Source organism: Trichosurus vulpecula, chromosome 2 (assembly GCF_011100635.1).
Source record: "Trichosurus vulpecula isolate mTriVul1 chromosome 2, mTriVul1.pri, whole genome shotgun sequence".
Taxonomy (NCBI): Eukaryota; Metazoa; Chordata; class Mammalia; order Diprotodontia; family Phalangeridae; genus Trichosurus; species Trichosurus vulpecula.
The window spans coordinates 87,021,629-87,165,807 of NC_050574.1; the positions used below are offsets into that span (position 1 = coordinate 87,021,629).

General features: G+C 39.4%; 1 protein-coding gene across 1 annotated transcript; it reads left to right on the plus strand.

Annotated features, from left to right (window-relative positions):
• Window positions 1-8,427: 8,427 nt before the first annotated feature.
• LOC118836631 (NACHT, LRR and PYD domains-containing protein 12-like) lies at window positions 8,428-117,145 on the plus strand. Its single transcript, XM_036743870.1, has 10 exons — window positions 8,428-8,457; window positions 13,985-14,237; window positions 16,433-16,480; window positions 24,719-26,354; window positions 31,233-31,403; window positions 46,282-46,440; window positions 66,502-66,672; window positions 93,922-94,092; window positions 114,267-114,437; window positions 116,964-117,145. The coding sequence occupies exons 1-10, from the start codon at window positions 8,428-8,430 to the stop codon at window positions 117,082-117,084; spliced, it is 2,931 nt and encodes a 976-aa protein (XP_036599765.1). The 3' UTR covers window positions 117,085-117,145.
• Window positions 117,146-144,179: the final 27,034 nt, after the last annotated feature.

Genomic DNA, 144,179 nt, shown 5'->3' on the forward strand with positions numbered 1-144,179 from the left:
ATTCAATTTTCTTTTATTTTAAATTCCAGATTCTCTTCCTCTACCAACACTGTCCCTAACCCATTAAGAAAGCAAGAAATTAAAAAAAAACCTCATTGGGAATATGAAATCATGCAAAGCAAATTTCTATATTAGCCATGTTCTGTGGGGGGGGAAGAAAAATGTATATGTTTATATATATATATGCATGTATATATATACATATATATGTGTATATATTATATATATAATTCAATCTGCATTCTGAATCCATCACTTCTCCATTTAGAGGTAGATAATCTTTTTCATCATGATTCATCTGGAAATATGATGGGTCATTGTGTTGATCAGCATTACTAAGTATTACACAGTTGATTATCTTCACATATTGCTGTTACTATATAAATTTTTCCCCTGGTTCTGCTTTTTTCACTTAATATCAGTTCATATAAGCCTACCCAGGTTTTTCTAAAACCATACCTTTAACCATTTCATACAGCACAATAATATTCCATTATATTCATTTACCATTAACTTGTTCAGCCATTCTCCAATTGATGAGCATTCCTTCAGTTTCCAGTTCTTTGACATCACAAAAAAGAGCTGCTATAAGTATCTTTGTGCAAATGGGTCCTTTTTTCTTTTTGATTGATCTCTTTGGGGTATAGACCTAGTAGCTGCATTTCTGGGTCAAAGGATATGCACAGTTTAGTAGGTTTTTTTGGACATAATTCTAATTCATTTTCCAGAATGTTTGAACTAGTCCATAGCTCCACCAATATTTCGTTAGAGTGCCTATTTTCGCACATCCCACCCAGTATTTATTTTCCTTTTCCATCATCTTAGACAACATGGTGAGCATAAGGTAGTACTTCATAAATGCTTTAATTATCAGAGATTTAGAAGTCCTTATATGTTTATTTATAGCTTTGAATTATTCATTGAAAAATGCTTGAACAGGCAGTTTTCAGATGAAGAAATTAAAGATATCTATAGGCATATGAAAAAAATGCTCTAAATCACTATTGATTAGACAAATGCAAATCAAAACACCTTTTAGGTACCACATCTCTCCTGTCAAATTGGCAAACATGACTAAACAGGAAAATGATAAATGCTGGAGAGGATGTGGGAAAATTGGAACACTGTTACATTGTTGGTGGAGTTTTGAACAGTTCCAGTCATTATGGAGAGCAATTTGGAACTAGGCCCAAAGGTGAATAAAAATGTGCATACCCTTTGACCCAGCAATACCATTTCTAGGGCTGTGTCCCAAAGAGATCACACAAGTGGGAAAGGGCTCCTATGTACAAAAATAATTGTAGCAGCTCTTTTTGTGGTAGCAAAGAATTGGAAATTGAAGGGATGCCCATCAATTGCCGAATGGCTAAACAAGTTGTGGTATATGAATGTAATGGAATACTATTGTACTATAAGAAATGGGGAAGATATGGACTTCATAATAACCTGGAAAACCTTACATGATATGATGCTTAGTGAGGGGAGCAGAACCAGGAGAACATTGTACACAACCACAGACATACCGATTCTGTGATGACTAGCTTTGATAGACTTGGCTGTCCTCAGCAATACAAGGCTCAAAGACAGCTCCAAAGGACTCATGATGGAAAGAGCTATCTACATCCAGAGAAAGAAATACAGAGTCTGAATGCAAATTGAGGCAAATTATTTGCTCACTTTTTTATCTCTCCTTTTTTGGTTTTGTTTTTTCTTTCTCATGATTCATTCCATTGGTCATAATTCTTCTTTACAACTTGACTATTGTGTAAATAAGTTTAATGTGAATGTATATGTAGAACATATATCAGATTCCATACCATCTTTGGGGGAAGTAGGGAGGGGAAGGAGGGGGAGAAAATTTGGAGCTCAAAAACTTGTGGAACTGAGTAGTGCAAACTAAAAATAAAAGAATCCCTAATGTTTCTAAGACTTTATTCATCTCCTTAATTTCTTTCTTATTTTACAGTTAGATTTATGTAGTTCTGAGAGGTGAAAGTCGAGGGCCCTCATCAGTATAGTTTTACTCTTTATTTCTTTCCTTAGTTAATTTAACTTTTCCACTAAAAATTTGGATGCTATGCCATTTGGTGCATAATTGTTTATTATTAATATTATTTTGTTGTCTATAGTGCATTTTAGTAAGATATGATTTCCCTGAATATCTCTTTGAATTCGGTCAATTTTTGCTTTTGCTTCATATGAGATCATGATTACTACCCCTGCCTTTTTAAAAAAATTTCAGCTGAAGCATAATAGCTTTTGCTCCAGTCTCTTATTTTATCTCTCTCTCTCTCTCTCTCTCTCTCTCTCTCTCTCTCTCTCTCTCTTTCTGTGTGTGTGTGTGTGTGTGTGTGTGTGTGTGTGTGTGTGTGTCTATTTCAAGTGTATTTCTTACAAATAGTATATTGTTGGATTCTGGTTTCTAATCCAATCTGTTATCTGCTTCCATTTTCTGGGTGAGATCATCCCATTCACATTCACAGTTATTATTACTTAGTGTGCATTTTCCTCCATTCTATTTTTTTGGTTATCTTTCTTTCTCTGTATTTATGATGGTCTCCTCTAAATTTCGTTTTGCTTCTGACCTTTGCCCTCCTTCCCCCCTGCTCTGCCCTTCCCTTATTCCTTTCTTCTCTTACTTCCCTGTAGGGTAAGATAAGACTTCTAGATTAAATTGAGTGTGTATGTGTGTGTGCGCACGCACACGCACACGTGTGTGTGTATTTACCTCTTTGAACCAATTCTGATGAGAGTGAGATTCAAGCATTGCCTGTCCTCCTCCCCACCATTTTCCACTTCAATGTAAAAACTCTTCCTTTCATGCCTCTTTAATGTGAGATATTTTTTCCCCATTCTCCCTTTTCCTTTCTCCTTCTCCCAGGATATCTTTCTTTCTCAGCCATCTATTTTTTTTTATATCATCCCAACATAATCAACTTACTCCTGTGCCCTCTACCTAGAATCCTTCTAACTGTCCTAATAATTATATGTTCTTAGAAGTTAGATGTACTGTCTTCCCATATAGGAATGTAAACAGTTTAATCTTACTGAGTCTCTTATGATTTCTCTTTTAGGTTTACCTTTTTATACTTCTCTTGAGTCTTGTATTTGAAAATTAGATGTTCTGTTCATCTCTCTTCTGTTCATCAGGAATGCTTGAAAGTCCTCCATTTCATTAAATATCCTGTTTTCCCCTTGAAGGAATTTTATTAATCCTAGCTTCCAGAATATTATGTTCCAAGTCCTCTACTCTTTCAACATGGACACTGCTAAATCCTGCATGACTCTGACTGTGGATCCATAGTATCTGAAAGATTTCTTTCTGGTTACTTCAAGTATTTTCTTTTTGACCTAAGAACCCTGCAATTTGGCTATAATATTCCTGAGAGTTTTCATTTGGGCATCTATTTTCGGTGGTGATCAGAGAATTCTTTCAAATTCCATTTTTACGTCTGCTTCTAGGATATCAGGGCAGTGCTCCTTTATAATTTTTTTGAAATGTCATGTCTAAGCTCTTTCTTTGATCATGGCTTCCAGGTAGTCCAACAACTCTTAAATTATCTCTCCTCAGTCTATTTTCCAGGTCAACTGACCAAAGAGATTTAAAAAAAATTCTTTTTTGGAGGGGGCGGCAATTGGGGTTAAGTGACCTGCCCAAGGTCACACAGCTAGTACGCGCCAAGTGTCTGAAGCCAGATTTGAACTCAGGTCCTCCTAACTTCAGGGCCAATGTGCCACCTAACTGCCCACCAAAAAGATTTTTTAAAGAGATAGCTCACATGTTTTTCCTTCAATTCTTTTTTTTTAAATTTATTTATTTAACATATTTAGTTTTCAGCATTGATTTTCACAAGAGTTTGAATTACAAATTTTCTCCCCATTTCTACCTTCTCCCCCCACTCCAAGATGATGTCTATTCTGGTTGCCCTGTTCCTCATTCAGCCCTCCCTTCTGTCACCCCACTACCCTCCCATCCCCTTTTCCCTTCCTTTTTTGTAGGGCAAGATAAATTTCTATGCCCCATTGCCCGTGTATCTTATTTTCTAGTTGCATGCAAAAACTTTTTTTTGGTTTTTGAACATCTGTTATTAAAATTTGAGTTCCAAATTCTCTCCCCTCTTCCCTTCCCACCCACCCTCCCTAAGAAGTCAAGCAATTCAACATAGGCCACATGTGTATCATTATGTAAAACCCTTCCACAATACTCATGTTGTGAAAGACTAACTATATTTTGCTCCTTCCCAACCCCTCCCCCTTTACTGAATTTTCTCCCTTGACCCTGTCCCCTTTCCAAAGTGTTTGTTTTTGATTACATCCACCCCCATCTGCCCTCCCCTCCATCATCCCCCCCTTTTTTATCTTCTTCCCTCTTCTTTCCTGTGTGGTAAGATACCCAATTGAGTATGTATGGTATTCCCTCCTCAGGCCAAATTTGATGAGAGCAAGATTCACTCATTCCCCCCTCACCTGCCCTCTCCCCTCTTCCCACAGAACTGCTTCCTCTTGCCACATTTATTCGAAATAATCCACCCCATTCTATCTCCCCCTATCTCCCTCTCTCAATATATTCTTCTCTCATCCCTTAATTTGATTTTATTTCTTTTAGATATCTTCCCTTCATCTTCAACTCACCCTGTGTCTGCTCTCTCTCTCTCTCTATGTATATATATATATATATATATATATATATATATACATATATATACACACACATACAAGCACATTCACTTATGTATATATATATATATATATATATACATAAACATATATATATATATGCATATTCCTTTCAGCTACTATGATATTGAGGTCTCATGAATCCTACACATCATCTTTCTATGTAGGAATGTAAACAAAACAGTTCAACTTTAGTAAGTGCCTTATGATGATTTCTCTTTCTTGTTTACCTTTTCATGCTTCTCTTGATTCTTGTGTTTGAAAGTCAAATTTTCTATTCAGCTCTGGTCTTTTCACTGAGAAAGCTTGAAAGTCCTCTATTTTATTGAAAATCAATATTTTGACTTGGAGCATGATACTCAGTTTTGCTGGGTAGGTGATTCTTGGTTTTAATCCTAGCTCCATTGACCTCCGGAATATCGCATTCCAAGCCCTTCGATCTCTTAATGTAGAAGCTGCCAGATCTTGGGTTATTCTGACTGGGTTTCCACAATACTCAAATTGTTTCTTTCTGGCTGCTTGCAGTATTTTCTCCTTGGTCTGGGAGCTCTGGAATTTGGTGACAATATTCCTAGGAGATTTCTTTTTGGAATCTATTTGAGGAGGCGATTGGTGGAGTCTTTTGATTTCTATTTTGCCCTGTGGCTCTAGAATATCAGGGCAGTTCTCCTTGATAATTTCTTGAAAGATGATATCTACGCTCTTTCTTTGATCATGGCTTTAAGGTAGTCCAATAATTTTTAAATTCTCTCTCCTGGATCCATTTTCCAGGTCAGTGGTTTTTCCAATGCGATATTTCACATTGTCTTCCATTTTTTCATTCCTTTGGTTCTGTTTTATAATATCTTGATTTCTCATAAAGTCACTACTTTCCACTTGCTCCAATCTCATTTTTAAGGTAGTATTTTCTTCAGTGGTCCATTGGACCTCCTTTTCCATTTGGCTAATTCAGCCTTTCAAGGCATTCTTCTCCTCGTTGGCTTTTTGGAGCTCTTTTGTCATTTGTTAGTCTATTTTTTAATGTGTTGTTTTCTTCAGTGTATTTTTCAGTATTTTTCTGGGTCTCCTTTAGCAAGTCATTGACTTGTTTTTCACAGTTTTCTCACATCCTTATCATTTCTTTTCCCAATTTTTCCTCTACTTCTCTAACTTGATTTTCCAAATCCTTTTTGAGCTCTTCCATGGCCTGGGACCAGTTCATGTTTTTCTTGGAGGCTTTTGGTGTAGGCTCTTGCACTTTGGTGACTTCTTTAGGCTGTATATTTTGGTCTTCTTTGTCACCAAAGAAAGAATCCAAAGTCTGAGACTGAATCTGGGTGTGCTTTCGCTGCCTGGCCATTTTCCCAACCAACTAACTTGACCCTTGAGTTTTTCAGTGGGGTATGACTGCTTGTAGACTAAAGAGTTCTATGTTCCACATTTGGGGGGGATGCACCAGCTCTGCCACAGCAGCACTCCTCCTTGCCCAAGAACCCCCAATCCAGACTGGGCTTAGATCTTCAGCAGCCTGTGCACTCCTGCTCTGAAGCAACAGCAGCTGTAGCTTCCCCACCTCCGCTGCCCCGGGGGCGGTGACCGAACCGCGAACTCCTTCCACTCCTGCAGCTTTTCCCACTAACCTTCTCCACTGTCTTTGGTGTTTGTGGGTTGAGAAGTCTGGTAATTGCCACAGCTCACTGATTCAGGGCGCTAGGGCCCGCTCCGCCCGGCTCCTGGTCTGATTGGTCCGAGCAGCTCATGCTGGGCTCTGCTCTGCTCCCAGCTCCCAGCTCCGTGTGGGATAGACCTCACCCAGAGACCATCCAGGCTGTCCTGGGCTGGAGCCCTCCTTCCCTCTGCTGTTTTGTGGGTTCTGCAGTTCTAGAATTGGTTCAGAGCCATTTTTATAGGTGTTTGGAGGGACTCGGTAGGGAGCTCACTCTAGTCCCTCCCTTCCAGCCACCATCTTGGCTCTGCCCCCCAGACATACACTTTTACATATAGAACACCCATCTACCACCCTTTATTTCTCTCCCAGGATCAGATACTGACTCTTTCGATTTCACCAAGATGGGCCTAATAAGGTAACTCCTCCCCCATTACTCCCTCCTATTTTTATCTACCTTCTATGTATTGTTTTCTCCCATTAGAAAGTAAGTGCCTTTTTTACACTTTTATTTGTATCTTCCATTCTTAGCACAGTTCCTGACATATCGTAATTGTTCGACAAATGCTAGTTATATTTTTTTCTTGACTATGTATATTTATTACAAGGGTGTTTTTTACTTTGTTGGTGGAGAAAGTTGGGAAGGAGATTTATATGTGTGTGTATACTGATGGGCAAGCAATATAGGTTGTCTCTACACACATGAGATTGTCTCTACACATATATGTGTGTTTTGTGTGTACGTACACATATCTGGAACAGTACAATTTGAGTTATTGGGCCTAGAATCAAACAGCAAGAAGAGCATAAGTTGAATTGTCTTCAGGAATTTGAAAAGCTCTTTAATGACCCCAAACTTCACTCATAAACAAAGACTCATATTTTTAATATTAATATTATACCAGGATTGTTATATGCTGTAAAATGCAACAATTTCTGAAAAACTGAAGATGATTATCACACAGAAGGCTCATTATGAATGTGAATGGGCTACAACATATAAGCAGTGAGGATCTTCAAGGAAATGAATACAATGCATCATCAGGGAAATGGATGATCTAAAAAGAAGATGGATTGGTCACAAGAAATGACAAGAGATAATACATGAAAGGCTGAGCACTCCCCTGGAACAAAACAGTTCAACTTTAGTAAGTCCCTTGGGATTTCTCTTTCTTGTTTATCTTTTCATGCTTCTCTTGATTCTTGTGTTGGAAAGTCAGATTTTCTATTCAGCTCTGGTCTTTTCACAGAGAAAGCTTGAAAGTCCTCTATTTTACTGAAAGTCCATATTTTGCCTTGGAGCATGATGCTCAGTTTTGCTGGGTAGGTGATTCTTGGTTTTAATCCTAGCTCCATTGACCTCCGGAATATTGTATTCCAAGCCCTTCGATCCCTTAATGTGGAAGCTGCTAGATCCTGTATTATCCTGATTGTTTTTCCACAATACTCAAATTTTTTTTTCTTTCTGGCTGCTTGCAGTATTTTCTCCTTGACCTGGGAGCTCTGGAATTTGGCAACAATATAGCTTTGAGGAGGCCAAAACACAGGAGGAGAAAAGCACATATGGCTTCACATTTATCCATTCACTTGCTCATTAGAGGGGAGGGAAGTCCTTGGAAACAGCAGTTTAAGATCCTCTAGAGGCTCACAGGAATACTCCGGAAGTCCTGGAGGGGAAGCAAACGGTGACACTGGTTTTATTCCAGAGTTATGAGTCCAACTAGGGAAACCTTCAAGTTTTACCACAGTTGGGGTGGTGAGAGTGACCCAATAGGGTCCTTTCCAAGTGACATCTAGCTGCTTTCCTCTCTGGGTTTTCCAGGATTTCAAATACACCCAATCTCCAGGTTTTACAGGAGCAGGAACCCCAGTTTGCATCAGAAAGAATGGACGCAGACCTTTTGGCATTTAGCAAATGTCCCTGGGGCTCCATGACTCCTCCAAGGAATGTAAATAGATAAGATTATCCCACCAAACAATAACCTGTTGATTCACCTTCTCTCACCTCAGAGGGCCGGCTCCTGGGATTTCCTTTCCCAGGACTCTGATGTTGGAGTGAAGGTCTTGGAGGGTGGACTCCCTGCTGAATCGTCACTTTTTGGCCTATGGAGAATCCTGGTTCCAGACCTCTAGAGGTAAGATTTCTGTTCTGGGCTAGCCATCTGGTCTCTGTTAACACGCTACCTGGACGCAGGGACACGCGTGTTCAGAGGGCTGAGGATAAGACACTGTCTTCTCACCGTGGGTCATGTGGGAAATATTGAAGGCCTCTGTTTATCCCTAAAGAAAAAATTTGTGTTTTCTTTTCTCTGAGGGGACATGGTTTAGCTTTCAATTTGACTTACACATCAGGTTCTGTTCTGTGTTCTGTATGTTCTGAATTTGTCTGTGTCCATGTGTCTGTGTCTGAAAAAGGTGAAATGTCTATATTTTGGTAAAATCTGAAACCCAGGCAGCCAGAGATTTCGGGGGGCTGCTACTAGGGAAACAAAGACTCTTTTCCTTGTGGTTCCTGGTCTGGTCAACTTGGAATTACAACGGAAAATTGTTAATAATGATTGCATTACTTTGTATGGTTCATGTTTAAGTTTTCTTGGTTATCTAATATGTAAATGTAAATGTAAAACATGTGACATGTAAATTTCCCCCTCTCAATACCTCTATTGTGAACCATCTAAGTGGTTTGGTCTGTACCTGACTCAATGTAATTGTGCAGTTTTGTGAATTATGGGAAAAATTTTATTGTAATTGTTTAAACTCAGCCCTGTGTGGCTGGGATACTGAACCATTTATTGTATTTGTTTGAACTTAGCCCCGAGTGACTGGGACCTATGTCGTGCTGTTGTTCTCTCGATTATCAAATCATGTGTACTCTGGGAGCTCCTGTTAGGTCTAACTACTTCTACAGCTGCCAACATGTGGATATGGACTCCTTGATCCTTCTGTCACATCTGAGGACTGCCTCTGCTCCCAAGTGGACATCTGAGCCCATAAGAGACTTTGCCCTCCGGTGTCAAAGAGCCTGAAGGGGACAGCATCAGACACAGACAGCTTTCTCCTGAGATTCCAGACCAGAACCTGAGCAAAGACCTGCTCCTTCCGTTTCCGAGTCCTTGCGTTCCCAAGACTGTTTGCCCTACCTTGATCCCCCTTGCAACTTGCTCCCTCTGCTTGTTTAAGATAGAGGTTTTTCCATACCTTAATTGGTCTTCAGGCAAAACTTTCAGTTTGCCTTTGACCAAAAGGGGGAAATGTGGAATGCCTTATACCATTTTGTATCATTTTTAATTTCAACCCGACCCAGAGCCTGAATTAATGAGTAACTGGAAGAAGATCCAGGACCTGGGCTTCTTTGCTCAAACTGTGTAGCCCCTGAACTGAACCCATCAAGGCAGGGACAGCTCTACGCCCCTTGCCAGCAGGAAGCAGTTTCAGAAGTTGAGACCTTCGTCCCTGACCCCAAAAGAATTTGGGTCTTATTTGTTTGAGGGGGAATGATGAGGGCACAGTCTCTGGGAACCCCCTGGAATCTGGAATACAGTCCCTGGGAGGCTCCTTGAATTCTCCTTGAATCTTCCAACTGGATCTGGCCTTCCCCTAGGGCCATAAGTCTTGCATTATCATTGGGCTAAAATCTCTACCTGAGCCTTGCCCTCTATTGTTACTATCAAAATACATGCCTTGCCCTGGCTCACCACCCTGCTTAGCGTTTTGGCTGGCCCTCTCATTCTATTGCTACACCTCCGATCAGGTCGTTCCTCTTTCAAGGGTTTGAATAGCTCCATAAAAGAAGTGGGGAATGTGGTGCTGGAGAAATCAGTTATTGCTAAGGAGAGCCCTGCCCCACAGACCCTGGGGAAACCCCAGTTTGCATAAGAAAGAATGGACTCAGACCTTTTGGCATTTAGCAAATGTCCCTAGGGCTCTGTGACTCCTCCAAGGAATGTAAGTAGATAAAATTATCCCACCAAATGATAACCTGTCAGAATCTTTGATCTGTCAGGGCCTTTGTTCCTGTTCCCCTGGACCACCTTGTGACTTGGCCCCTAAATTTAAAGAGATAATTAACCATTGCACCCTGTTTTTTCTGTATAAATATAACTTTTTAAGCTTTACTCATGGCCATTCTGATTTGGGCTGTTTATGCCCCAGAATGGATGCCAGCTAATAAATTCTCCATTTAAAACTTATACTCTGTGACATGTCTTGCTGGCTCTTGGTATAACAATACTGGAGTGGTTTGTGATTTTCTTCTCCAGCTCATTTGACAGATGAGGAACTGAGGCAAACAGGGTTAAGGGACTTGGCCAAGATCACACAGCTAGTACGTGTTTGAGGGCATATTTGAACTCTGGAAGATGATTCTTCCCAATTCCAGGCCTGGAACCCATCCACTGTCCCACCTACCTACCCCATATAACCAGTACTTGAGCTCTTTGAGTGAACTCAGAGACTTAGAAAGGCAGGAACTGCTCTCCCTTTTGTTGTACCTAATGACAACAAAGTTACTGGTTTTTTTCTTTTGGTTTCAGTTTGGTTTGGTTTGGTTTGGTTTAGGCTCTACTGGAAGAAAATGAGATCAAAGGAAGGTTAGGGACTTCGTTTGAGGAAGATGTGAAGATGATAACTGGCAACAGAGAGAATGCAGAATTAGGAGATTCTTATTATCTCTTTCCCTCAGTTCCCATATGCAATCAGTTGCCAAACCTTGATAGTTCTGCCTCCATGGCAGTTCTCACATCTACCTCCTCTCTACTGCTACAACCCCTACCCTAATTCATTCTCTCATATCCTCCTCCTCACCTGGATGGGCAATAGCTTCCTGATTCTTTTCTACCCTTCAGGGCCCTTATCTCTCCTATCCATCCTCCCCGTTGCTACTGCCAGTGATATTCCTAAAACAGCTCTGACTATGTCACCAATCCAACATTCTAGTGGCTCCCAGTTGCCTCTGGGATGCAATATAACTACCTGTGTTTGACACTTAAAACCCCTTTACAATCTGGTCCTACTGAGGAAAAAGAAACCAGTAATATTTATGTTTAGACCAAGTCTGCCAGAAACCGTTTTATTTAAATTATCATCATTTAATATTGTAGAGGGAGAAATGAACCTAGGGATGTAGAAATCCCATACCAAAATTCCCAAGGCAAGGCCGCCTGGAATGAATTCAGGGACCCAAGCATTCTTTAAGTCAAGGAGGCAAAAATTTATTATGCTTTAAGTAAATAAAGTGGACAAGAGTTCTTAGGGAACTTTCGACCCTAAAGGGGGCAAGAGTTCCCCTTTGAACTCCAATATGGGAGGCCCTTTTTAACATCTGTCATTCTAGTGAACCCTGAACAACATTTGATTACTCAATTTGCAACCCAATTAGGTGCAGTCAGAAATGCATTGTCTGAATATGCTAACAAATACCTCCCTAAACCTCCAGAGGATGATGTTAATTATTGAAATTTATGGGCCAGGTCACAAGGTAATCCTGGGGAACAGGACCAAAGGTCCTAACAGATCAAAGACTCTGACAGGATGTTGTTTGGTGGGATAATCTTATCTATTTACATTCCTTGGAGGAGTCATGGAGCCCCAGGGACATTTGCTAAATGCCCAAAGGTCTGAGTCCCATTCTTTCTTATGCAAACTGGGGTTTTCTCAGGGGCCATGGGGCAGGGGTCTCCTTAGCAATAACTGATTTCTCCAGCACCACAGTATCTTTGCCAAGAAAATCCTGAATGGGGTCATGAAGAATTGGAAGAGACTGAACACACACACACACACACACACACACACACACACGCACACACACATGCATACACACATACACACACATACACGTTGGTTCATAAGTCCTGTAATGCTAAATATTAGGATACAAATTTTCCTTCAAAACTCAGCTCAAAGGCTTCCTTCATTCCTAGTTCTAGAAATGTTACTTATAGTAATAATGGAAGACTACAAAATTAGCAGGATTCCCATTAACATAGAGCAGATAAGATGAGCTGTATTTCAAATATGAAGTAAGTGATCATTGGATCTTAGATGAGCTGAACAGTCAAGGAGGAAACACCCATTTATTAAGCACCTTGAAATTCAATTCAATTAACTTTTATAAAGCCCCTAGTGTATCATAGGCACTGTGCTGATGCTTTACAAATTTCTCTGAAAAAACAGCATCTCAGAGGCCATTTAGTCTTACCTCTGTCCTTCATTTTACAGAAGAGGAAACTGAAGCCAATGGAGTTGTGACTTACCTAAGGTGATACTGGTGTAAGAAATGGGAGGAGGAGTTTTGTTTCCACAGAACTAAGGTGTGCTTCCCTGCCCTCCCTCACCCCAGCTTTAGCAGAGACCAGGCCTCAAGGTCGGTCAGGTGAGAGGTCAGAGGCTTGTACTGCATGTGCACACTTTTTGAGAAGGCAGTCTAGGGAATTAGAGAGGCCAAACCCACTTGAACCTGTTCAAGCTTATCTAGGGTCTGGTCTTGGTCAAGAATCCAGGCCTACTGATTTGCATAATTAAGAGGGAAAATAGGGGAAGTAAAAGAATATAGTTTAATCCTAAACTAAGACAAGGAAAATCTAATTAACTTCACTTTTGCTTCTGTATCCTTATTATCCTATTTATATAAACTGTATAACCTAGGAAAACTATGTAAAAAAACAAAGATTGTAAACTAACCATGACTCTAGCAGGAGTGGAGGGAATGGTTACCCCTGCTCTTGCAGGTGTATGGGTGTGTGAGTGTTCCCATGAGCACTACACCCGCTCTCTTGGGGAGTGTAATAAAATGTCTTCCTCTGCCCACTCTGGTTTTGAGTTCTTTGGGTGTGAATGGGCAAATCACATGGATTTTCCTAAGGTCAAGTGAAGGGAAGCAACAGGCAGCGGAAGCTTGCCAGGCTTACTCCTGGATCTTATCTTGGGGTGTCCTGTGATCCCCACTGTGGTGTTAAGAGGGCTACCACTCCAGATTCCCTTGGGGAACCCTGTGGTCTGCATGGCCTTCTTAAGGGGACATCACTTGGGACTTCCGGCCCTGTCTCGGGAGCCTTGTGATCTTACTGCCATCCTAAGGGGTCATCACTTGGGTCCTCCTTAGGGTCTGACCCCTGGGAGGCCCTGTGATCCCCACAGATTAAGGGATGGCTACCACTTGGTCTTCCTCTGGGAGTCCTGTGGTCTGTACAGCCTTCCCTAGGGATTATCACAGGGTTCTTCCTCAGGACTTTGGCCCTGCCTAGGAAGTCCAGTGATCCCAAAACCACGTTTCTCACACTGGCAATAACTGTCATACGTGGGACTTGAATACAGGACCCCAAATTCCAAATCGTTTGGACGATGTAGCCTGGAGGCTCTGCTGGAAGAAGAAAAATGCAAATATCTAAGCTGTGCAGGGTTTGTACAGGTTCCATTCCCCAGTCCCTTCCCCAGAGACAGCAGCTAATATTTAAGGGGAACAGTCCAGGCCATTAAGAGTTAAAAAAGAAATAAGGAAAAAAAAAACTCAATCAGGCTCCTCCTCCTTCCTCTTTGGCCAGTGGCATAGGGGAAGAGCCACACCCTTTCCTTGCTCATTGGCTCCAGGCTCCTGGGAGTGGCTCAGTCCCACTGAGGCTGTGTGTCCCCCACCACTTCATTTTTTCTCTCTTTCCTTTAGTCTAGGTGGCAATTTTGATTGCCAGGATGCTCCGTTGTGCCCTGCTTCAGCACTTGGAGCAGCTGACCCCAGAGGAACTGAGGACGTTCAAGCTGTATCTGGTGGGTCACATCCCCCGGGGTTATCTTGAAGGAGCTGATCGCACAGCAGTGGCTGATCTCCTGGTTACTCACCATGGGCAGGAAAAGGCGTGGGAGCTGTCTCTGAGCATCTGGGAGAAGATGGGCCTGGGGGAGCTGTGGGAGCGAGCCAGAAAGGGTAGGTGTCAGCCTGAGTCCTGGGTCTTTGCCCTCCAACTTGCACATTCCCCCAAGTTTCCTTTCTACCTTCCTTCCTCCCTGTCTCCTCCTTCCCTCCCTTCTCCCTCCCTTTCTTCCTTCTTTGTATGCTTCCTCCCTCTTCCCTTCCTTGGAATCCTTTTCTAGGGCTTCTCCCAGACCAAAATTATTATTTACGAGCCATTGCCAAAGAATGTAAACTTCTTCATTGTGGGCACTATTTCATTTTAAAGTTTGTATCCCCAGCACCTAGTCTAGTGTTTGACATGTCTTAGAGACTTTATCAATGCTTATCTAATAATTTCTGACTTTTGACTTTAGATTAAGAGGATGCCACCAGGAGACATGACATAGGGCTGAGAATGGGAGGAGTGGAGTTCAGTCACTGTTCCCAGATACTGGAGAGGAAGAACATCTGGGCCATGAGGAGAGTTTGCTGGTGGCCAAGAGACTCTTCAGGAGGCAGCAGTAGGTGGGGGAAAGAATTGAAGATAAAGGGAGATGGTAGATCTGGGAGAACGGAGCTAATGGAGGAGATTTCAGCTGTGGTCTCAGCTAAGTTAAGGAGATGGGGAGGGGGGTGCGGACCGGTGGGACAAGGACCATATGAAATGTATTGGGTCAGGCTTTGATCAAGTATGGTCTCTGAGCACAAGGAAAATGTCCCAGGAAGAGAATGATCAGACTGCTGAATTTAAGACAATTTCCCTGTGTTGAGTCAGGAACAACTGTAGAAGTTCTTTTCTTTTTTAAAAGTAAGTGCCAAATAAAAAAAAAGTCAGTCAAACAGCATACACAGTAGCAAGGATGAGAAAGAATCTGGTTCTATTAAATATCTTTTTATTGTTTTCTTGACTCTTCATGACACTATATATACATATATATGCTGTATGTATACATATATATGTATGTATATATTAGATACATATTTATTCAAAGATACTGGAATGGTTTTCTGTGTTGTTCTCCACCTCATTTTACAGGTGAGAAACTGAGGCACAGAGCATTAAGTGACTTGCCTAGAGACACACAGCTAATAATTGTCTGGAGCCAGACTGAAACTCAAGAAGATAAGTCTCCCTGACTTCAGGTCCATTGTGTCACCTAGATGCCCAGAACCTTAATGGGTCATTATCCAAAGTCTGGGCTGGCCCATTTCCTCTTCATGCCAATGTCCACTCCCATCTGAGACTTGATACTCAGGTACCCTGGATCCATTAGGAGAGGGTCTTTGAAACAGTGGTGTGATATTTATGACCCTGTCTCTCACTGGGTATCTCAGACTAGTTCATCCTCCTTCAGGAAACACTGAGTTCTAAACCACAAACTCTCTGGCACTTAAACTTCCTATAAGAGCCCTGGTGTTTGTTGAAAGTTTTTGCCCACATAATGTCAGTCTCCAGTTGGAACATCTGAAGTCAGTCATTGAAAAAGTTAAAACTCCTCATTTATTCACTTCGAATTCAAAGGCCAGAAGCAACTGTATTTTACTGTATAACAATATTAAGCCAAGCTCTAATCAGCTGGAGAAAAGTGGGTTCTTGATCCTCACCTTTCCTCCACCTGGACAATGCAGAAGATCCTTCCAATCCTTTGAGCCCTAGAGTGAGTACTACTTCTTTCAAGAAGTCTTCTGTAATCCATCAAGCCGTAGATTTCTTTCTCTCTCTCTCTCTCTCTCTCTCTCTCTCTCTCTCTCTCTCTCTCTCTCTCTCTTTCTCTGTCTCTCTCTGTCTCTCTCTCTCTCTGTCTCTCTCTCTCTGTCTCTCTGTCTCTCTCTGTCTCTCTCTCTCTCTCTCTCTCTCTCTCTCTCTCTCTCTCACTGTCTCTCTCTCTTCGTCTCTCCCTTCCTGAAATTCCAGGTTACCTACAACCCTTTGGTATAAGAGTACCTGGCACTTAGTGCTTAACAAATTCTTAGTGATTAATTGATTCACTCATAATTAAACTTTCAAAGTTTACAAATCATATTGTTGTGTTTGTGTCAGTCCACAAGCCTTTATTTGTGGTGTTTGTGGTGCTGGGACTCAGCTCATTTCAGTCCAACTTCTCAGGGCCGAAACTGAAATCTATTCTTTAATGCTGTCCTCCGGCTCCGTTCCTACTTTCAGCTCCCAATTATCTACTTGTGCACCAGATGGGTCTCTCATTATCTTCTGCTTGTCTTTCCTACAGAGGATCTTGGATTAGTTCCTGCTCTTCCAGTCCTTCCAGCCTCCTCAGGTCAGTAACCACTGTCAATGTAGAAGTCTAATCTCAGGTTTTGTTTTTTAATCTGTCATCCTGTACATTATATTGTATATTAATAGGGTCCCATCAGTGAAATTTAAGGTGATATGCTGCAGGAACTTGGACCACTTCCCCAAACATTGAGTGAATTAAAGTCTTGTGGTTATAGCAGATAACATACCTACTAAGAGGCCAAGGTGGAGAAATGCTGGCAGTGCCCTTGTTTCATAACAGGGTAAAATGGTCAGACCTACAATGTATTGAGTGTAGAGATGATAGAGAACTGCTGGAGTTTATGGATGAGGGAAATGACATGATCAGACCTGTGCTTTAGTAATGTCACTAGTGTAGATAAGAGAGCAGTGAGATTTGAAATGAGAAGGTAATTAATTAGGATGCTAATGTAACAGTACAGGAGAGAGGTAGTGTGCTCTTAGATCCACTGACACTGAACTACCTTTTCCTATGAATAAGGCACTCATCTCTAGGCTCTCTGCATTTTCCCTGGCTGTCCCCCATGCCTGTAATACTCTTTCCTCATCATCACCTCCTGCTGGTTTTACTGGCTTGCTTTAAATCCCAACTAAAATACTATATTTTACACTTAGGTTGTCCTGACACCCCTTAACGGTAGTGCCTTCCCTCTCTTAATTATTTTCTATTTAGCTTGTATGTAGCTCATTTGTACATCTTGGTTTTCTAATTTCCCGAATTACTTTGTGAGTTCTGTGAGGGGAAGGGACTGTTTATGGCTGCTTTTTGTGTCCTCAGTGATTAACATAGTGTCTGATATATACTAGACACCTAATGTTTATTGACCATTTGATATTCTTACACATATATGTCTATTTAAGTATGGACATACAGTATACACACACACACACACACACACACACACACACACATACATGGGCCCTGATATACATGAAAATATACCTTTACACCTACATATAGAAGTTTACTCATGGGTTCCCAGAAAGCCATCCCAGGTTTAGGTACTTTCTGGTACATACTATTTTGCAAACTATACCTCTTGACTCCTCCATCATTGGTGTGTTTACATGTACTAATCATCAAAATCATACCCCTACTTTAAGTCAAAGTCACTCAAAGAAGTAATGTAGAGTAGATGTATCAAAAAATGTGGCCCTTAGGCTGCTTGCAGCCCACAACATTCCTGAGTACAGATTGAAACAGATTAAAATGGTACTGGAAAATATTTAAATAAATCAATTAAAATATAAGAAAATATAGACACAGAGATCCTTATGTACAGATTAGTAGCCCCCATTTCTATTTGAGTTTAGCACCACTAATGTAGAGGGAATTCATTCACCTACAAATCCACATCCTTAGAAGACTAGAAATGCCTAAGAGTTGTACATGAGGTATACACACATGGGGACACATTTGATGAGAGCACAGGCATTGAGGGGTAATTAACATTTCCAATGCTGAGACCTGCTGATGTCTTCTGGAGGTGTCATTGATAGATCTAATACTGCTCTCTGCTAAATCTCCTCGCTGTTGGGGGCCATGTCACCATAACACCTTAGTGAGTGGCATGGTTCCACTCTAGCTAGTCTTCAACCCTCCAGCTATCTTTCTGGTTACTTAATACAGTTTGGACACCTAACACAGTGTCTAGTGGGTGCAGTAGATATGGCGCTTGATGAGAAGAGTCACTGGATGGAAGAGGTGCTCTGACTGCTAGCAATCTTTTCTCTGTAAAACCCCTGATGGTGTTGATTGAACCAGGATTGAACCAAGATCTCTCCTGACTCCATGTCCAGTGGTGCTTTTCTCTTCTATTACCGCTTTACCTTTTCATTTTTCATTGTCTCTCTTTGCCTTCCCACCTTCCCCCTCAAAGCAAAAACAACAAATCAGAAATATTAAGAACATGAAGCAATACACAGAATCTACTCTTTGTCTGTCTTGCAAAAATATTGTCAATATGGTTAGAATCAGTTTATGTCACCATTCCCTCTGACCTAGCAGATATTATAAAGAAGTCAGGTTCTGAAACTTCCTGGGTAATTGGGTGGCAGGGAACAGGAGAAGAGGAGGAGTAACTAGACAGTCGTTAGGCTTTAAGATCTGCTATGCCTTACTTCTCATTTAAAGCTCTGTAGATAATACAGACTTCGACTAATAGACCAGTATCCTCACTCCATGGAGGAAAGAGGCCACCAAGAATCTTCCAGGAGAATGCAGAGTGCTTCCCACTTCATCACCTGAAAAAAAATTGTTCTTTGCAAATACCTGGGATGCACTGGAGACAGGTTCAATCAGTCCCATATAGGACACATGCACTAATTTCCATCTTTCCACAAGCCCTGACAACTTATACGCTCTCCCCTTCCCCCCAATCTGGATATTAATATGGTTATAGCTATATAGACACATTCAAGTGATAGATAAATATATACATGAGAGAAATCAGCGTAAAGATTGTTAAATGCATAGGAAGTATTTGAGAGAGTAAGGGTATAGAGAAAAGGCAAGTGACACACTGGCATTTGATAGAAGGCAGAAGGATAGTTACCCGTTAAAGACTGAGGAACAGGAGAAAAAAATCAAGAGAAAGCAGAGTTTCAGAAGCAAGGGGAAGAGATTACCTAGAAGGGAAATGAAAGTGTCAGAAGCTTCAGGGAGGTCAAGGACAATCAATCAGGACTGAGAACAAAGTGTTACTACAGAAACAGGCATAGCTTGTACATACCCAAGCCTAGGTTTATACTATCCAAAGAACAAGGGCATATATACATAATACATTCATACATACACACACAAACACACCAGGAGAGTTCATGTAGGAAAATCTGTCCTATGTCTGATTGCCCCCTAGAGATGGCTCCTGGGAGCTGTGGTTGTGCCACTGGTAAAGAGAATGCAAGCTGCCATTTGTCCCTCAGGGATTCTGTCATGTCAGTCATGAGATCTGTGCCCAAGGGATAGGCCCCTCCCATGACTTTTGTTACTCTTAGAAGCCCACCAGTGATCCTGATTGGCAGTGGAATTTCCTCCTTCAGACAAAGTTGTCATTCTATCTTAGACACTCTCACAAAAATAGCTCCCTTTGGTTTCTGTCCTGCCCCCACCTCCCCCATTGCACCTGCTACACCAAGCCTCTCCTCCCCTAGGTAATGATGTTTCACATGAAACATTCTCTTTGTTGTTTGTTTGTCCTCAGAGTTTTTTTTATCACTCTGTTCACTGATCTCCTTGTTAAGATTTATTATGCTCTTCTCTATCATTGACGAGCCAGGGCCAATTCAGAAAGCAAAAATTAGATATTTGAGTAATGCTTACCAGGATAATGGGTTCTGCTCTCCTAAGTACCATAGAGTTCTTTGTAAAAGTCATTGATTCCTCCCCATTAAACACTTCTATTCAAACTATTGTTTTGCCTTTAACATTTATTCTGCACTCACCCCCTAAAATACCATTTCAGTCGTAGATATATAGTATTAACAGTAAGAGACACTAGGCAAACAATCTTCTACGTAGTAGATAAATAAATGGAGTCCCATAAGGCCCTGGTGAACAGGGACCCAGGGGTTGCTGAGCACCTGGAGTCTCCATGTAGAGAGGCCCTTGTAGAAACCAGTGGTCTAAGCCATGGGCCCTTCTTTTTCTACATATGATAATGGCAATAACCTAATGAGAGCAACTTCCAGCCTAGATAGTCATTCGCTCCACACAAGAAATCAGGTCTGTAGATGGTAGATCTCCATGTGTTTCCCATGGAAGACATTCTGAGCTGTAGAAGACATTAAAGTGACCTCCAGGACTAGTGCATGTTGTAAACTTTCAAATACTATATACACATCAATTGTGATTATTGTAGTGGTAGTAGAGGAAATGTTATGATCGAGTACGTAGAATTTGAAAATTAGGCACATATGTGGATACATGCAGACATATGTATGTGTGTGTATATATATATACACACACATATATATATATAAAGTGTTCATGTATATATGTTCATATGAATATATTTGCATATTCAGTCACACATCCATATACATGCCTTCATACTTTGACACGGTTATACTTTTCTTCATATGACCTTCGTGCCTTTGAATCAGGCAGGGGAGGTTTTTTTATTAACATCACTTCCCTTAGCTAGAGAGTGGCATAGTATGGTGAAGAGAACATTAGATTTATAATCATAAGACTTCACTAATTGCGCCTAATTTTCTTATTTATTTTCTCTGGGCCTCAGTTTTCTTCTACATAAAATGATGGAGTTAGATTAGCTGAATTCCTGGCTGACTTTGCTGGAATAGGTGCATAATTGCTGCTCCAATTAGTAAAAAACTAAGTAACTAATATAATGGTATAGAGGAAGTTGGGAAAATAATAAGCCTCAAACATAAAGGCAGCAGGGTTCAGGCTAAAAATGTAGGAAATTTAAATTAAGGCAGAAAGTCAAATCTTTGTTGGAATGATAAGAATTTTCCTGACTGAGGGCTGCAAAATACTGTGATTTTACAAATAACTTTCATTTGATCTAAACTCACTAAAACAGCTGAAGTGTATCCATGAGGGCTTGTGGAAGATGTATCCATGAGGGCTTGTGGAAGAGAGGGATGAGCATCATTTCACCTCTAGGCTTAAATCAAACTAACTGTAATGACAAGGTGTGAATGGTTACATCTCCCTACAGAAGAGGGATAGGAAGAAGAGGGCAGTGATCAAACAGAAGACCACATCCTAAAGCATTCCAAAGGGAGGAGATAGGAAAGGCTGGGAAAGATTCAGTGCTATCCTGTCCAGGATCTAAGAGGAAGGAATAGAAAGCATAGAGTACTGGCTGGCCAGCTCCACATTCCACACTTGTACCCAAACATTACACAGAAGTGAGCTCCCTTGTGGGTCTCTTGATTATCAGGCCTTGAGGCTTCCTCTGTCTAAGTAGGCTGACCCCCCTCCCCAAGCTCTTATTTCTGGATATCTGGAGAGTAAAAGAGCCTTGAGTCTTCTATTGAGGAAGGGTAAGTGTGTGGATACAACTCAATCTCATTGGAGTTCATCTTTGCCTGTTATTTCCTTAGAAGACACTATTCTCCCCAAGAAACCTCTGTGTTTGGCATGTGATAGATGCTTGATAAATGCTTGTTGATTGATTTCTGCCTTTTGATTTTAGGATAAGAAAATCTCATTGGGTCACAGTCATGTAATAAGGCTGAGATAGGGAGGAAGGAAAGCCTCTATGCCTTTTCCTACCAATCAACATGGGAGCACTGAGGTTCAGTCACTCTTCCCTGATATTGAAGAAGAAGAACATCTGGCCCATGAGGAAAGTTTGCGGGAGGCAAGAGAATATTACAAAACTGCCAGTAGATGGGGGAAGGAATTGAAGAGAAGGGAAAATGGAGGATCTGGGAGAATGGAGCTAATGGAGGAGAGTTCATCTGTGGTTGAGGAAAGGAGAAAAGAAGGGACCAGTGGAGAAAGGAGGAGCTGAAAGGAATTGAGTCAGGCTTTGAACAGGTCTTTTATCTCAGCACAATGAAAATGTCCCAGGAAGAGAATGATTAGAATGCTGAATTTAAGAGAATTTCTGCCTAGATGCTGTGTTGAGTCAAGAACAAGGATAGAAGTCCTTTTCTTTTTTAAAAAATGAGTGCAAATTGTACAGCATATCTGAGGAAGATGATTGAAAGCATTCACTTTTTTGTTCATTTGTTTTTCACTTGTGTCTGACTTTTTGTGAGCCTGTTTGGGGTTTTCTTGATAAAGATACTGGAGTAGTTTTCCATGTCCTTCTCAAACTCATCTTAAATTAAAGATCATGAACTGAGGCAGACAGGGTCAAGTGACTTGCCCAGGGCCCCACAGTTAATTAGTGTCTGAGGCCTGTTTTGAACTCAGGAACATGAATCTGTCTGATTCCCAGCTTAGTGCTTTATACACTTTGTCACTGCTGCTTTAGCACCAACTTGCTCTTACGTGATCAATACAGAGCATCTGTATTTTTCAAATCAATTTTAATAATATTTTTTACATCTCTTAAACTTATCCTAATACATACATATATATGTATATATATACACACATATAGATATATACATACATATATGCATACACACACACATATGTAACAACAGTGCTACTTGCTGCTACTGTGGCTGTTTAAGACCAATAACACCAGCACACAGGAGGGCTGCTAGCACAGGTTCTTTCATCTCTTTTTCTAAGGAAAGCACCTTTAAGGGGTTTACAATCTCACTTTAATTAAACTCATATATATCATTCACTTGGTTCAGGGGAAAAAGTCAGCACCCTGAACTTCAGGGAAAACATAAACGGGAATTACAAACAGAGAAAATATAAACAGATCAACCTATAGGCTTCTGTCTTACCATTACAATACATACATAGTTACCAGAGAGACAAGCACCAACATCTGGGTTTTTCAAAGCTACCCAGAGGCTCCATACCAACTCTCTTCCAATGAGTGAGCTCCAAATAAAATGCTAACTTCAGAGTATATATGTACACTTTTTCAGGGTCAGAGTGCTTTACACCTCTCCTGGGCTTCACAATGAGCAAAAGGGTATGGGACTTCTTACAAACAAAGGCAAGACTCAATCAAAGGTACTTGATTACCTTGGTGCTGAGAAGCACACCAAAAGAAAAAGCACTAAAAATTCCCACTTTGCTTGCCCTTACAATACACACACACACACACACACACACACACACACACACACACACATGCATATCTATATGTATCTATCTATATCTATGTATCTGTCTGTCTAGGTGTCATTCAGATAGGTAGAATATTTGAAGCCTTAGGAAAGGGCATATAGTTATTATGTGTCAGTCAGCTTATAGGCATTTATTAATTACTTACTGTGTACTACTGTGCTTAAGACTAGGGATACCAATAAAAGTAGAAAGAAAGACAGTTTCTGCCTTCTAAGAGCTTATACTCTAATAGGGGAATAAGGCCCATAAAAAGAAACTGGAAAGTTGTGTTTTGAGGAAGATACTTGCCTTGAGGTATGTTAGAGAAGGCTGTGAATGCAGCCTATAGGAGAATGAAGAAGTGTGTAGCCAGAGTTCCTTCCTTAACTGGAAGTTCTTGGAGGAGCCATCCAATCTGAGGAAAAGGCCTTGGAGGTGGAGGGTGCTTCCATTGTGTTAATTCCTTGGCTGGAGAGAACTCCCAGGATGCAGTGGTTCTTGAGACATGGTAGAGGAAAATCAGAGTGTAGACTGGAGAGAAATGAAGAGAGGATTGGGCCCAGGAGAAAGAAGGTGCAGGAAGGAACGTTTTAGCTGATTCAAAGAAGGAATCCCATCTGTTCAGAGCAATCCAAAAAGTGAGAAGCAGCCTCATGATGTGGTGAGTTCCTATCACTGGTGGTTGTTATGAAGAGCTTGGAGAAGCTCTTGTTGGGGATGTTATACAAACTTCCTACAGTGCTTTGTAGACCATAGGCATTTAAACAGTTAAGTAGCTGCTCCAAGTAAAGACTTGATTTGATAACCTCTCATGGCACTTTGCAAATGCAGTAATTCTATGATTACAGGACAGGGTCCTTGTCACCAAAAAATAAGGAAGAATATAAAGTAGACAGTGAGGAGGTCAAAATGGGTATGACAGAAAGTAGGAACTGAAAAATCACACGCAGTTGGGGTGATCAGAAGAAAGTCTTCCAAGATGGTGGGATTTGTCTTGGACCTTTGAGGAACTGACAAGATTTAGATAAAGGGGAGGAGATAGTTTGTGGTGAGCACAGGATGTTCCAGTTGCTGACTGCATTGTCACTGACTGTTTCTTATGCCTGGAATTCTCTCCCTCCTCATCACCATCTCCAGGCTTCCCTGATTTCCTTAAAGTCCCACCTTCTTCAGGAAGCCTTTCCTATTGTCCCCTCTCTCTGTCAGTGCTTTCCCGCTGAGATGATGTCCAATTTATATATTGTTTGTACATCATTGTTTGCATGTTATTCCCCTAATTAGATTGTGAGCTTCTTGAGGACAGGGACTCTTTTGTCTTTCTTCCTATCTGCAGATCTCAGCATATAATAAGCACTTAATAGATATTTGTGGAGTTGAATTTTGACTTGAGTCCTTAACATGCACTAAAGTGTAGAAGGTAGGAAGCATATTGTATATTTTGGGAACTTACCTCAGGGACTTTTCCCAAGATACCCAGCAGATTTAATCCTGAGCATCTCTGTATTGTCTTTGTTATGGCTTTAGATGCAAGAATTAAGTACCAAGAACGAATGAGAAAGAAATTCCAGCTCATCAGGGACAGGAATTCTCGTCCTGGGGAGCATGAGCTCTTTCAGCACCGATTCACACAGCTGCTGCTTCTTCAGAAGTACCGCTGCAAGGAGCAGAAACAGCATGAGCTATTATTCCAAGGATGGAGACATGCTAAGGTCATGGAGACGCTAGGACAGCTTACAGAGGTGTCAGCTTTATTTGATCCTGATCAAAACACAGGAATCCAACCATACACTGTTGTGCTACAGGGGGCTGCTGGTATTGGGAAGACCACCCTGGCCACCAAAGTGATGTTGGACTGGGCAGAGGGAAAACTCTACCAGGAAAGGTTTGACTATGTTTTCTATCTCACTTGCAGAGAACTGAACCCATTAGCAGAGAGAAAAATGAGTTTTGCTGATATAATTTTTAGTGACTGGCCTGGCCCCCAGGCTTCCATGAGAGACATCATGTCCCAGCCAGAGAGACTTCTGTTCATCATCGATGGTTTAGATGAACTGAAATTCCCTTGTAACGAGCACAGATATGATCTGTGCAAAGACTGGAAGCAGCCGAGGCCAGTGCCCATCCTGCTGAGCAGCTTACTAAGGAAAATCATGCTCCCTGAAGCTTCCTTGCTGCTCACTACAAGACTCACTGCTCTGGGGAAATTTAGTTTTTTGTTAGAGAATCCACGTCATGTGGATATCAAGGGCTTCTCTGTGAGGCAGAGGATGGAGTTTTTCTGCAAATTTTTCAGAGATGAAGATGTAGGTCAAAAAGCCTTTAGTTTAGTAGAAGGCAATGACACACTGCTCACCATGTGCTCTGTTCCCCTGATGTGCTGGATTGTCTGCACTTGCCTGAAACAACAAAAGGAGAGAGGACAAGATCTCATCCAGGCTTTGAAAACTACCACTGCTGTATATATGTGTTATCTTTCTGATTTAATCACACCTGATGACAAAGACTTTATACTTCAACATTTTAGGGGCCTTTGTGGATTGGCTGCTGAGGGGATCTGGGGAAGGAAACTGCTGTTTGAGGAGGAGGACCTGAGGAGACACAACTTAGAGGGAGTTGATGTCTCTGCCTTCTTAGACATGAACATTTTTCAGAAAGACAGTGGCTGTGAAAACTGTTATAGCTTCATTCACTTGAGTTTTCAAGAGTTTTTTGCTGCCGTGTTTTATTTGATGAGCAGAGAAAAAGAAGGGGCAAAGAACCCTGACTCCTCCATTCCAGATGTCAAAAAACTTCTGGAAGAGTGTAGCTCACATGATGCCAGTTTTGTGGTCTTGGTGGTGCGCTTCCTATTTGGATTCCTAAATGCAGAAACATCAAGGGAGCTGGAGAGGAAGTTCAGATGTAGAATGTCCCCAGAAATCAAATCAAAATTACTGCAGTGGGTTGAGGGAGAAACCAAAAGAGATTATAAAGAATCCTTCTTTTCTGAATCTAATTCTCCAAATTGGTGTTCTCTTTTATATGAGACTCAAGAAGCTGAGTTTGTAACACAGGCACTAGTTAACGTCCAAGAAATGAACTTACATTCTGACTCTGACTGCGAAATCCTGAGTACAGCTTTCTGTGTTAAACACTGCCCTGGGATACAGAGAATTTCCTTGTGAGTATCTTCTTTTTTATGTCTTGAAACCTTTACTAGGCTTTTTGCAGACAGATGGAACTATGAATCTTTGGGTTAATGCAGTGTTCAGTTTTCAGCTTTGTACATGTGTCTAGCCTAGATTGTCACCCAACTTTACCTTAGGAACCCAGAATTGTGGGACAAACGGTCTAACACCAAGCCCTGCCAGACTTTACCTTTCCCCATGCCTGTGTGGAAAACCGAGGTGATGTTCTTTTCCACCATTTGTGTGTTAACTTCACTAAAGGCATGACAGATTGAACTAGTGCTATTAAAGTTGTGTTTGGTAGGAAAGAGGTCCCTGGATGGATGCAACTACATCTTCAACTATGCCAGGAACAGAAAAGGACCAAACGTGTAAACAGACTTCTATATCCTACTGAGATTAATTAAAGGATATTCAATTCAGTTAACTGAGGTCCTGCAGAGGGGGGAGGAGAAGGAGCTGGAAGGGAGGCAGTGGGTGGAGTCATACAAATTTCCAGGTCTATGTCCACCAACTTTCCTTTTTTGTACAGGAAAGATCCCATCTCTAGTGTGTGCTACAAATGCTCCTTTTCTAGGAGCTCTCAGGCAGTGTTTGGAAAGGAAGTGAATGGCATTGTGACACCCCTTCTCTGCTTTGCAATCTTTGAGAATGTCCCAAACTGAGGGTCAAAAGCAGGAAGAAGGGAAGGGGGGAGAGCAGGCCTCATCCCATGGCTCACTTTGCGCCTGTTAGTCATAGGAACCTGCTCATCATGACCTTGGCTGACCCCTAAGATACTCTGCCTTGCAGTGGTGACAATTGGTTCATAAAGATCAAAGATGATTTTGCTTGTTCATGGCAGAATTTTAGATTCACCTTCAGCTTCCTCAGCCAAGCTCTAGACTCTGAAGCCCACCCTAGAGGTGGAGGGAACAGGCTAATATTCAGTAGGGACCTTTTGTTCTGTACTTCACACACTGGAGTCTCTTGCACATATGAAATGGATCAGCAGTAGGTCATTTTCCTGCTAGAATAAGCCTTTACAGTATTTCATCTTACAGATGCACTAGTAGCCATCTTTTCTTGGGGAAAATAAATTGTCCTTGGTAGCCCCTGCCTGGCAGCTTTGTTAGAGGCAGGTAGCTGGCACAGTGCATGTTGTTGTTGTTTGTCCTTTGTTCTCTAAGAGAACTGTGACTTCAGGAAGGTGATGCCATGACCTGCAAATGAGGATTTGAGTGAGGAAGGGCTGAGCAAAATCATCAGTCTCACTTTCTCTTCCAGAGTCGTCTTGAACAAGTGGCCAGTTATGGTTCAAGGAATGTGGAGACAGCACCCTGAGGAAAGGAAAGAGTCCTACAAGAACAGAACAACTAGGTACTTGGAAAAGGAGCTATTGGGGATAGGAACAATTGCAAAATAAGTAGCCCAACAACTGATCACCCTCAAGAGGGGCTAACAAGCTTCCCTGAGGAGAGGAACAAGACCTACAAAAGCAGCAGAAAAACTGACCACCCAGAAAAGGAGCTACCCAGGCTCATTTTGGGGGAGACAGTGTTTCTGGGCAATAATTCATTGATTCATTGTTATGGCTAGGAAACAATTAAGAAATTGAGGTCAATGACCATTGTGGAAGCTAAAAGCCCCCACCCTCACTCCCACCATCCTGTGTTTAAATAACCTTTAGTAGACTGGGTGTTCCTGACAGATGATAATCAACTCTGATTGGTTAACAATTAATGAGAGAATGAGAATGATGATGAGCATAGGTGGGCTTATTCTAATGCGGGTCTGGGGAACATGGCTCTGATCATTTCACTGTTGAACAAAGAAACTGATCTATACCCACAGCACACCTGCCTTAGGAATCTAGACAAAAGGTTCTGCATCCACCCAGAATAGTTATGGAGTTGAACAGTGGGCCTGGAATTTTCTTTCCCCTTTAATCAGTAGAAACCTTGCCTAGTTGGATAGGGTTCTGCACAAGACTGAGAAGGATATTGATCCAATCTCATCACCTTTCACAAGGTCTGGGATTTGAATAAGGAAATAGAAGGGGAAAATAATCCTGCAAAACCCCACCTCCATATTAATTGGTCATTAATAATCATTTCTCTCTGAGTGCTGGACCAGGAGGCAGGAGGACATGAGTTGAAATGTGTCCCCAGACACTCAATAGCTTTCTGACCCTGTCACCCTGGACAAATCACTTAGTGCCCATCTTAGTTTCCTCATTTATATAATGGGGACAATAACACCTACCTTCCAGGGTTGTTAGGATAAAGGAGATAATATTTATAAAGTACTTTGTGAACCCTAAAACACTCTAAATACTATCTCTCTATTATATTAAGAGCAAGGGAAAGGAATAGCTCCCATTGTTTGAAAGGCATATGGTGCAATGAAGCAGGTGTGAGGGGTTTGGGGGGCAGCTTTCTAGGAGCTCCAGAGCTGGGAACAGAAGAGGAGCTTCTGTATAAAAGTAGACAGAGCTCCATGTTCCTCCTGAGCTTTGGATTACATAGAAAAGTTGGCGGTGCTAAGTGAGTCAGAGCTGAATGGCCTCCCCATTCCTGGCTTTGAGTTTAAATTACTTAATGCCAGATACAGGACTTTGTCCCACAAGTTCTGGAGGTATGAGAAGTCTGGAAGGGTACTGTGGTTCAAATCATAGTCATTTACAATTCTCAATTGATCAGAGAGGAATGAGGTCAGTTTCCACAGAACAAAGACCAAGTTACAGAAAGTCACTTGAGAGGCAAGACTGGGGTAAGAGTATCTCTGGCTATATTGGTGTTGGAGGGAGAAGAGTGTATGTGCAGATGAGAAGAATACAGTAAGGACCAGGCTAAGTAACACATTCACCAAACAAGATTGGATCCTAGGATGGATGCTCTGTTTTCCTTTCACTAATTTCTGTGACCTTGGGTGAGTTAATCTCTTCTCCTCTTATTTTTCTTTTTGGATGAATGCTTCCCTTGTTTCTCTTATTGAAGAGTTGTTGTTTTATTTTATTGGTAATTAGGATATGTCACCTTCAGTTTAATCTTGAACTTTCTCCTCTCTGTGTCACATGATTCCTTTCCTTTCAGCATTTTTTTGTGAGTCCTTATTAGTGTTGTGATATTCCTATGTCATTTTCCTTGTATTTCAAGGTCTTAGTCTTGTTCATTTGCAGAATTTATTGTGGTTTTTTATTTTTATTTTTTGGCATTGCACTTGTTAGACCTTGGAGGTTTTTACACCTTGGGTTTTTTCTGGAAGTGATCTACAGAGTTTTTGATTGGTACTTTGCTTTCTCTCTTCTTAACTGAGTAGTTTTCTTGTGTTTTTCCTTACATTTTGGTAATTAGATATTTTGACTTGTGTTCTTCTAGGAGCATATAAACCTTAAATTGTCTCCACTTACACTGTCTTTGAGATCAACATGTGTTGCTTCTGCATAAATCATGGCTTCTTTTCATGTTACTGCTTTTTTATGCTCTTCTTCCAGATTGTTCTTCATTTCTTTATATCTGCATTACCAATCAGTTGTTCTCTTGAGATTTTATTTCTTTGAAGAGACTTATGACTGTATTCACCTTTTTCCTTTCTGCCAATTATCTCTGCTGTGTAAACCATAAATTCTTTTTTTTTCATCATTCTTTTGTCTCTCTTGAACCATTAACATCCTGCTGTTTTTCCATGCTGTCTGAGGAATCCACAGGATCCTCTGCCCCATTAGGTGTTGGCTCCATTTCCTTTCTTGCCATTTAAATTCAGGCATGTTTGGACTCATTTGGATGTTCTGGTGCTCATCTCTATTTATGTTTTAATATCCTCTATCTTGTTTTACCTGCTTGTGCTTAAGGATTCTGAGTTTTCTTCCTCTTCAGCTCTTTGGTTTCAGTCTTCTCATCTTATATTCACCTATCACTTTCTGACTCCTTATCTTTGATGGCAGATTTCATTTATTAGTTATCTATTATGTGCACAGCATTAGGTTAGACTCTGGAGATAGAAAGTAAAAAAAAGCTCAGAAGGTAGTTAAATTCTATACTTTTGATGTCCTTATACTCCTGGTACTTTACTCTCCTCCAAAATTCTTTTAAAATCCTGATAACCTTCTTGAGGAACAGATCTAGGAAAGTGGGAGGCCCAGTGTGACATTCATCTCCCAATGGAATCAGAATAAAATAAAAACTAAGGTTGTTTTAGAAGGGGAAAATAACAAAAATGAGCCCTTAGCAGTGGTTGGGGAAATTTAGAAAAATAGTTTTACCCTTTATCTTGTTGAAGGTTAAGAAGGTTATGGGCTGAATACATTAATAGAAGCCTTAGGAATTTAATTAATCACTCTTAGCACCAGCTGGGGCTGCCATCTCTTTTCTACTGGTATTCCCTGGGAGTTGCTGTCCATCTTCTTATCCCAATAGCCATTCCTTATTACAGACTCCCCAATTACTGTACCCTAGGGAGAGTTCTTGGTATAATTATGTCTCCTCTTATCCTGAAAGACGGAGTCTATCAATATGAATTTTGAGCTTCTTTGCATGTTAGATATTTAGAGATATTTTTCTTCCTTCTCCTCCACTCAACCTAGACATTGATGTCAGCATTCCCACTGAGCATGAAGTAATAAGGACAAGGGAAAAAGGTGGTAAGGAGGAGGAGGAGTGAGGTGAAGGCTGATGGAACTAGCAGTAGCTAGTACTTGGATTTGTCTCAGATGCACTGGCTTTCTGAGTCCCAAGCATCTAATCCCACTTGTTCTCTCCCTGAGAGTTGCTAGAATTTGATATATGATCTTTCCATTTTTCCATGCAAATAGGCACACCCATTAATACCAGGAGGCAACTCGAGTGCCACTAATAACCACAGTAAAGTTCTCCTCTCATTTCTCTTTGTAGTTCTTGTACTTCTGATGTACCTGATGGTGTTTGGCAAGATTTCTTCTTCGTGGTCAAGAAGAGTCAGAACCTCAAAGAGCTCCAGCTGTTTTACAGTTCAATTGTTCGTGTATGCATGGACAAACTTTGTGTGGGACTAAGAAATTCAAACTCTAAACTGGAAAAACTTATGTAAGTCTAAGCTTGTCCCATATCTGGGGTGGCTGCCTATGTGGGAGTGGGGTGAGGTAAAGAGCTGAGGAAGATGTGAAAAATATGGTCCTAGGAAGAAAAGAAAGGCTAGACCAGAATCCAAATGAGTAGAAAAGTAAGAAAATGAAAAGAAGAGTAGGGAAGAAGAAAGAGGGCAAAGGGACATATGGTCCTTCCCACCACTATTATATGATCTTGTTGTAGAAATATTAGTTATATCTATAAGAAAAGAAAATGAAATTATGGATACACATATTAACAAAGAGAAGACAAAATTATCTCTACTTACAGATGACATGATGGTATACTAATAAGACCCCAGAGAATCAGTGAAGAGACTAATTAATAATAGGCTCATAGATTTAGAGTTGGAAATGACTTTGAAGATCACCCAGTCCAACCCTCTGATTTTATAGATGAAAAAGTGAGGGTCACTGATATTAAGGGACTTGCCTAAGGTCACACAGGTAGAGCTTAAACCAAGGTCATCTGACTCTGAATCCAATGCACTTTCTGCTGCACCATCAATAAGGTAGAAGGTTTAAAAATTTATATAGCTGCACGTATTGAACAAAGCATGTATTTCTATAAAGTGTAAAAAGAACCAGGAAGGAATGATGGTAAAATATCTTTGTATCCAACATTGGTCTCTTGAACTCTTGCCTTACATCACTAATTAATTGTTGGACATTTCAAACTGGACCTCGCTCGGGCATCTCTGATTCAACTTGTATACATAGGCCACTGGACTTGAAGTAAGGAAGATCTGCGTTAATTTTTTGCCTCAAACAGAACCCCGGACAAGTCATTTAACCTACCTTGCCTCAGTTTCCTCCTCTGTAAAGTGAAAGAGATAGACTCCAAGGTCTTTCCTGGTCTAAATTTTCAGAATTCATTAATCCTCTCCTCCAATACTCATTCCTCTTCCCACAGTCTCTTTTTCTGTTAAGGAAACCATCATTCTTTTATGCAGGTTTTCAATCTTAGGGCTATTCTTAGTTCTTCATTCTTCCTCATCCCTTTTATTCAATCAATTACTAGGTCTTATTGCTTCTGCTTTCACATTATCTCTCACATCCCTCCCCTATGCTCCACCCACATGTCTTCTATCCTAATTGAAGCCCTTATCACTTCTTACTTCAGTTACTGAAATTGCCTCCAAGTTGGTCTCCCTGCCTTGTATATATGTGTTTTTTCATATGTGCGCATGCATATTTTTATATACTTGCATATGCGTACATGATAGGATCATTGAATATTATATTTACAATATATATATGTATATATATATGCTCATATATGCCCACATATATACATAAGTGAGTATATATTTGTGTGCAGATACATCTATATAAATATAAATGTATTGGTATCTATATATCTATGTATGTACCTTTATATAAGCATAAGCACACATGCACACTTTAGATGTTTTCTGCTTTTCACTGTTTGAATGAAATTTTGATCAATCCACATTTATTGAACACCCGCTTTGTACTAGGTACTGTGCAAGGTACTGGAGATAAAATGATAACAATGGAAGAGTCCATGCCTTTAAAGATCTTATTTTCTGTCTGTCTAATGTTTACATTTATAGATAGACTATCTATAGAGACTGTTTCATTTACTTTTGTATCCCTTGTATTTAGCAAGGTGCTTGGTACTTAATGAATGCTTATTGAGTCATCAAATTCCATTCAAAATGATGAAAAGCAGATAGTATCTGGGAGTTAACCAACAAGAAACCAAAGATTTAGATAACATTTTTTTTATAGAAGTAAAGGTAGACATAAATAATTGTAGAGAGAATCAAATGGTATTGTTCTTTTAAGTTATGGGTTTAGTGTTATGCCAATCAAGCTACCAAGGAAGTATTTTATAGAGTCAGATAAAATAATGATGATACTCTTTGGGATAATCAAGAGGTCCAGTGTCAAGGGAAATAATTAGAAAACCTATAAATAAAGGTCATTATCAGATCTCAAATTCTATTATAAAGCAATAGACATCAAATGTATTTAGTAGTGGTTAAAATAGAAGAGTAGATAAGGAAAAAGTCCAAGATAAAGAATAAACCTTTGAAAACAGTATGCTACTGTTGAATAAACCTAAGAATCTAATTTATGAGGGGAGGGATTCCCTTTTCAACAAACTAGAAAGCAGTCTGGTAGAAATTCTGTTTCGATTCTCACACTGTGTACCATAGTAAGGTCAAAATGGATTAGGTAAGCTAAATATAAAAATTGACACCATTAAAATAATAAGATGAGAACAAGATCAGGTACCTTTCATGACTATGAGTAGGGGAAAACTCTTGAGTAAGAGAGAGAAAAGATTGTGAAATATGAAACATACAGTTCATTTCTTCTCCTTCCTTTCCCAAGCCTGTGGAAAATTGGATTCTACTCATAGAACTCTCCTGGATATTGATAGGCCGGCTCTGGCCTTATTTTGCTTTGTCCCAGGCCTACACAACACTTCTCACATATCTCCACCCAGGCCACCCACTCCAGACAATTATATTCCAACCCTTATTCCCCTTTCCATCTCTCCTTTATGTGTTGTTTTCCCTATTGAAATGTAAGATTTTTGAAGAGAGTGACTGGTTTGTTTTTATTTGTATTGCTAGCCCTTAGCACAGTTCTGGCTGTCTATTAAGCCCTTAAATATTTTTTTTTAATTTAAATTTATTTATTTAACATATGTGGTTTTCAGCATTGATTTTCACAACAGTTTGAATTACAAATTTTCTCCCCATTTCTACCCTCCCCCCCACTCCAAGATGGCATATATTCTGGTTGCCCTGTTCCCCAGTCAGCCCTCCCCTCTATCGCCTCCCTCCCCTCTCATCCCCTTTTCCCTTCCTTTCTTGTAGGGCAAGATAAATTTCTACGCCCCATTGCCTGTGTATCTTATTTTCTTGTTGCAAGCAAAAAAAATTTTTTTTTTGAACATCTGATTTTAAAACTTTGAGTTCCAAATTCTCTCCCCTCTTCCCTTCCCACCCACCCTCCCTAAGTAGTCGAGCAATTCAACCTAGGCCACACATGTATCAGTATGTATAACCCTTCCACAATACTCATGTTGTGAAAGGCTAACTACATTTTGCTCCTTCCCAACCCATCCCGCTTTATTGAATTTTCTCCCTTGACCCTGTCCCCCTTCCAAAGTGTTTGTTTTGATTACCTCCACCGCCATCTGCCCTCCCCTCCATCATCCCCCACCCCTTTTATTTTTTTTTTATCTTCCTCCCTCTTCTTTCCTGTGGGGTAAGATACCCAACTGAGTATGTATGGTAATCCCCCTCAGGCCAAATCTGATGAGAGCAAGGTTCACTCATTCCCCCCTCACCTGCCCTCTCCCCTCCTCCCACAGAACTGCTTCCTCTTGCCACCTTTATGCGAGATAATCCACCCCATTCTATCTCTCCCTATCTCCCTCTCTCAGTATGTTGCTCTCTCATCCCTTAATTTGATTTTATTTCTTTTAGATATCTTCCCTTCATCTTCAACTCACCCTGTGTCTGCTCTCTCTCTTTTACATATATATATATATATATATATATATACACACACACATATATATATAAACACATATATATATACACATACATACACATACATACATATACACATAGATATATACATACATACACATTCACTTATATATATACATAAACATATATATGCACATGCATATTCCCTTCAACTACCCTAATACTGAGGTCTCATGAATCATACACATCATCTTTCCATGTAGGAATGTAAACAAAACAGTTCAACTTTAGTAAGTCCCTTGCAATTTCCGTTTCTTGATTACCTTTTCATGCTTCTCTTGATTCTTGTGTTTGAAAGTCAAATTTTCTATTCAGTTCTGGTCTTTTCACTAAGAAAGCTTGAAAGTCCTCTATTTTATTGAAAATCCATATTTTGCCTTGGAACATGATACTCAGTTTTGCTGGGTAGGTGATTCTAGGTTTTAATCCTAGCTCCATTGACCTCCAGAATATCATATTCCAAGCCCTTCGATCTCTTAATGTAGAAGCTGCCAGATCTTGGGTTATTCTGATTGGGTTTCCACAATACTCAAATTGTTTCTTTCTGGCTGCTTGCAGTATTTTCTCCTTGATCTGGGAGCTCTGGAATTTGGCGACAATATTCCTAGGAGATTTCTTTTTGGGATCTATTTGAGGAGGCGATCGATGGATTCTTTCAATTTCTATTTTGCCCTGTGGCTCTAGAATATCAGGGCAGTTCTCCTTGATAATTTCTTGAAAGATGGTATCTAGGCTCTTTTTTTGATCATGGCTTTCAGGTAGTCCAATAATTTTTAAATTATCTCACCTGGATCTATTTTCCAGGTCAGTGGTTTTTCCAAGGAGATATTTCACATTGTCTTCCATTTTTTCATTCCTTTGGTTCTGTTTTATAATATCCTGATTTCTCATAAAGTCACTAGCTTCCACTTGCTCCAATCTAATTTTTAAAGTAGTATTTTCTTCAGTGGTCTTTTGGACCTCCTTTTCCATTTGGCTAATTCTGCCTTTCAAGGCATTCTTCTCCTCATTGGCTTTTTGGAACTCTTTTGCCATTTGAGTTAGTCTGTTTTTTAAGGTGTTGTTTTCTTCAGTGTATTTTTCAGTATTTTTTTGGGTCTCCTTTAGCAAGTCATTGACTTGTTTTTCATGGTTTTCTCGGATCCTTCTCATTTCTCTTCCCAATTTTTCCTCTACTTCTCTAACTTGCTTTTCCAAATCCTTTTTGAGCTCTTCTATGGCCTGGAGCTAGTTCATGTTTTTCTTGGAGGCTTTTGTTGTAGGCTCTATGACTTTGTTGTCTTCTTTAGGCTGTATGTTTTGGTCTTCTTTGTCACCAAAGAAAGAATCCAAAGTCTGAGACTGAATCTGGGCGCGTTTTTGCTGCCTGGCCATACTCCCAACCAACTAATTTGACCCTTGAGTTTTTCAGTGGGGTATGACTGCTTGTAGACTAACGAGTTCTATGTTCCACGTTTGGGGGGGGGAGGTGCCAGCTCTGTCAGACCCACACTACTCCTTCCCCAAGAACCCCCAGCCCGGGCTGGGCTTAGATCTTCAGCAGGCTGTTGCACTCCTGCTCTGATCCACGACTTAATTCCTCCCACCAGGTGGGCCTGGGGCCAGAAGCAGCAGCAACTGTAGCTGCCCCACCTCCGCTGCCCCCGGGGCTGGAAGCTGGACCACGAACTCCTTCCACTCCCGCAGCTTTTCCCACTAACCTTCTCCACAGTCTTTGGTGTTTGTGGGTTGAGGGGGTCTGGCAACTGCCGCAGCTCACATATTCAGGGCGCTAGGGGCCCCATCCACCCGACTCCAAGTTTGGCTGTTCCACGCCGCTCAGGCTGGGCTCTGCTCCACTCCGTTCCCAGCTCCCAGCTCCCAGCTCCGTGTGGAATAGACCTCACCCAGAGACCATCCAGGCTGTCCTGGGCTGGAGCCCTGCTTCCCTCTGCTGTTCTGTGGGTTCTGCCATTCTAGAATTGGTTCAGAGCCATTTTTTATAGGTTTTTGGAGGGACTCCGTACGGAGCCCACTCTAGTCCCTGCTTGCCAGCTGCCATCTTGGCTCCCGCCCTTAAATATTTTATCTATCAGTCTCCCTATGTATCAAAATAAAAGGAAGAAAAAAGGTATAGAAAATATTTCATCAAATACCAATGATAAATGTCTGATATCCCAAATTTATATATAATTGCCACAAGAAATAAATGGGTCGATAGATAGGAACAAAAGAATGGCAAAGAATAAGTGGCTGGCCACACAAAAACTTGATCCAGATCACTAATAGTAAGAGAAATATAAATTAAAACTACTCAGGCTTAATTTTTTTTACTAGGCAAATTTGCAAAGATGACAAAAAATGACAACTGTCAATCTTGGAGATACTTTGTGAATGTAGGAACACTAGTGCTCTGTTGGCAGGATGGTGAATTGATACAACTGTCCTTGGTGTCCATATAGAATTATACCAAAAAAAATCAGAAATTGTCCATGTCTAACAGGCACTGTTTTGGCCAATTATAAATTAATCAGCTGATAATTTAGAGGTAAGACAGGAATATTTGCAAACATACAAAATGGCCATATTTACAAAAAATAAACAATTTTTTTTGACTCATGATTTGTTTTTTTTTCAAAGATTTATTTATTTGTTTGTTTTTAGATTTCAACATTCACTTCTACTAGATTTTGCTTTCTAAATTTTCTCCCTTTCCCTGAACTCTCCCTCCTGAAAATGTCACACAATCTGATATAGGCTGTACATGTACAGTCATATTAAACTCATTTCCACATTAGTCATATTGTAAAGAAGGATTAGAACCAAAGAGAAAAGCCATGAGAAAGAAGAGAGAGAAAATAGTATGCTTTGATCTACATTCAGACTCTATAGTTCTTTCTCTGAATATTGATAGCATTTTCCATCATGAGTCTTTTTAGAGTTGTCTTAGATCCTTGTATTGCTGAGAAGAGGTAAGTCCATCAAAGCTGCTTATTGCACAGTGTTGCTGTTACTATGTAGAATGTTCTTCTGGTTCTGTTCACTTCACTTAGCATCAGTTCATGTAAATCTTTCCAAGTTTTTCTGAAGTCCACCTGCTCATCATTTTTTAAGGAACAATAGTATTCCATTACATTCATATACCACAACTTGTTCAGCCATTCCCCAATTGATAGACATCCCCCCAATCTTTAATTCTTGGCTTCCAGATAAAGAATTCATATAAATGTTTTTGTACATGTGCATCCTTGTTCTTATTTTTATGATCTCTTTGGGATAGAGGCCTGGAAGTGGTATTGCTGGACCAAAGTGTATGCATGGTTTTATAGCCCTTTAGGCCTAGTTCCAAATTGCTCTCCAGAAAGGTTGGATCAATTCACAACTCCACCAACAATGCATAAGTGTTCCAGTTTTTCCACATCTCTTCCACCATTTATCATTTTCCTGTCTTGTAATGTTAGCCAATCTGATAGGCATGATATGGTTCTTCAAAGTTCTGTTAATTTGCATTTCTCTAACCAATAATGATATAGAGAATTTTTTCACTTGACTGTAGATAGCTTTATTTTCTTCCTCTGAAAACTTCCTGTTCATATCTTCTGAACATTTATCAATTGAGAAATGCATTGTATTCTTACACATTTGACTCAGTTCTCTACAGATTTTAGGAATGAGGCCTTTATCAGAAACATTGGCTGTAAAAGTTGTTTCCCATCTTTCTGCTTCCCTTCTAGTCTTGGTTGCATTGGCTTTGTTTGTGCAAAAACTTTTCAATTTAATGTAATAAAAATTATCCATTTTGCATTTCATAATGTTCTCTATCTCTTGTTTGGTCCTAAATTCTTCCATTCTCCATAGTTCTGATAGGTAAGCTATTCCTTGCTCTCCTAATTTTCTTATAGTCTCACCCTTTACATCTAAATCATGTACCCATTTTGACCTTATCTTGGTATATGGTGTAAAATTTTGGTCTCTTCCTAGTTTCTGCCATGATGTTTTCCAGTTTTCCCAACAGTTTTTGTTAAATAGTGAATTCTTACCGTAAGAGCTGGAGTATTTGGGTTTATGACATTACTATAGTCATTGCCTACTATGTCTTATGTACCTAACTTATTCCACTGATCCATCACTCTTTTTCTTAGCCAGTAGGACCCATGAGGATATACCCCCTTTCAGAGAATTACCAAGCTTTTAAAAACTCGTCCTCATTTGCATTTCCTCCCTCATATTCCATTGACCAGGCATTCCAGGGTTCACAGCCTATCTGAAAGCACCTAAACCCCACTGCCATGTAGGTCTACACCCTTGCTTCATTCTCTCATTTCCACATTTCAATTCCCCTCTCCATTGTCATCTTTATTTTCTTTATACCTTATTTTATAAATATTTTTAGTCTCCTCCCAGTTTGTCTGCATGATCTATAGCAGGGCTGTCCAAAATACTGCCCATGGGCCACATGTGGCCTGCAGTGCGATTTTATGTAGACTGCCTGTGGGTTTTAGTTTTCATGAGTGAAAAAATAAAATAATAATTTGCATGGAATGCATATTAGATTTTTAAATTCCATCAGTAATAAATAATCTCGTTGACGTTAGTTTTCTTTGGTGTTTTTAAGCAGTATTACGGACAGAATATACTTCACGGAATTTTCAGTTGATCTGTGGGATCTGTTCCCCCTGTAGGTTGCAGACTAATCAGTATGCAACTACCTTTATACTGTTGTGTTGTATGCTTGATGTTTTGTGTTTGCTTTTGTGCTTTGAGCCTTTTTATTCTGGGTGCGGCCCTTGAATAATTATTTTTTTTTAATGTGGCCCTAAGATGACCTAAGGTTGGACAGCGTTGATCCATAGCATGAGAAAGGAATTTTCTCAATTAGAGAATTGACAAAAGCTGTGAGTTGAAGGTTCTGCCCAGCATATCCACAAAGAGAAGTCCCATTATCAAAGACAGCATCTGGATTAATGGACCTCTTCCTTGGTGAGCCATATCTGGTCTGGCAGTTCTTTTGATACAGAGGAAAAAGGCCTTCTCAGAGCAAAAGAAGATGAGTCACTGATTAACAGGTGGCCAATATCCCTCCCACTACCCCTCTCTACAAGGAGTTTTATCTTTTACATTAGACATCAATATGACTCCAAATTATGTTTCATATAATTTCTGTAGAAACAAAATTCAATCATCCCTCACACTATCAACACCACATTTGTATCATAGAAAGAATTTGGTAGCATTCTCTGTGTATTTTTCCAAATAGTTTATATAGTACTGGAATTAATTGTTCTTTAAATGTTTAGTAGAATTTACTTGTGAATCCATCAGGCCCTAGAGATTTTTTTCTTAGAGAGTCCATTGTGTCAGAAATAACAAGAATTTTATCTGGCCATGAGTGAATTTAGAAAAAAAGATTTTTATTTCACATCATTATTTGATAGGTGACTTGGCCTCTAAACCTGGTCAAAGCACACTTAAACTAGGTAGCTCTTTTATAGCTTTATAAAGCTTTTTAAAGCTCTTTTATAATTTATCCACATTTGAATTTCATGCCTTGAACCCTATTGGTCAGCATTTCAGGGTTCACAAAATCCCATGCCTTGATTACATCTTTTCATTTCCACATGTCAATCTCCTCCTCCCTTCTCATCTACATATACTTTATTCTTTATATTTTTAGTTTCCTTTCCTTTTGTCTGCATCAAATAGCATGAGAAAGGATCCCTCTCAATTGCTAAAGAGAATTGACCAAAGCATGAGTTTGAAGATTCAAACTCAGGATATCAGTGATAAAAGACCCATTATCTAATACCTGGTCTGGATTTAATAGGCTTTATCCTTTTGTGATTGACACCTGGCCTGGCAGTTCTTTTGAGATACAGGACTCCTTAGAACAAAGAAAAGAATGCCTTTTAGATATGCCTATTCTTCTAGTGGCCAAACTCCTACAATTAGCTACTACTGTGGTTTCAAATTATATTTTCATGTTATCTCTATGGAAACAAAATTCAAGCATACCTTACAATTGATGGCTTGTTCAATTTCTTTTTTTGAAATGGGGTTATTTAAGTATCTTATTTTCTCTTGTGTTTATCTGGGCAATTTATATTTTTGTAAGTATCCATCCATTTCACTAAGATTGTCAGATTTATTGGCATACAATTGGGTAAAATAGCTCCTAATTATTCCTTTAATTTCCTCTTCATTGGTGGTGAATTCACCCTTCTCATTATTGATGCTGGTAATTTGGTTTTCTTTTTTTAATGAAATGACCCAAAGGTTTATCTATTTCATTGGTTTTTTCATAAAACTAATTCTTAGTTCTCTTTATGAGCTCAATAGTTTCTTTAATTTCAGTTTTATTTCTTTGGATTTTCAGAATTTCAAATTTGGTATTTAATTGGGAATTTTTGATTTGTTCATTTTCCAGTGTTTTTAGGAGCAGGCCCAATTCATTCGTCTCCTATTTTCTCCATTTAATTCATGTAAGCATTTAGAGATATAAAATTTCCCCTAAGAACTGCTTTGGCTGCATCTCATATGTTTTGGTGTATTGACTCTTTATTGTCATTCTCTTGGGTGAAGTTATTGTTTCTGTGGTTTGTTGTTTGACCCACTCCTTCTTTAGGATTAGATTATTTAGTTTCCAGTAAATCTTTAATCTGTCTTTCCATGGCCCTTTATTACATGTAATTTTTATTGCATCATGATCTGAAAAGGATGAATTGAATATTTCTGCCTTTTTGCATTGGCTTGTGAGGTTTTTATGCCATAATACATGTTCACATTTTGTGTAAGTGCCATGTACTGCTGAGAAAATGGTGTATTCTTTTCTATCTCCATTTCGTTTACCCCAGAGGTCTACGCTATTTAACTTTTTTCTAAAATTCTGTTCACCCCCTCAACTTCTTTCTTGTTTATTTTGTGCTTAGATTTATCTAGTTCTGAGAAGGTGTCCCCCACTAGTATAATTTTGCTATCTATTTCTTCCTGTAACTCCATTAAATTCTCGTCTAAGAATCTGGATGCTGTACCACTTGGTGCATATGTGTTTAGTGTTGATATTACTTCATTTTCTGTGGTACCTTTTAGCAGGATGTAGTTTCCTTCCTTGTTCTTTTTTAATTAGATCTATTTTTGCTTTTGCTTTGTCTGAGATCAGGATTGTTACCCCCCCTTTTTTTTTACTTCTCTTGAAGCATAATATATTTTGTTCCAGTGTTTTACCTTTACTCTATGTGTACCTCTCTGCTTCATATGTGTTTCTTGTAAAAAACGTATTGTAGGATTATGGTTTTTAATTCATTATGATATCCACTTCTGCTTTATGGGAGAGTTCATTCCATTCACATTTGCAATTATGATTACTAACTGTGTCTTTCCATGCTATTTTCGAACCTGTTTATACTCTTCTCTTTCCTTTTTCCCATTTCCTTCTCATTAGTGTTTTGATTTTGACCACCACTTCCCTCATTTTGCCTTCCTTTTAATCAGCCTCCCTCCCCTTTCTTTCCCCTTTCCTTTCCTACTTCCTATAGGGAAAGACACATTTCTGTATGCAAGTGAGTCCATATGTTATTCCCTCTTTGAGCCAAATCCAGTGAGAGTGAGGTTCAAATAATGCTCGCCTCTGTCCCTTCTTTCTCTCTCCTGTAATAGGCCTTTGTGCCTCTTCATGTGATGTAGTTTACCCTTTTCTATCTCCTCCTTTTCTCTTCTCCCTGTACAATTCTTTTATTCACCCCTTAAATAATTAATTTTTAATCATCATGTTGAAATCAACTCATACCCACACTATCTGTCTATGTATACACCTTCTAAGTGTTGTAATGAAGATATAGTTCTCAAGAGTTAAAAATATCAAATTCCCATGTAGGGATGTAAACATTTTGCCCTTTTTGAACAACATATTTTTTCTTTCCTGTTTACCTTTTTATGCCTCTCTGGAATTTTGTATTTGAGGATCTAATTTTCTGTTGAGCTCTGGTCTTTTCATCAGGAAGTTTTGGAAGTCCCCTATTTGGATGGATATTGAATATCCATCTCCTCCCTTGAAAGATTATGCTTAATTTTGCTGGGTAATTGACCCTTGATTGTAATCAGAGCTCCTTTGACTTCTGGAATATTATATTCCAAGCCCTCTGATCATTTAATGTGGAAGCATCTAGGTCCTGTGTAACCCTGACTGTGGTTCCATGATATTTAAATTACTTCTTTCTGCTGCTTGCATTATTTTCTCCTTGACCTGATAATTCTGGCATTTGGCTACAAGAAATTACAAAAGCATAAATGAGTTTCTGAACGAAAACAAAACTGTAGGACCTGATGGATAGACAAGTGAAATTCATCAGTCATTCATAGAACAATTAATTCCAATAATATATAAAATGTTTGCAGTAATAAGAAAAAGTGCCCTTCCACTATCTTTCTGTGATGTAAATAAGATTTGATAACTAAACCAGGGAGTAACAAAGCAGAGAAAGCAATCTAAAGACATTAACCATAATGAACATTGACAGAAATATGATAAATGTTATTCTGATGGCTTCACAATGTCATAAGATCATATACTATGAGCAGAGTTGTTTTCACATATGGAAGATCATAAATATAATAATCCGTGTTAACAATACAGATAGTAAAAATCACATTATAATATATGTAAATCAAGTAATCTTTTTTTAATTAAAAAATCTAGGAATCATAGGAATCAATGAACTTTTGCTTAATATAGCAAACTGTCTTTAAATCAAAGAACAAACACTATATACAGGGGAGATTCCACTCCAGTAGGATCAGAGGAAAAACAAGAATGTCTGTTATCATCACTGCTATTAAATATTGGGTTAGAAATGCTAGCTAGAGCCATAAGAAAAGAACTAGAGAGAAGGAGCATAGGGCAAAGAGAAAACAAAATTATATGTGTACTTGTAGAACTATAGAGAGTAGATCGATCTCTAAAGAGTCAAAAATTGATTGAAATAGTAACTTCTGCAAAGTCAAAACATATAAAATAGAGTCACACAAATGATTATCATTCCTCTATATAAGCAACAAAATATGCAGGAATAGCTAAAATGAAAATATATTCAAATAACTACAAAAATTATCTTATTCAGTGCTATGTAATTCAGGTTTCCAAAAGAAAATTTTTAGAGATTCAGAAAAAAACTTGGGTAGCCATTTAGGGGCAGAAATTAGATTTAGACCAAAACATCACACCATATGCCAGGATAAGCTCCATGTGAATATAAACCTCAATATAAATGTTCACATACTAAATCAAAGGTGTAAGGAAGAAATTACCTTTCAGATCTATGGAGAGATGAAAAATTCATGGCTAAACAGGTGAGAAAGAATCATGAAAGAAAAAATTAACAATTTTAATTATCTGAAATTAAAAGCTTTTATATAAATCTAACATAGTAAAACTTTCAAAAGCAAAGAGGTTACTGGAAAAAATATTTCCATCAGGTTCCCCTGATAAAGTTCTCAGGCTCATAATAAGTAAGGAATTGTTTCAAATGTATGTGACTAAAAGCCATTCCTCAATAAATTAATGGTAAGAGAAAGGAACAGGGAGTTTTTCAAAGGAAGAAGGTATCAACTATCATGAAAAAAGGTTGAAATAAGTGAAAGTGAAAATGAAAAATGCTGCAAATCACAAATAATTAGAAAAAATGAAAATTAAAGCAACTTTAAGGTTCTACCTTGCACTTATCAGACTCGCAAAGATGGAGAAAGAAGAAAATGACAAATATTTTATGGGGTTTGGAAAACAGGTACACCAGAGTGCCTTTGGAGGAGCTGTGACTGGTCCAGTCATTCTGGAAAATAGTCTCAAACTATGTGCAGAAGGATCCTTAAATATGCATAGTCTTTGACCCATCTATACTACTACTGGGACTATACTAAAAAATCATAGAAAAAGGAAAAGGATATATGTATCCAAAAATATTAATAGCACCTCTTTTTATGAGAACAAAAAATTAGAAATTAAGGTGTCCTGTAGTTGGGAAGTGGCTAAACAAATTGTAGTGTATCAATCTAATGGAGTTCTATTGCGACATAACAAATGACAAAATGGACAATTTCAGAAGTTATTGGGAAGGGCTTTGTGAGCTAATGGAAAGCAAAGTGAGCAGAACCAGGAAAACAATTTCTACAATGAGGACATTATAGAGAAAACAACTGAATCATGAATCCAAGAGAATAAAGATGAAATATGCCCCTCATCTCCTGATAGAGATATGATTAACATAAAATGCAGGAAGAAACACATATTTTTGGGCATAGCCAATGTGATCATTTAAATAAAATGAATATATCCCATTTTGTCAGGATATATAGCTATATATTAAGAGCATTATTGGGATGGGAGTTCTTTTATCTTTGCTCATTTGGTGGGGGCCTAGGGACATAGTAGAAGCAGCAGCTAAATAAAGTAGGCATAAATTAGAAAATAGGTAAAGAAATTTTCACATATGTACATAAAGGCATATCACTTCATATATCAAATGATGACTAACAGCTATATAGCAACACGGGAAGAATTAACCGAACTAATGTGGAAGAAAGTAAACAAAGTAGGAACCTTACGTATACATTGGTTTCAACAATGTAAATGGACAAAAAAAAAAGAAAAATCAAAACCAAATCTTGTGATATTGTAATGATCAAGTATTGCCCCAAATAAAAGATATAAGAATATACCTTCCTCTCTTCATTGTGGAAGAGGGAAGACTCTGGATGTGTAATCATATTACATCAGATTTACCTCATATGTTAGCTGATTTTCCTAATTTTTTTTTTTCTGTTTTTCAATCCTTGTTATAAGGAATGGCTGTAGGAGTAGGAGATGAGGAGACATATGTGGAAATGAAGGTGTTGTAAAAATGAGGGCTATCAGTGGAAATTATTTCAAAATAAAAAGAATTACATGAATATGTCCAACTTGGCGCATACTGCAGTGATGAAAATGCCAAAGATACTGAGTGTTCTTGCAAAGAAAGAGGAGCTGAAATGAATTCCTCTCTCCTTCCCACATTATTATTCCTAATAATCCCTAATCAGCATCTACTTCTTTCTCCTTTTCTTCACCTTCAGTGGTCACATTGTTGACCTGATCTAACACAGGCCTGAGGATCAGAACAAGAAGAATGGGCTCAGTTTTTAAGGAAATTGAATATTTGGCATGGAATGGGGATGTCAGAGAGTTGTAGCTTTAAAGGAATGGTGACTGTGCCCTCCTTTCCAGAAAGAGAAGAAAGAAAGAAATTCTGAAGAAAGAAATGATTCATTTAATCTGTGCTTGTATGTCTCCTACAGGCTGGAAGGCTTCAAGGTAACTTATTCCTGTTGTCAGTGTCTCTTCTCCATTCCCAGTTTGAAAAGCCTGCACTTGCGTAATATTTTCTTTGAGGATGATGGGAAGAAGTTGCCGTGTGAGACCTTGGGGAGAAAGAACTGTCAGCTAGAGACACTAAGGTAAGTCCATATAAATGTCCTCCCTTTAGAGCCTCTGGAGAATTAGAGCAATAAGCTTAAAGTAACCAGGAAGAACAAAAGTGATTTGGGAAGGGTGACTGCAGGCTGCCTTTCTGAGATCAGGCTTTATCCACTCTTATCCCTCAAGGGAATTTTGCCCAATAGAGCCTTCCCTTCACCAGGCTTTTGGGGCCAGTTTATTCAGGGGAGTGCCCCCTTCCCTCTGATATCCCATTGAAACTTCTGTGACTTTCCCTTGATCTATCCCTATGAATTAATAAAAGTTCCCCCTTGTGTTGTCTTCCCCCAATGTTTCATGTGCTGGAGGAGCTTAGTTCTGGTGTGAGAAGGATGAATTGCACTGATAGGAAGTAATGGGGGAAAATAACCACTATTTCAGTGAATAAATGCTATTGAAAGGGTCCTTTTTGTTGAAAGGGGTCTCCTTCATACTCCTTCATCCCAGCTTCCCACCATTACAGTCTATAAAGTCAGTGCCTACTCAACACACTATCTTCATAGTCCTCTGGTAGATTTGGAACAGTGCCTCCGAGAAAAGCAGAAGCCTAGTGGTCATCACCATTGATACAGTGGCTCTCGTCACAGTTGAAGAGTAGGTGGAGGTGGGGGAGGTATTGAGGCATTATGGCACTGGCTCCTAGGTGTGAAAAGGCAGGGATGGCAAGGTTAGGGAAGAGTTAGTAATGTCCTTTGGCTACAACAGAGAGAGTGAGTGAATGAGGGTAAAACAGAGGACTATCCCCTCCACCATTGTGGATACTATCCCTCTGTCAATACTTTTTTTGTTTCTGTGTAAACATTTTGGCTTATATCGATTTTATTGTACACACGCGCACACACACACACACGCACACGCGCGCGCGCGCACACACAATATTTTTAAATAAAATGTTTTCTTGTCAAGCCATCCTGTATTTACACAATTGGTTTTTTGAATCTTGTTTTATATATGTTCTAGAATTTTATTTGGAATCCAAGAAGTGAAGTTTACCTGGCCTCTTACTCAAACAATGCACCTTTTTCCCCTTTTGAATATTTCGTCATTTGTCCCATTCCCGTTCTGCTGGCAAGTTTTCTGTTTTTACACATAATATGTAAATTTACCAAGAAGCCACTCCACTCATTATTTTGTTACTTTGGGGGTTTCCTCACCAGTGTGTTGCCTATATTAATGAAACCAAAGGTCCAGCCCTTATCTCTGTCCCTATCCCCCCATCCTTAATACAGATGTAGGGACATATGGCGATCTGAATGGGAAAGTCTATTAGGGGGCATTTTCAAAGAAACTGAATGCAATGAGGGTAGTATTAGATTTATTGAATATGATGATTCTAAATGAGCTATGGGATTGAGCTCTTTCCCACTGACAAATCAAATTGTAATGCCAATCAAGGCAGCACACCTAAGGACAGCTGCAGTGAATAATTTTAAGGTTCTAATTGCACAGTATAATGAATTCTCCATCAGAACTAAATATTATTCAGTAAACTAAGGCATAACATTCATAGCAGTATAACAACTTGTTACTAAGTTGGCCACATGGCCTTAAACAAAACATATCATTCAGTGTATCTTACAGCATTTCTCAGAATACTTACACAGCATATATCATTTCATCCCCAATATACTTGTTTATACAAGCAGGGGATCTCAGGCCAGGGTGTTCCATAGCGCAACATGTCATCCTTAAGGGGTATCAGAAAATACAAACACCATCCACTCCTAGGTCACAGTAAGTTACAATCTCCTTAGCCAATACAGAGTGTCCAAGTAAAGTCCTCTTTCATCTTAACTGGAGGTTGATTCCAAGTCCCATGTCTTCTCCTTTGTGGGCAGACCCTTCACAGCCAGGGTTCACACACAAGTACCTCTCCACTCCTGCTTGTCATCTCAGCTCACGGGGACTGTTCGACTCCAAGGTCTTCCTGCTCCTGCCTGACAGTAGGCTCCAGGGGCTCCTGCTGGCAGCTTCTGTTTCTGGTAAAACAAAGGTTAACAGGGCTACAACAATATTCACACACATTATCGTCACCATCATCTCAATTTATTTTGACAGCTCTTAAAAAGAACTTAAGCTAAGCCTCTTTCCCATGGGCCTTCTGCCCTTCAGCTCGATTCACTCATAAGGACCAACAGAAAGGGCTTCAGTCTGAGAAATTAACATAAATCAACAGAGGGAGCACCAACCAACATCCCAAACATTCTGTTAGACCTCCCTACAAGTAAGTTTCCCAGGAAAAATCCTCCCTCTGTCTATTCATGGTACCTTCTCTCTCCTATCTGCCTTGCTCCCAGTTCACCCTCTTTTTCCCTTTTTGTCAAGCTCCTCCCACACTGGGCTCTATCCGACTCAGGCTCCACGTGATTCAAGGTGCACCACAGCTGTGAGCTGAGCCAGAGCTCAAAGCAGGTCCTATTCCATTAACATTATATTAAGTACTTAATTTGTTACAGAAATTTAACTCCAAAAGAAAAAAACAGCAAAAAAATACCACTTTGCCTGCCATCACACAAATGGGGAGTGAATGAATCCTGGACAATGTAATTGAACATGCCCTCTCTAATGTTTCTCCTCCAGAATAACTCAGAATTTAAGAGATTTTGTATGCATATATATGCGGTTCCCATTTTTAACCCATTTCCAATGAGAGTAAGGTTCTAGCACTACCAGCCCTCTACCCCCACTTGCTTATCAGTTCTTCCTTTGATGCCTCATTCATATGAGAGAATTGCTCCTTTTTATCTTTCCCTGTGCAGTTTTACTTTTTTGCAATCACCCCATCATACTCAGCTTAGCCTAAGCCTTTCTTTCAAACAAGCCAAATAATGACAGTTATGAGTGCTGATAACATTTTCACATATAAGAAGTACACAGTTTGACCTTATTCAGCCCCTCATAATTGGTTGTTAATGTTTATATTTCTCATGGATCGTATTGGTTAAATTTTTAATTGAATCCTGCCCTTATTCTCACAAATACCTGAAAATCTTTCAATTTGTTAAATGTCCATTTTTTCATTCAGGATTATACTTAACTTTGCTAGGTAAGTTACCCTTGGTAAAAATCCCAGTTCTTTTACTCTACAAAATGTAGTGTTCCACGACCTACAGTGCTTCAATGTAGAAGCTGATACTTCTTAAGTAATTTTGATTGTAGCTCCATGATGTTTAAATAGTTTTTTTTCTTGTTGCTTACAATATTTTTTTTCTTAACCTAGAAACTTTGAAACTTGTCTATCCTATTCCTGTAAGTTTTCTTCCAGGGATCTTTCAGGTGGTAATTGGTGGGATTTTTTTCCAATTTTTGCTTTACCTTCTTGTTCTTGAACTTCAGGGCAATTTTCCTTAATAATTTCTTGTATCGAGATTTTTTTTTGATCTTATTTTTCAGGTGGTCAGACCATTGTTGTATTACTTCTCCTCTATCTCTTCTCCAGACCAGTTGTTTTTCTAATTAGATGTTTCACATTCTCTTCTTTTTTCATTCTTCTGATTTTTTTTTATTATTTCTTGGTGTCTTATAAAGTCATTAGCTTCCCCTTCCTCATTTCTAGTTTTCAAGGCATTATTTTCTTCATTAAATTTTTTGATGCTGTATTTCCAGTTGGTTGACTTTCTTTTCATAATTTTATGGGATTACTCTTATTTCATTTCTAATTTTTTTCATGATCTCTTATTTGATTTTCAAAGTCCTTTTTAAGTTCTTCTAAGAGCTCTTTTGGGGCCTGTAACCATTTGACATTTTTCATTGAAAAAAGAAGTGACTTTTTAAGCGCCACTATCTTCTGAATATGAACCTAGATCTTCTCTGTCCCCTTAGTAGATATCTATGGTGGACTTCTTTCTCCTTTGCCTACTCATTTTTTGGTTTTATTTTTTTTTGTTCCGTTTTAGCAGCTCATTATTTGTATTCAGGTTTTAGTCCCCAGGTGTGTGGAATGATGCCTCAGTCCTCAGTTCCTACCTACAGTTATTTTCTGAGCTCTGTCCGGGGGGGCAGCCTTGGGCACTCCTCTCTACCACTAAGCCACTCTGTCCCACCAGTGCTGTTGCTTATTTGGTCCCTCTTGTGCCTGCAAACTATAGCTTTCCTCTCTGCCCTGGAACAGAAACCAAGGTCTCTGCTCTCCTGCAAGTGCCCACAGCTAGCAGAGTCTCTGCCCCTCTGCTTCTGCACTTATCAGTTGTGTGCTAGCTTCTTCTGCGCTGCAGTAGCAGTAAGGGACCACAGTCTTAGCATGGAACTGCAGGTGCAGCCCAGGAATAAGTCAGGTCAGGACAGCTGTCCTTGGCATCCCTCAGTTGTGGAAGTTTCTTCAATCTTCTCCTGCTCAGCCTGTAATCTCCACACTGTCTATGAGGGGAAAGTTGCTGAGACTGAGGCTGCCCCTAAGGCTTGTTTGTTGATTCAGTGGAGTGGGCCTGGATGTGTTCGCCCTTCACTCACACCAAACCTACACTCCTAGAGCTGGAGTCTTTCCTGGGCTCTTCTCACATTATCTTAGGAGGACAACTGCTTTACCCTGATCTTTCTTTATTTCTGCTGCTCTACATTAACTCTGAACCTATGTACTTTCTTATTTTGTGGAGGAAATTTGGGGAGCCTCAAGTTTTCTGATCTACTCTACCATCTTCCCCAAATCCTCTGCATATTCTTTGTTTCTTACAGTGCCATAATCTTCCATTACATTCATCTACTACAAATTGTTCAGCCATTCCATAATCAGTGGTAGCCATCGTTCTTCCAGTTTTTTGCTTTGAAAGAATTTTACATTAACATTTTGTTTTACGTGATGTTTCTTTCTGTCATTGACATCCTTGCTATATGTGCTGGGCAGTGAGAGATCACTGGGTCAAATGTTGAGTTTGTTGATTTTGCGGGACATAGTTTTAATTTTTTTCCAGAACAGAGAGACTAATTCATTCATAGGTATGCCAAGGGTTTGTTTGTATTCCTGGCTTTCCACATCCTTTCTGTCATTGACTGTGTACATTTTTTAACATCTTTGCCAATTTTCTAGGTCTGAGGCGAAGCTCAGAAATATTTCAGTTTGTATTTCTCTTATAAGTGAGTTGGACCAATTTTTAGTATGATTGTTGATTATTTGCTTTTTTCCTGAAAACGGGTTCTTTCTATCCTTTGACTTCTGTATTACATTAAGGCTTGTAGTTTTTTTAAGCAATTCCCCAACTTTCAGAAGACACCTCTGATTCTACTGGTATTGTGAACTGTTAGTGAAACCCCTCTCTGCCAATGCAGATCAGCAACTGCTCTACAACCTATGGTCTTAGACAGTGTCTTGATAAATTGGCTATGAGACATTTATCAGAGATTTTGCACAGAGCTTTTTCCCAGTTGACAGCTTTGTTTTTCTCATTGTACTTACAATCATCTTTTTTAAGTAAAAAACTTTGTTTAGTTATATTTAAGTTATCTGTTTCATCATATAATCTATAAACTCTTCAACACATTATGACCAGGTATTCTTGCCAACCTTTGTATTATCTTGGTTTTCAGTTCTATTCTCCATTGTTTTATACTTCCGCATCTGAAGGGCCTTTTCGTTGTCCTTGTCCATTCTACTTTTTCTGTTCTCATGCCACCATCCTGCTATAGGCTCCTTTCACCTCTTACCGGGATTGTTACAACAGGCTCTTAATTCATCTCTCTCATTATAGTCTTTTTCCTCTCCAGTCTATCTACCATACATTTGCCAAAGTGATACCCTTACAGTATCAGTTGATCATGAAAAGCCTCATACCTGCTACATGGCTGCACAGGTTTATCAGCCCTCTTTCCTTTTCTTTTTTTTTTTAATGCAATTTATTTATTTAACATATTTGGTTTTCAGCATTGATTTTCACAACAGTTTGAATTACAAATTTTCTCCCCATTTCTGCCCTCCCCCCCCACTCCAAGATGGCGTACATTCTGGTTGCCCTGTTCCCCAGTCAGCCCTCCCCTCTATCACCCCCCTCCCCTCTCATCCCCTTTTCCCTTCCTTTCTTGTAGGGCAAGATAAATTTCTACGCCCCATTGCCTGTGTATCTTATTTTTTAGTTGCATACAAAAAGATTTTTTGTTTTTGAACATCTGATTTTAAAACTTTGAGTTCCAAATTCCCTTCCCTCTTCCCTTCCCACCCACCCTCCCTAAGAAGTTGAGCAATTCAACCTAGGCCACACATGTATTATTATGTATAACCCTTCCACAATATTCATGTTGTGAAAGGTTAACTACATTTTGCTCCTTCCCAACCCATCCCGCTTTATTGATTTTTCTTCCTTGACCCTGTCCCCTTTCCAAAGTGTTTGTTTTGATTACCTCCACCCCCATCTGCCCTCCACTCCATCATCCCCCTGCCTTTTATTTTTTTTTTTATCTTCCTCCCTCTTCTTTCCTGTGGGGTAAGATACCCAACTGAGTATGTATGGTATTCCCCCTCAGGCCAAATCTGATGAGAGCAAGGTTCACTCATTCCCCCCTCACCTGCCCACTCCCCTCCTCTCCTAGAACTGCTTCCTCTTGCCACCTTTATGGGAGATAATCCACCCCATTCTATCTCTCCCTATCTCCCTGTCTCAGTAAGTTACTCTCTCATCCCTTAATTTCATTTTATTTCTTTTAGCTATCTTCCCTTCATCCTCAACTCACCCTGTGTCTGCTCTCTTTCTTTTACATATATATATATACACATACATACACATACATACATATACACATAGATACATGCATACATACACATTCACTTATATATATACATAAACATATATATATGCATATATATATATGCATATTCCCTTCAACTACCCTAATACTGAGGTCTCATGAATCATACTCATCATCTTTCCATGTAGGAATGTAACAAAACAGTTCAACTTTAGTAAGTCCCTTGCAATTTCCGTTTCTTGATTACCTTTTCATGCTTCTCTTGATTCTTGTGTTTGAAAGTCAAATTTTCTATTCAGTTCTGGTCTTTTCACTGAGAAAGCTTGAAAGTCCTCCATTTTATTGAAAGTCCATATTTTGCCTTGGAACATGATACTCAGTTTTGCTGGGTAGGTGATTCTAGGTTTTAATCCTAGCTCCATTGACCTCCGGAATATCGCATTCCAAGCCCTTCGATCTCTTAATGTAGAAGCTGCCAGGTCTTGGGTTATTCTGATTGGGTTTCCACAATATTCAAATTGTTTCTTTCTGGCTGCTTGCAGTATTTTCTCCTTGATCTGGGAGCTCTGGAATTTGGCAACAATATTCCTAGGAGATTTCTTTTTGGGATTTATTTGCGGAGGCGATTGATGGATTCTTTCAATTTCTATTTTGCCCTGTGGCTCTAGAATATCAGGGCAGTTCTCCTTGATAATTTCCTGAAAGATGGTATCTAGGCTCTTTTTTTGATCATGGCTTTCAGGTAGTCCAATAATTTTTAAATTCTCTCTCCTGGATCTATTTTCCAGGTCAGTGGTTTTTCCAATGAGATATTTCACATTGTCTTCCATTTTTTCATTCCTCTGGTTCTGTTTTATAATATCCTGATTTCTCATAAAGTCACTAGCTTCCACTTGCTCCAATCTAATTTTTAAAGTAGTATTTTCTTCAGTGGTCTTTTGGACCTCCTTTTCCATTTGGCTAATTCTGCCTTTCAAGGAATTCTTCTCCTCATTGGCTTTTTGGAGCTCTTTTGCCATTTGAGTTAGTCTATTTTGTAAGGTGTTGTTTTCTTCAGTGTATTTTTCAGTATTTTTTTGGGTCTCCTTTAGCAAGTCATTGACTTGTTTTTCATGGTTTTCTCGCATCCTTCTTATTTCTCTTCCCAACTTTTCCTCTACTTCTCTAACTTGCTTTTCCAAATCCTTTTTGAGTTCTTCTATGGTCTGGGGCCAGTTCATGTTTTTCTTGGAGGCTTTGGTTGTAGGCTCTATGACTTTGCTGTCTTCTTTAGGCTGTATGTTTTGGTCTTCTTTGTCACCAAAGAAAGAATCCAAAGTCTGAGACTGAATCTGGGCGCGTTTTCGCGTCCTGGCCATATTCCCAACCAACTAACTTGACCCTTGAGTTTTTCAGTGGGGTATGACTGCTTGTAGATTACAGAGTTCTATGTTCTACGTTTGGGGGGGAGGTGCCAGCTCTGTCAGAGCCGCACTCCTCCTTCCCCAAGGACCCCCAGTCCAGACTGGGCTCAGATCTTCGGCAGGCTGTGCACCCCTGCTGTGATCCGCCACTTAATTCCCCCCACCAGGTGGGCCTGGAGCCGGAAGTAACAACAGCTGTAGCTGCCCCACCTCCGCTGCCCCCGGGGCTGGAAGCCGAACCGCGAACTCCTTCCACTCCCGCAGCTTTTCCCACTAACCTTCTCCGCAGTCTTTGGTGTTTGTGGGTCGAGGGGTCTGGTAACTGCTCACGTATTCAGGGCACTAGGGCCCCCTCCGCCCGGCTTCTGGTCTGGATCGTCCACGCCGCTCAGGCTGGGCTCTGCTCCACTCCGTTCCCAGCTCCCAGCTCCCAGCTCCCAGCTCCGTGTGGAATAGACCTCACCCAGAGACCATCCAGGCTGTCCTGGGCTGGAGCCCTGCTTCCCTCTGCTGTTCTGTGGGTTCTGCCGTTCTAGAATTGGTTCAGAGCCATTTTTATAGGTTTTTGGAGGGACTCGGGTACGGAGCTCACTCTAGTCCGTGCTTACCAGCCGCCATCTTGGCTCCGCCCCCCCCCCCTTTCCTTTTCATTCTTTGTTTTAGGTTTTTTCACTCTCCCCCATTCAACTTCATGTCTGAGTTGAGGATTTGTGACTTCCTCTTTATATCCTTTATCTCTTTTATCATTCATTTGAAGCACTTTCTCCCTTCTTCCAAGGAACAGTTCATATTTTTGTTTTAACTTGGGAAGTAGCAAGTTTTTTGTTTTTTTTTTCCCCAGCACTTCTCCTCCACTAGAAACATAGCCAGCCTACACCTTGCTGCTCTGTAGCTATCACTTAGGTATGCTTTCTGGATCATTGGAGACTTCACCGCTGCTCTGCATGTTTCCTTTATCTGAGATCCTCAATTCTCTGTCACTTTATGCTTAGTTTACATGGATCATTCATCTGGTTACTGCCAGGGCAGACTGCCTAATAGTTGCGCCTCTGGTGAATACGGAGGGTTCAAGTCCTTGTGCTCTTGAGTAATGGTTTAGCTTTCAAGAGCCTTTCTTGCCTTTTTCAGGGTTTTACTCACCTTTTCTCATCATTCAATGCAGTGTTACGATTTATTTGTGTGGTTGTCTTAGTAATCTATCACTTGAAGATTCTAAAGCTCTAATGCAAATGAGAGCTACCTGCAGTTGTTTTTTGTGAGAAAATCTTATGTATAATTTCAGTTCCAGCCACTTCTTACTTCTTGCCCTGTTGGCTAAACTTCAGGCTCTTTCTGCACACATGTACATACACGAATTGTCAATATATATGCATGCGGTGTTTACTTAGGCAAATGCAAAAAATCTTCAGTATCATTAGCTAACAAGCAGAAGTGGAATTCATCTCTTACTTCAATATTCTTCGTTAAAAATAAACTTGATCACAATTAAACAAATTGTTTATTTTGCCCCCACATTTATGTGTTTGACAAACTATGACCTTGGAAATTAAATCAGAATGGAGGGGAATGAGCAGTAACTTTGGAAAAAATGTATTTTGTCATTTATACTTAATTTTATTTTTCATTTTTGCCTTTATACAACATACATTTGCCAACATATTCCTAAAATTCAGCTTCCCCCTTTCACAGAGTTGTGTTATATTACCTTAATTTTAGATATTTTAATCAAACTTTAATGAATGCCATAAAAGAGCATATTTCCATGTACAAAATAGATGAAAAGTTATATATAACATTTCAAATCTTTCTAATGTACAATTGTATCTTTTTCCTTACAAGTTTGTAATAAATTCCACATGTTACTTTCAAATTGTCTTGCTTGTATATGTTTCCCTGTAAGCTTCCTTCTCTTTCCTTCTCTGCATTTAAAAAATGCTTTGATGACCTTCATTTCTGTCTTTGATGTCCTCGTTACATATAAATAGCAGTGGCTCTTTCTACCAAAGGGTATAGATATTTTAGGGATTTGTCAGCATAATTCCAAATTGGCTTTCCATAGCAGCTGTACCAGTTCCCTCAATAAAGAATAAGTGAGCCTCTCTTTCCTCCTTTTCTTCCTTCTTCCTTCTCCTCTCCTTCATGTTCTTCTATAATATGACCCTCAATATTCAGGACACATGTAGATTTTCAGCTAATTATGCTATGTATTGGAAATGGTGGTCTAAATCTAATTTCTGCCAAAATGCTTTCCAGATTTTTGAGCAAGTTTTTTTTTTTCATGTAGGGAGTTCTTCTATGAGTAATTTATATTCTCATATCTGATGATGACTAATTATTGAGTTTAGTTGTTTCTGATTCACTCGTATTCAGCCTGCTTTATTTTATAAACTGGTACTAAATAATTTTGATGACTCTTGATTTATAGTATAATTGGAGGTCTGAAAAGGCTGTTCTCGGGAAGAGTAGCAGTTGACCATAAAAAGTTACTTTGGTGACAAGGAAGATCAAAATATAGACTCAGAAGAAAATAATAAAGTCAAAGCTCCTACACAAAGGGTGGGGAATCTGCAGCTTTCAGGCCACATGTGGCCTTGTAGGTCCTTAAGTGCAGCCTTTTGACCAAATCCAAATTTTACAGAACAAATCCTTTCTCCAAAATTGACTTTTCCTATCTTTTGTTCTTTTTGTTAATTGGCCTCAGAGTTGTTTTACTTTGCATTTCTCTTATTAGTAGTAATTTGTAGCAGTCTTTCATGTGATTATTAGAGGTTTACAATTTTACTGTTCAACCTGTTTGTTTGTCTACATTGACTACTTATTCAATGAGCAATGACTTAAATCACATAATTCTGCCTGTTTCTTATATATATCTTGGGTATTAGTCCCATGTCAGAGATTTGCTGCCAAACAAATCAAAACAAAACAAAACATTTTCCCTTTCTTATCATACCATTAATTCCATTCATGGGAAAAAACCTTTCCATTTCATTTAATCAATACAAGCTATTCTGTCTTTTGTTGTTGCACTATCTAAGAATTCTCCCATATTCATAGCTGTCTAAATTTCCTGATTTGATTCTCCTTATACTCCTGCTCATCTTCTTTTTATTCTTCTTAGTCTTGTTCTTTTCTTTCTTCTTCTCATTATTCTTCTTCTCCTTCTCCTTCTTTTTCTTCTTCTTCCTCTTGTTGTTGTTCTTTTTTTTTAACATTATGACCTTCAGGCCACATGTACTTTTCAAGCTAATTATGGTATTACTTGTAAATGTTGGTCTAAAACAAATTAATTTATGCTGAAATGATTTCCAGTTTTTCCAGAAATTTTTCTTCATGTAGGGTGTTCTTGCATGAGTAATTTATGTTCTCATATCATTTGAAGACTAATTATTGAGTTTAGTTGTTTCTGATTCTTCTTATTTAATCTAATCTATTGGTATGTTTTTCTATATTTTTAGCTAGTACTAAATAGCTTTGGTGACTCTTGATTTATCATATAATTTGAGGTTTAAAATGCTGTTCTCTGGGAGAGACTGACCATTTTTAAAGAAACTACATTCATTTCCCTACAGAGGAGGTGACAAAGGATGGTGATCACAATGTAGATTTATTTTTACCATTGCCCAGAGAAAGACAGGAAGTGAATTAGTCACAGGAAATAGAATTGACCACTTTGCTCTGATTATGTTTTCTCCTACAGTCTGACATCTTGTCTTCTTACCTCTACATATTCCCAGAATCTCTGCTCTCCTCTCAGTAGCAATAAGAGGCTGAAAAACCTGGATCTGAGTACAAATTCCTTTGAAGAGGGAGGAATAACACTTCTGTGTAAGGCCTTGAGAAACTCAAACTGCATGATTGAGACACTGAGGTGAGTTCCCCCATGTTCCCTTAGTTGATGATCTGTTTGGCATCAGGGACAAGAACGTATTAGGAAGAGAAAGTAGCAAAAACCAGGGAACAGAGAGTGAAAATTGTTTGCATTACCAAGTTCAGGGTTCATAGTCTCACCCCTTCCTACCTCTCACTGAGGCCCAAGGAGGCTGCCATTATATAAAGATTCTCCCACATTCATAGTTGTCTAAGTTTGTGATCAGATTCTCTTTTTCTTCTTTCTCTTGTTATTCCTCCTGTTCTTTTTCACATTTTTAAGGGTTTGTTAAAGGTTTATTAAAACTTTCCATTTCATTTAGTGAATATGGGCTATTTTAGTCTTCTGTTGTTGCTGCTATCTAAGAATTCTCTCATATTCATAATTGCTTAAGTTTCTTGATCTGATCCTCCTACTCCTCCCCCTCTTTCCCTTGCCCTCCCTTCCCTGGCCTCCTCCTTCTCCTTGGTTTTCTTGTTCTCCTTTTTGTTCATCTTTTTCCTTCTTCTTCCTCTCATTCTTCTTCTTTTTCTTCTTGTTTTTCTTTTTAACGTGATAACATTCAGGCCACGTGTACATTTTGAGATAATTATGGTATATGTTGTAAATGTTGGTGTAATACTAATTAATTTCTGCCACAATGCTTTCCAGTTTTTTCAGAAATTTTTTTTCATCCGAGGGGTTCTTCCATGTCTAATTTATGTTCTCATGTATGCTGAAAACTAATTATTGAGTTTAGTTGTTTCTGATTCCTTCTTATTTAATCTGCTCGATTGGTATGCTTTTCTATTTTTCAACTAGTACTAAATAGCTTTGATGACTCCTAACTTATAGTATAATTTGAGGTCTAAAAATGTTGTTCTTTGAAAGACACTGACCATTTTTAAAGGAATTACATCCATTCCCCTACATAGGAGATGACAAAAGATGGTGATCACAAAGTGGATGTGTTTTCACTATTGCCCAGAGAAAGAAAGGAAGTGAATTAGTCACAGGAAATTGAATGGACAACTCTTGCTCTGATTCTGTTTTCTCCTACAGGCTGGCATCTTGTCATCTTACCTCTACGTGTTCCCAGAAACTCTGCTCTGCTCTCATTAGCAATAAGAGCCTGAAACACCTGGATGTGAGTGGAAATTCCTTTGAAGAGGGAGGAATAACACTTCTGTGTGAGGCCTTGGGAAACCCACATTGCAGGTTGGAGGCACTGAGGTGGGTTCCCCCATGTTCCCTTGTTTTATGTTCTTTTGCCATCAGGGAAAGGAATACATTAGAAAGAGAGAGCAGAACAAACCAAGGAACAGAGAGTGAAAACTGTTTGCTTAATCCAGGTTCAGAGTCCATATTCTTACCCTCTCCTCTCTCTCACTGTTCCCTGAGGCAGAACATTGACAGGGAAAGATTGGTTTGTTAAGGGCATACTGCCTTTCTCTCTAAGAGCCAATTTTCACTCTGCATGGCTCCTAAATCTACATTTTGCATCCTAGTCCCTGTATATCTTGTGAGCATGTCAGACATAACACATTTGAGCTGAACTGGATAATTTTTCAAAAAACCCCACACTTCTTCCTAACTTCCCAGTTTCTGCTGAGGATACCAACTGTCTAGTTACTCAGGTTTACAACTTCTCTGTTATCCTTCATTCCTAACTTTCTTACCCCATCCATATAATGATTTGCCATATTTTGTAGTTTCTTCTCCCAACAAAATCTCCTTTACCTACTTCTTATCTCTAAGCATGAAAGAAAGGACAAAAGAGGGAGCTGTATTTCTCAGCTGTCCATTTGGGTGCCCAGGGTCCAGCTCTTAGTTCTACTCACTGATGGCTCTGGAGGAGAAAGTGATATTGGTAATGTTGCACATCTCTCCCTCACTTAAATCCAGTTCACTTGCATGTCATGGCATCACCTTCCTAGTGTCACGGTTCTCTTTGAGAACCTAGTAACAACAAAGCTCCGTGAGTAGTAGTTGATCATAGAAAGTTACTTTGGTGACAAGGAAGATCAAAACACACACTCAGAAGAAAATATCAAAGTGAAAGCTACTACACCAAGTGTGGGGAATCTGCAGCTTTCAGGCCACATGTGGCCTTATATGTGCTTAAGGTTGACTGAATCCAAATTTTAGAGAACAAATCCTTACTCCAAAATTGATTTTTCCTATCTTTTGTCCTTTTTGTTAATTGGCCTGAGAGTTGTTCTACTCTGCATTTCTCTTATTAGTAGTAGTTTGTAGCAGTCTTTCATGTGGTTATTAGAGGCCTATAATTTCTCTTTTGACACCTGTTTGTTCATTTCCTTTGAACATTTATTCATTGAGCTATGACTTAAATCACATAATTCTGTCTGTTCCCCACATATACATCTTGGATATTAATCACATATCAGAGATTTGGTCCTGAAAAATAAAACCAAAAGAAAACATTTTCCCAGTATCTCCCTTTCTTATCATACCCTTAATTCCATTCATGGGAAAAACCTTTCACTGCATTTAATGGATGTGAGCTATTTTTTCTTTTGTTGTTGCCACTATCTAAGGATTCTCCCACATTCATAGGTGTCTAAGTTTGTCATCAGATTCTCTTTTTCTTCTTTCTCTTGTTATTCCTCTTGTTGTTTTTCACATTTTTAAGGGTTTGTTAAAGGTTTATTAAACCTTTCCATTTTATTTAGTGGATATGAGCTCTTTTAGTCTTTTGTTGTTGCAACTATCTAAGAATTCTCTCATATTCATAATTGTTTAAGTTTCATGATCTGATCCTCCTACTCCTCCCCCTCCTTCCCTTCCCCACCCTTCCCCGGCCTCCTCCTCCTCCTTCTCTTCCTCCTCCTTGGTTTTCTTGTTCTTCTTTTTGTTCTTCTTCTTACTTCTTCTTCCCCTCATTCTTCTTCTTCTTTCTCTTGTTGTTTTTCTTTTTAACATGATGACCTTCAGGTCACATGTACACTTTAAGCTAATTATGGTACATGTTGTAAAAGTTGTTGTAATACTAATTAATTTCTGCCAAAATGCTTTCCAGTTTTTTCAGAAATTTTTTTTATGTAAGGAGTTCTTCCATGTCTAATTTATGTTCTCATGTATGCTGAAAACTAATTGTTGAGTTTAGTTGTTTCTGATTCTTTCTTATTGAAACTGCTTGATTGGTATGCTTTTCTATTTTTTAACTAGTACTAAATAGCTTTGATGACTCCTAGCTTATAGTATAATTTGAGGTCTAAAAACGTTGTCTTTCGGAAGTCACCTACCATTTTTAAAGGAATTACATTTATTCCCCTACATAGGAGATGACAAAAGATGGTGATCACAAAGTGGATGTGTTTTCAGCATTGCCCAGAGAAAGACTGGAAGTGAAGTAGTCACAGGAAATTGAAGTGACAACTTTGCTCTGATTCTGTTTTCTCCTACAGTCTGGCATCTTGTCATCTTACTTCTACCTGTGCCGAGAATCTCTGCTCTGCTCTCAGTAGCAATAAGAGCCTGAAACACCTGGATGTGAGTGGAAATTCCTTTGCAGAAGGAGGAATAACACTTCTGTGTGAGGCCTTGGGAAACCCACATTGCAGGTTGGAGGCACTGAGGTGAGTTCCCCCATGTTCCCTTGTTTTATGTTCTGTTTGGCATCAGGGACAGAAATGCTTTAGGAAAAGAGAGTAAGACAAACGAAGGAACAGAGAGTGAAAACTGCCTAATCCAGGTTCAGAGTTCATATTCTTACCCCCTCCTCCCTCTCACTGTTCCCTGAGGCAGAACATGACAGGGAAAGATTGGTTTGTTAAGGAAATATTGCCTTTCTCTCTAAGAGCCAATTTTCACTCTGCATGGCTCCTACATCTACATTTTCCATTCTAGTCCCTATATATCTTGTGAGCATGTCAGACACAACACATTTGAGCTGAACTGGTTATCTTTTCAAGAAACCCCAAACTTCTTCCTCATTTCCCAATTTCTGCTGAGGATACCAACCTTCTAGTTACTCAGGTTTACAACTTCACTGTTATCCTTCATTCCTAACTTTCTTACCACATATGAAAAATCATTTGCCATCTTTTGTAATTTCTTCTCCCAACAAAATCTTCTTTACCTACTTCTTATCTCTGTGCATGAAAGAAAGAACAAAAGAGGGAGCTGTATTTCCCAGCTATCCATTTGGGTTCCCAGGGGGCCAGCTCTTAGTTCTACTCACTGATGGCTCTGGAGAAAAAAGTGAAATTGGTGACTTTGCACATCTCTCCCTCACTTAAATCCAATTCACTTGTATGTCATGGCCTCACCTTCCTAGTTCATGGTCCTCTTGGAGAACTAAGGAACAACAAAGCTCTGTGAGTAGTAGTTGATCATAGAAATCTACCTTGGTGACAAGGAAGATCAAAACACACACAGAAGAAAATAACAAAGTGAAAGCCGCTACACCAAGTATTGGCACCCTGTAGCTTTCAGGCCGCATGTGGCTTTTTATGTCCTTAAGGGCAGCCTTTTGACTGAATCCCAATTTTAGACAACAAATTCTTACTCCAAAGTTGATTTTTCCCTTCTTGTCCTTTTTGTTAATTGGCCTTAGAGTTGTTTTGTTCTGCATTTCTCTTATTAGTAGTAATTTGTAGCAGTCTTTCATGTGGTTATTACAGGCCTATAATTTCTCTTTTGACACCTGTTTGTTCATCTCCTTTGACCACTTATTCATTGAGCTATGACTTAAATCACATAATTCTGTCTTTTCCCTTTATATGTGTATATCTCAGATATTAATCACATATCAGAGTTTGGTGCCGAAAAACCAAACCAAAAGAAAACATTTTCAGAATATCTCCCTTTCTTATCATACCCTTAATTCCATTCTTGGGAGAAACCATTCCAGTGCATTTAATGGATGTGAGGTATTTTGTGTTTTGTTGTTGCCACTATCTAAGGATTCTCCCACGTTCATAGTTGTCTAAGTTTGTGATCAGATTCTCTTTTTCTTCTTTCTCTTATTATTCCTCTTGTTCTTTTTCTCATTTTTAAGGGTTTGTTAAAGGTTTCTTAAACCTTTCCATTTCATTTAGTGGATATGAGCTATTTTAATCTTTTGTTGATGCCACTATCTGAGAATTCTCTCATATTCATAATTGTTTAAGTTTCTTGATCTGATCCTCCTACTCCTCCCCCTCCTTCCCTTCTCATCTCCTCCCCCACCTCCTCCTCCTCCTCATTGGTTTTCTTGTTCTCCTTTTTGTTCTTCTTCTTTCTTCTTCTTCCTCTCATTCTTCTTCTTTATCTTGTTGTTTTTCTTTTTAACATGATGACTTTCAGGTCATGTGTGAGTATGGTATATGTTGTAAATGTTCGTGTAATACTAATTAATTTCTGCCAAAATGCTTTCCAATTTTTCTAGAAATTTTTTCATATAAAGAGTTCTTCCATGTATAATTTATGTTCTCATGTATGCTGAAAACTAATTATTGAGTTTAGTTGTTTTTGTTTCTTATTTAATCTGCTCGATTGGTATGCTTTTCTATTTTTTAAATATTACTAAATAGTTTTGATGACTCCTAACATATATTATAATTATAGGTCTAAAAAATGTTGTTCTTTGGAAGACACTGACCATTTTCAAATGAATTACATCCATTCCCCTACATAGGAGATGACAGAGGATGGTCAACACAAAGTGGATATGTTTTCACCATTGCCCAGACAAAGACAGGAAGTGAATTAGTCACAGGAAATTGAATTGACCACTTTGCTCTGATTCTGTTTTCTCTTACAGTCTGGCATCTTGTCATCTTACCTCTACGTGTTCCCAGAAACTCTGCTCTGCTCTCAGTAGCAATAAGAGCCTGAAACACCTGGTTGTGAGTGGAAATTCCTTTGAAGAGGGAGGAATAACACTTCTGTGTGAGGCCTTGGGAAACCTACATTGCAGGTTGGAGGCACTGAGGTGGGTTCCCCCATGTTCCCTTGTTTTATATTCTTTTGGCATCAGAGAAAGGAATGCATTAGAAAGAGAGAGCAGAACAAACCAAGGAACAGAGAGTGAAAACTGTTTGCTTAATCCAGGTTCAGAGTTCATATTCTTACCCCCTCCTCCCTCTCACTGTTCCCTGAGGCATAACATTGACAGGGAAAGATTGGTTTGTTAAGGGCATACTGCCTTTCTCTCTAAGAGCCAATTTTCACTCTGCATGGCTCCTAAATCTACATTTTGCATCCTAGTCCCTGTATATCTTGTGAGCGTGTCAGACACAACACATTTGAGCTGAACTGGTTATCTTTTCAACAAACCCCACACTTCTACCTGACTTCCCAATTTCTGCTGAGGATACCAACCTTCTAGTTACTCAGGGTTACAACTTCACTGTTATCTTTCATTCCTTACTTTCTTACCCCATATAAAAAGTCATTTGCCATTTTTGTAATTTCTTCTCCCAACAAAATTTCTTTTACCTACTTTTTATCTCTATGCATGAAAGAAAGAACAAAAGAGGGAGCTGTATTTCCCAGCTGTGCAGTTGTATGCCCAGGGAGCCAGCTCTTAGTTGTACTCACTGATGGCTCTGGAAGAGAAAGTGAGATTGGTGATGTTGCACATCTCTCCCTCATTTAAATCCAATTCACTTCCATGTCATAGCATCACCTTCTTAATGTCATGGTCCTCTTTGAGAACCAAGGAACTGCAAAGCTGTGTGACTAGTAGTTGATCATAGAAAGGTCCTTTGGTGGCAAGGAAGATCAAAACACACACTCACAAGAAAATAACAAAGTGAAAGCTCCTACACCAAGTGTGGGTAACCTGTACCTTTTATTCCACATGTGGCCTTGCATGTCCTTAAGGGCAGCCTTTTGACTGAATCCCAATTTTAGAGAACAAATCCTTACTCCAAAATTGATTTTACCTTATCTTTTCGTTTTTGTTACTTGGCCTCAGAGTTGTTTTATTCTGTATTTCTCTTATTAGCACTAATTTATAGCAGTCTTTCATGTGATTATTAGAGGCCTATAATTTCTCTTTTGACACCTGTTTGTTCATCTCCTTTGACCACTTATTCATTGAGCTATGACTTAAATCACATAATTCTGTCTGTTCCCTATACATATATCTCAGATATTAATCACACATCAGAGATTTGCTGCGGAAAAACCAAACCAAAGAAAACATTTTCAGAATATCTCCCTTTCTTATCATACCCTTAACTCCATTCTTGGGAAAAACCTTTGCAGTGCATTTAATGGATGTGAGCTATTTTGTGTTTTGTTGTTGCCACTATCTAAGGATTCTCCCACATTCATAGTTGTCTAAGTTTGTGATCAGATTCTTTTTTTCTTCTTTCTCTTTTTATTCCTCTTGTTCTTTTTCGCATTTTTAAGGGTTTGTTAAACTTGTATTAAACCTTTCCATTTCATTCTGTGGATATCAGCTACTTAAATCATTTTTTGTTGCCACTATGTAAGAATTCCCTCCTATTCATAATTGTTTATGTTTCTTCAGCTGATCCTCCTAATCCTCCCCTCTTTCCCTTCCCCTCCCCTCTGCTGCCTCCTCTTCCTTCTCCTTGGTTTTCTTGTTCTACTTTTTATTCTTCTTCTTTCTTCTTCCCTTCATTCCTCTTCTTTCTCTTGTTGTTTTTCTTTTTAACATAATTACCTTCAGGCCACATGTATATTTTGAGTTAATTAAGGTGCATGTTGTGAATGTTGGTGTAATACTAATTAATTTCTGCCAAAATGCTTTCCAGTTTTTCCAGAAATTTTTTCATGTAAGGAGTTCTTCGATGTGTGTTTTATGTTCTCATGTATGCTGAAGACTAATTATTGAGTTTACTTGTTTCTGATTCCTTCTTATTTAATCTGCTCGATTGGTATGCTTTTCTAATTTTCAACTAGTATTGAATAGTTATGATGACTCCTAACTTACAGTATAATTTGAGGTCTAAAAATGTTGTCGTTTGGAAGACGCTGACCATTTTCAAATGAATTACATCCCTTCCCCTACATAGGAGATGACAAAGGATGGTGATGACAAAGTGGATGTGTTTTCACCGTTGCCCAGAGAAAGAAGGGAAGTGAATTAGTCACAGGAAACTGAATTGACCACTTTGCTCTGACTGTGTTTTCTCCTACAGTCTGGCATCTTGTCATCTTACCTCTACATGTTCCCAGAATCTCTGTTCTGCTCTCAGTAGCAATAAGAGCCTGAAACACCTGGATGTGAGTGGAAATTCCTTTGAAGAGGGAGGAATAACACTTCTGTGTGAGGCTTTGGGAAACCCAAATTGCAAGTTAGAGGCACTGAGGTGAGTTCCCACATGTTCCCTTGGTTTATGTTCTGTTTGGCATCAGGGACAGGAATGCATTAGGAAGAGAGAGGAGCACAAACCAAGGAACAGAGAGTGAAAACTGTTTCCCTAATCCAGGATCAGAGTTCATATTCTTACTCCTTCCTCAATCTCACTGTTCCCTGAGACAGAACATGACAGGGAAAGATTGGTTTATTAAGGGAATACTGCCTTTCTCTCTAAGAGCCAGTTTTCACTGTGCATGGTTCGTAAATCTACATTTTGCATCCTAGTCCCTGTATATCGTGTGAGCATGTCAGACACAAAACATTTGAGCTGAACTGGTTATCTTTTCAACAAACCCCACACTTCTTTCTCACTTCCCAATTTCTGCTGAGCATACCAACCTTCTAGTTACTCAGGTTTACAACTTCACTGTTATCTTTCATTCCTCACTTTCTTACCCCATATAAAAAATCATTTGCCATTTTTGTAATTTCTTCTCCCAACAAAATTTCTTTTACCTACTTCTTACCTCTATGGATGAAAGAAAGAACAAAAGAGGGAGCTATATGTCCCAAATGTGCAGTTGGGTGCTCAGGGGGCCACGCTCTTACTTCTACTCACTTATGGCTCTGGAGGAGAAAGTGAGATTGGTGACTTGGCACATCTCTCCCTCACTTAAATTCAATTCACTTGCATGTCATGGCATCACCTTCCTAGTGTCATGGTCCTCTTGGAGAACCAAGGAACAACAAAGCTGTGTGAGTAGTAGTTGATCATAGAAAGTTACTTTGGTGACAAGGAAGATCAAACACACACTCAGAAGAAAATAACAAAGTGAAAGCTCCTACCCTATGTGTGGGGAACCTGCAGCTTTCAGGCCACATGTGGCTTTGTACGTCTACAAGGGAAGCCTTTTGCCTGAATCCAAATTTTAGAGAACAAATCGTTACTTCAAAATTAATTTTTCCTATCCTTTGGCTTTTTTGTTAATTGGCCTCAGAGTTGTTTTCTTCTGCATTTCTCTTATTAGTAGTAATTTCTAGCTGTATTTCATGTGGTTATTAGAGGCCTATAATTTCTCTTTTGAAACCTGTTTGTTTATCTCCTTTGACCACTTATTCATTCAGCTATGACTTAAATCACAAAATTCTGTTTGTTCCGTATAAATATATATATATATATCTTGGGTATTAATCATTTATCAGAGATTTTATCTGGAAAAACCAAACCCAAAGAAAACATTTTCCCAGTATCTCCCTTTCTTATCATAACCTTAATTTCTATTCTTGGGAAAAATCTTTCCAGTACATTTAATGGAGGTGGGCTCTTTTTTCTTTTGTTGTTGCCACTATCTGAGGATTCTCCCACATTCATAGTTGTCTAAGTTTGTCATCAGATTCTCTTATTCTTCTTTCTGTTATTATTCCTCTTGTTCTTTTTCACCTTTTTAAGGGTTTGTTAAAGGTTTATTAAACCTTCCATTTCATTTAGTGGATATGAGCTATTTAAATCTTTCGTTGTTGCCTCTATCTAAGAATTCTCTCATATTCATAATTGTTTAAAATTCTTGATCTGATCCTCCTACTCCTCCCCCTCTTTCCCTTCTCCTCCCCTCCCCTCCCCGACTTCCTCATCCTCCTCTTCCTCCTTGGTTTTCTCGTTCTACTTTTTGTTCTTCTTCTTTCATCTTCTTCCTCTCAGTCTTCTTCTTCCTCTTATTGTTTTTCTTTTTAACATGATGACCTTCAGGCCACATGTACATTTTGAGCTAATTATGGTATATGTTGTGAATATTGGTGTAATACTAATTAATTTCTGCTAAAATGCTTTCCAGTTTTTCCAGAATTTTTTTTCATGTAAGGAGTTCTTCCATGTCTAATTTGTGTTTTCATGTATGCTGAAGACTAATTATTGAGTTTAGTTGTTTCTGATTCTTTTTTATTTAATCTGCTCGATTGGTATGCTTTTCTATTTTTTAACTAGTACTAAATAGTTTAATAACTCCTAACTTGTAATATAATTTGAGGTCTAAAAGTGTTATTCTTTGGAAGACACTCACCATTTTTAAAGGAATTACCTCCATTCCCCTACAAAGGAGATGACAAAAGATGGTGATCACAAAATGGATAAGTTTTCACCATTGCTCAGAGGAAGACAGGAAGTGAATTAGTCACAGCAAATTGAACTGACCACTTCTCCTCTGATTCTGTTTTCTCCTACAGTCTGGCATCTTGTCATCTTACCTCTACCTGTTCTGAGAATGTCTGCTCTGCTCTCAGTAGCAATAAGAGCCTGAAACACCTGGATGTGAGTGGAAATTCCTTTGAAGAGGGAGGAATAACACTTCTGTGTGAGGCCTTGGGAAACCCAAGTTGCAGGTTAGAGGCACTGAGGTGAGTTCCCCTATGTTCCCTTGGTGTATGTTCTGTTTGGCATCAGGGACAGGAGTGCATTAGGAAGAGAGAGTAGCACAGACCAAGGATGAGAGAGTGAAAACTGTTTGCCTAATCTAGGTTCAGAATTCATATTCTTACCCCCTCCTCCCTCTCACTGTTCCCTGAGACAGAACAGGACAGGGAAAGATTGGTTTGTTAAGGGAATACTGCCTTTTTGCTAAGGGCCAATTTTCACTGTGCATGGCTCCTAAATCTGCATTTTCCATCCTAGTCCATGTATAGCTTCTGAGCATGTCAGACACAACACATTTGAGTTGAACTGGTTATCTTTTCAACAAACTCCACACTTCTTCCTCACTTCCTCATTTCTGCTGAGGATACCAACCTTCTAGGTTTACAACTTCACTGTTATCCTTCATTCCTCACTTTCTTATCCCATCTAAAAACTTATTTCCGATCTTTTGTACTTTTTTCTCCCAACAAAATCTCCTTTACCTTCTTCTTACCTGTATGGACGAAAGAAAGAACAAAAAAGGGAGCTGTATTTCCCAGCTGTGCAGTTAGGTGCCCGGGATGCAGCTCTTAGTTCTACTCACTGATGGCTCTGGAGGAGAAAGTGAGATTGGTGACTTTGCACATCTCTCCCTCACTTAAATCCAATTCACTTGCATGTCATTGCATCACCTTCCTAGTGTCATGGTTCTCTTTGAGAAGCAAGGAACAACAAAGCTCTGTGAGTAGTCACTGATCATACAAAGTTGCTTTGGTGATAAGGAAGATCAAAACCCACTCAGAAGAAAATAACAAAGTGAAAGCCTCTACATCAAGTGTGAGGAACCTGCAGCTTTCAGGACACATATGACCTTCTATGTCCTTAAGGGCATGCTTTTGACTGAATCCCAATTTTAGAGAACAAATCTTTACTCCAAAATTGATTTTTCCTATATTTTGTCCTTTTTGTTAATTGCTCTCAGAGATGTTTTATTCTACGTTTCTCTTATTAGTAGCCATTTGTAGCAGTCTTTCATGTGGTTATTAGAGGCCTATAATTTTCCTTTTGAGACCTGTGTGTTTATCTCCTTTGACCACTTATTCTTTGAGCTATGACTTAAATCACATAATTCTGTCTGTTCCCTATATATGTCTCGGATATTAATGACATATCAGAGATTTGGTGACAAAAAACCAAACCAAAAGGAAACATTTTTCCAATACATCCCTTTCTTATCATACCCTTAAATCCATTCAAGGGAAAAACCTTTCCACTGCATTTAATAGATTTAAAGGATGTGAGCTATTTTGTGTTTTGTTGTTGCCACTATCTAAGGATTCTCCCACATTCATAGTTGTCTAAGTTTGTGATCAAATTCTCTTTTTCTTCTTTCTCTTGTTATTCCTCTTGTTCTTTTTTGCATTTTTAAGGGTTTGTTAAAAGTTCATTAAACCTTTCCATTTCATTTAGTGTATATCATCCATTTTTGTCTTTGGTTGTTGCCACTAACTACAAATTCTCTCAAAATCGTAATTGTTTAAGTTTCTTGATCTGATCCTCCTAATCCTCTCCCTCCTTCCCTTCCCCTCCCCTCTCCCACCTCATTCTCCACCTCCTCCTCCTCCTTGGTTTTCTTCTTCTGCATTTTGTTTTTCTTTTTTCTTCTTCTTCCTCTCATTCTTCTTCTTTCTCTTGTTGTTTTTCTTTTTACGTGATTACTTTAGGCCCCATGTACATTTTGAGCTAATTATGGTATATGTTGTAAATGTTGGTGTAATACTAATTAATTTCTGCCAAAATGCTTTCCAGTTTTTCCAGAAATTTCTTTCATTTAAGGAGTTCTTCCATGTCTAATTTATGTTCTCATGTATGCTGAAAACTAATTATTGAGTTTAGTTGTTTCTGATTCTTTCTTATTTAATCAGCTTGACTGGTATGCCGTTCTGTTTTTTAACTAGGACTAAATAGTTGTGATGACTCCGAACTTGTAGTATAATTTGAGGTCTAAAACTGTTGTTCTTTGGAAGACACTGATCTTTTTTAAAGGAATTACATCCATTCCCGTACATAGGAGATGAGAAAAGATGGAGATCACAAAGTGGATGTGTTTTCACCATTGCCCAGAGAAAGACAGGAAGTGAATTAGTCACAGGAAATTGAATTGACCACTTTGCTCTGATTCTGTTTTTTCCTACAGTCTGGCATCTTGTAATCTTACCTCTACGTGTTCCCAGAATCTCTGCTCTGCTCTCAGTAGCAATAAGAGCTTGGAAGACCTGGATGTGAGTGGAAATTCCTTTGAAGAGCGAGGAATAACACTTCTGTGTGAGGCCTTGGGAAACTCAAATTGCAGGTTGGAGGCACTGAGGTTAGTTCCCCCATGTTCCCTTGTTTTATGTTCTTTTGGCATCAGGGATAGAAATGCATTAGGAAGAGAGAGTAGCACAGACCAAGGAACAGAGTGAAAAGTGTTTGCCTAATCCAGGTTCAGAGTTCATATTCTTTCCCACTCCTCCCTCTCACTTTTCCCTGAGGCAAAACATGATAGCGAAAGATTGGTTTGTTAAGGGAATACTGCCTTTTTTTGCTAAGGGCCAGTTTTCACTGTGCATGTCTCCTAAATCTACATTTTCCATCCTAGTACCTGTATATCTTGTGAGCATGTCAGACACAACACATTTTGAGGTGAACTGGTTATCTTTTCAACAAACCCCACACTTCTTCCTCGCTTCCCAATTTCTGCTGAGGATACCAACCTTCTAGTTACTCAGGTTTAGAACTTCACTGTTATCCTTCATTCCTCACTTTCTTACCCCATATAAAAAATGATTCGCCATCTTTTATAATTTGTTCTCATAACAAAATCTCCTTTGCCAACTTCTTGCCTGTATGAAGGAAAGAAAGAACAAAAGAGCGAGCTGTATTTCCCAGATGTGCTGTTGAGTTCCCAGGCGGCCAGCTCTTAGTTCTACTCACTGATGGCTCCGGAGGAGAAAGTGAGATTGGTGACTTTGCACATCTCTCCCTCACTTAAATCCAATTCACTTGCATATCATGGCATCACCTTCCTAGTGTCATGGTCCTCTTTGATAACCAAGGAACAACAAAGCTGTGAGAGTAGTAATTGATTATATAAAGTTAATTTGGTGACAAGGAAGATCAAAACACACACTCAGAAGAAAATAAGAAAGTGAAAGCTCCTACACCAAGTATTGCGGAACCTGCAGCTTTCAGGCCACATGTGACCTTGTATGTCCTTAAGGTCAGCCTTTTGACTGAATCCCAATTGTAGAGAATAAATCCTTACTCCAAAATTGATTTTTCCTCTCTTTTGTCCTTTTTGTTAATTGGCCTCAGATTTGTTTTATTCTGCAGTTCTCTTACTAGTAATAATTTGTAGCAATCTTTCATGTGGTTATTAGAGGCCTATAATTTCTCTTTTGACACATGTTTCTTCATCTCCTTTGACCACTTATTCATTGAGCTATAACTTAAATTACATAATTCTGTTTGTTCCCTATATATACCTCAGATATTAATCACATATCAGAGATTTGCTGCGGAAAAACCAAACCAAAAGAAAACATTTTCCCAATATCTCCCTTTCTTATCAAACCCTTAATTCCATTAATGGGAAAATCCTTTCCACTGCATTTAATACATGTAAGCTATTTTGTCTTTTGTTGTTGCCACTATCTTAGGATTCTCCCACATTCATAGGTGTCTGCGTTTGTGATCACATTCTCTTTTTCTTCTTTCTCTTGTTATTCCTCTTGTTGTTTTTCTCATTTTGAAGGGTTTGTTAAAGGTTTATTAAACCTTTCCGTTTCATTTAATGGATATGAGATATTTTAGTCTTTTCTTGTTGGCACTATCTAAGAATTCTCTCATATTTATAGTTGTTTAAGTTTCTTGATCTGATCCTTCTACTCCTCCCCCTCCTTCCCTGCCCTTCCCCAACCCATTTCCTCCTCCTCGTCCTCCTCCTTGGTTTTCTTGTTGTCCTTTTTGTTCTTTCTTCTTCTTCCTCTCATTCTTCTTCTTTCTCTTGTTGTTTTTCTTTTTAACATGATGACTTCAGGCCACATGTATATTTTGAGCTGATTATGCTATATGGTGTAAATGTTGCTGTAATACTAATTAGCTTTTGCCAAAATGCTTTCCAGTTTTTCCAGTAATTTTTTTCATGTAAGGAGTTCTTCCATGTATAATTTGTGTTTTCATGTATGCTGAAGACTAATTATTGAGTTTAGTTGTTTCTGATTCTTTCTTATTTAGTCTGCACGATTGGTATGCTTTTCCATTTTTTAACTAGTACTAAATAGTTTTGATGACTCCTAACTTGTAATGTAATTTGAGGTCTAGAAGTGTTGTTCTTTGGAAGACACTGACCATTTTTAAATGAAGTACATCCATTCTGCTACATAGGAGATGACAAAAGATGGTTATCACAAAGTGGATGTGTTTTCACCATTGCCCAGAGAAAGAAAGGAAGTGAATTAGTCACAGGAAATTGAATTGACCACTTTTGCTTTGGTTCTGTTTTCTCCTACAGGCTGGCATCTTGTCATCTTACCTCTACATGTTCCCAGATTCTTTGCTCTGCTCTCAGTAGCAATAAGAGCCTGAAAGACCTGGATGTGAGTGGAAATTCCTTTGAAGAGGGAGGAATAACACTTCTTTGTTTGGGAAACCCAAATTGCAAGTTAGAGGCACTGAGGTGAGTTCCTCCATGTTCCCTTGTTTTATGTTCTGTTTGGCATCAGGGACAGGAATGCATTAGGAAGAGAGAGGAGCACAAACCAAGGAACAGGGGGTGGAAAAAGTTTACCTAATCCAGGTTCAGAGTTCATATTCTTACTCCTCCTCCCTATCACTCTTCCCTGAAGCAGAACAAGACGCCGAAAGATTGGTTTGTTAAGGGAATACTGCCTTTCTCTCCAAGACCCAGTTTTCACTGTGCATGTCTCCTACATCTACATTTTCCATCCTAGTCCTTTGTATATATTGTGAGCATGTCAGACACAACACATTTGAGTTTTATTTGTTATCTTTTCAACAAACCCCACTCTTCTTCCTCACTTCCCAACTTCTACTGAGGATACCAACCTTTTGATTACTCAGGTTTACAACTCCACTGTTATCCTTCATTCCTCACTTTCTTACCCCATTCATGAAATGTTTTGCCATCCTTTGTATTTTCTTCACCCAACAAAATCTCCTTTGCCTATTTCTTACCTCTGTGGATGAAAGGAAGAACAAAAGAGGGAGCTTTATTTCCGAGCTGTGCAGTTGGGTGTGCATGGGGCCAGCTTCCTAGTTCTACTCACTGATGGCTCTGGAGGAGAAAGTGAGATTGGTGACTTTGCACGTCTTTCCCTCACTTAAATCCAATTCACTTGCATGTCATGGCATCACCTTCCTAGTGTCATGGTCCTCTTGGAGAACCAAGGAACAACAAAGCTGTGTGAGTAATAGTTGATCATAGAAAGGTACTTTGCTGACACGGAAGATCAAAACAGACACTCAGAAGAAAATAACAAAGTGAAAACTCCTACACCAAGTGTGGGGAACCTGCAGCTTTTAGGCCACATGTGACCTTGTATGTCCTTAAGGGAAGCCTTTATGGTGAATCCCAATTTTAGAAAACAAATCCTTTCTCCAAAATTGATTTTTCCTCTCTTTTCTACTTTTTGTTAATTGGCCTCAGAGTTGTTTTATTCTGCAGTTCTCTTATTAGTAGTAATTTCTAGCAGTCTTTCATGTGGTTATTACACGCATATAATTTCTCTTTTCACACCTTTTTGTTCATTTCCTTTGACCACTTATTCATTGAGCTATGTCTTAATCATATAATTCTTTCTGTTCCCTATATATACATATTTTATATATATATGTATGTATGTATGTATGTATATCTTGGGCATTAGTCACATATCAGAGATTTGGTGCCAAAAACCCAAACCAAAAGAAAACATTTTCCCAATATCTCCCTTTTTTATCATACTCTTAATTCCATTCTTGGGAAAAACCATTCAAGTGCATTTAATACATGTAAGCTGTTTTGTGTTTTGTTGTTGCCACTATCTAAGGATTCTCCCACATTCATAGTTGTCTAAGTTTGTGATCAGATTCTCTTTTTCTTCTTTCTCTTGTTATTCCTCTTATTGTTTTTGTCATTTTATGGGTTTGTTAAAGGTTAAACCTTTCCATTTCATTTAGTGGATATGAGCTATTTTAGTCTTTTGTTGTTGCCACTATCTAAGAATTCTCTCATATTCGCAATTGTTTGAGTTTCTTGATCTCATCCTCCTACTCCTCCTCCTCCTTCCCTTACCCTCCCCTCCCCCACATCCTCCTCTTCCTCCTCCTCCTCCTTGGTTCTCTTGTTCTCCTTTTTTCTTCTTCTTTCTTCTTCTTCTTCTTCCTCTCATTCCTCTCCTTTCCCTTCTTGTTTTTCTTTTAATATGATGACCTTCAGGCCACAGGTACATTTTGAGCTATTTACGGTAATTGTTGTAAATGTTGGTGTAATACTAATTAATTTCTCCCAAAATGCTTTCCAGTTTTTCCAGAAATTTTTTTCATGTAAGCAGTTCTTCCATGTGTAATTTATGTTCTCATGTATGATGAAGACTCATTATTGAGTTTAGTTGTTTCTGATTCTTTTTTATTTAATCTGCTCGATTGATATGCTTTTCTACTTTTTAATTAGTACTAAATAGTTTTGATGACTCCGAACTTATAGTATAATTTGAGGTCTAAAAATGTTGTTCTTTGGAAGACACTGACCATTTTTAAAGGAGTTACATCCATCCCCCCTGCAGAGGAGATGACAAAAGATGGTGATCACAAAGTGGATGTGTTTTCACCATTGCCCAGAGAAGACAGGAAGTGAATTAGACACGGCAAGATAAATTGACCACTTTGCTCTGATTCTGTTTTCTCCCACAGGCTGGCATCTTGTCATCTTATGTCTACATGTTCCCAGAAACTCTGCTCTGCTCTCAGTAGCAATAAGAGTCTGAAACACCTAGATGTGAGTGGAAATTCCTTTGAAGAGGGAGGAATAACACTTCTGTGTGAGGCCTTGGGAAACCCAAACTGCAGGTTAGAGGCACTGAGGTGAGTTCCCCCATGCTCCCTTGGTTTATGTTCCGTTTGGCATCAGGGACAGGAATGCATTAGGAAGAGAGAGCCGCATAAACCAAGGAAGAGAGAGTGAAAACTCTTTGCCTAATCTAGGTTCAGAGTTCATGTTCTTATCCCCACCTCCCTCTCACTGTTCCCTGATGCAGAACATGACAGGGAAAGATTGGTTTGTTAAGGGAATACTGCCTTTCTCTCTAAGAGCCAATTTTCACTCTGCATGGCTCCTAAATCTACATTTTCATCCTAGAACCTGTATATCTTGTAAGCATGTCAAACAGAACACATTTGAACTGAACTGGTTATCTTTCCAACAAACCCCACACTTCTTCCTCACTGTCCAGGTTCTGCTGAGGATAGCAACCTTCTCAGGTTACTCAGGTTTACAACTTCACTGTCATCCTTCATTCCTCACTTTCCTACCCCATTCATAAAATGATTTGCCATATTTTCTAATTTCTTCTCCCAACAAAATCTCCTTTACGTACTTCTTTTCTCTATGCATGAAAGAAGGAACATAAGAGGGAGCTGTATTTCCCAGCTGTGCAGTTGGGTGCCCAGGCAGCCAGCTCTTCGTTCTACTCACTGATGGCTCTGGGGGAGAAAGTGAGATCGGTGACTTTGCACATATGTCCCTCACTTAAATCCAGTTCAGTTGCATGTCATGGCATCACCTTCCTAGTGTCATGGTCCTCTTTGACAAACAAGGAAAAACTAAGCTCTGTTAGTAGTAGTTTATCGTAGAAATAACTTTGGTGACAAGGAAGATCAAAACACACACTCAGAAGAAAATAAGAAAGTGAAAGCTCCTACACCAAGTGTGGGGAACCTGCAGCTTTCAGACCACATGTGTCCTTATATGTCATTAAGGGCAGCCTTTTGACTAGATTCAAATTTTACAGACCAAATCCTTACTCCAAAATTGATTTTTCCTCTCTTTTGTCCTTTTTGTTAATTGGCCTGAGAGTTGTTTTATTCCGCATTTCTCTTATTAGCAGTCATTTGTAGCAATCTTTCATGTGGTTATTAGAGGCCTATAATTTCTCTTTTGACACCTTTTGTTCATCTCCTTTGACCACTTATTCATTGAGCTATGACTTAAATCACATAATTCTGTCTATTCCTTATATATACCTCGGATAATAATCACATATCAGAGATTTCGTGCCGAAAAGCCAAACCAAAAGAAAATATTTTTGCCAATATCTCCCTTTCTTATCATACCCTTAATTCCATTCATAGGAAAATCCTTTCCACTGCATTTAATGGATGTGAGCTGTTTTGTCTTTTGTTGTTGCCACTATCTAAGGATTCTCCCACATTCATAGTTGTCTAAGTGTGATCAGATTTTCTTTTTCATCTTTCTCTTGTTATTTCTCTTGTTGTTTTTCTCTATTTTAAGGGTTTGTTAAAGGTTTATTAAACCTTTCCATTTCATTTAGTGGAGGTCTTTATTCTTTTGTTGTTGCCACTATCTAAGAATTCTCTCATATTTATAATTGTTTAAGTTTCTTGATCTTATCCTTCTACTCCTCCCCCTCTTTCCCTTTCCCTCCCCTCCCTGCCCCCTCCCCCTCCTTGGTTTTCTTATTCTACTTTTTGCTCTTCTTTCTTCTTATTGCCCTCATTCTTCTTCTTTCTCCTGTTGTTTTTCTATTTAACATAATGACCTTCAGGCCACATGTATATTTTGAGTTAATTAAGGTGCATGTTGTAAATGTTGGTGTAATACTAATTAATTTCTGCCAAAATGCTTTCCAGTTTTTCCAGTAATTTTTGTTCATGTAAGGAGTTTTTCCATGTGTGTTTTATGTTCTCATGTATGCTGAAGACTAATTATTGAGTTTAGTTGTTTCTGATTCTTTCTTATTTAACCTGGCTCAATTGATATGCTTTTCTATTTTTTAACTAGTACTAAATAATTTGATGACTTCTAACTTATAGTATAATTTGAGGTCTAAAAGTGTTATTCTTTGGAAGACACTGACCATTTTTAAAGGAGTTACTTCCATACCGCTACATAGGAGATGACAAAAGATGGTGATCACAAAGTGAATGCGTTTTCACCATTGCCCAGAGAAAGATAGGAAGTGAATTAGTCACAGCAAATTGAATTGACCACTTTACTCTCATTGTGTTTTTTCCTGCAGTTTGGCATCTTGTCATCTTACCTCTACATGTTCCCAGAATCTCTGCTCTGCTCTCAGTAACAATAAGAGCCTGAAAGACCTGGATGTGAGTGGAAATTCCTTTGCAGAGGGAGGAATAACACTTCTGTGTGAGGCCTTGGGAAACCCAAATTGCAGGTTAGAGGCACTGAGGTGAGTTCCCCCGTGTTCCCTTGGTTTATGTTTTGTTTGGCATCATGGACAGGAATGCATTAGGAAGAGAGAGTAGCATAAACCAAGGATCAGAGTGTCAAAACTGTTTGCCTAATCCAGGTTCAGTGTTCATATTCTTACCCCTCCTCCCTCTCACTGTTTTCTGTGGCAGAACATGACAGGGAAAGATTGGTTTGTTAAGGGAATACTGCCTTTTTTGCTAAGGGCCAGTTTTCACTGTGCATGTCTCCTAAATCTACATTTTCCATCCTAGTACCTGTATATCTTGTGAGCATGTCAGACACAACACATTTTGAGGTGAACTGGTTATCTTTTCAACAAACCCCACACTTCTTCCTCACTTCCCAATTTCTGCTGAGGATACCAACCTTCTAGTTACTCAGGTTTACAACTTCACTGTTTTCCTTCATTCCTCAATTTCTTACCCCATTCATAACATGATTTGCCATATTTTGTAATTTTTTCTCCCAACAAAATCTCCTCTCACTACTTCTTACCTCTATGCATGAAAGAAAGAACAAAAGAGGGAGCTGTATTTCCCAGCTGTGCAGTTGGGTGCCCAGGCGGCCAGCTCTTAGTTCTACTCACTGATGGCTCTGGAGGAGAAAGTGAGATTGGTGACTTTGCACATCTCTCCCTCACTTAAATCCAATTCACTTGCATGTCATGGCATCACCTTCCTTTTGTCATAGTTCTCTTTGGGAAGCAAGGAGCAACAAAGCTCTGTGAGTAGTAGTTGATCATAGAAAGTTACTTTGGTGACAAGGAAGATCAAAACACACACTCAGAAGAAAATAACAAAGTGAAAGCTCCTACACCAAGTGTGGGAAACCTATAGCTTTTAGACCACATGTGGCTTTGTATGTCCTTAAGGGCAGCCTTTTGACTGAATCCCAGTTTTAGAGAACAAATCCTTACTCCAAAATTGATTTTTCCTATCTTTTGTCCTTTTTGTTAATTGGCCTTAGAGTTGTTTCATTCTGCATTTCTCTTGTTAGTAGTAATTTGTGGCAGTCTTTCATGTGGTTGTTAGAGGCCCATAATTTCTCTTTTCACACCTGTTTGTTCTTCTCCTTTGACCACTTATTCATTGAGCTATGATTTAAATCTCATAATTCTGAGATATATATATATCTCAGATATTAATCACATGCCAGTGATTTGGTGCTGAAAAACCAAAGCAAAAGAAAACATTTTCCCAATATCTCCCTTTCTTATCATACCCTTAATTCTATTCACGGGTAAAAACCTTTCCACTGCATTTAATGGATGTGAGCTATTTTTTCTTTTGTTGTTGCCACTATCTAAGGATTCTCCAACATTCATAAGTGTCTAATTTTGAGATCAAGTTCTCTTTTTATTCTTTCTATTGTTATTCTTCTTGTTCTTTTAGCATTTTTAAGGGTTTGTTAAAGGTTTGTTAAACCTTTCCATTTCATTTAGTGGATATGTGATATCTTAATCTTTTCTTGTTGCCACTATGTACAAATTCTCTCATATTCATAATTATTTAATTTTCTTGATCTGATCCTCCTACTCCTCCCCCTCCTTCCCTTCCCCTCCCCTCCACCGCCACCTCCTCTTCCTTGGTTTTCTTGTTCTACTTTTTGTTCTTTTTCTTTCTTCTTCTTCCTCTCATTCTTCTTCTTTTTCTTATGGTTTTTCTTTTTAACATGATGACCTTCAGGCCACATGTATATTTTGAGCTGATTATGGTAAATATTGTAAATTTTGGTGTAATACTAATTAATTTCTGCCAAAATGCTTTCCAGTTTTTCCAGAAATTTTTTTCATGTACGGAGTTCTTCCATGTGTAATTTATGTTCTCATGTATGATGAAGACTCATTATTGAGTTTGTTTCTGATTCTTTCTTATTTAATCTGCTCGATTGGTATGCTTTTCTGTTTTTTAAATAGAACTAAATAGTTTTGATGACTCCTAACTTATACTATAATTTTTTTTTCAGTCAAAATAGCAAGGTTTATTTGTAACACCAATAGAAGCAGGCTAGATTCTAAATGAATCTGTGAATTTTTTTTTAAATGCAATTTATTTATTTAACATATTTGGTTTTCAGCATTGATTATCACAACATTTTGAATTACAAATTTTCTCCCCATTTCTACCCTCCCACTCCAAGATGGCTTATATTCTGGTTGCCCTGTTCCCCAGTCAGCCCTCCCTTCTATCACCCCCATCCCCTCTCATCCCCTTTTCCCTTCCTTTCTTGTAGGGCAAGATAAATTTCTACGCCCCATTGCCTGTGTATCTTATTTTTTAGTTGCATACAAAAACTTTTTTTGTTTTTGAACATCTGATTTTAAAACTTTGAGTTCCAAATTCTCTTCCCTCTTCCCTTCCCACCCACCCACCCTAAGAAGTTGAGCAATTCAACCTAGGCCACACATGTATTATTATGTATAACCCTTCCACAATACTCATGTTGTGAAAGGCTAACTACATTTTGCTCCTTCCCAACCCATCCCACTTTATTGAATTTTCTCCCTTGACCCTGTCCCCTTTCCAAAGTGTTTGTTTTGATTACCTCCACCCCCATCTGCCCTCCCCTCCATCATCCCCCCACCTTTTATTTTTTTTTTATCTTCCTCCCTCTTCTTTCCTGTGGGGTAAGATACCCAACTGAGTATGTATGGTATTCCCCCTCAGGCCAAATCTGATGAGAGCAAGGTTCACTCATTCCCCCCTCACCTGCCCTCTCCCCTCCTCCCATAGAACTGCTTCCTCTTGCCACCTTTATGCGAGATAATCCACCCCATTCTATCTCTCCCTATCTCCCTCTCTCAGTATGTTACTCTCTCATCCCTTAATTTCTTTTTATTTCTTTTAGATATCTTCCCTTCATCTTCAACTCACCCTGTGTCTGCTCTCTCTCTTTTACATATATATATATATATATATATACATACATACATATATAAACACATATATATATACACATACATACACATACACATAGATATATACCTACATACACATTCACTTATATATATACATAAACATATATATATATATATACACATACATATGTACATATATATGCATATTCCCTTCAACTACCCTAATACTGAGGTCTCATGAATCATACTCATCATCTTTCCATGTAGGAATGTAAACAAAACAGTTCAACTTTAGTAAGTGCCTTGCAATTTCTGTTTCTTGATTACCTTTTCATGCTTCTCTTGATTCTTGTGTTTGAAAGTCAAATTTTCTATTCAGTTCTGGTCTTTTCACTGAGAAAGCTTGAAAGTCCTCTATTTTATTGAAACTCCATATTTTGCCTTGGAACATGATACTCAGTTTTGCTGGGTAGGTGATTCTAGGTTTTAATCCTAGCTCCATTGACCTCCGGAATATCGCATTCCAAGCCCTTCGATCTCTTAATGTAGAAGCTGCCAGATCTTGGGTTATTCTGATTGGGTTTCCACAATACTCAAATTGTTTCTTTCTGGCTCCTTGCAGTATTCTCTCCTTGATCTGGGAGCTCTGGAATTTGGCGACAATATTCCTAGGAGATTTCTTTTTGGGATCTATTTGAGGAGGTGATCGATGGATTCTTTCAATTTCTATTTTGCCCTGTGGCTCTAGAATATCAGGGCAGTTCTCCTTGATAATTTCTTGAAAGATGCTCTCTAGGCTCTTTTTTTGATCATGGCTTTCAGGTAGTCCAATAATTTTTAAATTCTCTCTCCTGGATCTATTTTCCAGGTCAGTGGTTTTTACAAGGAGATATTTCACATTGTCTTCCATTTTTTCATTCCTCTGGTTCTGTTTTATAATATCCGGATTTCTCATAAAGTCACTAGCTTCTACTTGCTCCAATCTAATTTTTAAAGTAGTATTTTCTTCAGTGGTCTTTTGGACCTCCTTTTCCATTTGGCTAATTCTGCCTTTCAAGGCATTCTTCTCCTCATTGGCTTTTTGGAGCTCTTTTGCCATTTGAGTTAGTCTGTTTTTTAAGGTGTTATTTTCTTCAGTGTATTTTTCAGTATTTTTTGGGTCTCCTTTAGCAAGTCATTGACTTGTTTTTCATGGTTTTCTCACATCCTTCTCATTTCTCTTCCCAATTTTTCCTCTACTTCTCTAACTTGCTTTTCCAAATCCTTTTTGAGCTCTTCTATGGCCTGGGGCCAGTTCATGTTTTTCTGGGAGGCTTTGGTTGTAGGCTCTATGACTTTGTTGTCTTCTTTAGGCTATATGTTTTGGTCTTCTTTGTCACCAAAGAAAGAATCCAAAGTCTGAGACTGAATCTGGGCGCGTTTTCGCTGCCTGGCCATATTCCCAACCAACTAACTTGACCCTTGAGTTTTTCAGTGGGGTATGACTGCTTGTAGATTACAGAGTTCTATGTTCTACATTTGGGGGGGAGGTGCCAGCTCTGTCAGAGCCGCACTCCTCCTTCCCCAAGGACCCCCAGTCCAGACTGGGCTTAGATCTTCAGCAGGCTGTTGCACTCCTGCTCTGATCTGCCACTTAATTCCTCCCACCAGGTGGGCCTGGAGCCAGAAGTAACAACAGCTGTAGCTGCCCCACCTCCGCTGCCCCCGGGGCTGGAAGCCGAACCGCGAACTCCTTCCACTCCCGCAGCTTTTCCCACTAACCTTCTCCGCAGTCTTTGGTGTTTGTGGGTCGAGGGGTCTGGTAACTGCCGCAGCTCACATATTCAGGGCGCTAGGGCCCCCTCCCCCCGGCTTCTGGTCTGGATCGTCCACGCTGCTCAGGCTGGGCTCTGCTCCACTCCGTTCCCAGCTCCCAGCTCCGTATGGAATAGACCTCACCCAGAGACCATCCAGGCTGTCCTGGGCTGGAGCCCTGCTTCCCTCTGCTGTTCTGTGGGTTCTGCCGGTTCTATTCCTAACTTATACTATAATTTGAAGTCTAAAAGGGTTGTGCTTTGGAAGACACTGACTATTTTTAAAGGAATTACATCCATTCCCCTACATAGGAGATGACAAAAGATGGTGATCACAAAGTGGATGTGTTTTCACCATTGCCCAGAAAAAGGCAAGAAGTGAATTAGTCACAGGACATTGAAGTGACCAAGTTTGCTCTGATTCTGTTTTCTCCTACAGGCTGGCATCTTGTCATCTCACCTCTACGTGTTCCCAGAATCTCTGCTCTGCTCTCAGTAGGAATAAGAGTCTCAAACACCTGGTTGTGAGTGGGAATTCCTTTGAAGACAGAGGAATAACACTTCTGTGTAAGTCCTTGGGAAACCCAAACTGCAGGTTAGAGACACTGAGGTGAGTTCCCCCATGTTCCCTTGGTTAATGATCTGTTTGGCATCAGGGACAGGAATGCATTAGGAAGAGTGAGTAGTATAAACCAAGGGAGAGAGAGTGAAAACTGTTTGCCTAATCCGGGTTCAGAGTTCATATTCTTAACCCCTACTCCCACTGTTCCCTGAGGCAGAACATGACAAGGAAAGATTGGTTTGTTAAGGGAATGCTGCCTTTCTCTCTTAATAGCCAGTTTTCACTGTGCATGGCTCCTAAATCTACATTTTCCATCCTAGTCCCAGTATCTCTTTTGAGCATGTCAGACACAACACATTTGAGCTGAACTGGTTATCTTTTCAACAAAGCCCACACTTCTTTCTCACTTCCCAATTTCTGCTGAGGATACCAACCTTCTAGTTACTCAGGTTTACACCTTCACTGTTATCCTTCATTCCTCACTTTCTTACACCTTATAAAAAATGAGTTGCCATATTTTGTAATTTCTTCTTCCAACAAAATCTCCTTTACCTATTTCATATCTCTATGCATGGAAGAAAGAACAAAAGCGTGAGCTGTATTTCCCACCTGTCCATTTGGGTCCCCAGGGGGCCAGCTTCCTAGTTCTACTCACTGATGGCTCTGGAGGAGAAAGAGAGATTGGTGACTTTGGAAATTCCTGTCAATTAAATCCAATTCACTTGCATATCATGGCATCACCTCTCTGATATCTTGATCCTCTTTGAGAACCAAAGAGATGCAGCAACCTCTGTCAGTAGTAGTTGAGCATAGAAATTATCTTTGTTGGCAAGAAAGATCAAAATATACACCCAGAGGAATATATGAAAGCCAAAGCTTCTACATCATGGGTGGGCAACCTGCAGCATTTAGGCCACATGTGGCCTTGTAGGTCCTTATGTGCAGCCTTTTGACTTAATTCTAATTTTACAAAAATCCTTTCTCCAAGATTGACTTCTCCTATCTTTTGTCCTTTTTGCTAATTGGCCTCAGAGTTGTTTTACTTTGCATTTCTCTTATTAGTAGCAATTTTTAGGCATCTCTCATCTGTTTATTAGGGGTTTTTGATTTCTCTTTTGATACCTCTTCATATTTCTGATGACTAGTTCATTGAGTAATGACTTAAATCACATAATTCTGTGTGTTCCCCACACATATATATAGAGAGGTTACTTAAACCTTTCTATGGATATGAACTATTTTGTCTTTTGATGTTGCCACTATCCAAGAATTCTCTTGTTACGGGTTTTGAAGCCTCATAACTATGCTCAGGGTTCCCCCCAAGCCCCAGGCCTCTGCCTAAGCAAAGGACCTGATCTCGCAGACAATGTACGGGGCAGTAGCCGAAAGAGATGGTGAAATGACTCCGTTTATTATTTCAGCAAGCAGCACATTTATATCTTTAGTGACGTAGGTACATTCTTTGGTTACGTGGGTGAAAGACAGGTAAAACTCTATACACCTGGGTCCTAGGACTGCCCCGACTCCACCTACTCTCCTGCCCTTCTCTTCCCGAGCTACCCAAAGCTCCCTGCGGGCAGGCAGTTCAGGTAAAGAACCGGAAACTCCACGTGGTCAGGCAGCCGGAAGTTCCACATGGTCAGGCAGGTCCGGGCAAAAAGACCTGGAATTGCTAGGGAGGCAACAAAGGCGAGACCCCTCCTCCTGGCTCCACCCACATCCCAAAGCCCTGAGTTTATCTCAGCAAGCCCCTGGGCCTCCGAGGAGGACAGGGTTCAGCTCTAACGCGGCCCGCAACATCTCCCCCTTGTCTGTTTGTAACAAGTGTCAATGGGTACCGACTCAATGGCTATATACAGGGCCCCCAAAAACATACTCATCACTAAAGCAGTACGACATAGCAAAAAAGGCAAAGCCTCCACAATGGTCACAGTCTCTAAAACATGACTAAGCCAATTGAAGGTTAAAAAGATCTTAATATAACTCAAAATTATCTATAACACTGTCAGGTTGTAAGTTCTCAAGTACTACCTCTCCTTCCTCAGTGGCCAATTGTAACACCTGGGTAATTTCTGCTGTAATGTTCTGACTATCAAATAAGGCTTAAACATAGCATTCACTATCCTAAGGACACAAGGTAGACAAAAACTTATTCTGACCTAACAAAGAACATAAGGTACTGTATGGAAAATAGTCAAGAATACATTAGGAAATGGGTAAATGTTTTGAAAATACTAATAATTTTTGAAACTATCAATAATCAATAATTGTTCTGCTACTTCAATACTCCACTCAATGACTTGTACTCTCCTTTTTGTCTATGCTGACACCTCACCACTATAAGTACATCCGAATTTTTTCCTTCAACTATCCCCTTGTAAGTAAACATTGGAAAGATAGAACAACGCATTGATAAATCAAAGGGGGCAGTCCCCTTTGTAAGTACAAATACATAGACCCAAAAAGAAAAGCAATGATGTAATTGTCCCTTTAAGATTCAAAACGTCTTTTCCTGTATAGCTGTCCAGCAGGGAGCATCAAGTCTTCTGGTCCTTGGCATCTGCTCCAGTCATCTCCAGCAGAGGCTTCTTCTTCTTCTCTTCTTGCAGGAATCAGCTTTCTGTCTATTCTCCTACAAGAGTAATCTTAGCAGAATTTTAAGTTACCATTTCTAATCCTTATAACCCTGATCATTTTACAAATTCAAAATTGGAACCTTGACCAATTGTTCTGTTTAAGAAATTCACATCAGAACCCAAATTCTTATACTTTACATTACTCATCGTTAATTTTTCCCCACCAGAGGGATGAAACTCCAGTACATACATAAATACATTAAATAACCAATTTTCAACACAGTACATATAATGTCATAAACTTTTGTCATGCCATGTTTCTTTGATGGCATTTAGAAGATAATACACAAGCCTTTCTTCTATTAACATTACTAATTGTAACAAAGCTTTAGACAAGCTTGATATTAACCAAATAGCAAAATAATATTCTCACAAGCCCTTGACCTAATTGTCTTCATACCATTACTGAGAGAAAACCTAACTTATGCCTATACAAAAACACTGATCCCAGTCCTATAGTAATCTAAGATGTTCCATAATTAATATTTTAGATTTTCACTGTGCTTACAAAACCTTCTGATTAATAGAAATTTTGCCACCAAGAGAGTAGGGACATAGAGTAAGGGGACCATATTTTCCCCAGCTTCCTGTCAACTCCAGGCAGAGGCCATGTTAAACTGCAAGGTGCATTGAGTCAGGCTTAGACTGCCAGGTTTTAATTAAGACATCAAGTCAAAAAGGTCCTACCTCAGCACAGGCTGAACAGTTGCCCTCTCAACTCTGCCAAGAAATCATACCTGCAGCTCATGCTTGCCCTCTCACAGGGCTGTTGGCATCTTGGGTCAGCCTTCCTTGATACTCACACCTGGAGTTAGACTCAGAAAGACAGTCAGTTAACAGTCCCATAAAGTCTGTGAATGGCAAGATTGAATGAATATAATCTCACATTGCTTCAGGAACATCTTTAAAACTAGCTCTAAATAGCTTGTATGCATTTCCTCCCTTGTTCATAAAATCTTCCCCTTAAGATCATAAGTTACTGCTCTAACACATTTGCATCAGTTTCTTTTCAATCTTCCTATTCTTCTCTAATTATGCCTGATCTGAAAGAATTGAGCCATATAACTTTATCTTTATGTTTTAGATGATGGAATGAATTCAAATCCACATTTAACTTTTTCCCATTAATACAGGAATATTCTACAACTTCTCTTTTGTCACTATCTGCTTATTTCTGATTACAGAGAACTGCCATAAAAAACATCATATCGTCTCACCCAGAACTTGGATAACTCAAAGAAAAACTGCAACCAATTAGCTTACAGGTGGAAATTCAGCAGGCCTTCTGAAAATCATACAAAAAGTTTACAGAGCATTTTAAAAACAATTTAAAATTTATCGTGATATAAACAGGGATGGTCACTAAACTTTCATGAAGAAAAATTATTTGGAGAGCTTTAAAATGAGATGTGTCTCCTTCTTAAAGCAAAATAACCTTTAAACATTTGGATTCATTCACAAATTAGACCATAAACATCCAAATTAATATAAATACAGCTTTAGATGATGATAAAGGCTTGAAAATCACACTCCTATATTTTCAAAGTATTAACTTTTTCATAGGAATTGTTGATCCTGTGATTTCTGGTATTTCTGTATTAATACATTAATATATAAATACATGCATAACATATATTAATGCATTAATATCTTAAATACACTTTATTAGGAATATTTGCCTGGCCATGAATGAATTTATAAGAGAAAAGAAAAAACTTTATTTGCACCCCTCTTTCTCCAAGCTTCATCTTATGCATTCCAATACCTGACTCTAATTCTTCCGCTTTTACAAAAAAGGTTTGAATTAACAAAAAAGCCTAAGGAATTTGAAAGAGGTGAGCCACTTCCTTTCAAGCAAAAGGAGCAAGCTAAAACAATTTTAGTTGCTGAGCAGAACTGACAAAGGTGAGTTAAAAAGGAACTCGGGATTATCCATAATAAAAATCTCAGCCACAGGTAAATTACCTTGGGCCGGGAAGTCCCATTGAGAACAAAAGAGCCTGCTTATGATAATTTCCCAGGCGGGGAACTTCCTTGACCAAAAGTAAAATTTAACATTTTTAAAACAGACATACCTTACATAGACAGAGCTTAATGATTATTTTCTTTCTTATAGTAAATACCCAGAGTTTCAATAAAACCTTTCATCATTAACTACAGGTTACAAATTTCTTTTAGTTTCAGCTCCAAAGGTGGAGTGGGGGGAGGGGTTGGCCCCCAAGCACATGGACCCCAAGGCCACGTGGACTGAACTACCCCCACAATCAAACTCCTCCATACCAGTCTCTCTCTCCTTCCCAAACTTTTACCTTAACTTTTTTCTTTTCATTTTACCCTCTGTATCTCCAATTATAATCTTTCTTTCCCAAACTACCTTGAACATTTCAAGCAAATAAATTACACACTCACCCAGCTTTCCCTTTCCCCAGCTGGCTTACTTTTCACCTTAAAATTTAAAGATTAAAAATGAGCAAAAGCTTAAAACCTTTTGGAAGAGAGAACTTTGAACTTGCCAGTCAAAGGTGAGTAGGACTCTGGAAAAAAGAGAATCCAGTGGTACCTTGTCCCCTCTCCTTGTACTGGAAGATTCAGAGTGTCTCTTTATAAGAGATTCACGCATTTTCCGAATTTGCCTTAGTGCCAAATGGTATAAGAAATTCTGATTTTATCTTAAGCTAAATTAGAACACATTTCCACTTAAATTTTAAGGGAAAAGTTCCTGCTTCCTTTCTTTTCTCTCTTCAGATCCTTCAAACTGGCCACATTTGAAGAAATGAAGTGAAAAAGAAAGAGCATTATTTTCCAGCAATTTTCTAAACTACATTTTTCTCTCTCTTTCTCTCTCCCCTGCCCCACCCGCTGCTCCAAAGAGCCTGGGGTCAGGAAGGGAGAGAAAGAGATAAGGAAGATTACAGGGTGGCTGATTACACACTCACACAGAAGACACAGAGACAGAGACACAGAGACACAGGGAGGATTTGTTTGAATCCTATACACAAAGTACTTGGCCCTCTGATGTAACAGAGGCCAGGTGCCCTGCTTCACTGGGGTCATGGAGACTCTGCTTTTAAAATAATCTGGGGCAAATCCCCGTTGGTCTCTTCCAGTTGTTTAGGAGATATTTTTCCCTTACTAGCTTCTTCTGAACTTTCCTGTAATGTATTTTAAGTTCCCAAATGCACAGATTGAATTTATGTAGAGGAGTTGGGGGAGGGGCCGAAGGAGACTTCATTCTTTCCTCCGGATCACAGTCTAAGTTGCCTTTTTCTGGTATTTTGTCCTTTAAATCTGCCAAGTTTGCAAGTCCCTCCTCTTGCTCTGTTCCAATAGCCCCAAAAGTCTGTAATAAAACTTTTGTTTTGAGGAACTTCAGTGTCTGCAGCTGCTGCAGTGGTGTGATGCCCCTAACTTTTCTCAAATAAATCATGCATCCTTGCTTCTTGCTAAGCTTGTGAAGTATTCTACAGAATGTCTCTAAGTCCTTAGAGTCTGTAAAGGATGCACACTGCCCCATGATAAGAAGATAGACCTCCTACCTCATCAGCTTTGTTGAGTTGTGGTTATAAAACTGAGTTGTCCGTGGAGACGAGAAGATAAAGTGTTTCTCGCTGAGTGTTGAACCTGGACCAAGGCTGTGTGTGCACTCGTAGTGTTCCCTCCTGATCGTCTCCTTGTTCCCCGAAGGAGGCACCTTGGGTACCGCGGGAGCACACGGGCATGGCCGAACTCGTGTGATCGCCCCACGTGTTGGGCGCCACTTGTTACGGGCTTCCGAAGCCTCATAACTATGCTCGGGGTTCCCCCCAAGCCCAAGGCCTCTGCCTAAGCAAAGAACCTGATCTCGCAGACAATGTACGGGGCGGGAGCCGAAAGAGATGGTGAAATGACTCCGTTTATTATTTCAGCAAGCAGCACATTTATATCTTTAGTGACGTAGGTACCTTCTTTGGTTACGTGGGTGAAAGACAGGTAAAACTCTATACACCTGGGTCCTAGGACTGCCCCGACTCCACCTACTCTCCTGCCCTTCTCTTCCCGAGCTACCCAAAGCTCCCTGCGGGCAGGCAGTCCAGGTAAAGAACCGGAAACTCCACGTGGTCAGGCAGCCGGAAGTTCCACGTGGTCAGGCAGGTCCGGGCAAAAGACCTGGAATTGCTGGGGAGGCAACAAAGGCGAGACCCCTCCTCCTGGTTCCACCCACATCCCAAAGCCCTGAGTTTATCTCAGCAGGCCCCTGGGCCTGGAGGTCCGAGGAGGACAGGGTTCAGCTCTAACGCGGCCCGTAACATTTTCTCATGTTTATAGTTGTTTCAGTTTCCGTGTTTAACTCTCTTCTTCTTCTACTCCTCGTCCTCCTCCTCCTTCCACTCCATCCCCTGCTCCACTTCCTCCTTTCCCTCCTCCTCCTCCTTTACTTCTTTCTCCTTCTCCCGCTTCTCCTCCTCCTTCTTCCCCCCTCCTTCTTCCGCCTCCTTCTTCCCCTCCTCCTCCTCCTTCTTCCCCTCCTCCTCCTCTTTTTTCCCCTCCCTCTCCTCCTCCTTCCCCATCCCCTTCTCCTCCTTCCTCCCCTCCTCCTCCTCCTGCTCTTCTCCTCATCCCGCTCCTTCTACTTCATCATCTTCCTCGCTTCTCTTTTTCTTGTTTTTATTGTTCTTCCTTTTAACATCATGACCTTCAGGTCACATCTATTTTTGAGGTATTTATGGTACAAGCTGTAAATGGTGGTATATTGCTAAATAAGTTCTGCCAAAATGTTTTCCAGTTTTCCACAATTTTTCTTTTTTCATGTAAGCAGTTCTTCAATGATAAATTTCTGTTTTCATGTCTGCTGAAGCCTAATTATTGAGCTTAGTTGTTTCTGATTCTTATTTAATCTGCTCTATTGGTACACTTTTCTATTTTTAACGAGTACTAAGTAGGTTTGATAGCTCTTGATTTTTCATATAAACTAATGTCTAAAAATGCTGTTCTCTCTGAGAGACTTAACATTTTTAAGGAAGCTACATTCATTCCTCTACATAGGAGATGACAAAGGATGGTGATCATAAAGTGGATGTGTTTTTACCATTGCCCAGAGATAGGCAGGAAGTGAATTACTCATGGGAAATTGAATTGACCACTTTACTCTGATTTTGTTTTCTCCTACAGTCTGGCATCTTGTCATCTTACCTCTACATGTTCCCAGAATCTCTGCTCTGCTCTCAGTAGCAATAAGAGCCTGAAAGACCTGGATGTGAGTGGAAATTCCTTTGTAGAAGCAGGAATAACACTTCTGTGTGAGGCCTTGGGAAACCCAAATTGCAGGTTAGAGGCACTGAGGTGAGTTCCCCCATGTTCCCTTGGTTTATGTTCTCTTTGGCATCAGGGACAGGAATGCATTAGGAAGAGAGAGGAGCACAAACCAAGGAAGAGAGAGTGAAAACTGTTTGCCTAATCCAGATCCAGAGTTCATATTCTTACCCACTCCTCCCCCTCAATGTTCCCTGAGGCAGAGGATGACAGGGAAAGATTGGTTTGTTAAGGGAATACTGACTTTCTCTCTAAGAGCAAGTTTTCACTGTGCATGGCTCCTAAATCTACATTTTCCATCCTAGTCCCTGTATATCTTGTGAGCATGTCAGACACAACACATCTGAGCTGAACTTTCCAACATCTTTCCAACAAAGCCCACACTTCTTCCTCACTTCCCAATTTCTACTGAGGATAACAAACTTCTGGTTACTCAAGTTTACAGCTTCACTGTTATCCTTCACTCCTCACTTTCTTACTGCATTCATAAAATGATTTGCCATATTTTCTAATTTCTTCTCCCAACAAAATCTCCTTTATGTACTTCTTATCTCTATGCATGAAAGAGGGAACAGAAGAGGGAGCTGTGTTTCCCAGCTGTCCATTTTGGTGCTTAGGGAGCCAGCTCTTAGTTCTACTCACTGATGGCTCTGGAGGAGAAAGTGAGATTGGTGACTTTGCACATCTCTCCCTCACTTAAATTCTATTCACTCGCATGTCATGGCATCACTTTCCTAGTGTCATGGTCCTCTTTGAGAACCAAGGAACAACAAAGCTCTGTGAGTAGTAGTTGATCATAGAAAGTTACTTTGGTGACAAGGAAGATCAAAACACACACTCCGAAGAAAATAACAAAGTGAAAACTCCCACACCAAGTGTGGGGAACCTGTAGCTTTCAGACCACATGTGGCCTTATATGTCCTTTAAGGGCAGCCTATTGACGGAATCCAAGTTTTGGAAACCAAATCCTTACTCCAAAATTGATTTTTCCTATCTTTTGTCCTTTTCGTTAATTGGCCTGAGAGTTGTTTTATTCTGCATTTCTCTTATTAGTAGTCATTTGTAGCAGTCTTTCATGTGGTTATTAGAGGCGTATAATTTCTCTTTTGACACCTTTTTGTTCATCTCCTTTGACCACTTATTCATTGAGCTATGACTTAAATCACATAATTCTGTCTGTTCCCTGTATATATATCAGATATTAATCACATATCAGAGATTTGGTGCCCAAAAACCAAAAGAAAAGAAAACATTTTCCCAATATCTCCCTTTCTTACAATACCCTTAATTCCATTCATGGGTAAAAACCTTCCCACTTCATTTAATAGATTTAAAGGATGTGAGCTATTTTGTGTTTTGTTGTTGCCACTATCTAAGGATTCTCCCACATTCATAGTTGTCTAAGTTTGCGATCAGATTCTCTTTTTCTTCTTTCTCTTGTTATTCCTCTTGTTCTTTTTCACATTTTTAAAGGTTTGTTAAAGGTGTATTAAACCTTTCCATTTCATTTAGTGGATATGTGATATTTTAGTCTTTTGTTGTTGCCACTAACTACAAATTCTCTCATATTCATAATTGTTTAATTTTCTTGAACTGATCCTTCTACTCCTCCCCTCCTTCAAATCCCCACACCTCCCCCACCTACTCCTCCTCCTCCTCCTTGGTTTTCTTGTTCTCCTTTTTGTTTTTCTTCTTTCTTCTTCTTCTTCTTCCTCTCATTCTTCTTCTTTCTCTTGTTGTTTTCATTTTTAACATGATGACCTTCAGGCCACATGTACAATTTGAGGTAATTATGCTATATGTTGTAAATGTTGGTGTAATACTAATTAATTTCTGCCAAAATGCTTTCCAGTTGATCCAGAAATTTTTTTTCATGTAAGGAGTTCTTCCGTGTGTAATTTATGTTCTCATGTATGCTGAAAACTAATTATTGAGTTTAGTTTTTTCTGATTCTTTCTTATTTAATCTGCTCGATTGGTATGCTTTCCTATTTTTTAACTAGTACTAAATGGTTTCGATGACTCCTAACGTATACTATAATTTGAAGTCTAAAAATGTTGTTCTTTGGAAGACACAGACCTTTTTTTAAAAGAATTACATCCATTCCCCTACATAGGAGATGACAAAAGATGGTGATCACAAAGTAGATGTGTTTTCACCATGGCCCAGAGAAAGATAGCAATTGAATTAGTGATGGCAAATTGAATTGACCACTTTTGCTCTGATTCTCTTTTCTCCTACAGACTGGCATCTTGTTGTCTTGCTTCTACATGTTCCCAGAATCTCTGCTCTGCTCTCAGTAGCAATAAGAGCCTGAAACACCTGGTTCTAAGTGGGAATTCCTTTGAAGAGGGAGGAATAACACTTCTGTGTGAGGCCTTGGGAAACTCAAACTGCAAGTTAGAAACACTGAGGTGAGTTCCCCCATGTTCCCTTGGTTAATGATCTGTTTGGAATCAGGGACTGGAATGCGTTAGGAAGAAAGAGGAGCAGAAACCAAGGAACAGAGAGTGAAAACTTTTTGCCTAATCCAGGTTCAGGGTTCATATTCTTACCCCTCCTCCCTCTCACTGTTTCCTGAGGCAGAACGTGACAGGGAAAGATTGGTTTGTTGAGGGAATACTGCCTTTCTCTTTAAGAGCCAGTTTTCACTGTGCACGTCTCCTAAATCTACATTTTCCATCCTAGCCCCTGTATATCTTGTGAGCATGTCAGAAACAACACATTTGAGTTGAACTGGTTATCTTTTCTACAAACCCCACACTGTTTCCTAACTTCCGAATTTCTGCTGAGCATACCAATGTTTTAGTTAGTGAGGTTTACAACTTCACTGTTATCCTTCATTCCACAGTTTCTTACCCGGTATAAAAAATGTTTTGCCGTATTGTGTGATTTCTTCTTGCAACAAAATCTCCTTTACCTATTTCTTATCTCTATGCATGAAAGAAAGAACAAAAGAGTGAGCTGTATGTCCTAGCTGTCCAGTTGGTTGCCCAGGTGGCCAGCTCCTAGTTCTACACCCTGGTGGCTCTGGAGGAGAAAGTGAAATTGGTGACTTTGGAAATTTCTCCCTCACTTAAATCCTATTCACTTGCATATCCTGGCATCACCATCCTGATATCTTGATCCTCTTTGGGAACCAAAGACATGCAGCAACCCCTGTCAGTAGTAGTTGAGTATAGAAATTATCTTTGTTGACAAGAAAGATCAAAATATACACTCAGAGGAAAATAAGAACGTCAAAGGTCCTACATCATGGGCGGGCAACATGCAACATTTAGGCCAAATGTGGCCTTGTAGGTCTTTAAGTGTAGCCCTTTGACTTATTTCTAACTTTACAAAACAAATCCTTTCTCTAAAATTGACTTCTCCTATCTTTTGTCCTTTTTACTAATTGGACTCAGAGTTGTTTTAATTTACATTTCTCCTTTCAGTAACAATTTTTAGGCATCTCTCATCTGTTTATTAGGGGTTTATGACTTCTCTTTTGGTGCCTCTTTGTTCATCTCTTTTGACCACTTGTTCATTGAGTAATGACTTGAATCACTTAATTCTGTCATTTTCCTTTTTTTTACTATTCTTCGTTTTGACATCATGACCTTCAGGCCACATCTACATTTGAGCTAATTATGGTAGAAGCCATAAATGTTGGTGTATCGCTAAATAAGTTCTGCCAAAATGTTTTCCAGTTTTCCACAATTTTTTTTCATGTAAGGAGTTCTTAAATGATAAATTTCTGTTCTCATGTCTGTTGAAGCCTAATTATTAAGCTTAGTGTTTCTGATTTTTATTTAATCTGCTATATTGGTATACTTTTCTATTTTTAACTAGTCATAAGTAGTTTTGATGACTCTTGATTTATCGTATAAACTGATGTCTAAAAATGCTGTTGTCTGGGAGAGACTGACCATTTTTAAAGAAGCTACATTCATTCCTCTACGTAGGAGATGACAAAGAATGGTGATCATAAAGTAGATGTGTTGGTACCATTGCCCAGAGATAGGCAAGAAGTGAATTACTCATGGAAAATTGAATTGACCACTTTGCTCTGATTTTGTTTTCTCCTACAGTCTGGCATCTTGTCATCTTACCTCTACATGTTCCCAGAATCTCTGCTCTGCTCTCAGTAGCAATAAGAGCCTGAAACACCTGGATGTGAGTGGAAATTCCTTTGAAGAGGGAGGAATAACACTTCTGTGTGAGGCCTTGGGAAACCCAAATTGCAGATTAGAGGCACTGAGGTGAGTTCCCCCATGTTCCCTTGGCATATGTTCTGTTTGGCATCAGGGACAGGAATGCATTAGGAAGAGAGAGTAGCAGAAACGAAGGAAGAGAGAGTGAAAACTGTTTGCCTAATCCAGGTTCAGAGTTCATATTCTTACCCCTTACTCCCACTGTTCCCTGAGGCAGAACATGACAAGGAAAGATTGTTTTGTTAAGGGAATACTGCCTTTCTCTCTTAATAGCCAGTTTTCACTGTGCATGGCTCTTAAATCTACATTTTCCTTCCTAGTCCCTGTATATCTTGTCAGCATGTCAGATACAATACTTTTGAGCTGAACTGGTTATCTTTTCAACAAACCCCACACTTCTTCCTTACTTCCCAATTTCTGCTGAGGATACCAACCTTCTAGTTATTCAGGTTTACAACTTCACTGTTATCCTTTATTCCTCACTTTCTTACCCCATTCATAAAATGATTTGCCATATTTTGTAATTTCTTCTCCCAACAAAATCTCCTCTGACTACTTCTTACCTCTATGCATGAAAGAAAGAACAAAAGAGGGAGCTGTATTTCCTAGTTGTACAGTTGGGGCCAGCTCTTAGTTCTACTCACTTATGTCTCTGGAGGAGAAAATGAGATAGGTGACTTTGCACATACCTCCCTCACTTAAATCCAGTTCACTCGCATGTCATGGCATCACTTTCCTAGTGTCATGGTCCTCTTTGAGAACCAAGGAACAACAAAGCTCTGTGAGTAGTAGTTGATCATAGAAAGTTACTTTGGTGACAAGGAAGATCAAAACACACACTCAGAAGAAAGTAACAAAGTGAAAGCTCCTACACCAAGTGTGCGGTACCTGTAGATTTCAGGCCACATGTGGCCTTATATGTCCTTAAGGGCAGCCTATTGACGGAATCCAAGTTTTGGAGACCAAATCCTTACTCCAAAATTGATTTTTCCTATCTTTTGTCCTTTTTGTTAATTGGCCTTAGAGTTGTTTTATTCTGCATTACTCTTACTAGTAGTAATTTGTAGCAGTCTTTCATGTGGTTATTAGAGGCCTATAATTTCCCTTTTGACACCTGTTTGTTCATCTCCTTTGACCACTTATTCATTCAGCTATGACATAAATCACATAATTCTGTCTGTTCCCTACATATATATATATATATATATATATACACACACACATATATATATAAATATATATATATCAGATATTAATCACATATCAGAGATTTGGTGCCTAAAAACCAAAAGAAAAGAAAACATTTTCCCAATATCTCCCTTTCTTATCATACCCTTAATTCCATTCATGGGTAAAAACCATTCCACTGCATTTAATGGATGTGAGCTATTTTGTCATTTGTTTTTGCCACTATCTAAGGATTCTCCCACATTCATAGTTGTTTAATTTTGAGATCAGATTCTCTTCCTCTTCTTTCTCGTTATTCCTCTTGTTCTTTTTCACATTTTTAAGGGTTTGTTAAAGGTGTATTAAACCTTAGCATTTCATTTAGTGGATATGAGCTATTTTAGTCTTTTGTTGTTGCCACTATCTAAGAATTCTCTCATATTTATATTTGTTTAAGTTTTTTGATCTGATCCTCCTACAGCTCCCCCTCCTTCCATTCCCCTCCCCTCCCTTCCCTGGCCTCCTCCTCTTCCTCCTCTTCCTTGGTTTTCTTATTTACATTTTTGTTCTTCTGCTTTCTTCTTCTTCCTCTCATTCTTCTTCTTCCTCTTATTGTTTTTCTTTTTAACATGATGACCTTCAGGCCACATATACATTTTGAGCTAATTATGGTACATGTTGTAAATGTTGGTGTAATACTATTTAATTTCTGCCAAAATGTTTTACAGTTTTTCCAAAATATTTTTTCACGTAAGGAGTTCTTCCATGTGTAATTTATGTTCTCATGTATGCTGAAGACTAATTATTGAGTTTAGTGGTTTCTGATTCTTTCTTAGTTAATCTGCTCAATTGGTATACTTTTCTATTTTTTAACTAGTACTAAATAGTTTTGATGATTCCTAACTTATACTATAATTTGAAGTGTAAAAATGTTGTTCTTTGGAAGACACTGACTATTTTTAAAGGAATGATCACAAAGTGGATGGGTTTTCAGCATTGCCCAGAGAAAGGCAAGAAGTGAATTAGTCACAGGATATTGAATGGACCACTTTCGCTCTGATTCTGTTTTCTCCTGCAGTCTGGCATCTTGTCATCTTACCTCTACATGTTCCCAGAATCTCTGCTCTGCTCTCAGTAGCAATAAGAGCCTGAAACACCTGGTTCTAAGTGGGAATTCCTTTGAAGAGGGAGGAATAACACTTCTGTGTGAGGCCTTGGGAAACTCAAACTGCAGGTTAGAGACACTGAGGTGAGTTCCCCCATGTTCCCTTGGTTAATGATCTGTTTGGAATCAGGGACAGGAATGCATTAGGAAGGGAGAGGAGCACAAGCCAAGGAACAGAGTGAAAACTGTTTGCCTAATCCAGGTTCAGAGTTCATATTCTTACCCCCTCCTCCCTCTCACTGTTCCCTGGGCAGAACATGACAGGGAAAGATTGGTTTGTTAAGGGAATACTGCCTTTCTCTCTTAATAGCCAGTTTTCACTGTGCATGTCTCCTAAGTCTACATTTTCCATCCTAGCCCCTGTATATCTTGTGAGCATGTCAGACACAACACATTTGAGCTGAACTGGTTATCTTTTCAACAAACCCCACACTGTTTCCTAACTTCCCAATTTCTGCTGAGGATACCAACCTTCTAGTTACTCAGGTTTTACACCTTCACTGTTATCCTTCATTCCTCACTTTCTTACACCATATAAAAAATAAGTTGCCATATTTTGTAACTTCTTCTTCCAACAAAATCTCCTCTACCTATTTCTTATCTCTATGTATGAAAGAAAGAACAAAAGAGGGAGCTGTATTTCCCAGCTGTCCATTTGTGTGCCCAGGTGGCCAGCTCCTAGTTCTACTCACTGATGGCTCTGGAGGAGAAAGTGAGATTGGTAACTTCGGGAATTGCTCTGTCACTTAAATCCAATTCACTTGCATGTCATGGCATCACCTCCCTGATATCTTGATCCTCTTTGAGAACCAAAGACATGCAGCAACCTCTGTCAGTAGTAGTTGAGCATAGAAATTATCTTTGGTGACAAGAAAGATCAAAATATACACTCAGAGAAAGATAAGAAAGCTGAAGGTCCTGCATCATGGGTGGGCAACATGCAGCATTTAGGCCACATGTGGCCTTGTAAGTCCTTAAGTGCAGCCTTTTGACTTAATTCTAATTTTACAAAACAAATCCTTTCTCCAAAATTGACTTCTCCTATCTTTTGTCCTTTTTCCTAATTGGCCGCAGAGTTGTTTTACTTTGCATTTCTCTTATTAGTAGCAATTTTTAGGCATCTCTCATCTGTTTATTAGGGGTTTATGATTTCTCTTTTGATGCCTCTTTGTTCATCTCTTTTGACCACTTGCTCATTGAGTAATGACTTAAATCACTTAATTCTGTCTGTTCCCTATATATATATATATATATATATATATATATATATATATATACACATATATACCCTACTCCACCTCTTCCTTCCCCTCCTCCTTTACCTCTTTCTACTCCTCCTGCTTTTCCTCCTTCTTCCCCTCCTCCTCTTTTTCCCCCTCCCTCTCCTCCTCCTTCCCCTCTTCCTCCTCCGGCTCGTCTCTTCTTCCCCCTCCTTCTTATTCATCATCTTTCTCTTGTTTTTCTTTTTCTTGTTTTTATTGTTCTTCCTTTTAACATCATAACCTTCAGGTAACATCTACTTTTGAGCTAATTATGGTAGAAGCCATAAATGTTGGTGTATCGCTAAATAAGTTCTGCCAAAATGTTTTCCAGTTTCCCACAATTTTTTTTCATGTAAGGAGTTCTCCAGTGATAAATTTCTGTTTTCATGTCTGCTGAAGCCTAATTATTGAGCTTAGTTGTTTCTGATTCTTATTTAATCTGCTCTATTGGTACACTTTTCTATTTTTAACGAGTACGAAGTAGTTTTGATGACTGCTGATTTATCGTATAAACTAATGTCTAAAAATGCTGTTGTCTGGGAGAGACTGACCATTTTTAAAGAAGCTACATTCATTCCTCTACAAAAGAGATGACAAAGGATGGTGATCATAAAGTGGATATGCTGTTTCCATTGCCCAGAGAAAGGCAGGAAGTGAATTACTAATGGGAAATTGAATTGACCACTTTGCTCTGATTTTCTTTTCTCCTACAGTCTGGCATCTTGTCATCTTACCTCTACATGTTCCCAGAATCTCTGCTCTGCTCTCAGTAGCAATAAGAGCCTGAAAGACCTGGATGTGAATGGAAATTCCTTTGAAGAGGGAGGAATAACACTTCTGTGTGAGGCTTTGGGAAACCCAAATTGCAGGTTAGAGGCACTGAGGTGAGTTCCACCATGTTCCCTTGGTTTATGTTCTGTTTGGCATCAGGGAAAGGAATGCATTAGGAAGAGAGAGTGAAAACTGTTTGCCTAATCCAGGTTCAGTTCATATTCTTACCCCCTCCTCCCTCTCACTGTTCCCTGAGGCAGAATATTGACAGGAAAGATTGGTTTGTTAAGGGAATACTGCCTTTGTCTCTAAGAGCCAGTTTTCACTGTGCATGGCTCCTAAATCTACATTTTCCATTCTAGTCCCTGTATATCTTGTGAGCATGTCAGACACAACACATTTTGAGGTGAACTGTTTATCTTTTCAACAAACCCCACACTTCTTCCTTACTTCCCAATTTCTGCTGAGGATACCAACCTTCTAGTTACTCAGGTTTACAACTTCACTTTTATCCTTCTTTCCTCACTTTCTTACTGCATTCATAAAATGATTTGCCATATTTTGTAATTTCTTCTCCCAACAAAATCTCCTTTACCTACTTCTTACCCCTATGCATGAAAGAAAGAACAAAAGAGGGAGCTGTATTTCCCAGCTATCCATTTGGGTGCCCAGGGGGCCAGCTCTTAGTTCTACTCACTGATGGCTCTGCAGAAGAAAGTGAGATTGGTGACTTTGCACATCTCTCCCTCACTTAAATCCAATTCACTTGCATGTCATGGTATTACCTTCCTAGTGTCATGGTTCTCTTTGATAACCAAGGAACAACAAAGCTCTGTGAATAGTAGTTGATCATAGAAAGTTACTTTGGTGACAAGGAAGATCAAAACACACACTCAGAAGAAAATAACAAAGTGAAAGCTCCTACACCAAGTGTGGGGAACCTGCAGCCTTCAGGCCACATGTGGCCTTGTATGTCCTTAAGGGCGGCCTTTTGACTGAATCCTAATTTTAGTGAACAAAACCTTACTCCAAAATTGATTTTTCCTATCTTTTGTTTTTTTTGTTATTTGGCCTCAGAGTTTTTTTATTCTGCATTTCTCTTATTAGGAGTAATTTGTAGCAGTCTTTCATGTGGTTATTAAAGGCCTATAATTTCTCTTTTGACACCTTTTTGTTCATCTTCTTTGACCACTTATTCGTTGAGCTATGACTTAAATCACATAATTCTGTCTGTTCCCTATATATAGATCTCAGTTATTAATCACATGTCAGAGATTTGGTGCCAAAAAACCAAACCAAAAGAAAACATTTTCCCAATATCTCCCTTTCTTATAATACCCTTAATTCCATTCATGGGAAAAACCTTTCACTGCATTTAATGGATGTGAGCTATTTTTTCTTTTGTTGTTGCCACTATCTAAGGATTATCCCCCATTCATTGTTGTCTAAGTTTGTGATCAGATTCTCTTTTTCTTCTTTCTCTTGTTATTCCTCTTGTTCTTTTTTGCATTTTAAGGGTTTGGTAAATGTTTATCAAACCTTTCCATTTCATTTAGTAGATATGAGCTATTTTAGTCTTTTGTTGTTGCCACTATGTACAAATTCTCTCATATTCATAATTGCTTAAGTTTCTCGATCTGATCCTCCTACTCCTCCCCCTCCTTCCCTTCCCCTCTCCTTCTCCACCTCCTCCTACTCCTCCTCCTTGCTTTTCTTTTTCTCCTTTTTGTTCTTCTTTCCTTCTTCTTCTTCTTCCTCTCATTCTTCTTCTTTCTCTTGTTGTTTTTCTTTTTAACATGATGACCTTCAGGCCACATGTACATTTTGAGCTAATTATGATATATGTTGTAAATGTTGGTGTAATACTAATTAATTTCTGCCAAAATGCTTTCCAATTTTTCCAGAAATTTTTTTCATGTAAGGAATTCTTCCATGTGTAATTTATGTTCTCATATATGCTGAAGACTAATCATTATGTTTAGGTGTTTCTGATTCTTTTTTATTTAATCTGCTCTATTGATTTCCTTATCTATTTTTTAACTAGTACTAAATAGCTTTGATGACTCCTAACTTACTGTATAATTTTAGGTCTAAAAATGTTGTTCTTTGGAAGTCATTGACCATTTTTAAAGGAATTACATCCATTCCCCTACATAGGAGATGACAAAAGATGGTGATCACAAAGTGGATGTGTTTTCACCATTGCCCAGAGAAAGACAGAAAGTGAATTAGTCACGGCAAATTGAATTGACCACTTCCATTGTGATTCTGTTTTCTCCTACAGTCTGGCATCTTGTCATCTTACCTCTACATGTTCCCAGAATCTCTGCTCTGCCATCAGTAGCAATAAGAGCCTGAAACACCTGGATGTGAGTGGGAATTCCTTTGAAGAGGGAGGAATAACACTTCTGTGTGATGCCTTGGGAAACTCAAACTGCAAGTTAGAGACACTGAGGTGAGTTCCCCCATGTTCCCTGCATTTATGTTCTGTTTGGCATTAGGGAAAGGAGTGCATTAGGAAGAGAGAGCAGCAGAACCCAGGGGATAGGAGTGGAAACCATCTGCCTAATCGAGGTTCAGGATTCATAGTGTTACCCACTTTTCTCTCTCACTGAGACCCGAGGAGGAACATGACAGGGAAAGATTTTTTGTTACGGAAATACTGCCTTTCTCTCTGAGAGCCAATTCTCACTGTGCAGGGTTCCTAAATCTGTATTTTCAGTCCTCATCTCCAGATATCCTGTGAGCATATCAGACACAACACATATGAGCTGAACTGGCTATCTTTTTAACAAACCCCACACTTCTTCCTAACTTCCCAAATTCTGCTGAGGATACCATCCTTCTAGTTACTCAGGTTTGCAACTTCCCTGTTATCCTTGATTCCTCACTTTCTCATGCCATTCATAAAACGATTTGCCATGTTTTGTAGTTTTTTCTCCCAACAAAATCTCCTTTATCTATTTCTTATCCCTATGGCTGAAATAAAGAAAGGGGGAGCTGTATTTTCCAGCTGTTCAATTGGGTCCCTAGGGGCCCAACTCCTAGTTCTATTCACTGATGGCTCTGGAGGGAAAAGTGAGACTGGTGACTTTGCACATACCTCCCTCAAATCTGATTCACTTGCATGTCATGGCATCACCTCCCTGACGTCATGATCTTCTTTGAGAACCGAGTACTGACAACAAGCTCTGTGAGTATTAGTTGACCATAGAAAGTTACTTTGGTGACAAGGAAGATCAAAATACACACTCAGAAGAAAATAACAAAGTCAAAGCTCCTACACTAGGGGTGAGGAACCTGCAGCTTTCAGGCCACATGTGGCCCTGTAGGTCATTAAGTGCAGCCTTTTGACTGAATCCAAATTTTATAGAACAGAATGTTTCTACAAAATTTCTGTCTTTATATCCTGTCTTTTGTCATTTTTGCTAATTGGCCTCAGCATTGTTTTACTTTGCATTTCTCTTATTAGTAGTAATTTATAGAAGTTTTTCATGTGGTTTTTAGAGGCTTACAATTTCTTTTTTGACACCTATTTGTTCATCTCCTTTGACCACTCATTCATTGAACAGTGACTTAAATCACATAATTCTGTCTGTTTCCTCTATGTATAACTTGGATAATAGTCCCGTATCAGAGATTTGTGCCCAAAAAACTCAAACCAAAACAAAACATTTTTCCAGTGTCTCTGTTTTTTTTAATCATACCATTAATTCCATTCATGGGAAAACCCTTTCAATTTCATTTAGTGGATAAGAGCCATTTTGCCTTTTTTCCTTTGCCACAATCTAAGAATCCTCCCATATTCCTAGTTGTCTAAATTTGTGATCTCATTCTCTTCTTCTTCTTACTTTTGTTTCTTGTTCTTCTTGTTCTTGTTCCTGTTCTTGCTTTTACATTATGACTTTCAAATTATGTGTACATTTTGAGCTAGTTATAGTATATGTTGTAAATGTTGGTGTAAAACTAATTTCTGCCAAAATACTTTCCAGATTTTCCAGCAGTTTTTTTTTTCATTTAGGTAGTTCTTCTGTGAGTAATTTAATGCATTCATGTCTATTAAGGTTAGATGTTTCTGATTCTTTCTTATTTAATCTGCTCTCTTTGTATACTTTTCTATTTTTTAAACATCTTCTAAATAGTTGTGATTACTCCTGCCTTATAGTATAATTTGAGATCTAAAAATGAGACCATTTTTAAAGAACCTACATTCATTCTTCTGAAAAGGAGATGACACAGGATGGGGATAATAAAGTGGATGTTTTTTTACCATTGCCCAGAGAAAGACAGGAAGTGACTTAACCATGGAAAATTGAAAACCCTGCATCTCTTCTGAACTTCCCTATTTCTGTTGAACATACCATCCTTCTAGTCACTCAGATTTGCAACTTCACTGTTATGCTTGATTCCTCACCTTCTCACCCCTTACATATAATCAGTTGCCAAATTATATCATTTGTTCTTTCAGCACAATCTCCTTTGTCTGTTTCTTATATCTTTGCGTACAACTTCCCTTGTAGTTCAGACCCTCATCACCTTTCACCTTCCTTATTGTAACAGTCTACTAACTGGTATCTGTATTTCCCCCTCTCTAATCCATTCTTCCCACAGTTGCCCAAGAGATTTCCTTAAGCACCAGTCTGACCATGCCATTCCCTTATCCAGTAACCTCTAGTTTCTCTTTATTATCCCCAGGAACAAATATGAAATCCTCTGTTTGACATTTAAAATCCTTTACAACCTGTCCTCAACTTACCACTCTAACCATACTTTCTTCACACATCCTGTGGTCCAGCCAGAGTGACCTTACTCTTGCTCACATACTGCAGTCCATTTCCTGTATCTATGCCTTTCCACTGGCTGGCCACTCTACCTGGAATGGGCTCCCTCCTTACCCCTGCCCTATAGAGATCTAGTGTCCTTTAAGGCTCATTTTCAGCACCACCCTCACCATGAAGCCTTTCCTGATCTGCTCAGCCATTACTGTCCACCTCACAAAAATTCTCTTGCATTACCTTTTCTCTGCCTATCTATTTAAACATTATTGCCCCAATAGGTTGCAAACTCCTTGAAGGCAGGGACTATTCCACTTGTATCTGTGTATCCCCAGTATCTGTGGCTCTGCCTGGTACACAGTAAGGACTTAATAACTCTATTTACTCTATTATAGCAATACATTTTAATAGGAGGAAGCTAAGCACTATTGAGAGAGGTTAGCAAAATTTGAGACAAGGACAGATGGATTTTGAAATTTAACCTGCAACAGGACAGCTGAACTCTGAACTAAGTTCAGAGACAAGGAGCCGTGACTTAAACAGTTACAGAAAAAAAAAACAGCTACGGATCAAATTCAGTTAATTGTAAATAGGATCAATGAGAAAATGATACAGGAGATTCACTTAAGGCTCACCTGTGGCTATAAGAAGCAATAGCATGCTCATTGGCCATACCCCAGAAACTGTTTCAGCAGCCGGGCTATACCAGGTTGAGGATAACCAAGAGGTGTCAAACCCTTTGGTAAGTTAGGGGCTGTCTACCCCATGTATATGAAGACTTCTCTTGGTGGTGGTGGTAACAGCAAGGCAATAAACACAACATCAACAATAATCATGAATATGCCTATGTAGTTCTGTATCTCAAAGTATGAAAGACTCTCCATATAGAAGGTAGAAGAAGTAAAATATTTATTCAGACACCAGAGAACCATAGCCCATAACCAGGCAATCTGCTCTCACAACCAGTGAGCCCACTTTATCCTAAAAGCAAGGAACTTAAAACACAGTATCACAGCATGGTACCTCACCATCCCAAAACCTCTCTGACTCCCTGCTGGGCTCTTCCACAAAAGTCATGGTACAGCTATCACAGATTGACTTTCTTTACCTCAGCTCTAACTATCATAAATGGTCATAACAGCCATAATGACTCTCTCAGCATTTCCTGTGACACAACTTCCTTTTCCTTTCAGCAGGTCACATGGCTTATGCATAGGAAATGATGCATAGGAAAGATCTTTAAATCAAAATTGCTATTACAAATGGGTAGATGAGAACAATTTATTCAAATGGACATGAAAGTGGTGTAACACCAAGCAAATTGGCATTTTTGCTGGATTGAATGTGCATTGAGTTCTACCCAGTCTACCCAGCCAATCAGATGCTCGCTAGAACTGTATATAAGGAGAGCCCAGAGTGTGAGAGAAGCAGAAATTGAAAGGGAGTTGAAGAGAAGACATCAAGAGAGCTGCCAGTGTTGAAAAGAGAGACAGAGAGAGAGCCAGCATCATGAGAGCTGCCAGCGTTGGGAAGATAATAATGAAGAGAAGAGATGAAGAAGAATTATCAGTGAGCATTGATTGAGAGGAAACCTGAATGAGCTGGCAAGAGACTTAAAAGAACTGGGGGGAGACTTCTAGAGCAGAGGAGAGACTTCCAAGAGTGCAGAGAAGATGTCCAAGAGCACAGAGGAGACCTGTGAGAGCAAAAAAAAGATCTTTGATGGTAGAGACTTCTGAAGGAGCTTCTGAACTTTGAAGACTAGTGGAGCTGTAGGGCAGAGACCTGCTGGTGGGAAGGAGGCTTAGCTTAAGCCTCTTTTGAGAGCTGTTAAGGTGAACTGGGTTGTTAACACAGAGCCTCTGGACTTTGGAGGTGAATTGAGCTGTTGGTGTTGGTGGTGAGTGTTCCTGCTCTGTTAAGCTTCATTTTTCGAGAAACAGAAGCTGCAGGCAGGAACCTGTGGAGCCTGCTATTGGGAAGGAGCTTGGAATGGAGCAGTCCCCATGAGCTGAGACCCGGTGCAGGAGTGGAGAGTTGCCTATGTGTGAATCCAAGTGCGGGTCAAGAGTAGTCAGCTTACAGAGAAGGAGCCATGGGACTTGGAAGTCAACCTCGAGTCAAGATGAAAGAAGACATTACTTGGACACTTGATAACGATTAAGGAGATTGTTCTTATTGTGACCTAGGGGTGGATGGTGTGGTATTTTCTGGTACCCCTTAAAGATGTTGTGTGCTAGGGAAGACCCTAGCCTGGAAACCCCTGATTTGGGGATACAATGACACATACTGTGTCATATGATGATCTTTCTGTGACCTAAGGGTAGATGGCGTGGTACTTTCTGCTACCCCTTAAGGATGTGTTGTGCTAAGGAAGACCTTAGCCTGGAACCCCCTGCTAGGTAAAAATTGTATTTTGGGGAATGTTGCTGAATGCAATGATACATACTTTGTGCCATAAGACATACTGAGTGATATGATACTTGTGTGTGTGTGTGTGTGTGTGTGTGTGTGTGTGTGTGTAATGATTTGTTTTGCTTAAGGATATTGCCATGAATGTTATGCTATGCTTTATTAAACAATGCTTTCTTTATTGCTAAATAGATAGTTCATTATGCTATGCAATTAAACCCTTGAAATTGTTTACAGTAGCAGACCTCAGATGTGCTGCCGTGACTGGCATTATTAGTGGGTGAAGCAGATGCTGTGGACAGCTTAGAGCTTGTTTAGACATCAGAGACACCAAGGTCATTTGCTGCATATTGATCCACCACTAGTCAACTTGACTCTGTCCTGCCCCTGGATTGTGACAACTGTAGAAGAGAGAATGAGGCTGATGACTTCACACAACTCTGCCTCACTTAAATCCAATTTATGCATGAATCAAAAGACATCACCCTGTCTTACCATTTTTACCTATCTCAAAGTTGTGTGGTAACAGGTGAGTAATGAAGCAGCAGGTGAAGTTGCACTGGGGGCTTTAGTCACAACCCTGCGCATAGGTGGCCGAGGCCACAGGTTCATCATCTCATTGGAAGGAGAACTGGCCTTTGGCAGATCTGGGTAGCCTTTTAAGTATCTCACTGTTCACCCCAGGTCTGAGGAAGGGGCCAGAAGAGGTGCTTTAAAAATTTTCTGCTTAGGTAACCCTGGTGTGTTATTGTGTCAGGTGGGGATCCCACCCTGTTGTTGAAACACACACACACACACACACACACACACACACACACACACACACAATGCAGGAAAACTTTTGCAAAGATGATTCCACTTGCCATCAGTATATGGAATGTGTGCATAGTTATGGACCACACAAAATCCAGTAGATGTGACAGATGAATAGCTCTTGTTGTGAGAGAATTCAGCAGGTATCATATCCAAATAGCATCCCTGAGTGAAGCATGGCTGGCAAACTAAGGCCAGCTTACCAAAGTTGGTGCTGGGTGCATGTTATTTTCTGGAGTGGCTACAGTGATGGGGAGCACCAGGAAGCTGGTTTTGGTTTCATAATCAGTTATAATCTAGTAAACAAGCTTGTATGCCTCCCACAATGATTAAACTGTAGGCTTATCACAATGTCATTTCTATTTGTAGGAATGTGACACACCATCATCATCAGTACCTCTGCTTCCACCATGATGAATCCTGATAAAGTCAAAAATAAGTTTTAGGAAGACCTGGAGACCCTCATGGGCCAAAAAAGGACAAGCTTATAATTCAGGGTGACTTTAATGTTGGAGTAGACACCAACTATCAGACATAGCAAGGGGTCTTCAGGAGGAATGAAGTTGGAAAGAACAACAGCAATGGTCACTTAGCACTGAAGACTGGTGCATTTCCTGACCTTCTCATCACCAATACTGTCTTCCATTTACCTAAATGCAATAAAACTTTGTGGATACACCCTGACAGCAAACATTGGCATTTAATAGACTCATTATTAGGAAAACAAACAAGACAGGATGTGAGAGAGATAAAGGCAATGTGTCGCACAGAGGGCTCAACTGATCATAGACTTATGCTCTCACAGCTAAATATTTGCAGTCAACAAAAGCAGCAGGCCCAAGGCAGGATAACAACCAGAAGACATGATGTCAACAGATTAGAGAGTTTCTCTGAGTGGGGACAGTTCATTGCTAACTTGGAGGGAAAGTTGAGACAACACTTGATTGACAACAGTGGAGCAGAAAAGGAGTGGACAGCTTTCATAGATTTGGTATACAGCACTACATTTACTCATCTGGATCAGAACACTGGTAAGCATCAAGACTGGTTTGACAAAAAATAATGGGGAAATTCAGAAGATGCTAAATGAAAAATGAGAATTCTGTATGGTTTACCAGCAGGTTAAGTTCATCTATCTCTAAAAAGGCAGCATTAACTTCATGAAAAGTAAGGTATAAGCAAATCTTAGATGCAGAATTCTTGGCTCAGTAAGAAGGGAAAAGAAATTCAGTTGTACACTGATAATAACAATCCAAAGCACTTTTATGATGCTTTCAAGGCTATTTATGGGCCAGAGACCTATGGTGCATCTCAACTACTCAGTACTAATGGAGTCACATTGATTAGTGATAAGGACCAGATCCTGGAGAGATGAGCTGAACACTTCCAAAGTGTTCTCAAAAGACCATCATCAATCAGTGCTGAAAACATTTACCATTTACCTCAGGTTGAAGTCAGTCCCACTCTAGACAAATATTCAAGTGAAGAAGAGATTTTGGATGCCATTTGGCTCCTTTCCTGTGGCAAAGCACCTGGTGATGATTCTGTTCCAGCTAAGATTTATCAGATGTTGGTGGGGTTCATTATTCATACAAAAGCTGACTGAAATTCTCTGGGTTATATGGCTAGAGGATGTTATCACTCAGGATTTTAAGGACCCTTCATTGTCCATCTCTATAAAAGTAAATGAAATAGATTGTCCTATGACAGTCACAGGGAGGTTCTCTCTCTTAACCGTTGCTGGCAAGATTCTTACCAGAGTCCTCCTTAATAGGCTGAACCTTCACTTGGAAGGAAGTCATCTCCCTGAGAGGCAGTGTGGCTTCAGAAAGGGCAGAGGAACAATCAATTGGATGTTTCCTGCTTGGCAACTTGAGGAGAAATGCCAGGAGTAGAATAGAGGTGTTTACACAATATACAATGATTTGTTCAAGGCCTTTGATAATGTCAGTCATGAGGGCTTATGGAAAATTATGTCAAAATTTGGTTGCCCAGAGAAGTTCATCACTATTGTACATCAATGTCATGATAGCATGCTTGATGGGTTCTGGATAATGCTTTCGTAGTCACCAGTGGAGTGAAGCTAAGGTGTGTCTTTGCTTCCATGGTTTTTAGCATGATATTTTCAACAATGTTGTCAGACATGTTCAATGAAAACAAATGCAGCATCAAGGTCAGCTACCACACTGATGGTGAATTATTTAACTTGAAAAGGTTACAAGCCAAGACTAAAGTGGAAGGAGAGTTGGCACATAAATTTTTGTTCACAGTTGATTGTGCACTCAAGGCAGCCTCTGGAGTGGATATGCAACAAAATACAGAACTGTTCTCTGCTGATTGTGGTAATTTTTATCAAACAGTTAACACCAAGAAAACAGAAGTGCTCCACCTGCCAGCACCATCCCATCCATACTTGGAAACATCAGTAACAGCAAATGGAAAAGTTTTGAATATTGTGGATAAGTTCACTTACCTTGGCAGTATACTTTCCAAGAATGTACACATTGATAATGAAGTTGACACATGCATTGCCAGAGCTAGCTCAGTGTTTTGGAGGCTCCAAATGAAAGTGTGAGAGAGAAGTGGTATTAGACTGCCTACCAAACTGAAGGTCTACAGAGCCATTGTGTTGTATGCTTGTGAAACCCGAACAGTATGCCAACACCATGCCAGGAAACTGAGTAGCTTCAATTTGAATTGTTTTAGGAAGATTCTGAAGATCCTTTCTCAACCTAAACCCCCAATCACTCCCACTCTTCTTTGGATAGCACAACTCTAATGGCCTAGGCACATTGTTCAAATTTCAAACATGCACATGCCTAAAAGATTGTTTTATAGAGAACTCACACAGAGCAAAACACATGTTGGTCAGAAGAAGCAATACAAGGACACTCTCAAGGTCTCTCTGAAGAACTTTGGAATTGATTATGTGACATGGCAGACATGGGAACAGGACAGCCCAACATGCCTCATGAAAGAAAGTGCTGTGCTCTATGGGAAAGGCAGAATTGACATAACTCAAAAGAATTGGGAAATGTACAAATTTAGAGAATCCGCCTCACATATTTGCATGGAATATTTGTGCACAACCCGTTGTAGAGCATTCTGATCTCATATTGGTCATATCAGTCACAGTTGGACCACACTTGACTAACATAGTGAAGACATTTTCATCCTCTGTGAGAAGGAAGAACAACCAACCAACCAATTCGAAAAGGACATTAAATTACTCTGGCATAACTCTTCTTCTCATAATTCTTTTTGTCTAACTTTGTAATCATCACTTCTTCATCTAGATTTGCACCATCTTTTTAATAAGACATTTTATAATATTTCCAGGAATTGAAGTCAAGCTCACTGGCATAAAATTTGCAGACCCTGTTCTCTTTCCTTTTCTGAAAATGCAGACATTTGCCCATTTCCAACCTTGTAGGACCTCTCTTATTTTACACTGTCTTCCACATATTGCCAACAAAACCTCAACAAACACACCTTTTTTTCTTAATTATTTTAAATTTTCAAGTAACAGATTTTTTTCAAATTTATCCCTGCTACTGGCTTCTCCTCCATTGAGAAAAAATTCCTCAATGTATAGTTATATATTCTGGCAAAAGAAATTTCCATATTAATTATGTCCAAATATATATGTATCTACATTTCAAGTTCATCATCTTTGCCAGAAGACGGGTGGTCCACTTTATCATCATGATTTTGGACTCATTTATCATTTTCTTGATCAGAATTCTAAAGATTTTCACAGTTATTTTTCTCTATAACATTATTATTGTATAGATTGATGTTGTTTGGGTTATATCCTTTTCCATAAGTTCATAGAGGTCATCTCAGTTTCCTTTGAAACCATACATTTTATGATATCTTCTTGCATATTATTCTATTACATTCATATAACACAACTTGTTTCATAGTTCCAAAATAGAACACCCCTTTGGTTTCCAATTTTTGGCTACAACAGAAAGAGTTGCTATAAATATACTTATACATCTAACTCCTTTTCCTCTTTCTTTCATTTATTTGGTATATAGGACTAATAGTGGTATCGCTGGGTTGAAGTGTGTGCACAATTTGGTAATGTTCTTGGTATTCCAGGAAATTAAATTTCTTTCCAGAGTTTCCAGACCAATTCACAGCTCCACTAACAATGTACTACTGTATCTGTTTTTCCATAGGCCCTACAGCATTCCTCATTCTTCTCTTTTGTCATGTTTGCCTGTCTGAAGGGTGTGAAATAGAACTTCAAGTTGCTTTAATTTACATTTCTCTAATTATTGATTTATGTAACATTTTTTCTTATGAATATTGATGGCTGGCATTTCTTTTCTTAAAAGTTGCCTGTCCATATGCCCAAAGGGCTACAAAACTGTATATACCCTTTCATCCAGCAATACCACTGCTAGGTCTGTATCCCAAAGATATCCAAAGAGAGACAGAGACAGAGAGAGACACACACCCACAAAGACCGAGAGAGAGAGAGAGAGAGCACCTACTTGTATAAAAATATTTCTAGCAGCTCTTTTTGTGAGCTAAAATTGGAAATTAAGGGGATACCCATCAATTGGGGAATGGTGGAATGAGTTATGGTATATGGTTGTGATAGAATATTATTGTGCGATAAATGATAAGTAAGATGGTTTTAGAAACCTGGAAAGACATACATAAATTGATACAAAGTGAATTGAGCAGATCCAGGGATACATTGTATAGCAATAGCAGTATTGTACAATGAAGAAATGTAAGTGACTTGACTCTTCTCAGCCATACAATGATCCAAGACAATCCACAGGACTCATGATGAAAAATGCTGCCTTCAGAGAAAGAACTGATGTCTGATGAATACAGACTAAAGCATACTGTTTTTTCCTTCCTTCCTTTCTTTTTCTCCTGCTTTCAAGTCTTCTTGCACAAAATGACTAATATGGAAATGTTTTACATGATTGCACATATAACCTATATCAGATTTCTTACTGGTTCGGGGAGGGGGGAAGGAAGGGAGAGAAGGACAGTATTTTGGATTCAAAACTTAAAAAAAGTTAAAAATTGTTTTTATATGTGCTTGAGAGAAAATAGAATATTATTTTTTAAAGTTACCCATTGTTCATTTGCTTTGATCCTTTATATATTGAAGAATGGCTCTTAGCCTTATAAGTTTATCTTAGTTTCTTATATAACTTGGACATGTGACCTTTATCAGTGAAACTTGATGCAAAGATTATTTTCCCCTGTTTACTTGTTTTTCTTTTAATTTTAGCTGCATTGGTTTTGTTTATGTGAAAATTTTAATTTTATTTAATCAAAACTTACCATTTAAACTTTTATTATCCTCTCTATTCCTTGTTTGGTCATAAACTCTTCTAGAAAGTGTCATGTAAGCAAGAAAAAAAATGCTATCATTTCCATTTTAGCCTGAGGAATTCTTTTTGTTTTAAATTATGAACTTAACATACACCAATTAGAATGGACTTTTATTCTATATAGTAGAACAGAAGAAAGATAATTATACATGAAATTGTGTATCTCTTATGTAGATCTTGATTTTATTTTTAAATATATGATCTATCTGTAGTTTTCAAAACTCTCCTGTTTATGTTTCTTTCTGGCCTTCTTTTCTTTTTTCCCTCTAGTTTAAAAAAAGATTTCTTACTGACTTTTTTCCTTTTCACATTCACAATCTCATCTTTTTTCCCCACTTACCTATCTTCCACCACTCCCCTTTTGGGGAAAAGAAAAACAAAGTGCTTTTAACAAATATACAGGATCAAACAAAACAAATTACAGCATTTGGGGTGTGTTTGTGTGTGTGTGTGTGTGTGTGTGTGTGTGTGTGTGTGTGTGTGCATGTGTGTGTGCCCATGCTTGTGTGTGTGTGTGTGTGTGTCCATGTCTGTGTGTATTCTGAAGGTGTGGTTCTAAAGGAGCTGTGGGTTTGACCCCCTTTCCACAAAAAGTCAGGAAATGAATGGCTACTATAGAAATGAAATTGTCCTTTCTCCTTTGGTTGTCCTTCTCCTTTAGGCTGGCTGAATGTTCTCTAACTGGAGCTTGTCTTCAGGATCTCCTCCCTGTTATCTGTGGCAGTGAGAACCTAAAAACTTTGGACCTGAGTTTCAATTTCTTTGGTGATGAAGGAGTGAAGCTGCTGTGCAAGACCTTGGAAAAGCAGGATTGTAAACTACAAACACTAATGTGAGTCCCCCAAGTTCCGTTTGTAGCATGTTCCCTAGTCATTAGGGCCAAAAAGGAAGAAGGAAGAGCAAATGGCAGGGGAAAAACTAATGAAAACCTTTCTACTTTATCTTTTCATTTAAAAAAAAATCCACCTTATCTCCATCATCACCCCCATCCCGCCAATATGAAAAAAAGAAGAGAAATAAGACTTTTGTAACAAATATGCGTAGTGAAGCAAAACAAATTCCCGTGTTGGCATAGTCCAAAAATCATGTCTATTCAGTACCCTGCATCCATCATCTTCCCTGTTAGGAGGTTGGTAGTATATGGTACACAAGTCCTTTGGAATTGTGGTGGATCATTGCATTAATCTGGATTCTAAAGTCTTTCAAAGTTGTTTGTTTGTATAATTGTCATGGTATGTGTTGTTATCGCATAAACTGTTTTCCTGGTTCTACTCACTTCACTCCTAATCAGTTCATAGAAGTCTTCCCAGGTTTCTCTGAAACCATCCCCTTCATCATTTCTTAGAGTAGAAAAATATTCCATCATATTAATATACTCCAACTTGTTGAGATATTCTTTATTTCATGGACACCCTGTGAGTTTCCAATTCTTTACTGGAACCACAAAAAGAGTTATGAGCAGGGAATATTAGAAAGGGACCCCAGAGGCAGGCAGTCTGATATAGTCTGATTCTAAGACAATTTCTTTCCTCCTGAACATTGTAGGACATTCCCCTACCTACAATGGCTTCTACCAGGGTTAGTTTGCTCAGAGCAGAGTCCACTTCCTTCTGAAAAACGCAGTGAGCTTCTCTAGTCTTTTTTTTCTTCCATCATCTTCACCTGAGACGTATTCCTTCATCTCACTGTTCTGTCTTGTTTCATTCTGGAAAAGAATAGCCTATGTGTCTAGTGTGAAGAGGCTGAAGAGCTCTGGGAAGGGGGCATAGTAAGGCCAACTGCCATATTAATGCTTACATATGAAGCTGGAATCTCTTTCACCCACAAATCCATAGGGTGGAGACAAGGATCTTCTCTTGTTTTCTTGTAGCTCCCACAGAATCACAGTATCTTAGAGAAAGATATCTCATCTAGTCCAGAGGAGCCAAGTTTGGGGCCAAAACATTTCCCAGGGTGTCCCAGCCAGATTCAGATGGGGATGTTTACAAAATACATAAAAATGCAGTACAGCATGGATACTGTTAACTTTTAGTTTCCTAAATCAGTATGTGACCCTAAAGGATTAATTTCTATTTGAGTTTGACGTAACTGGTCTAGTCCGACCTGTACCTAAGCAAGTCTCTCTGTTATTTTTAGGCTCCTTTGAAATATACATAAATACATTAATATATACATATATGTGTATGTAGAGAGAGATTCAGTTTCTTTTTGCATTTATTATTTCCTCCTCCACCTGCCACTCCTGAAGAGAACAATAAAAACAAGACCAAAAACCCTCTCATTCCTAGTCTTCAAATAGTGAAATTCAGCTAGTATATCCCTCACTTCCTCTCACTCTCCCAACTTCTTCATCAGACCCATCAGCACTGTGGAGGAGGCTGCCAGGTGGTGCCATGGATAGACCCCTAGGCTTGGAATTAGGAAGATCCTGAGTTTAAATTTGGCTTTAGATGCTTATTAGCTGTGTGACCCTGAGCAAATCGCTTAAGCTCTGTCTGCCTCAGTTTCCTTAACTGTAAAGTGGAGAGAACAAGAGCACCATACTGAAAGGGTTGTTTTGAAGATTAAATGAGATAATATTTGTAACATTTCTAAGGCTCCCTGCCCCATAGTAGGTGCTTAATAAATACTTCTTTCTTTCCTTCCTTATTTCCTACCCACCTCTGTAGCCTGGTTATTCTATGAACATCCTTCAGTTTCTCATTGTTATTTCTAAAATGAGGACCCCACCTTTGTCCCCCAACAGAATACAATGATCCAACCATGACTTGACCAGGGAAGAGTTTAGAAAGACTAACCCATCCCTACTTTTGTACCTTATGCTTCTCTTAATGAAGGCTAAATTCACACCAGCTATTTGGTCTGATTTGTTACCCGATTGACTCATAATGACTTGCAAGCCCAAATATTTTTCATATGAACTGCATTGTATCCATGTTTCCCCCTTTCTGTCGCTTGCGAACTTGTTTTTTTTTTTTAACCCAGGCAAGGGACTGACCATCTGTCCAGGCTCTGACTATGAAGGGAGATTCTCTCCAGTCTGTGCTGGACCTGCCCCCAATGAAGTTCATGGACACATGGTCTTCCACTGATGGTCATTCAGGCAATCATGAGAATGGCATTAGAAGGGCAAATCTTAAACCTATTTCAGATACAAATGATGAGTTTTTTAAAACCATCTGTCAGTAGCTTCTGTACACACACATACACACACAGAGTCAGTTACAGACACCAAAACATGGGAGGAAGGATGGGAGGCAGAAGTGACTAGAAGAAGGTACTTGCCTGAGGACATAGGAATCAGGGTTACAAAGAAATTCAGCTAAAGATTGAACAAAGTGTCTTTGTGTTTTCACAGCTTCAATCAACATGACTTAAGTGAAGAATCAAAGAGAGCATTGGACAAACTACAATCAAGGAAACCTTTTTCCTTCATTACAGGAAAAGATGAAGATGACATTCCTTCACTGAGAAGCTGAAGACACAGTGTAACCCTTGATCGGCCCACTTATTGGGTGACTTTGAACAAGTCACTTTTCTTTTACGAGCATCAATTTTCTTATCCATTTGGAAGGAAATTATGATTTTTTTGTATTAACCTATGGTGTATATGTAATGAATATACTAATAGATTAGATTCTTAGAATTGGCTCTTCTGAATTGAGAGTCAGACTTACAATGCAGCTTGAAATGATCAATCAAACCCTTGACAACATTCTCACAATCACTGCATTCTTGTGCCTGTGTTCCTTAAGTGAAGCAAATCAAAGATTGTAGAACCTGTTGCTGTCACAGAACTCTCATCCTGTGACCCACCAAGTAACAACCCCTAAGGGTTGAAACAATACAGGTCCCATAGGACTCCAGGACCTCTGTACTGTGGGCTTGTAGTGGGAAACCACTCACGCCGTGGGAAATTAGAGTTTTTAATCCACCTTCCCCACTCCTTGCCCACCTGGGATTTATGTATATAATCTCTCCATTCACTAGAGGAAGGTCTTCCCCTCTGAGACTAGGCAGAAGAGACATAATGTCTTTGTCTTTAGATACTTGAGGGACACTCATTCTTTAGGCAGCCTAGCCACTATGAAGCCCATCCATAGTTTTCTTTCCTGAGGCTGTATCTTCCGTCTTGTGCTCTCTTGCATCTCTCATGATAACTCTAGTCCCTCATGCTTCTGGGAAAGCTCTGTCTCTCCATCTCCTTCCTTGATTTTTCCCCTGGGTTCCTATAGATGTAACCCGTACCCAGCCTTTCATGTCTGGGGTAGTAGTGATCAGCATCTGTTTGCAAAGATACAGGTTCTAATAAAAACCTAAGAAAATACCCAGACTTGGGAATGCATAAAATGGGTTGTGAAGAGGTCTTCCCTTAGTAAGCAGAAACAGCCTGATTATGTTAATCCCAATCCCATCTCCACTTCTACCTCCCTTTGTATACATATGGGGACATGGGGCAGGAAGCAGACCCTTTCCACAGAACTTGTATGACGTGTTAATAAAGGACCTTGCATTCATCCCATGTCTTCATTCCCCAGGGTATTCAAGACATCTTGAGGAGGTATGTTCCCATAATGGGCCAGAAGGGGAGGAGGGGAATAAGAGAGAGGAAGAGGAATTCGAATGGAAACAGAAACACAGCCCTTTGTGATCTAAAGTGGCCTTGAATTCCACAGTCTAGAAGATGTCACCCCCAGAATCCTCATACCACCAGCTTCTGCACTGTGAGAGGTTTTGGTGCATTCACTTCATATTTATTAAGTATTTAAGGCCATAAATTTAGAGCTGAAAGGGACCCCAGTTGAAGATCTAGTCCAACTCCTTACTTTTGCAGATCAGGGGAAAAAAAAGGCAGGAAGAGGGTAAGATGTTTTGTCCAAGGGTGTTCGATGAGTGACAGAATTTGCATTTGAACCTATGTCACCAGACTTAAATAGTTCTCAGAATTCCCAATAATATGCAGCAGAGTAGATTAGGAGGTAGGAAACCAAGGAATCTGATACTAAAGATACCTCTGTTTATCAAACCTCCTCATCTGGCAGAGGAGGAAAGAAGGAACTCTGAAAATTACAAATTTAAAAGCTGGGAGGAACCTTCAAATTGGAAGGTGCCTTCAGTTGTAGGACTCTTCCACTTGAGAGGCACCTCATTTTGTTTAAAGGGCACTTTTCCTACCCTTATCAATCTTTGTCCCCAATCCACGATTCCTTAAATGTATTTGTCATGTCAGGACTTGATTGGAGTCATTTGGCAAGAAAAGTTTAGTGATCTGCCCATGGTATAGATTCTAAGTCACAACCACAAAGAGCCCCCAACCCAGGTGGGAAAATAGGAGGCTAAGAAGGGGTTTTTCCGTTACACCAGATTCCCTCTCAGAATTCTTTTTTTTTGAAAGTATACACGTGAATTTTATTTTATTATAGGAAATATGATGTGTGCGGATTAATAGCTATAAGATTATAGAATTTTCTTTGTATTTCTATAGTTATAGAAACTGTGCAAGTATAAAATTCAGGACATTTATTTTGCTTTACAGTTCCTTCACTTCATTAGATATCTCATGGAAAGTAGCCCTCTATCTATTACTATGATACATAATTTTTAACATTGAAATATACAGAATTAAACACATCATTATTATAAAAAAAAATTGAATATCTGCTTCTTGATATTATATTTTGAAAAGGGAATCTTAAGTTTTCCACCTGCCATATTAATAAAATTTTGATATTTCTGGTGGACTTTTGGGCCGTATTTTATGATGAAGAGAAATAAGTTTCCAAGGAGTCTGATGGTATGTAATAGCAGCCTCATTGTAAATTCTTTCCATCATTTGTCTTTTTAATCATCACCATTCAGTTGGTTTAAAGATGTATAAATTAAGGCAGCTTTTGAGATTTGAGATTCTTTCAAAGGGCAGTTAGAATAATCTCTTTCAGAATTTTAAAGAGTCAGACAAAACTTCAAAGTCTCTTTAAGAATAAAAAGCATTTACTCTAAAATTAATAGCTCTGCCAAGGAGAGAAAATTATGTTTCCAAAATGACAACTTTATCCATATAGAAATTATGAAAATGTGGCCCAAAGTGTTTCTAAACATCAACACAATTTACATGATATTTGCTGTTATTTCCCTACTAAATAAGCATCTTTAAAACATATCATAGGGTTATTTTTTTACAAACATATTTCTCAGTGTTCCAGGACCATACATTACAAAATAAAATTGAGAAAAATGCTCTGGAAAGCATAAAAAAGGGAGACAGGAAGGCTAAAGTGATGCTACTTCTATAGGGTAAAATTTCATTTGGATGGTTCAAAAAATGCTTTGGCATTTAGAGACTGATGGCAGTCTCTAAACCTTCACATGAGTTCTATTATATGCTTTTAAAAGAAAATATATGACAAAACCCTTAAGATATTAGGACTGGCCATTAGGTTCAAAGTTGTTTTCTGAGCTTGATACAGTGTGTGGTGTGAGCTATACAAGACAGAGGAGAATGTTTCCTGGATTTGGAAGGTAGTACTATATAACCTTAATTCAAACAGTAGAAAAATATGGAGATGATGAGGTAATACAGCCTCACTCTTCTCTTTCTATGTGGTACTTCCAGGTAATTCTATTCCCCATGTGAATGCGATTAGCTTTGCATGCAAAAGTGGAGCATCCCAGTGCCACTACATAGAACATAAACTCTTCCTGAATGCCATGTTCAAACAAAGCATGCTTTTGCCTAAAGTCCATTGAGCAAAAAACAAACAAAACAATAACAGCAACAACAAAAACAACAAACAACCCCCACCCCCATAACACTGTGGAAAATATTCTATAGGTTGTATTAAGAAAATAGTAAGAGCTACAAAGATATTTTAAAACATCTGAACAAAATTTAGAAATGGTGGTTATTTGGGGGGAATGGGAGCTTGTTCCAAAGCCTACTGACGAGAGGAGCACATCTGAAAAAAAAAAGCACTTCTTTAGAATATTAATCTAGAGTTTGCTGAAACTATCTATCCCTATCTCTATCATTTCTCTCTCTTTCTATCTCTATGTCTACCTTTTAAAACTGACTGGAATTGTTTAAATTCAAATTTTGGGCAGCAGGCTTTCACATTTTAATGCCACATATTTATTCAAAGTAGGAGAAAAGTAACAACTTTGTGACAAAATATATATGTTAAGCTAAAAAAAACCCTATGGGAATGCAGGCAATGGTAGTATTTGCTTGGGGGCTTTGCCAGTAATTTTAGATGCTATACCATTCTTGTTCTGAGGGGTACTGCTGAAGTGCCTAACCCTCAGATGTCTGAAGGACCAAGGTCTTGCTGTATTGGCTGACTCCTGTTTTGTTAAAAGCCTTGACTCGAGCACTATACGTGCTGTTGAAGTGAAGACCATCCACTGTGCACATTGTTTCCTTTCCAACATACACCTCCTTTTCATGCTTCTCTTGATTCTTGTGTTTGAAAGTCAAATTTTCTATTCGGCTCTGGTCTTTTCATTGAGAAAGCTTGAAAGTCCTCTATTTTATTGAAAATCCATATTTTGCCTTGGAGCATGATACTCAGTTTTGCTGGGTAGGTGATTCTTGGTTTTAATCCTAGCTCCATTGACCTCTGGAATATCGTATTCCAAGCCCTTCGATCTCTTAATGTAGAAGCTGCTAGATCTTGGATTATTCTGATTGTGTTTCCACAATACTCTAATTGTTTCTTTCTGGCTCCTTGCAGTATTTTCTCCTTCACATGGAAACTCTGGAATTTGGTGACAATATTCCTAGGAGATTTCTTTTTGGGATCGATTTGAGGAGGCGATCGATGGATTCTTTCAATTTCTATTTTGCCCTGTGGCTCTAGAATATCAGGGCAGTTCCCCTTGATAATTCCTTGAAAGATGATATCTAGACTCTTTTTTTGATCATGGTTTTCAGGTAGTCCAATAATTCTTAAATTATCTCTCCTAGATCTATTTTTTAGGTCAGTGGTTTTTCCAATGAGATATTTGACATTGTCTTCCATTTTTTAATTCCTTTGGTTCTGTTTTATAATATCTTGATTTCTCATCACGTCACTAGCTTCCACTTGCTCCAATCTCATTTTTAAGGTAGTATTTTCTTCAGTGATCTTTTGGACCTCCTTTTCCATTTGGCTAATTCTGCCTTTCAAGGCATTCTTCTCCTCATTGGCTTTTTGGCAGCTCTTTTGACATTTGAGTTAGTCTATTTTTTAAGGTGTTGTTTTCTTCAGTGTATTTTTCAGTATTTTGGGGGGTTTCCTTTAGCAAGTCATTGACTTGTTTTTCATGGTTTTCTCACATCCTTCTCATTTCTCTTCCCAATTTTTCCTCTACTTCTCTAACTTGCTTTTCCAAATCCTTTTTGAGGTCTTCCATGGCCTGAGACCAGTTCATGTTTTTCTTGGAGGCTTTTGTTGTAGGCTCTATGACTTTGTTGACTTCTTCTGGCTCTATGTTTTAGTCTTCTTTGTCACCAAAAAAGGATTCCAGAGTCTGAGACTGAATCTGGGTGCATTTTCGCTGCCTGGCCATATTCCAAACCAACTAACTTGACCCTTGAGTTTTTCAGTGGGGTATGACTGCTTGTAGACTAAAGAGTTCTATGTTCCATGCTTGGGGGGATGCGCCAGCTCTGCCACACCAGCACTCCTCCTTCCCCAAGAACCCTCAACCCAGATTGGGCTTAGATCTTCAGCAGGCTCTTCACTCCTGCTTTGATCTGCCATTTAATTCCTCCCACCAGGTGGGCCTGGGGCCAGAAGCAACTGCAGCTGTACTTCTATAGCTGCCCCACCTCCGCTGCCCCCAGGGCGGTAGCCGAACAGCGAACTCCTTCCACTCCCGCAGCTCTTCCCACTAACCTTCTCCACTGTCTTCTGTGTTTGTGGGTTAAGAAGTCTGGTAACTGCTGTAGCTCACTGATTCAGGTTGCTAGGGCACACTCCGCCTGGCTCCTGGTCTGGTTGGTCCGCATTGCTCATGATGGGCTCTGATCCACTACGCTCTGCTCTGCTCCCAGGTCTGTGCGGGATAGACCTCACCCAGAGACCATCCAGGCTGTCCTTGGCTGGAGCCCTGCTTCCCTCTGCTCTTTTGTGGGTTCTGCAGTTCTAGAATTGGTTCCAAGCCATTTTTAATAGGTTTTTGGAGGGACCTGGCGGGGAGCTCACGCTAGTCTCTGCTTTTTAGCCGCCATCTTGGCTCCGACCCCCCCCCCCCCCCCGCCAGAATTCTTCATAGGAACAACTATGATATTAACCATTTATATGAAGCTGTATCATTTAAAGTTTACAAAGCACATTACTCACAAGAAATCACTTAGAGAATTCTTATACTATTCCAGTGGAATTGCACCCCTGGCAGAATGTCAGAGTCCTGTCACCCATTCCAGAGGCCAGTTCCTGCCTCAGATATCCCCTAACATGGGGGATCTTATTCTTTTCTGTGCATCATAGATATCTTTGGCATCTGGTGAAGCCTTTGGATCCTTTCTCAGAACCATGTTTTAAATACATAAAATACACAGCATTATAAAAGGTAACAAATTATATTGAAGCAGAGATGTAATTTTTCCCAATCATGTTCATAACTCCTCTGAAATCTTTCCATGGACCCTTGTTTGAAATCCATTGCTCTAGGCAGTACTTAAATAGAAGACTTTTTCCTAGGTCTGAGAATTTCATCCCATCTGTCCCCCAAATTCCTCCCTTTACTGGCTTTGGCTTGCCATAGTAGTAGCTTCCCTTCTTCTCCACTCTGGAATTTCTGCCTTTAAAGTAATTTCTTTGCACTAGTCTCCAAAGATGAGGATGTCTGCAAAAACCCTGTCCCCTAACATGATATAGTGGAAATAATGAGGTTGGGGGACCCCAACATTATTGGGGGTCCTATTGTCATCTCTAAAGAATTCTTGGACTCAACCCATCTTCTAGTCAAGTGGCAAAAATTTATTGAGATGATTATAAATCAGGTGGAGTTCCTTAGGGAACAAGCAACCTAATGGGGGATGAATCTTGTAGTGAATTCTCGATAAAATGCCTGCTCAGTAGACACAAAAATTGCTTGTTCTTTTAAGGACTGACCATTCCTTAACCACTCTGGATCCTGCCTCAGACCACCTACTTAGCATACTTGGCTCACCATTCACTGAACTTTTTTTTCTATATAAGCTTTAACATAACCCTGTTAAGTTGCAAGTTCCCTAAGGAACTTTGCCCTCTCTTGCCACAATAAAACTTTGCCATCAAATCACCTTATGGTACAGAGTCATGTCCAAAGACATGTAGGGAATTATTCCCATTTGAAACTTCTCTCTCCAGTGTAGAAATGGTTATTATATTGAATAATGATAATTTAAATAAAGTAGTTTCTGATATACTTGGATCTAAACACATAATATTACAATTTTTTCCTCAGTAGAACCAGTTTGTATCTGATTCTAGAGGCAATAGGGAGCCAGGGGAGTTTTTGAGCAGGGACACAAACAGACCTATTTTAGGAATTTCACTGGCAGCAGCAAATGGGAAGGATAGATAGGAGAAGTAAGGTACCTGAAGTGTAGAAATGAATGAGGAGGCTGTTGCCCATCAGGTGAGCAGGAGGATATGAGAGACTGAATTAGGGTGGGGATTGTAGCAATGCAGAGCAGGAGGTAGATTTGAGAACTGCTGTGGAGAAGGAAACATCAACATTTGGTGGCTGATGGCAAAGGTGATCTGAGGGGAAAATATAATAAGAGTTTACGAACTCTGCATTCTTTCTGGTGACAATTCTGATTTTCTCATCCTCCTCAAAGAAAGTCCCTAATTCTACTTTGATCTTGTTTTCTTCCAATATAGCCTAAACAAACAAACAAACAAAAGCAACTTTGTTGTCCTTAGGTACAATATAAGGAAAAAATGTTCCTGCCTTTCAAATTTTCTGGATTCACTCTGAAGAGCTCAAGTATTGATTATATGGGGCAGCTAAGTGGTACAGTGGGAAGAGTGCCAGCTCTGGAGTCAGGAAGATTCATCTTCCTGAGTTCAGATTTGCCCTCAGACAATTACTACTATGTGATCTTGGGCAAGTCACTCAACCCTGTTTGCCTCAGTTTCTCATCTGTAAAATGAGCTGGAGAAGAAAATGACAAACCAGTATCTTTGTCAAGAAAATCCCAAATGGGGTCACAAAGAGTTGGAAGAGACTGAACAACAACTGCTTCATACACACGTGTTGGTCCATAAGCAACTCCTTTTATATTAAATACTGAGGATACCGTTTCCTTCAAAGCTCAGCTCAGAGACAGACTAGTTCTAGTTCTAGAAATGTTAGTCTGTAATAATGGAAGAGTAGAAAATTACAAGGATGCCCAGAGAAGACAGGGTGATCTATATTTCAAGAAAAGAAATAAGTGATCATTGGATCATAGATGAAGAGCTGAAATTGTGGGGGAGGAAACAACCATTTATTAAGTCCCTTTAAGTTCAATTCTATTAACTTTTTTAAGCTCCTACTGTGACTTGTGCTCATGCTTTACAAATACAATCTATGAAAAGGCAGCTTCTCAGAGGCCATTTAGTTCTAATTTCTGTCCTGCATTTTACCGAAGAAGAAACTGAAGGGCTATGGAGGTTGAGTGACTTGCCTAAGGTGGTATTGGCAGTAACTGTCATAGGTGACATTTGAATCCAGGCCCTCTGATTCCAAGTCACTAGGTCGATGTAAGCTGGGGGCTCAGCTGGAAGAAGGGAAGATGCAAATATCTTGGCTGTGCCTGGCTCATCCTGGCTCCACTCCCCGTCTCATCACCAGGGCTCCTGGGTCCTCTGAGGAGGTGCCGGGAGTAGTCCGGGTCATTAAGAGTTAACAGTCAGAAAAAGAAGCCTGGCCCTTGAGACCCATCACGTTCCTCTTCCCTCCCCGTGGCCAGTGTTTTGGGGGAAAATCCAAACCTCCTCAGGCACGGCCAAGTCTTGTTGCTTGGCTCTGAGCTCCAGGGTCGTAGCTTAGACCCTACTGATGCTGCTTGCCCCAAACCATCTGAGTTTCACTTTCCTTTTCCTCTAACCTGACTTAGTCTGAGGCAGGGCAGCAGAGGGGGTTGTGATGGCCGAGACTGTCCACCGCCAGCTGGTTCGGCGTTTGGAGGACCTGACGTCTGAGGAGTTGGAGAAATTCAAGCTCTACTTACTGGACTATGTCCCTCGGGGCCGCCTGGAAGGGCCGGATCATACAAAAGTGGCCGATTTCCTGGTCAGTTCTCTAGGGGAGCAAAAGGCGTGGGAGCTGGCTCTGAGCATCTGAGAGAAGATGGGCCTGAGGGAGCTGTAGGAGCGAGCCAGGAAGGGTAAGGATCTGCTTGAGAGCTGGGGCTTCCCCCTCCCGCTCGCGCGGCCACCAAGGTTCTTTTCTGCCTTACTTCCATCTTCTCACTTTCCCTTAGTCCTTCCTCCCTCCCTCCCTTCTTTCCTTCTTCGGAATCCTCATCTAGGGCTTCTCCCAGAGCACTCCCAGATTCACTTTGTTAAGATTTTGTGTTTATAAGTAGTTTCCTTCTAAAGAATGTAATCTTCTTCAGGGCAGGCACAATTTCATTTTTATTTTTGTATCCCCAGCCCAGTGTTTGGAGTGTCATAGGTACTTAATAAATACTTATGTAATAATTTCTAACTTTTGACTTTAGAATAATAGGATCCCACTGGGATACATGACATAGGGAGGGAGGGACACTTCTATGCTTCTTCCTAACAATGGAGATGGGAGGAGTGGAGTTCAGTCACTGTGTCCTGATACTGGAGAGGGAGAACATAGGCGCCCTGAGTAGAGACAGAAGAATGTTTAGGAGGAGCCAGTAGGTGGGGGAAGGAATTGTAGGGAAGGGGAGATGGTAGATCTGGGAGAATGGAATTAATGGAGATTTCAGCTGTGGTCTCAGCTGAGGAAAGAAGAAAAGTGGCATGGTGACCAGTGGAGAAAGGAGATAAAGTGAAATGGATCAGGCTTTGAATAATTACTGCATGTCAGCAGAAGGAAAATATCCCAGGAAGAGCATGATTAGACTGCTGAATTTGAGACCATTCCCTGGAGTCTGTACTGATTCAAGAGCAAGGATAGAAGTTCTTTTCTTTTGAAAATGAGTGCTAAATAACAAGAAGACAATCAGATGGCATGCACAATTGCAAGGATGAGAAGGAATTTGCTTCTATTAAATAACCTTTTGTTGTTGAGTCAGGACTCTTCATGAACCTGTATAGGGTTTTCTTGGCAAAGATACTGGAGTGTTTTACCATTTTGTTCTCCATCTCATTTTATATATGAGGGACTGAGGCAGACAGAATTAAGTGACTTGCCCAGATTGTCACAGCTACTGACTTGTCTGACACGAGTTTTAACCTCAAGAAGATGAGTCTTCCTGACTTCAGGTCCAGCTCTCTATCCACTGTGTCACCTAGGTGCTCCAAACCTTAATGGATCATTATCAAAAGGTCACTCCATAGACAGGCAGAGAGTTCAGGAGTGGCCCATATCCTCCGCATGCCTATGCCCACTCCTATGTAGGACTTATATTCAGGCACCTTGGATCAAGGAGGAGAGAAGAAACAGGCGATAGCAACAATTGTCATTTAAAGTTATGAAGTTGGGACAAATGACTTAGGATCTTTAAAAGAGTAGTGTGCTCTTTGTGACTCCATCTGTCACTGGGTTTCTCAGACAAGTTCAGCCTTACCAGGAAACACTGCAGTCAGAACCACAAACTTTCTGGACACTTAAAACTTCCTGTAAGAGGTTTGGAACTCTTAATATCAGTCTCCAGTTTGAACATCTGAACTTAGTCATTTAAAAGGTTAAAACTTCCCATATATTCACTTAGAATTCAGAGATAAGAACCAAGAGGTTAAAAACATGAAGCCAAGCTTCTACTCAGCTAGAGACGAGAGTCTTAGATACTCTCCCTTCCTCCACCTGGGCAATGCAAAAGACTTCCCACTCCTTTGACATGCAGATCAAGTCCCACTCTTTAAAAAGTCTTCTGTAACCCAGCAGCCTGCAGAGATCTCTCTCTCCTCCCGAGCTCCCGATTATCTACATGCCTTTAGTATAGAAGCCTCATACACATAGTCAGTGCTTAATAAATACTTTTTGCTTAATTGATTCACTCTGTCATGTAGTTATCTTCTTAAAGCTTAAAAATTATATTATATTTGCTGTTATATTTGCGTCAGCCAACATGCCTTTATTTGTGGAGTTTGTAGTGCTCATTCCAATTCCTCAGGGCCCAAATGGAAATCTACTCCCTAATACTGTCCTCCAGCTCCATTCCTCCTTTCAGCTCTAAACTGCCTACTTATGCAATACTTCTGTCTCTCGTTATCTACTGCTCTTCTTTCCTACAGAGGATCTTGGATTACTTCCTGCTCTAGTTCTTCCAGCCTCCTCAGGGTAGTAAACACTGTCTGTGTATAAGTCTAGGCTTGGTTATTTTTTTTTTTTCATCTGTCATCCTGGACCTCCCATTGTCTATTAATGCAGTTCCACTAGTAAAATTTAAGGGGATGTGCTGTAGGCACCAGAACCATTTCCCCCACCATTGAGTGAATTAAAATCTTGTGGATTCTAGCAGATAATATACCTCCTGGGAGGGCCAGATGGACAAATACTGGCAGTGCCCTTGTTTAGTAATGGGGTGGAATGGTCAGACCTACACAGTGCTGTTGCTAGAGGTAATAGAAAAGTGCTGGGGTTTATTGATGAGGGAAATGACGTGATCACACCTGTGCTTTAGTATTGTCACCTTTCAAGTAGTATGGTAGATGGAGAGGGAGGAGACTTGAGATGAGATGCTAATTAGGAGGCTAATGTAACAGTACAGGAGAGAGGTAGTGTAGATCCAGTAACACTGACCTGCTTTTTTCCATGAATAAGACCATTCATATCTAGCCTTCTCTGGCTGCCCCCATACCTGGAATCCTCTTCCCTTATCATCTCCTATTAATGGTTTCCCTGATTTGCTTTAAGTCCCAACTAAAATATTATCTTTTACACTCAGGTTTTCCTGACACCTCTTAATGATAGTGCCTTCCCTCTCTTAATTATTTTCTATTTAGCTTGTATGTAGCTCATTTGTACATATGGGTTTGCCAATTTCCCCAACTAGATTGTGAGTTCTGTGAGGGAAAGGACTGTCTTTTGCCTCTTTGGGTCCTCAGTCCTTAGCATAGTGCCTGATAAATACTAGACACTTAATAAATGTTTGTTGACCAGTTAATAAATGTTATAAATATATGGATACTTAAGTATGGCTGTGCAGTAGACACATATATACGTAAACCTTGAGCTACATGAAAATATACATTTATACCTGTATATACAAAACCTATATATACATATATACCTATATATACAAAGCTGTTCCACATTCTAGATACTATGTATGGAAGTATACATATGTGCTCCCACAAAGCCATTCCACATTCTAGATACTTTGTGCTTCATACTATTTTGCAAAGTATAGTTCTTGACTAAAAAACTTACTTTTACTAATCATCAAAATTATATATTTATTTTAAATCAAAGTTGTTCAAAGAAGTAATGTAGAGCAGATGTGTCAAAAATGTGTCCCTCTGCCTACATGTAGCCCACAAGACTCCTGATTATACGTTGAAATGGATTAAAATGGTGTCGGGAAACATTTAAATAAATTTTAAAAATAAAATATATAGACTTATGGGGGTGGAGCCAAGATGGCGGCTGGAAAGCAGGGACTTGCATGACCTCCCCACCATGTCCCTCCAAAAACCTATAAAAATGGCTCTGAACAAATTCTAGAACTGCAGAACCCACAAAATAGCAGAGGGAAGCAGTACAGCCTGGATGGTTGCTGGATGAGGTCTATCCCGCATGGAGTAGAGGGGAGCAGAGCTCAGCATGGGAGGCAGCAGGACCAACCAGACTAGGAGCTGGGCAGGACAGGCCCTAGCACCCTGAATCAGTGAGCTGTGGCAGTTACCGGACTTCTCAACCCACAAACACCAAAGACAACAGAGAAGGTTAGTGGGAAAAGCTGTGGGGGACAGAGTTCACGGTTCCGCCACCGCCCCAGGGGCAGCGGGGGAGGTGCAGCTACAGAGCTACAGCTGCAGTTACTTCCGGCCCCAGGCCCACCTGGTGAGAGGAATTAAGTGGTGGATCAGAGCAGGAGTGCAGAGCCTGCTGAAGATTTGTGTCAGGCCAGGTTGGTGGATCTTGAGGAAGGAGGAATGCTGGGGTGGCAGAGCTGGCTGTATAGAAATAGCTCTGAAATCAATGGCGCATCCCCTCAAGCTTGGAACAAAGTACGCTTTACTCTACAAGCAGTCATACCCCACTGAAAAACTCAAGGGTCAAGTAAGTTGGCTGGGAACATGGCCAGGCAGCGAAAACACACGCAGATTCAGTCTCCGACTTTGGAATCTTTCCTTGGTGACAAAGAAGACCAAAACATATGGCCTGAAGAAGTCAACAAAGTCATTGAGCCTACAACAAAAGCCTCCAAGAAAAACAGGAACTGGTCTCAGGCCATGGAAGAGCTCAAAAGGACTTGGAAAAGCAAGTTAGAGAAGTAGAGGAAAAATTGGGACAAGAAATGAAAAGGATGCAAGAAAACCATGAAAAATAAGTCAATGACTTGCTAAAGGAGACCCAAAAAAATACTGAAAAAAATATTGAAGAAAACAACACTTTACAAAATAGACTAACTCAAATGGCAAAAGAGCTGCCAAAAAGCCAATGAGGAGAAGAATACCTTGAAAGGCAGAATTAGCCAAATGGAAAAGGAGGTCCAAAAGATCACTGAAGAAAATACTACCTTAAAAATGAGATTGGAGCAAGTGGAAGCTAGTGACGTGATGAGAAATCAAGATATTATAAAACAGAACCAAAGGAATGAAAAAATGGAAGACAATGTCAAATATCTCATTGGAAAAACCACTGACCTAAAAAATAGATCTAGGAGAGATAATTTAAAAATGATTGGACTACCAGAAAGCCATGATCAAAAAAAGAGCCTAGATATCATCTTTCAAGAAATTATCATGGAGAATTGTCCTGATATTGTAGAGCCAGAGGGTAAAATAGAAATTGAAAGAATCCACCGATCACCTCCTCAATTAGATCCCAAAGAGAAAACTCCTAGGAACATTGTCGCCAAATTCCAGAGCTCCCAGGTCAAGGAGAAAATACTGCAATCAGCCAGAAAGAAATAATTTGAATATTGTGGAAAAACAATCAGGATAACACAGGATCCACATTAAGGGACTGAAGGGCTTGGAATATGATATTCTGGAGGTCAATGGAGCTAGGATTAAAACCAAGAATCACCTACCCAGCAAAACTGAGTATCATGCTCCAAGGCAAAATATGGATTTTCAATAAAATAGAGGACTTTCAAGCTTTCTCAGTGACAAGACCAGAGCTGAATAGAAAATTTGACTTTCAAACACAAGAATCAAGAGAAGCATGAAAAGGTAAACAAGAAAGAGAAATCATAAGCGACTTACTAAAGTTGAACTGTTTTGTTTACATTCCTACATAGAAAGATGATGGGTATGATTCATGAGACCTCAATATCATAGTCGCTGAAAGGAATATGCATATATACATATATGTATATATATATGTGTGTGTGTGTGTGTGTGTACATATATATATACATATGTGTGTCTATGTATATATATATATGTAGGTATATATATATATGTAGATAGATAGATAGATAGATAGATAGATAGATAGATATACACACAAAGGGCACAGGGTGAGTTGAATATGAAGGGATGATATCTAAAAAAATAAGATGAATTTAAGGGATAAGAGAGGAATATATTGAGAGAGGGAGAAAGGGAGATATAGAATGGGGTAAATTATCTGGCATAAAAGTGGCAAGAAAAAGTGGTTCTGTAGGAAGGGAAGAGGGGGCAGGTGAGGAGGAATGAGTACATCTTGCTCTCGTCAGATTTGACCTGAGGAGGGAATACCATACACACTCAATTGGGTATCTTACCCCACAGGAAAGAAGGAAGAAGAAGATACAAAAGAGGGGATGATAGAAGGGAGGGCAGATGGGGGGAAGAGGTAATAAAAAACAAACATTTTTGAAAAGGGACAGGGTCAAGGGAGAAAATTCAATAAAGGGGGATAGGTTAGGAAGGAGCAAAACATAGTTAATCTTTCACAACATGAGTATTGTGGAAGGATTTTACATAATGATACGCATGTGGCCTATGTTGAATTGCTTGCCTTCTTAGGGAGGGTGGGTGGGGAAGGAAGAGGGGAGAGAATTTGAAACTCAAAGTTTTAAAAACAGACATTCAAAAACAACAACAACAAAAAGTTTTTGCATGCAACTAGAAAATAAGATACACAGGCAATGGGGCATAGAAATTTATCTTGCCCTACAAGAGAAGAAGGGAAAAGGGGATGGGAGGGGAGTGGGGTGGGGTGACAGATGGGAGGGCTGACTGGGGAATAAGGCAACCAGAATATACGCCATCTTGGAGTGGGGGGAGGGTAGAAATGGGGAAAAAGTTTGTAATTCAAACTTTTGTGAAAATCAATGCTGAAAACTAAATATATTAAATAAATTTTAAAAAAATTTAAAAAAAAAGAATGGACTACTCCTTAACTACTCCCTTATCCCACCCTGAATCACCTAATTAGCGTATTTGGCACATGTTTTACTATAATTTATCTTGTATAAACATTAACTACACCCTTCTAAGGTTGCAGGTTCCCTAAGAACTCGTTCCCGCTGAAAAGCATAAAAATAAATCTTTACCATTTTACTTAAAGAATGCTTGAGCCCACAAATTCATTCCAGAGAGCCCCTCCCTGGGAACATCAGTCTTGAGGTTCCTGTGTCTCTCCGATCCTTGTCAGTACTACATCCCTCCAGAAGACAGTAGCTGGCCTCAGTATTGATAGTGGTATCTACCCCTCAATACACGTGCTCTGGTCAAATATAATCCCCATGTATGTATATCCCATATGCAATCCCTAGGCAATTCTACTCTTCTGACTGAAGCTATGGATTGGTAGGAGAATGACTTCCCTCTACATTATGGTTTGCTAAACTGAAATAGAAATAGGGGCCACTAATCTGCATATAGGGACCCTTGTGGGTCACATATTGCCTTAATTTTAAAACATATTATCTATATTTTATTATATATTAATTTACTTTCTTAAATATTTCCAAATACCATTTAAATCTGTTTCAAGCTATACTAAGGAATGTCATGGGCTGAGCACACAACCCAAGGGCCACATTTTTGACCCCTCTGCTCTATATTAATTACCTCTTTGAGTGATTTTGATCTGAACAAAATGCATAATTGTGATGATTATTAAAATTAAACACATTAATATGAGGGAGGTGTTCAAGAGCCATATTTTGCAATATATTATGAACGACAAAGCACCTTGAAACTGAAATGGCTTTCTGAGAACCTATGGGTGAGAAGGAACTTGTATATTTGGCTATGAAAGTATATTTTCATATATGTTAAGGTTTATGTATGTAAACATATGTATATATGTATATGTATATATGTGTATGCACTGCATGTGCATGTTTATATATATGTAAAAGAAAATCAGTCAATAAGCATTTAGTAAGTGCCTAGTATATGTCAGGCATTGTGCTAACACACAAACACAAAAAAAGGCAAAAGACAATTGTTTCCCTCACAGAACTCACAATCTAATGGAGGAAATTATCAAACTAATATGTACAAATGAGCTATATAGAAGGCTGTGTTTGTCCTTTGTTTTTTGAAGAGTTTCATGACATGAGGGAAATGACATGACTTGCAGCTAACTTTGATTTGAGTGAGGGAGGGCTGTGCAAGGTCACCAGCCTCACTTTCTCCTCCAGAGCCATAACTAAATAGAAAATAAGCAGAGAGGATTCTGGTAAGATAGCAGAGTGGGTCAGAAAATTTCAGGTTCTCAAGATTTTCCTCCACCTCTGATTGAACATAGAACAGTGAAAACAAATAAGAACTGGGGCAGAACAGGGGTCCTCTTGGTACAATTGGAGAAGATCTGAACAAAAATCTGAGGACTAGATTTCCTCCCTGTGAAGACTAAACACCTCCAGGCTAGGGTCTACTTTAACAACAAGCAGCAAGTTGCTTAAACAACAGGCTGCAAGCCTTAAGGGTAGCTGGGTTGGGAGGTTGCCTTGGCCCCAGCCACAGGAACTTTTACACCAGGGACAGTGAGGGGAGTTGGACATCTTACCTGGGGAAGATCTGGGGATACTCTGCTGACAAGGAAAGGCAGACCTAGCTGTGCTGTAGAGAATGGCAGGGGCCAGAAAAAACCAGCACTTGTCCACCCCTGTGAATGCAGAAGCTATAGATTGGAACACAACTGTCTGTGGGCATTTATAGGAGGTTGGAGTGCTTGGTTTCAGTTAAAGGTCAGAGGGGGGAACTGCAGAGGATCAAAGGTCAGAGGCATCATTCCCCAGGACTAGAGGTGATTATAACAACTAAATTGTTAAAAAAAATTCATAGGCAAAGGAGAAAGAATCCAACCACAGAGAGCTACTATGGGAATAGAAAAGGCCAAGGTTCATCTTTAGAGTAGGATTAGTGAAGCAAAGAAACCTTCTACCCCAAAGAGTAATCTCAAATGGTCGCCTTCCCAAAAAGAATTAATTGAAGAACTTAAAAAAGACTTTAAAAATCAAATGAAACAGATGGAGGAAAAACTTAAAAAAGAGTAATACAAGAAAAACAAGATTATGCAATGAAAGTCAACCAATTAGAAAAGGAGATCCAGAATCCTAAGGAAGAAAATGACTCCTTGAAAATCAGAATTTGGCAAGGGGAAGCCAGCGAAGTTGTGAGAGATGAAGAAATTAAAGAAATAAAATATAAAGGATGAAAAAAATAAAAGAGAATGTGAAACACCTCATAAGAAAAACAATGGATCTAGAGAACAGATCAAGAAGAGAAAACATAAGAATAATTTTATTACCTGAAAGTTCTAATCAAAAAACGCATCTTGATATAATACAAGAAATAATTCAAGAAAATTGTCTGGAAGCATTAGAACAAGAGGGGAAAGTAGAAATAGAAAAATTCTACTGATCACCTCCTGAAAGAGATCCTATGAGGAAAAATCCCAGGAATATTATAGTTAAATTCAGAAAGCTCCAGATTAAGGACAAAACCTTAAGAGCAGCAAGAAAAAATTTTGCATATGATAGTAGCAAAATTAGAATCATACAAGACCTGCCCTTGGCAACACTAAAAAATTGCAGGTCTTGGAACACTATATATAGAAAAGCAAAAGAACTGGGGTCCTGGCCAAAAATATTATACCCAGCAAAGTTAAGCATAATTCTGAATGAAAAAGGACATTTGATCAACTAGCAGACTTTCAGGACTTTGTTAAATACAACAACAACAAACCCTGAATTCAATAGAAGTTTTGACATATAAGAGCCAAGAAAATATAAGGTACATAGTGATGACCAATTACAAGGGACTAAATAAGGATAGAATGTTTACCTTTTATGTATGGAAAATGTAAACCCTGTGTCTATGAGTGTTACTAGTAATTAAGTAGTTTATAAAACTATTGGAGTAGGCCTGAGTTTGATATGACTTCAAAAAGTAAAACTGTTCAAGAACACCCAAAAGAGTAATTACCTTATACAAATGTGGTGTAAGAGGGAGAGCCAATACAGAGAATTAGATGGGGGAAGGGGGCTGTTCTGAAAACTTTTTACGGGGAATAGGTTTAAGAGGGGAATATATATATATGCATATATATATATATATATATATATATATATATATATATATATATATATATATACATATACATCTAGAAGAATAATGAAAAATGAGAACTCCACAGTTTTTACCAATAGGATAGTTCACCTGTCTCTAAGAAGGCAGCATCAACTCCATGAAAAGTAAGGTCCAAGAAAAGCTTAGAGGTGCAGGATTCCTGGCTCTGTAAGAAGGCAAGTGAAATTCAGTTTTAGACTGATAATAGCAATCCAAAGCACTTTTATAATGCCCAGAGGCCTATTTATGGGCCAAAGACCTATGTTGCATCTCAACTACACAGTGCTAATGAAGTCACATTGATAAGGACCTGATCCTAGAGAGATAGGCTTAACACTTCCATAGTGTTCTCAACAGACCATCATTAATCAATGCTGAAAACACTGACCATTTACCTCAGGTTAAAGTCAATCCCTCTCTAGACAAACATCTAACTTAAGAAGAGGTTTTGAATGCCATTGTGCTCCTTTACTATTGCAAAGCACCTGGTAATTATTCTGTACCAGCTAATATTTATAAGGTGGTGATGGGGTTCATTGTTCATACAAAAGCTTACTGAAATTTTCTGAGTTATATGGCTAGAGGAAGTTATCACCCAGCAGTTCAAGGACACCTCCATTGTCCATCTCTATAAAAGTAAAGGAAATAGGTTGTCCTGCAATAGTCACAGGTAGGTTCTCTGTCAAACATTGCTGGCAAGATTCTTACTAGAGTCCTTCTTAAAGGCTGATCCTTCACCTGGAAGCTAGTCATCTACCTGAGAGCCCGTGTGGCTTCAGAAAGGGCCGAGGAACAGTCCATATGATGTTTGCTGCTTGGCAACTTGAGGAGAAATGCCAGGAGTAGAACAGAGGTCTGTATTCAATGTTCATTGATTTAACCAAGGCCATACTTCCAATCATGAGGGATTAGGGAATTTATGTCAAAATTTGGTTGCCCAGAGAAGTTCATCAGTATTGTACATCAATTTCATGACAGCATTCTTGCCCAGGTTCTGAATAACAGATAACACTCTCATGCTTTCCCAGTGGAGTGAAGCAAAGCTGTGTGCTTGCTTCTGTGCTTTTCCACAGGATATTTTCAACAATGTTGTCAAATACCTTCAATGAGGACAAATATGGTATCAAGGTCAGCTACCACATTGATGGTGAATGATTTAACTTGAAATGTTAAAAGCCAAGACTAAGGTGGAAGAAGAGTTGGTGCATGATTTTTATTTTCACAGCTGATTTTGCACTCAATGCAGCCTCTGAAGCTGAGATGCAACAAAGTATGGATCTCTGCTGATTGTGATAATTTTGACCTAACAATTAACACCAAGAAAATACAAGTGCTCCACCCACTAGCACCATACCATCTGTGCTTGGAACCACCAGTTACAGCAGATGGAGTTGTTTTGAATACTGTGAATAAGTTCACTTACCTTGGCAGTATACTTTCCATGAATATACACGTTGATAATGAGGTTGACACATGCATTATCAGAGCTAGCTCAGTGTTTGAGAGGCCCCTAAGGAAAATGTGAGGGAGAAGAGGTATCAGACCACCTACCAAACTGAAAGTCTACAGAGCCATTGTGCTGACCTCATTGTTGTATGCTTGAGAAACATGAATAGTATAGCAATACCATGCCAGGAAACCAAGTAGCTTCAATTTGAATTGTTTCAGGAAGATTCTGAAGTTCCCATGGCAAGATAAGGTAATGGACAATTAGATCCTTTCCCAAACAAAACTGCCAAGCACTCCAATACTATTGCAGATAGCACAACTCCAATGGACTGTCTATGTTGTTCAAATTTCAAACACTCACTTGCCTAAAAGATTATTTTATGGAGAACTCACACAGGACAAGTGCTCACATCGTGGTCAGGAGAAATGATACAAGGACACTCTCAAGGTCTCTGAAGAATGTTTTAATTGATTATGTGACATAGGAGAGACAGGCAGGGGACTAACTAGCCTGGCATGTCCTCATCAAAGTAAGCGTTGTGCTCTATGAGCAAAGCAGAATTCTTGTAGCTCAAAAGCAATGGGAAATGTACAAATTTAGAGAACCCACTCCAAATATTCACATGGACTGTTTGTGCTCAACCTATAGTACAGTATTCAGAAATCATTTTGGTTTGATCAGTCACACTGTAACTTGACTCTAGTAGTGAGGTCATTTTGGTCCTCTATGAGAAGGAAGAACAATCAGCCAACCAATTCAAAAAGGACATGAAATTAGTCTGGCATAACTCTTCCTCTCATACTTCTTTTTGGCTGACTTTGGAATCCTCACTTTCTCCTCTAGATTTGCACCAACTATCTCTTTACTAAGACACTTTATAATTTTTTTCCAGGAAGTGAAGTCAAATTCACTGGCAAAAAATTTGGAGATCCTGTTCTCTTTCCTTTCCTGAAAATACAGATAGTTGCCCTTCGCCAACCTAGTAGGACCTCTCTTATTTCCATATATCTCCAATAAAGCCTCAGCAAACTCTCCTTTTTCTTTTTTCTTAATTATTTTACATTTTCAAGTAACAGATTTTTTAAAAATTTGTTCCTCCCATTGCCTTCTCCCCCATTGAGAAAAAAATCCCTCAATGCATAGCTATATAGTCTGGCAAAATAAATTTCCATATTAATTATGTCTAAAAATATATGTCTCTTTCTGCATTTCAAGTTCATCAACTCTGCCAGAAGATGGGCGGTCCATTTTTCATCATTATTTTGAACTCATTTATCTCTGTGTTGATCGGAGTTCTAAAGTCTTTCACAGTTATTTCTCTCTATATGTTATTATTATTGAATAGATTGATCTTGTTCTGCTCATTTCCCTTCCCATAAATTCATAGAAGTCTTCCCAGTTTCTTCTGAAACTGTCCATTTTATCATGTTTTATGACATGACACTCCATTACATTCATATAATACAACTTGTTTCACAGTTCCTCCCTGATTATTGATTTATGGAACTTTTTTCTTATGAATATTCATGGCTTGCATTTCTTTCCTTAAAAACTGCCTGTCCATATGACCAAAGGGTTATAAAACTGTATATGCCCTTTCATCCGGCAATATCACTGCTAGGTCTGTATCCCAAAGAGAGAAAGACAGAGACAGAGACAGAGAGAGAGAGACATGCACACAAAAGAGAGAGAGAGAGAGAGAGAGAGAGAGAGAGAGAGAGAGAGAGAGAGAGAAAGCACCTACTTGTACAAAAATATTTATAGCAGCTCTTTTTCTGGTAGCTAAAAATTGGAAATTAAGGAGATGCCCATCAATCGGGGAATGGTGGAATGAGTTATGGTATATGGTTGTGATAGAATATTATTGTGCGATAAATGATAAGCAAGATGACTTTAGAAACCTGGAAAGACATGAGTAAATTAATACAAAGTGAATTGAGCAGATCCAGGGACACATTGTATATAGCAATAGCAGTATTGTACAATGAAGAAATGTAAGTGACTTGGCTCTTCTCAGCCATACAGTGATCCAAGACAATCCACAGGACTCATGATGAAAAATGCTGCCTTCAGAGAAGAACTGATGTCTGAATACGGACTGAAGCTTCCTATTTTTCACTTCCAGCCTTCCTTCCTTTCTTTTTTTCTTGGTTTCTTTCAAGTCTTCTTTCACAAAATGACTAGTATGGAAATGTTTTACGTAATTGCACACATATAAACTATATCAGATTGCTTACTGGTTCAGGGAGGCAGGGAGGGGAGGGAGAGAAGTACAGAATTTTGAACTAGAGACTTAAAAACGTTTAAAAAATTATATTTAATTTGGAGAAAATACAATATTATTTTTTAATTGCCTGTTCATATCCTTTAATCATTCATCTATTGAAGAATGGCTCTTAACCATATAAGTGTAACTTAGCTTCTTATATAACTTGGACATATGACCTTTATCAGTGAATCTTTATCCAAACATTCTTTTCCCCCATTTACTTGTTTTTCTTCTAATTTTAGCTACATTGGTTTTCTTTATGTAAAAACTTTAGTTTTTTTTTATTGGTAGTTTCATAAATATTTTTATTTTTTCATCAGAAACTATATTGAGAACAAAGAACAATGGCTCCCTAGTTCCATAGTTTAGTAATTGGGGATTTCTATGCTTTCCTTTTTTTTTTTAATTTCTCTTACTATAAGTGATTTATTTTTTTTAATTTAAATTTATTTATTTAACATATTTGGTTTTCCGCATTGATTTTCACAACAGTTTGAATTACAAATTTTCTCCCCATTTCTACCCTCCCCCCCACTCCAAGATGGCTTATATTCTGGTTGCCCTGTTCCCCAATCAGCCCTCCCCTCTATCACCCCCCTCCCCTCTCATCCCCTTTTCCCTTCCTTTCTTGTAGGGCAAGATAAATTTCTACGCCCCATTGCCTGTGTATCTTATTTTTTAGTTGCATGCAAAAACTTTTTTTTTTGAACATCTGATTTTAAAACTTTGAGTTCCAAATTCTCTCCCCTCTTCCCTTCCCACCCACCCTCCCTAAGAAGTCGAGCAATTCAACCTAGGCCACACATGTATCATTATGTATAACCCTTCCACAATACTCATGTTGTGAAAGGCTAACTACATTTTGCTCCTTCCCAACCCATCCCGCTTTATTGAATTTTCTCCCTTGACCCTGTCCCCTTTCCAAAGTGTTTGTTTTGATTACCCCCACCCCCATCTGCCCTCCCCCTCCATCATCCCCCCCCTTTTATTTTTTTTTTATCTTCCTCCCTCTTCTTTCCTGTGGGGTAAGATACCCAACTGAGTATGTATGGTATTCCCCCTCGGGCCAAATCTGATGAGAGCAAGGTTCACTCATTCCCCCCTCACCTGCCCTCTCCCCTCCTCCCACAGAACTGCTTCCTCTCGCCACATTTATGCGAGATAATCCACCCCATTCTATCTCTCCCTATCTCCCTCTCTCAGTATGTTGCTCTCTCATCCCTTAATTTCATTTTATTTCTTTTAGATATCTTCCCTTCATCTTCAACTCACCCTGTGTCTGCTCTCTCTCTTTTACATATATATATGTGTATATATATATATACACATACATATATAAACACACATGTATATATACACATACATACACATACATACATATACACATAGATATATACATACATACACATTCACCTATATATATACATAAACATATATATATACATACACACACACACACACACACACACACACATATATATATATATATATACACACACATATGCATATTCCCTTCAACTACCCTAATACTGAGGTCTCATGAATCATACACATCATCTTTCCATGTAGGAATGTAAACAAAACAGTTCAACTTTAGTAAGTCCCTTGCAATTTCTGTTTCTTGATTACCTTTTCATGCTTCTCTTGATTCTTGTGTTTGAAAGTCAAATTTTCTATTCATCTCTGGTCTTTTCACTAAGAAAGTTTGAAAGTCCTCTATTTTATTCAAAGTCCATATTTTGCCTTGGAACATGATACTCAGTTTTGCTGGGGAGGTGATTCTAGGTTTTAATCCTAGCTCCATTGACCTCCAGAATATCACATTCCAAGCCCTTCGATCTCTTAATGTAGAAGCTGCCAGATCTTGGGTTATTCTGATTGGGTTTCCACAATACTCAAATTGTTTCTTTCTGGCTGCTTGCAGTATTTTCTCCTTGATCTGGGAGCTCTGGAATTTGGCAACAATATTCCTAGGAGATTTCTTTTTGGGATCTATTTGAGGAGGCGATCTTTGGAGTCTTTCAATTTCTATTTTGCCCTGTGGCTCTAGAATATCATGGCAGTTCTCCTTGATAATTTCTTGAAAGATGGTATCTAGGCTCTTTTTTTGATCATGGCTTTCAGGTAGTCCAATAATTTTTAAATTATCTCTCCTGGATCTATTTTCCAGGTCAGTGGTTTTTCCAAGGAGATATTTCACATTGTCTTCCATTTTTTCATTCCTTTGGTTCTGTTTTATAATATCCTGATTTCTCATAAAGTCACTAGCTTCCACTTGCTCCAGTCTAATTTTTAAAGTAGTATTTTCTTCAGTGGTCTTTTGGACCTCCTTTTCCATTTGGCTAATTCTGCCTTTCAAGGCATTCTTCTCCTCATTGGCTTTTTGGAGCTCTTTTGCCATTTGAGTTAGTCTGTTTTTTAAGGTGTTGTTTTCTTCAGTGTATTTTTCAGTATTTTTTTGGGTCTCCTTTAGCAAGTCATTGACTTGTTTTTCATGGTTTTCTCGCATCCTTTCTCATTTCTCTTCCCAATTTTTCCTCTACTTCTCTAACTTGCTTTTCCAAATCCTTTTTGAGTTCTTCTATGGCCTGGGGCCAGTTCATGTTTTTCTTGGAGGCTTTGGTTGTAGGCTCTATGACTTTGTTGTCTTCTTTAGGCTGTATGTTTTGGTCTTCTTTGTCACCAAAGAAAGAATCCGAAGTCTGAGACTGAATCTGGGCGCGTTTTCGCTGCCTGGCCATATTCCAAACCAACTAACTTGACCCTTGAGTTTTTCAGTGGAGTATGACTGCTTGTAGACTAACGAGTTCTATGTTCCACGTTTGGGGAGGAGGTGCCAGCTCTGTCAGCCCCGCACTACTCCTTCCCCAAGAACCCCCAGCCCGGGCTGGGCTTAGATCTTCAGCAGGCTGTTGCACTCCTGCTCTGATCCGCCACTTAATTCCTCCCACCAGGTGGGCCTGGGGCCAGAAGCAGCAGCAACTGTAGCTGCCCCACCTCCGCTGTCCCCGGGGCTGGAAGCCGAACCGCGAACTCCTTCCACTCCCACAGCTTTTCCCACTAACCTTCTCCGCAGTCTTTGGTGTTTGTGGGTCAAGGGGTCTAGTAACTGCCGCAGCTCACATATTCAGGGTGCTAGGGGCCCCATCCGCCCGACTCCAAGTTGTTAGGGGCGCTTTGGACCCGGGCCTCCTGAAAGGGTAGTGAGACACCAGGGGGTCTGGACCTGCTGACGCAGCAGTGCCTGTGTGGCTTCTGTTACGTCAGTACTGGGGCGGCTCCAACTGGAAGGGCTCCACCTTCGGGGAGGCACTGGGGAGGAGCTAACCCGAAACTCCCAATATAAGGAGCACCCCAGAGAGGGTCAGTGGGACTTTTTGTAAGTTTTCTGGTACGCCATTGCAATAAAGCTGCTTGTCGCTTCCGGTAGCTGCCTGGTGATTCTCCTCTCGCGTCCCCCGGGGGGAGGAACCGGAGACGTCCGAAGACCCGTGGGCAGGGTGAGTGTGAGGCGGTAGTCGGGGAGAACGGGGTGCTATTGTGGGGCACACCCGTCCGGCCGCCGACAGCTGGCGCCCAAACGTGGGGCTTGACCAGTGAGGCCGCTCCTGCTCCCATTAGATAAGGGGAGCGGAAGACCAGGCAGAACCCAAGGAGACAGGTTGAGCCCTTGGGATGGGACCGAAGGTCTGTAAAGCCCGTGTTGAGCCGGAGGACAAAGGCGTACTCGCCTGCCAGATCTACAAGGTCTGTAAGGAGCAAGGCGTTAGAATTTATATAAGGACATGTAGAGAGTGGGTGGAGAAGATCCGGGTGGTCAGCCCGTGGCTGGAGCACACCGGGGTGGATCTGCCCGTCTCCGCGGCAGGCGGAGTGCTTAGGAACTGCCACGGATCAGGCCATATTCATAAGAAATATACAAGATGGCCAAGATCAGGGGTGTACAATCACTCCCCGAATTACAGATGTGGCTCCCGGAACAGAGCAAGAGGAGGAATTTGCACACTTGATAGACTCCAAGGACAAGATACCAGAAAAAGGCAACTTAGAATATGATCCGGAGGAAAGAATGAAGTCTCCTTTAGCCCCTCCCCCAACTCCTCACATTATATGAAAGTTTTGAAGAAGTTAGTAAGAGAAAGCTGTCTTCTAAACAACTGGAAGAGACCAGCCAGCGATCTGCCTCTGATCATCTTAAAAGCAGGGTCTCCAAGACCCCAATAAAGCATGGCACCTGGCCTCCGTTACATCAGAGGGCCAAGCAATTTGTGCATAGGATTCAAAAATCCTCTCTGTGTTTTTTGTCTCTGTGTCTGTGTGCTGTATCTGTGTTTCTGTGTGTGGTGTTTCTGTGTATGTAATCTGACACCCTGTAATGTCCACTATCTCTTTCTCTCCCTCCCTGACTCCAGTCTCTTCAGAGGAGCGGGAGGGCGGGGGGGGGGGGGGGGGGGGGGGGGGGGGGGGGGAGAGTAGGAGAGAGGAAAATGTCTTCTTGTTTAACGGTTTATAGTTGTTGGAAATAATGCTCTTTCTTTCTCCCTTCATCCCAAATCTGGCCAATTTGGGATGTGAGGAGAGATAAGAAAGGAGGTGGGGACCTTTTCCCTGAAATTCAAATGTGTTACTCCTGATTTGATGCTTAAGATAAAGTCAGAATTTCTCATACCATTTGGCACTAAGGCAAATTCGGAAAATGCATGAATCTCTACTAAAGAGACACTTTGAGCTCCCCAGTATGAGGAGAAAGGGACATGGTACCACTGGATCTTTTCCAGAGTCCCACTCACCTTAGACTGGCAAATTCAAAGTTCTCACTTCCAAAAAGGTTTTTAAGGAGTAAACACAGAAGTAAAATTTACTCGAGAAAAAATTAAAACTATTAAGATCTTGATTTAGCAGATTCTGTTAACCATAGATAATCTGGTGAAGTATATGAAACCTTTTTCAACATAATAATACACGTATGAATGTGAAGAAAAATCAGTTTATATGACAAAAGATATTCTGTATCCC

Coding starts and splice junctions, on each gene's coding strand:
- LOC118836631 (XM_036743870.1), top strand. CDS start 8,428: ATGGAGAATCCTGGTTCCAGACCTCTAGAG. Junction 46,441..66,501: donor TGTCAGCTAGAGACACTAAG/GTAAGTCCATAT, acceptor TTTCTCCTACAG/TCTGGCATCTTGTCATCTTA. Junction 114,438..116,963: donor TGTAAACTACAAACACTAAT/GTGAGTCCCCCA, acceptor GTGTTTTCACAG/CTTCAATCAACATGACTTAA.